Genomic DNA, 144179 nt, shown 5'->3' on the forward strand with positions numbered 1-144179 from the left:
TCAACACTGCTTGTCCTAGATACATGAGGACTTATTTTTTATGATCAGTAAGACATATTACTGCTGACTTAAGATCATCGTCCTGCTGTTTTGTTGTAACATTGTGACCCTGTGTATAAAAAGTTAATAATCAAACACAATAAGTGAAAACACCCTCAAACACATTGACAGCCTGATCCTGTTTCCACTTTTCATGCCTGTAACTTCATCTTCCATATTACACTCCAATTAATCACTGGGTAAACTTAAACCAGAAACAGTAAACTTAACGTGGAAGACTTTTCTCTCAGTTCATGTCAGAACAATTAGCTTTTAAAACATGAACATTAAAGTAACTTTAAACATGAAAAAAAACACAATTCATTGGATAATGTTTATTAATAAAAACTGTACACTGTGTGGACACTGATCCCATCGTGTGTCATCAACAAACAACACATCTGGCAATTTTTTGGCAAATTAAAATCAGAATGAACTAATACAATCAGTTACCAGTTATCTCTTTGTGTGTTTAAATCATTTCTTTTCAACTCCTATGCATTTTATTGTAATCTGCAGATAAAGTTATTCATTCCAAAGATCAAATCAGGCACTTGGTAAAAACCAACAATCAAATCATTAAAAAGAAATATGAAATAACATCTCTTATACATCGGCTTCTATCAGTTATCATAAATGAACTAGATGAGCTTAATTCCCAGCAAACCCTTTTTCAAACTTTGCGTTTTTTAAAGAAAAAAATCAAACAATGATCGAGGCAAAGAACCAAAAGCACTTTTTAAAAACAAATCTCAGCGTCACAGAAAGCACGAGCATTATTACTGTAAAAACATGTTAAAAAACAGCATGTCATCAGAAAGAAGTGTCAGCAGATTGTTCTTAAAACCAAATCATCACTTTCACTTCCAACAAAAACAAATGTTCCAGTGATCTGAAACATCAGCAGGATGGTCCCGAAGTGTGATTCAGCAGCGAGACGTGGAGGTTTGTGTGATGAGATGAACACAGTCTGTTTTTTTGGCATTAAAATCTCTCCCTCTTCTGGTCCTACTGCAACTGTGATCATTCCACATAAGAGTGGAACAAATGTAAAATCTGACTTTTAGTTTCAACCACTGCAGAAATGAGACAGAATCTGTGACGATCTCTACAAAGAAAACAATTATAAAGTGATTTATTATATATTTATTATGTATGATTTTTCAAAAGGCATAATGTGTTCTTGATTAAAACCCATTAGAGGCAAAAAATATTAATTAATATTTCTATATGTTTTTCTTGGATTTACTTTTTTGTCTATGTTTTGTTCACTAATCTAAGAGCCCTGGAAACATAACAGTTTATATTCTAATATAAGTTGAATTAAACATCTTTATTGTTTAAAGAAATTCATTCAATCATTTATATGTTAAAGAAATTAAAATATAACCCTTTCACTTCCTGTTTTCCATAATTGTGAATTCACCCCAAACTAAAAAATACTATTTTGAATATGTCAATATTGTACATTAATTCATTTATCATGTTGCAACTCTGAAAAGTCCTCAGTCATCTGTTCCTTTTGGCTCTTAGCGCTTGCAGTTGTGCATGAATTGACAAAATAAAAATATTATTCTATGAAATATTTATTCTATTAATCATTTACATTATTTATTTATTTTTAGTTTTCTGAGCTACAGGCCTTTTCTAGTTTAGGTTTTATCTTGAATCAGATTATATTTCAGTAACTTGTAACAGTTCGGTTCTAGTTTTAGCAGTATGTAACGATTCATCTATTTGGCATTAGCAGGCTACCGTACTTTTGGTCGACTGCCCTGACTGTCAGCAGTTCTGCGTCTTTCTTCTCTTACAGAAAACAGAAAGATGTTCCTGAATGTAAAGTTGTTGGTTAAAATCTAATAAACTCTCTACTGCCAAGGTGCCACAGGGCAAGGCTAACCCCCAACGCTGACATCAACAGATGACAGGGAGGATGGAGCGGCGGCTCCAGCACCGGTGAGCTCAACGCCACTCAAGCCGAGGGAATCCTGGTCAGTGGTGACCAGAGGCGCGGGGGCTCGTCCATCTCCACCTGCTCCGCCTCCGGATCTCCCACTGGAGAACAGGTACGACATCCTAAGCCTGCAGGACTTCCCTCCCATGGGAGCATGTCCCAGCTCGCCCCCGGGACCTGTCCACCCAGCTGGTCTTGGTTCTCGCCAGCTCAGGAGCCGCGGTCCGCGCGTCCAGCCTGGCCCCTCCTCCCCATCTCGCCCAGGAGGAACCGCGGGTCGGCGCCACCAACTCCGGGTCCCATCCCCCCAGCGGCGCACCTCCAGGCGGCCCGCGGAGCACCGCACCCCCTCCGTGCTGGTCGTCGGGACCTCGATGGTCAGGCACGTGACGGTGCATGGCGGCCGGACCTTCTGCCACCCTGGAGCCCGCGTCAAGGAGGTTGAGTCCTCTGCCCTCCAGCTGTGTGCTCAGCACAGCTCGGCCACCACGCTGGTTCTGGAGGCCGGAATTAATGATCTCAGAGACCAGCAGTCCGAGATCCTCAAGCAGGATTTCAGGTCCATGATGGACCGCCTGCTGGACACGGGGAAGCGGCTAATTATTTCCGGCCCGCTCCCCCCGCCGCGCTATGGTGACGTCACCACCAGTCGCCTCCGCCAGCTGCACCTGTGGCTGAAGGGATACTGCCTTGATAAAAGTATTCCATATGTGGACAATTTTATCGCTTTTTTAAACAGACCCCACCTTTTTAAACCAGACGGCCTACACCCGAATCAGGAGGGGTCAAGGCTTTTATCAGTCAACACTAACCTGACTGTCCGGTCCTGCACCACAACCACCTCCTGACTCATTGCACCCATACACAGGCCCTCTGCACCTCACTCACACTCACCTCCACCCCCCCCTACCTACATCATACATGCCCCTCCCTCAGTGACCCCAGTGGCACAGGACAATATCTACACAATAGAAACCATAATATCACACAGACAAACGAAACCCAGGACTGTTTTTAGACCAAACTGTGTTCTTAACATTCCATTTGAAAAAAGTGATGAACGCACGTTCAGCACAGATGTTAAAATGGCTGTGCTGAACGTGCGCTCTCTTTTAAACAAATATTTTATTATAAATGATATAATTTTAGATAAAAACCTGGACATCATTTTCCTTACAGAGACATGGCTGGGCACTGACGCACCTGTTGTTCTCACCGAGGCTTCCCCACCAAATTTTAACTTTTTATTTTCTACTAGGGGGTGCAGAAGAGGGGGCGGTACTGCTTCGATTGCAAAGACCAACATGCATACAAACAAAGTCAATTTTACCAGCTACACATCATTTGAATATCATGCCTTCGTTTGTAGCAGCCCGCCTATCCTCTGTATAACTATCTACCGACCACCCCAGTATTCCACTTCTTTTATTAATGAATTTTCAGAGCTTTTATCAATTATTCATACCTCTTTTAACAGAATTTTAATAACCGGTTATTTTAATTTACACGTCGACATCTCCTCAGACTTACTGTCTAGAGAATTTTTAAACCTTTTACACTGCCTCGATTTTAAGCAACATGTCACGCAGCCGACCCACAGCAGGGGGCACACCTTGGACCTGGTTATATCTTATGGTCTGTCCATTGGTGCGCCCTCTGTTGTGGACCTGGCTGTGTCTGACCATTTTTGTGTGTTTTTTACAATCACCAGTTTTAACCAGCGAGAGGCCCCTGTGGGAACAGTGAGGAAACGCTACCTAACTTCTGAAGTGGCTGCAAATTTTATCCAGATCTTACAGAGCACTCCTGCCGAAATTCTACCAGCACCCTGCGATTTTATTACTGACAACTTCAACAACAAAATAAAGACAACACTGGACTCAGTGGCTCCACTTTTTATCAAAACAGTTAAAACAAGATCTACACCCCCGTGGAGAACTGAGGATATCAAAAAACTAAAAAGGGAATGCAGGAGTGCTGAAAGGAGATGGAGGAAATCCAAGTTGACAGTTCACTATGACATACTACGTCAACGACTCAAAATTTACAATAACACAGTCAAACAAGCAAGAATCTCCCACTTCCAAAACCTAATCCATGACCATAAAAATAACCCCAAATTCTTATTCTCCACAATCGATCTTTTAACAAACAAAACTTTTAAAAGATCCTCCAGGATACCAGATGATGCCCTCTGCGAGGATTTTGCAGACCACTTCAGAAGAAAAATCAATGACATCAGATCCAGTCTTTTATCCCAACAGCTTTTAACATCTGGATCATTGCTTTTACCTGAGGAAACACTTGAGAGTTTTGCCCTGGTTGATGCGAGGACACTTGGTCGAGTTTTCTCCCAGGTAAAGCCCACAACCTGCCTTTTAGATCCCATTCCCACACCGTTTTTTAAAACACTCTATGAATTCTTTGAGGAACATCTGCTGTATTTGGTGAATTGCTCTCTTCAGACGGGTGTCTTCCCCACCTCCTTTAAAACGGCGGTGGTGAAGCCCCTTCTGAAGAAGAGTGACTTAGACCCCAATGTTTTAAACAACTACCGGCCTGTATCCAACTTACCATTTTTAAGTAAAATTTTAGAAAAACTTGTTTCTAATCAAGTAAATGAATTTTTAAACTCAAAACATATTTTAGAGTCTCATCAGTCTGGTTTTAGGATGAACCACAGTACAGAGACAGCACTTTTAAAGATTTTAAATGACATCAGGTGTAATTTAGATAACAACAAACTCACAGTCTTGGTACTACTGGATCTAACAGCCGCCTTCGATACAGTAGACCATCACATTTTATTAAATAGACTGAGGAACCTGGTTGGCCTCTCTGGTACTGTTTTTAACTGGTTCACATCCTACCTCACTGATCGAAGTTTCTTTGTTAGTATGGATACATGTTCCTCAAGAACCCATAAGATAAAGTGTGGGGTTCCCCAAGGGTCAATTTTAGGTCCAACTCTTTTTAATCTTTACATGCTTCCCCTTGGGGACGTCATCAGGAGGCATGGCATCAACTTCCATAGTTATGCTGATGATACACAACTGTACATTGCCGCGTCTCCTGATGACACAGGGCCAATTGATGCCCTTTTTAACTGTATTTTAGACATTAGGTCATGGATGGCAGCAAACTTCCTACAGCTCAACCAGGACAAAACAGAGGTTTTAGTCATTGGTCCTGAAGGCCAGAGAGAGAAACTTTTACCAAAGCTACAGGATTTTAAACCCTCAAAATCAGTAAAAAATCTTTTTGACTCTGACCTCACTTTTATTCCACACATCAAAAGCATAACAAAGATAGGTTTTTACCATCTTAAAAATATAGCCAGAGTCCGCCCGTTTCTCTCCCAGGCCAGCACGGAGGTGCTGATGCATGCTTTTATCTCTTGTCGTTTAGATTATTGTAATGCCCTGCTCTCTGGTCTTCCCAAAAAGAGTTTGCATAACTTACAATTATTACAAAACTCAGCTGCTCGAGTGCTGACGAAGACCAGAGGGCGGGAGCATATTACGCCTGTTTTAAAATCGCTGCATTGGCTCCCTGTGCGCTTCAGGATTAATTTTAAGGTTCTTTTACTTGTTTTTAAGTGTCTTAACGGTCTTGGGTCTTCTTATCTATCTGCATTACTTTTACCCTATCAACCCTCGCGGACCCTGAGGTCCTCCGGTGCTGGCCTTTTAACGATACCACAAGTTAGAACTAGAACACACGGGGAGGCGGCATTCAGTTATTATGGCCCCCGATTGTGGAACAGCCTCCCGGAGAACCTCAGGGCCGCAGAGAATGTTGATGTTTTTAAAAAGAGACTCAAGACCCATCTTTTTAATCAGGCATTTAATTGAGCTCATTTAACTCTTTCTAATTACCGACATTTTTTATTATTTATTTATTTATTTTTTATTATTATTATTCTATTTTATATTAATTCTTAGTTAAGCCAATCCTGTTTTATTACTTACTTGTTTTATCTCAATGTTTTATTTCAATGTTTTAGTCGTTATTTATGGTCTATTATATACATTATATTGTTCTATTCCCTCAGTTTTAGCTTCTATACCTTTTATCTTATTTTACTGTTTTAGCCCCTCGATTCTCCAGTGTTTCCTCCTGGGGGCCTACCACACCGGGAGTTGCTTCTGGTCCACCGTTGGGGGTGCTGTCCCGAGGACGGCCCTGGCCGGAGTGGCGGGAGAGCTTTGCGCCTTGGTGTGGAGCCTCCTGTCCACCTGGGCTGGGACGGTCCTTTTGGTGGCGCCCCTGCAGTCATGGACCTTGATTCCTCTCGGTGTGCACGGCCCCCAAAGGTAGCTGTTCCTCACCTCTGATCTTTGTGCCGAGCCATGTCTCCTTAGCAATAACTAGTGTATGTCTGTGGGTGTGTGTATGTTTGTGTGTGTGGGGGTGTATGTATGTCAGTATGTCTATGTATGTACATGAGTGTGTATGTAACTGTGTATCTGTGTGTATGTTTATGGGTGTGGGAGGCTTGGGGTTTTTATGATGTTGTCTTGCTCTGTTTGTTTGTTTTTAACCTCTGTGAGGCACTTTGTGCTGCAAAACTGCATGAAAAGTGCCATATAAATAAAGATTGATTTGATTTGATTTGATTTGACAGTAAAAGCAGCTGAAAAAAGAGCAGTTTTCTGTCTGTTTTTACAGGAAGAATAAAGGCTGTAGAGCTGTAGTGAGAGCAGATCTGAGGTTTTTGATTTTCTCTCCGTTTCCTGTGTTGACATGAAATTACAACATTTCCCTGCGAGAGACACCTCAGCTCAAAGTCACACAGCCTGATCATATCTACATAAACCTTTCACAGTACAAACTGTTAGTCATACTGTGGTTTTTTAAAATGCGTATGACTTCCTGCAAAAAACTTTTTTTGAGATCAAATGTCTGAGATAAAAAGGGACATGCTGATAGCTTTTCTCAGAAATATGTGAATGTGAAATTCTTATCATTTTTCTTCAGTTTCGATAAAATCTCAGCTTATGAAAACATGTCCGTCACTCATTATTCATGTTCACTTATTAAATGGCACCATGTTTGGCTGCAGCAGGTGAAGTGAAGCATAAGAATACATAAAGAATTTAAAGAATGCTTCCTGGTGGCTCAGGTGGATCTGGAGGAAAAAGGAAAAGCTTCACTTTCATGCAAACTAGCTGCAATAGTCTGAAGAGTCATAAAGAGTCATAAAATGTCAAATATTTTCCATCTTGTTTTTCTCATTGTCATCACAACCTTTTATAAACCTCTGTGAGGTTTATTAGACTCTGAACTTTGTGCAACATCTGCTTTCGTTTCCCAATTTTCAGTTGTTTTTAAGTGCAAGTAAATAAAAACCTGAACCCCGACAGTTTCAGTTCTTGGTTCAGTTGGAGTGAAGAGACAGAGCCAATTTGAGGCAGCCCAGCTCTTTGTCCTGGCTGCCCAGGACGCCCTGCACACGGTAGTTCCCGTTAGTCAGCCAGTAGGGCAGATCCATGTCAGGCACGTAGAAGTCGGACTTAGGCAGAGAGTACGAGCCCTGAGGAGACACACAGGAGATCTCAAAGATCAGAGGCGCTCTGATGAAACACAGTTCCTGTAATCACTGGTAAGAAGCAAGAAAACAGACGTTCATCTATCTGAAAAAGTAAAGACTTTTAAGACTCACAGCTTTGAAGGGGCAGCGACAGGGCAAGCCGTAGGTGTGCAGCGGTTCAGGACAGTCCTGACCCGGAGGGATCAGCTGGTTCAGGACATCACAGGCGTCTTTATAGTGACAGCTGCCCAGCTCGTCCAGACAGGGAATCTTCACCCAGAAACCTGCCACCTCCTTCTCCAGGGTCACGTTCAGCTGAGGAGCAGTGAAAGAGGAAGAGGGGTTAACAAAGTTTGAAGTTCTTTGATAGCTCTTCTGAGATCCTTATCCAAATTATTTCAACCTTGGGTCAAATTAATAAAAAAAAGAGAGAGATTAAAAAAAATGGAGAAGGAAAACCACTGGCTAAGACGCTGTACAATACTCCATTATTTTGTCTTTTAGCTTCCGCTGCAAAAAAAAAGAAATGAGTAGCATCCAAATACTTTAAATACCATGAGTGTTGTTTCTAATCAGAGTTAATGAAGATAATTAAATAAACATATTCTAAATCTGTTCAAGAGTCTGTAAACACACACGATGACTCACTGCAGTGTATTATTAGATCATATCAGACAGTTCTGAGTCCATCTGATCAGATCTAACATCATTCAGACACACAGAGCTGTTTGTTTACTCTGCTGCGATCACAGCTGTAATCTTCAGTCCAGCTCATTATATAAGAAGATTTTCTAAATGTTAACTCACTTAGTTCACCTTTAAAGCAAATAAACATGTTTAGTGCTCATTCTGTGCTGAGTAGTATCGTAAAACTTGGACTTTTAATTCATTACATTATTTCTCTCTTCTCTTCTCCAACAACTGCTCGATCACTACGACTACTGAGATGCATTTTATTCTGGAATTAGCTGGTGTAATATTCACAGACTGCAGTTGATTCAAAGCCTGCTGTCAGGAGATTTTACTGCTCGTCTTTAAAGGCTATATTTGTGATTTGCTAACTTCCTACAGAATGATCCTGATCGCCGTTTGAGATCCTGCAGCAGGGACCTGCTAAAAGGTGATCAGGCCTTAATAAATATGATCTATTCTAATGTAACAAAACTATAAGTACAAGTAACTCCAAGTCTTTCTCATTTCTCATTCACTAGTAGAACCTGTGAGGGTTAATAAGTGTCAAACTACAAGTGAGTTAGTGATGAGCAAGACCTCAAGAGTCTAACCCGGCTCATAACCTCCTCCTGCTCAGTCCTGAGATAGACAACATGACCCGAGGTCATCGCTGAGGGAAAAGAAGGGGGAATTCTCAAATCTGGAACCAATAAGGGGCATTCTGAAAATGTTTTATTGTCAGAGTTAAGTGGAATATTAAATTAATGGAATGGGAACGACAGAAATACTTTGACTAATTAGACGACAGTTTTCAAGCTGGTTTAAGTCAAAAGGGGCCAAAAAAAAAAAAAAAAACCCATAAGATTTATCTGATTTCTAAAATTAAATCAAAGACATAAAGCACTTCATTAACTGTAATCAGTTCAAACAAGGCATTTTAGGGACATAAAGAGACAGTATTTTTATTTAATCTTTAATTTGTGCTTTTTCTTATGGAATTCTAAATAGGTTTTCTGCCTGTCAGTTTTCTTTGATAAAAAAGTCCAATAACACAACCTCAACAGTTAAAATCCCCTTCATCTTGAACTGATCTCAGCTCTGTGTGTGGTACAGAGTCTGATCTGCTCACATGAAGCTCATAGGATCTGCAGCAGATCCAGACACACCTCTTTCTGCTTCACACAACAACAAGCTGCTCACTCTACACAGACATGGCATTTAAACTACTATTGATTAAAACTCTGTTTAGCTCAGACACACTTATCTGCAACGGAGGAATACCAGTGACTTAATGATTACTACAGCAGCTGCAGATATTTCTGCCTTTTAATCTCACTTTACCCAGAGCCTGAGGCATCTGACTTAACAACAGTATTTCGTAACGTAATACAGTCAAGTGACTCAGTGGAGATGTTTGTACTGTATATGTACTCACAGACAGGGGAGCGCTGAGCTCGACAGAAGTGGATCCAGAGGCCGAGGCCGTCAGGTCTCCTGGGATGGCAATGGGATCTGGAGACACAGTCAGAGTCTTCAGCACAGCTGGAGCATCTGGCTGCCCGCAGTTCTTCCAGTCAAAACCAAAAAACTGTCCACGACACAAACAACAGGGTCAACACTTTTTTAACTAGTTTAAAATAAAATAAAATGATAAAGCTCCAGCAAACTATTCAAATAAGGCATTCCATGTTTGAAAAGGAGAAAGAAGAAGTTAAAAAACTTAGTCCAACCTCCATTTGTCTGTGTTTATACTTTATCAACAGGCTTTATTATTGAAAAAAGAAAGCTAAACTATGCCAATCAGTTTCCATGGTACCCATCTAAATAAACAACAACAGATTCGGCCGAAACAAGAGCAAAACATTCAAACGATCCGCAAGCAAATCAGTCAGATTTGAACTCACAAATCACACAAGTCAATCTCATATCTCATTTTTTTTTAATGAATCTCGTGAAATCATCTTGTTACGTTGTCGTATAAGGAATATATATTGTTTTGTAACTGTGTTTTTTATGTCATAGTGTTTTTTTTCTAACAGAGATGTTTTCTCTATCTCCTGCATAGAGACTGAGGATGTAAATTAGCTGATAGTGAGCTCTGGCACAGCTCAGAAGCCACAAACTGTTTCTGCCAAACACACAAACAAAAAACAAACACATAGATGAAAAACATGCAGAATCTGACAACACAAAGCAGCATTTTCACACTTTTTTGGCTATTTACTACAAATACTAGATATTTTACATTAATGTGCCAACTCCTGTCCAAGTCCTGTCACTGTATTTTACATATGTGAATTTGTTTTTCAAACCTTCCTGGCTGAGTTTGGTTCATTTCTATACAGTATGAAAATCAACCTGCACAGACTTGAAACCTGAGTGAACACAGTGAACATGTGGCATATGCAAATAAAAGAATTTTCTCTTTTACGTCAAATATTTCTCTTTGTTTTTATGTGTATGTAAATGTTATATGAATAAAAGTTAGTAGTGTTATACTGAGATGGATCTTTTTCCCCTGAACATGTATAGTGCATAATGGTGTCACAAAATGGTGAAAAATTAAAAAACAATTAAAAGATTTTCAATGTTCAATGTGAGAACTGACACAAACAAAAACAAGCAGTGAATTCTCACATTTATCAACAAACATTTGACAGCTTTGATCATAAATGACTGAATAATCTTTGAAAAAAAACAACAACAAATAAATACATGAAATAAAAACAGAATCCAAAGCACCAGAGAAAGTCATCATGTGATCTCAACTTCTCTTTTATTTTGTTTGTCAAACATTTCAATTCAAGACAAAACTTTAACAGTTCAACTTAAATAAGTCCACTTAAGTTCACTCAAAGTTTGAATCAGATATCTGGATTTAAATTTAGTTAATCTTATCTTAAAGTCACTGAAGGACTTTGAGATGAGATTAACTTAAATTAAAGATAACTGATAAGTGATGTTGTTATTTTGAATCAGTCACTTCAGGTTAAAGTTACAGTTTAAAGGACATATGAACAGAGCAGTACAGTAATATATCAGTGTTATTAGTAAGTAACATCAGCAGTGACGGACTCACCTGAACCTTGGTGACTCTCTTCAGTCCGGACGAGCTGCTGCAGCTCACCTGAGTTAAAACTGCCACCAGACTCACAATTACCGTCACAGCTGTTAGTTTATCCATCGTTCTGTCTCTGAGTGAAGATTAAAACACAACCTGGAGGAGAAACGAGCCGCTGTGGAGACTCTGAGCCTTTAAACTGACAGAAAACTGAATCGGCAGCCTTTAGTTTGTCCGCTGCTGGAGTCACTTCCGTGTTTACTTCCGTAATGACCCACACTGTCACGTGACGTAGCGGCCACGTCACGTGACTTGGGCCTCAGTGTTTCCACAGTTTCTGTCAGGGAACAAAAGTTTAGTTGTTTTTTACTGTGATCCTGCGTGCAGAGTGAATAATGAATGAATCATGAATAAATAAATAAATGACTTTATTTCGAACCAAAAATTAAAACAACATAATAAAAAACAAACAAAACAAAAGTAACAGTGTCTGGAAAGGAGTATGCAGAAATAAAACTTAAATATAACTACACCTTTCTCACTTGTCTTCTTTAACCCTTAGCTGCATGAGTGATATGACCAGTATTACAGATTTTATGCCATTTTTGTCGGTTATGTTACTATACTATATTTTGTTTTGTATTTTGGTTCACACCAGAATTATTTCATCTTTGAGTTCTTCTTAATTTTTCACTTTTTAACAATTAGACATTTTTTGAAAAAAATGTTTTTGAACATTTTGATGATTGAAAACAAAGAAAATTGATTGTACCTAACAGGGCAATGGAAAAATGTCAACATCCTTTGTGTGTGTGTGTGTGTGTGTGTGTGTGTGTGTGTGTGTGTGTGTGTGTGTAACTGGCCGGTCATAGCTAGTTAGTGTTAGCTTACTATAAAATTTGTTGATACATGATAATAACACACTCTTCCACACAATAGTTATGAATGACACACACGTGCACACACAAAGTTCAGTAATGTTTGCTAGCTTAGGTAACTAGCTAGTGTTAGCTAACTATAAAGTAAAATAAAGGCTTATTTGTTGATACTAACATGATAATAACACATAATGTTATTCTTCTACACAATACGGATAAAACACACCCACACATGAATGTGCAAGTATGTTGTTGAAACATATCAAATATTTTCCAAAGTAAAGGATGAAGATAATACTTACATGTAAAGTTTGTGGTCCACAATAAATATATTTCTGACAGCCACAGTTGATTGAAGAATCAAAGGTTCTTGAGAGTACATAGGAAATGCATGCAGGTCACTTATGGAAGCTTGGGGTAGTAATACAAAAACTGAAATTTCTTAAAATGTATAAAAGATAAGTCAAAAATTTAAATAGTATGACATCAAAAACATGTTTTTGCTGGAATAACGTGAATATGAAATGATAACAAGTTTTCATCATGAAGATAATGCAAAAAAACGACCTCACCAGGTCTTTTTTGACCCAATTATGCCTCGAAGGTTTAACTCGTGTATTATTTCAACAAATTCTCCAATTTATTTGCAACTTATATACAAACAACTACCACCCAATTAAATAAATAAATAACAATCCCAGTTTATTCCAAATATCCACCCAGTGTTACAAAATAAATAGCCTTAACACAAGCTTTCTTTTTCCATATACCTGCCAAAAATATCTTTTTATCTTTATATTTTAATCACATGGGGACAGATTATTTCCCCCCTCCTAACAAACTTTATCTATACAGAACAGAGGGACATTGGAGTATTCATTAGGCTTTTATCACTCAACCCTGACTGGAATAATCTTATCATTTTGCACTGTCTACTCTAACCAGTAAAGGTTAAAAATCAAATCCGCTTAGATAAGCTTTTTAAGAACCCATAAGATAAAGTGTGGGGTTCCCCAAGGGTCAATTTTAGGTCCAACTCTTTTTAATCTTTACATGCTTCCCCTTGGGGACGTCATCAGGAGGCATGGCATCAACTTCCATAGTTATGCTGATGATACACAACTGTACATTGCCGCGTCTCCTGATGACACAGGGCCAATTGATGCCCTTTTTAACTGTATTTTAGACATTAGGTCATGGATGGCAGCAAACTTCCTACAGCTCAACCAGGACAAAACAGAGGTTTTAGTCATTGGTCCTGAAGGCCAGAGAGAGAAACTTTTACCAAAGCTACAGGATTTTAAACCCTCAAAATCAGTAAAAAATCTGGGCGTGATTTTTGACTCTGACCTCACTTTTATTCCACACATCAAAAGCATAACAAAGATAGGTTTTTACCATCTTAAAAATATAGCCAGAGTCCGCCCCTTTCTCTCCCAGGCCAGCACGGAGGTGCTGATGCATGCTTTTATCTCTTGTCGTTTAGATTATTGTAATGCCCTGCTCTCTGGTCTTCCCAAAAAGAGTTTGCATAACTTACAATTATTACAAAACTCAGCTGCACGAGTGCTGACGAAGACCAGAGGGCGGGAGCATATTACGCCTGTTTTAAAATCGCTGCATTGGCTCCCTGTGCGCTTCAGGATTAATTTTAAGGTTCTTTTACTTGTTTTTAAGTGTCTTAACGGTCTTGGGTCTTCTTATCTATCTGCATTACTTTTACCCTATCAACCCTCGCGGACCCTGAGGTCCTCCGGTGCTGGCCTTTTAACGATACCACAAGTTAGAACTAGAACACACGGGGAGGCGGCATTCAGTTATTATGGCCCCCGATTGTGGAACAGCCTCCCGGAGAACCTCAGGGCCGCAGAGAATGTTGATGTTTTTAAAAAGAGACTCAAGACCCATCTTTTTAATCAGGCATTTAATTGAGCTCATTTAACTCTTTCTAATTACCGACATTTTTTATTATTTATTTATTTATTTTTTATTATTATTATTCTATTTTATATTAATTCTTAGTTAAGCCAATCCTGTTTTATTACTTACTTGTTTTATCTCAATGTTTTATTTCAATGTTTTAGTCGTTATTTATGGTCTATTTTATACATTATATTGTTCTATTCCCTCAGTTTTAGCTTCTATACCTTTTATCTTATTTTACTGTTTTAGCCCCTCGATTCTCCAGTGTTTCCTCCTGGGGGCCTACCACACCGGGAGTTGCTTCTGGTCCACCGTTGGGGGTGCTGTCCCGAGGACGGCCCTGGCCGGAGTGGCGGGAGAGCTTTACGCCTTGGTGTGGAGCCTCCTGTCTACCTGGGCTGGGGCGGTCCTTTTGGTGGCGCCCCTGCAGTCATGGACCTTGATTCCTCTCGGTGTGCACGGCCCCCAAAGGTAGCTGTTCCTCACCTCTGATCTTTGTGCCGAGCCATGTCTCCTTAGCAATAACTAGTGTATGTCTGTGGGTGTGTGTATGTTTGTGTGTGTGGGGGTGTATGTATGTCAGTATGTCTATGTATGTACGTGAGTGTGTATGTAACTGTGTATCTGTGTGTATGTTTATGGGTGTGGGAGGCTTGGGGTTTTTATGATGTTGTCTTGCTCTGTTTGTTTGTTTTTAACCTCTGTGAGGCACTTTGTGCTGCAAAACTGCATGAAAAGTGCCATATAAATAAAGATTGATTTGATTTGATTTGAATTACCTTTACTTCAATACATTTTAAATTATTAAATTTGTTTTTATTTGATTTTATCTCATTTATTTGTGCACTGAAACATAGAGAACGAGTACTGTATCCTTTTAATTTCATCACCATGTTGGAGAGGAGGTCGTGTGGCTCGGGCACCACTTGGCGATGCCTTGGCCTGCTCAGACGTCTCCTGGATCCACACACTTTACATATATTATGTAATTTGTGTCAGATATTCTGATGCAATGCAATTTTTAAACTGTGATTTTGTTGTTCTATTCTGTACGTGGGACATCTACTGCAGTCTGTCCGTCCTGGGAGAGGGATCCCTCCTCTGTGGCTCTTCTGAGGTTTCTTCCATCTTTTTTTCCCTGTTAAAAGGTTTTTTTCTCAATATATCAAGTTTTTCCTCACTCGAATCGAGGGTCTAAGGACAGAGGGTGTTGTTCACTGTACAGATTTTAAAGCCCACTGAGGCAAAGTGATTATGATTATGATTTTGGGCTATATAAATAAAATTGATATATTATCAATCATTATCATGATTACTTTAAAAAATAGCCACATAATTTTGAAATGGTTGAGAAACATCTGTATTTACAAGATAATACCACTAGATGTTGCTGCAATACAGCTATTTTAACACACACGCACACACACGCGCGCACACACACACACACACACACACACACACACACACACACACACACACACACACACACACACACACGCACACACACACACTGTCCACAGAGCTCAGTGTCAAACACTGACCTTTGCAAATGATCTGAGATCTCCGCAGGAAGAAACCAAACAAAATGTTTTTCTTTAACTGAATCTACATTTAAATACACTTGTGACATCAAACAATCATACTGAGAGGTTAATAATAATAATTATAATAATAATAATAATAATAATGATAATAATGTAGGATAAGAATCAGTCTGCACAGAAAATAAACATGATAAAAAGACAATAAAAACATAATAGAACGATTTTAAAAATAGATTCATGACTGTGATGACGTTATTCCCTATCTTCACTCGCTGAAATTGAATGCAACACCGGTTGCCACATGTCGGACTCTCCCATCAGCACTTGAACGCACCCTGACTCCTCTGTTGGGGGTCTGAAAGTGAGAAAAAAATGTCTCCAGTGTGATTCTAATAATGATAGCCTACTGTTGCTCAGTTGGAGATTTGGAGCCAAATTAGATTAAAAAAAGACGATAAATTATTTAAAGTCTGGGAGAACATTTGCAACAATGGTTCAGTCCGACTGTCCGCAGCGCTGAGGCAGGAGGAAGAGGAGGGAGGAGGGGTTCAGGGGGAGCCAGATGATGCTGTCAGTGAAAGGAGGAGGAGGATCCTGTCCGCCGGCAGCAGCAGCAGCAGCAGCAGCAGCGCACTGAGCTCCTCTCCATCATCCCATGTGCCTGGAAGAAGAAGAGAAAATGGGCTCGGATCCAGACATGTGCTGCTAGAACACAACCTCTGTGTAGTTTCTGTTAAATAACCGTAGCCTATAAGAAGGCAGAAGTGGGACTATTTTATCACTCTTTTTCCTGAAAAAATGCTCCCCTGCTCATCATCTGCACAGATGGAGGGATGTGAGGGGGAGAGGGACGCGCACATGCAAACAGAGGTAAACCGATAAAAAGCGTAAAACAGCTCAAATATTTGCATCTAATCCGATTTATTCTGCATGTAAATCTCTGTAAAGGTGTGCTAAAGGATGCGTTTAGGCTCTCCGGCTCAAATGGGATTTCTGCAGGCTGATTATGAGCCGGTAAGATTCGCCGGCCGGCTTCTCCAGGAGGTTATTGTAGACATGAAAGAGCCGGACCCCTCCCTAAATGTGTCGCTCCTCTCGCCATTTAATGAGAGGAGAGCAGAAATTACACTTTGTATTTACATCAGTGGTAGATTGTGTTGGTTTGATAATGAAGCTTGATGATTTTTTAAAAATGGATTTTATCCTTTTGTAGGGAAATGTGCTGACAGTGTTAATTCATCCTCTCACACACACAGAGAGAAAAAAAAGCCTCGCCTCAGGTTTCATCTGATATTTAGCAGAGATGTGTCCGTCTCAATAAACCTTAATTACTCCCTCAGCTGCCTCTAATCTGCTGTTGGATGGATGATTTTACCCCAGACATCACAATATAAGGAGTTAACACAATGGGAATTCAACCCACAACTCCTCCTAGTGATAATGCTTTGCTTTGTCCACGTAATTACCCAAGGAATTGAATGCACCACCCTTGTGAGTGCCTGTCTCCACCCTTTGACCTACAAGGACAAAGTCTTAAACCTGCAGTCCGTAGTGCCTCACAGTGTTTCATAATGCCTTGCTCTACTCATTGACCTACAAAAGGGGAATAGAGCTAGCAACCCAGCTTTGCTCCACCTGTTTAGCTGGCAACAAATTTAAACCAATGTCAATATCTTGTTCTTGCTGCATAGTCACTGGGAATTGAACCCCCAACCCTCAAAGTATGTTAATGCCTTGCTCTGCTCATCGATCATAAAGAGAAACTGACACCTTTCCTCTTCTGTTTGCATTACATTGGGAATAGAACCTTCAACCTCTTATTGCCTTCCACCAGTCAGTGTTGGTGCCTTGCTTCATCCATGATATTTGGGAATTGAACCCCCAACCATGGAAGCCTGTATATAAAAAAAATGGACGCCCTTGTTGCCTGACCCTTTTAAAGTCTTGCTTCAGTCACTGAGTATCAGGATCAAGTCAGACTGTTTCAAAAACTACAACTCCCAGAAGGCTTTGCTAGCACCTCTGTGGCTAAGCTACATATCTGACATACGTTTTGGTTCAAAGCTAAACAAAAAAATCATCTTGAATATGGAAATTGTGTCCCGAAAGGCAAAATTTAATCTGAGATCGAAAGTCCACGAGTTTAATTGTTGCAGCCCACACCGGACCCGTTCATCCAGCCCACACTCTGGTTTATTCGGGTTGCTCCCGGCTGACATGTGGCTGTGGTGTGGCCTGCCTTGGTTCAGATCTGGCAAACAGGAACAGACCACCCGAGTGCCATCCTTCCATGTGGTGTGTGGGCTTTCAGATCTGTCACTTACATTTTATTCCTGCTGGCTCAGGTGTGTCATCATGTGACCATGTAGCACATGTGTCACACCTGAGCCTGCAGGATTTACCTCCATGAATGCAGCTGAAAGCTTGTAAATTGACCTACGAGTTAAGATTATCTTGTTGGATAAAATATTTTTTGTGTTTTTTTGGTGTCACATTTGAAGTTGTTGGAGTTTTAGAAGATGTACAATAGCACTGAAAGTATTTGTTACTTGATCGCTCAAAAGCGGTGATCACTTTTTGGCTCTTGTTCCAGACGTGATTTCCCCATTCATCCACTCCAGTGACGTTGCAGAAAATCCTTATATAAAGAGTTGAAAGCCTGGAACCAGTGAATCGTGACCATAATACATTTGTTAAAAATGTTCAAAAGGATTGTGGATGATTCCTTTCTAACAACTTTGAGATTTTAACCCCTTTGGACACTTTTCATCATTTCTTTTCATCACAGCACGTCAGAAAGAGAAATCACAGTCGCTCTGTGGTGAACGCAAAATAAACGATCCGATCGTAGTAGCAGTAACTTGCTAGCCGACACGACTTTTGCGGATGTGGCAACAGCGTGATACACCATTCAGAGACGCTGCTGTTACACTTTAGGATTGTGGGTAGTGTAGTACCTCTCCATTACATTACATTTTCTTAGGTTTTGTTACTTCTAGAGGAGCAGATACCATTGTTTCAGAGCCTCATATCTCATGTGAAGTCTGTATCGGCTGGTGACTACATTATGGCTAATAATCAACATCCTTGATTGAGAATATAAATGTGATTTTCACTTTCAGAACCTCACTGTAGACCCCTGTTTAGATCTGTTTTGATAACTAAATAATAATTTTTCAAGTTTTCAAACAAAATGCCCCATATTCTCAGATTCTCAATAAGAGGGATTAGCTGCTGTCTTTGTCTTATGAGATATAAAATGGAATGTCTGAAATAATCAATTTATCGAGAAAATAACGGTCAGATTTATCGAAAATGAAAATAAAGCTGCAGGCTTAAAGGATAAAACCATTTTTCACCTTTTTAAATGAAGGAAGCGCTTGCTAACTGTCCGCCTGATGGAGCAACATCTATATATGTTGAAGGCAATTGCTGCATAAATCCAATAATGTGCAGGATCCAACCTTGTTTAGATGCCTGGCTGGTGTCAAAACCCCCAAAAGAGAAGAAGAATTAGCTTCTACTGAAGCTAGCATAAAACATTTAGCGCACATTAAACAGGAGCAGCGCAGCTAACGAAGCTCTGTTACCTCACATGCTGACATTCTTGATTGATTTTGCAGTTTGAAATGCCTTTCAGCAGCAGATGTCGGCCTGTGCAGTTAGTTTAATTGTGTGGGGATTTATATGTTTGTATTTAAAAAGATAAAGCGCTGTCGTGCGTCCCTGTACTCGCTGAGCAGCACGGGGAATTGAACCGCTCACCCCGGCAGCGTCGGTGCCTTGCTGTCTGCCGGTGAACCCTCCGCCCTCGCTGTGCTCCTCAGGGAAATCTGAGCTGACAGTGTGTGAGACTGCAGGTAGAGCTGGGAGAAAGTGGGCCAAGTGCTTCCTGCTGCTGCTGGAGGAGAGAGCCTGAGAGAGAGCTGGGTGCTGACGTCCTTTTTGTCCTTTTATCTGCGAATATCGTCTCCGTTTTGTCGCAGTTACGCCCTCTCAGAGACTCAAATAGTAACATTTAGTATCTACATCCCCATCAGGTCGAACACTATTTTATTTAAATGTCAGAATACATTTGAAACATCTGGACTGCATGCTTAGTCAACATCAGACGAAGGGTGTGTGAGGTTTGCTTACATCTTTATCATGTTTTAAGTGCTTTTAACGTGATTAAATCAGATTGTGTTAATCTGATTTTCAGGGGGTTGGAGGTGATGATACGTCTGTTAAAGGATGCAGAACAAGAAGCAGCGTTCTCAAGCGGATCAGATATCACAGTTACACCTGGCATTAGCATGCAGTCTGTGTCTGGACGAGGAAAAACTCATGTTAACGTCAGGTTTAAATACAAGCAGAACACTGAGGATCAGATCTCAACCAGGTGTTGATGCAATGCATACAGCATGACCTCATACTTAACTAAAGTAATCCATCCAGCAGGTTGAAAGGTCACCTGGCTTTCCCTCTTCTTGTTAGCTTGAGTAAGGTTGGCAGTAGCCAGCAAGCTAGAGCTGCAACAATCAGTCAATGAGTTGTCAACTATTAAAAAAAAGATTAATCAATTATCAAAATAGTTGGCGATAATTTTAAGTCAAAATTCTCTGATCTGATTCTTAAATGTGAATATTTCCTGCTTTCTTTCCTCCTCTGACAGTAAATTGAATATCTTTGGGTTGAGGACAAAAAAAGATATTTGAGGATGAAACATTGATCGACAACTCATCGATTAATCAAGAAAGTAATCAACAGATTAATCGGCAATGAAAGTAATCGTTAGTTGCAGCCCTACAGCAAAGATTCCCTCACAAAAAATGACCTGTAATTAATGCCTGTCCTTGTCGTCGCTTCCTTTGACCTTTGGAAGTTGACTAGTCCGTCGCCCTCACATAACTTATTAGCAGCATAAGATCTGATCTTGATCATTGATGACCAGATGCCAAATCGAGGTATTGACCACAAGTTAATACCAGGTGTAAACGGGACCGTAACTAATGATGCGTTCAGGTGCTCTATGTACACTCATAATGTCCAAAGCTACCTATCACCTGCAAGTTGCCCTAAAATGCCCTTGAACATGAAGAGCACTAATGAATTACAGGTAGTTGTCCAGGTTACAGGTTTACAGTAAACATGCAGAGTCTCACCTCAATGTAGATTAAATTCATAAGTTGTTTTCGTTTGTGTGTATCAGCCTGTGATGAACAAACAGCAGTGACTTCTTCTTTGCTCAGCTTGGTCTGATGTATTTACTGGTGACTAATGACCACCTGCATGCTTGCTAAATACAGTTTGGTCACTCTGGGATTTTTCCCTGACTTGACCAGGGGGACAAAGATAGCCCTGAATGCATCACTGAACAGCTCATGGGATACAAAAAAGCCACAAAGGACACACTGGTTGTGTCCACCACACTGTAGCGAAAGAAATTCTCAAACATATTTGCTCGGTTTGCTCGTAGTACATCTCCTCTGTTGTCGCTAAAAATAAGAATAAAAGAGAGAAGTTGTGTCACAGCTCATGTCTTCCCTCTTCATCTAACCGAGAGCTGGGATGTGACACATGCAGCCGCTCTGTTCCAGATTTAGAATAACAGAACACTTCCTGATGAGTTACTCTAATCGGCCTAATAAGGACACTGTAACTTTAAATTATTAATCACCGCTTGTGTTATATGTTTTAACTTGATGTCCTGGATGCCATCAATCCATTTTGAGCAGAACTTAAGAGTGACAGGGTGTTTTGTCAGCGTTTCTTCATAGTTAACGTCACTGCACTGGTCTGATGGAAGAGGCACAAGAAAACGTAAAACATATTAAACTTTAAGAAGCCATTACTGCGACATTATTGGTCTAACTTTGATGAATTTTCAGCATAGAAGCCATTTTTTACATTGAATAACTCAGATAGTTCAAGATAAATGTGTATACTGTTTGTAATGATTGTACATGCAGTCAGTTCATTCTTCTGGAGGTTGTTTGAAGCCAGTAAGAGCTTTTCTATTGTTTATTGTTACCGTTCTTTATAGTCCGGAGGTCACTGAATGCTCCATGAGTTCCAATTACCATTTTAAATGAAGCGTGTGCGGTGGACGCAGCAGCGCTGCAGATCCTCCGCCATCGACTGCGGTCAGTCACAGGGCCGACTGTACATCTCTGTCCAATAAAGAAAAGGGGCTGTAACTCCAGCACTGATCAATAATGAGATGATGTCATTCCATTGTTAACCTGAGATTAGAGCTGAGAGGAAAAGAGGATGAAAAAGATATTGAAGATTCACCACATAGAAGTTATTAGAGCTTCCTGCTGAACTAAATAAATCTTACGTCCCTCTCTGACGCTGAGCACAGGCAGACTGTATATTCCAGGGATGTTGGGGATTAACAAACAAATGCAAAGCCATGCAGTTTTTCTACTCACATGCACACAAAAAGGACATTTTGTGCTTTGATGCCTTTGAGAATGTAGCACTGCTGTTGTTTATGTTGAGGTTGTCGGTTTTAATATTTCCCCTTCACCAGTGATTCTGACAAATTGTGTCTCTGAATACTTCAGTACCCACAAGCCTCGCTTATGATATGCAGTAGGGCTGTGTGTTACGACCAAAGTCATGTCCCGATATACGTATCATGATATAGCACATTTTCTCTAAACGAGGTGAATAAATGTGTAGTAGGTGAAAGAGGTTAGTGGTGTTTGAGGGTTTTATGGGATGTCTGTGACATAATTTGCAAATTACAGTTTTCTGGTCCATGTCAGACTTTTCATATCCAGAACAGCAAATGCCCGTATTTTCTATCTTTTTCTATCATCACAGGTTATATATTGTCATATGGCACAGCCTGCTGCAAATTAAGAATGCTTGCTTTCAGCCCAGGCTGAAATGTTGGCAACGCTTCTGCTACATAGAGGTTGGGGCGTCTTCAGCCATGTTTGTGGTGACAAAACCGGGTGTTTTAAGCCAAAGCATGATGTTTTCCAACCATTACCAAGTGTTTTTTTGTGCCTAAACCTAACCAGAGCAGAAGCACAACATAAAACTGAAAAATAAATCCAAAGAAACGTAAAGTTGCAACATAAAGAAACATGAAGTTGTTTTGCAGAACACTCCGAAAGGATTAGAAGAAGAGCTTGGATTTGTCTCGTTTTTTAGATTTTTGTGCCGTCGTCAACATGGAGTGTTTCATTCTGAACATTAACCAGATGTTATGTTGTTGTTTCGGTGTGTGACTTCCTGTCTGCTCTGTGCTGAATTCGGCTGAATTGCTGCGTCGTGCTCCAGCATCTGGCAGAAACAGAAGCCTTGCGTATCTGTTACGGAAGGATCTGGACTGCCGGAGCTGCAACGGAATAGATACGCAACACAGCAGACCCAGTGGAAGTAAACACATAGACTAGAGTGAATCCGCTGCCGTGGCGGAGCCGTGACGGAGCGGAGCCGGACCGAACACGTATCTGGTGGAGTTTAGGGGTTACTGGCCGTTGATGACAAGTTGATTTTTCTCAAGCCGTCCACTGATTCACGAGGCTGAACCTGCGGGCTGAAGGAAACTTTGTGCACTGAGGAAGGTTTCTTCAATCTTTTTCCCCCTAAAACAGTTTTTTTTTCTCAATAAATCAAGTTTTTCCTCACTTAAATTGAGGGTCTGAAGCCAGAGGATTCATCCACTGTACAGACTGTAAAGCCCACTGAGGCCATGTGATTGTGATTTTGGGCTATATGAGTAATGACTGATTGATTTGATTTGAAGGTCATGAGATGCAGTTGATAGCTTTGGAAACAACACAGTGAATTTGGAGTTTTCTTTTTGTTTTTCTTGTCAAGCTGCTGTTTCCAAGGTCAAGAAGGAAACTTCAAGGTCTGCAGTGATTCCAAAACTCTGGACAGTTGAAATGATGTGAGACGTGTGATGTTCAGGTTTTTAGTTGGTGATTTGGGTGTAATTTACTGTCCATAGTTTGATTCAAACTGTGTCTTTTTCACCCAAAATGAAGCCCACAGTTTGTCCTTGAGTGTTGACGGCAGTTTTGCTCTTGTTAACCTCGCTGACGTCTGCAGCTGCTGCTGCTGTCACCAGAGTTTCATCCCTCTAACATCCAAACAGGCTCCTCCGCAGCTGCTCCGCCTAAATATAGCCCAACAAGGCATACTTACACCAGATCCACTGGATGTGAAAATGAGTGGTTACGGCCTTTTGCCTTTTTGTAGGGCAGCCGTCAAGTCAGCAGGAGCAGAGAGAGCCAGTCTGTTATCAGAGGCGATGGGCTGTCACTGTTAAAATGAAGGCCGGGCAACATTTTGAGACGATGGAGAAGGGCAGGGAGGGGATCAGGCACAATGAATGTTGATATGGAGGAGATGGTGAGCGGGAAGTCTTGTGCTGCACTTTGCTGCTCCCCTGAGACTGTTTGCTGCTTCCAATCCTCTGGCTTTCTGTCTCTGGTGTTTTTAAAGATTTCAGAGACAGACAGAGGCTGAGTTTCTTTAAAAAAATACTTTTAAGATGACTTTGAAGCCAGCATAGGTCTGCACAACCTGTACCAACCCAACAAATGGTTGCGTAATAATTAGTAACACAGTTTGATTTGAATTCAGGCTCGATATCTTTGTAGTTTAGAGACATTTGGGGTATAATAGTCTGCTTTGTCAGTGTTTTTCTTGAGTAAAAGATCTCAAAACTTTCTCCGCTGATCTTTTAAGTGTCCACACCTCACCACAGCTCTCAGTTGTATCAGGCGGTGGAGGGGTGGATGCAGGACAGACTTGATAAAACCAGATGTTCAGGGACAATGTAACACCCTCTAACATCAGCTTCTGTCGCTACGATAACTTAACACAATTAATGTGAGGATTAGGGAAGGAACAATGACAAATTAAATCATGTTATGAATTTTTAATTTGAGGAAAGGAAGCGCTAATGGCTCTTTAATTACACATTTGTCAGCACAAACCATCAGATATTTTTGCTCTCATAACTACGAGTGTTACACCATGTTAGATATTCATATGTTGGTTTTTGAATGTTGACTAACACACTCAGGATCCATTTTGTCTTTTTAAATTGTACTCAAAGTGTTCTGGGATGCAGAAGTAACAGCTTGCGTAGCCTGTGGTCCTGTCTGACTCACAGTGTGAGTAACTCTACTCTGTTGGTATCAGTGACCTGTATACTCAGTCTGTTGTGGAACATGATCTAATGTGTTGACCCTGTCTGTCTGTCTGTCTGTCTGTCTGTCTGTCTGTCTGTTTCCTCCTGCAGTGCAGCAGACTGACGGAGGAGAGAGACGAGGCAGAGAGACAACTCAAACACATCAAGAGAGGTGAGTCCAGCTTCCTGTTACCTCCTTGGGCTCCTCCGTCATCACAGAGTGTAAACTCACACAACTTTATTTAACACGTGTAACATTAAGGAGTGAATACAGAAGGAGGACAGATTGACCGCCAATCCAATACCCGTTAACTAAGTAACTAAATACTAATGAACTGGATGCGTTTTAATGACTGGATACAGTGTTTGATGTCTTTAAATGACACATTGTCATCAGTAAATGAAAATACAGACCTCTGGACACTGATGGTCCAGTTTGATGGTTTAGACTGACAACAACAACTTTTGGATGGACTGCCATGATGTTCATATTCCCCAGAGGATAAACCCTCATGATTTCTGTAATTCCCTAACACAAGGTTGATGTTTTAAGTTCAGAGTGAAATGTCTCATGAATGACTGAAAATGATTTACATTTAGGCAGACACTTTTGTCCAAAGCGACTTACAGTAATTAATACATAGCGGTGGCTGCCATGCAAGGTGCCGACCAGCACATCAGGAGCAGTTTGGGGTTCAGTATCTTACCCAAGGACACTTCAACATACAGACCAGGGGAATCGAACCAGCAACCTTCAGATAACAAGACTCTGACTCTACCCCTGAGCCACAGCCACCTGATTATGAGTAACTGTTCGTGTTTACAGACTCTCTGTTTCAGTTGTGACCTACTGTGCGATTTTCTGTGCAATGAAGGTTTATTACTGACATTTCAGGTGTGCTCATTTTCATTGGATTTCTGTTTGAGTGTGCTGTGGTTGCATGGAGGTAAAGACTGTGTGGAGAGCACACACTGATGAACCCATCAGCTATTGTCTAACGACAATTAAGCTTTCAGAAAGATGTATCTGCATCTATACGCAGATATCTCTATAAAGAGATCAGATGAAGTCTTGGCACAGATATCTGCTGGTTACACCAGAGGCCCCAAAACACTGGTCATTATTGGCTCAATTGTCATCAGACCATATCTATGTTTTATCCTGTCTGACCATTTGACTGCTTCATGTTTTTATTTGAGTGATGTCTCATTGTTCCCAGAGCTCAGCTATTATTTTTTTGGTGAATACAATGTTACCGTAACCTATAAAGACAGTAGCTGCTCTCTAACGATGAAAATAAGACCCAAATTAAAGTGGAATAATCCTTTTAAAGGTTAAATTAATCTTGTGAAGGAGCTCTCAGCACACACAGTGTAACCAGATATCATGTTCCGACACATCACCGACAATCAGACAGGTGACACCTTCACTTCCTCCTCCTCCTGCTCCTCGACCCATCCACACCTTTCCTCCTCACATCTGTTGACATGACATCACCGACACCCCGTCCTCTGAGTGGGTGTGTTTGGGGGGGGTGTCCCCGTTTCCATGACGACTGTCAGGTTAGTTAGCCGACAGCAAGAGAGCTTTTGTGTTTTTGGGGGCAGTTTGACTTCTGGTTGCACTGAGTGAGGAGCTGAACCTGATGAGACTGCAGCTTCAGTCATGACTATTCTCAGAGGTAAGAGAACATTTTACAGGTTTATTAACAAATATCAGGGAGCAGCATTGGTGGGTGTTAGTAGTGTCAGAGTTTTGTTTCACAGAGAGAACAAAAGAAGTTGCAGGATATGGACTCAGTTGAATATCAGTTGAGGCTCTTTCAGACTGTTACAGCATCATGATCACATATTTTTCAGTGTAGAAAAATGAAAATTACTTAGGAAATCATGTCCTTTCCTCATTTATTATTGCCATAAAAGCTGTATAATATCTTTGTATTCATGATTTATTCTCTCCTAAATTATGACACATATTCATTACAATTAAATACAAGCGGTTGATGGTTTTGTGGCTACTTTGGAGAACATAATGAAGAGGTCAGTGATGTCAGGGATGAGTTCAGTCACCTGTGTGTTGAAAAGGTAACAGGAGAAGCAGGCAGTGTCCACCTGGAGTTCACCTCGGTGTAATGTTTCAGTTTACATCGGCCCTGAACTGTTCAGTATGCATCATGGATGTCTGATGGTGGAGGCTCAAAGACTCTTAGCCTTCTTCTGTGGAATACATGTTCTTAATCAGTCCAGTGTCCAACCTTCACGATGAATAACCACAATTACAACTTGACAAGTGATGAGGATTTTTCCAACAACAGCATTATCCGAATACTTTATTGGAAACTTCAACTTTTGTATTCAGCAGAATAACTTGTCAATCTTTTATCATAAAAGCCACAAATAAGATCACCAGCTGAAGATATTTTCTAATTACTCATTGGATAATCATGTTAGGCTTTCCAATCATGGTAAAATCCAGAAAATCTGTAATTTTATTCAAGGTAACGGTACATTTCATTTAGTCACCTATTGCTATAACAACAACAACAACCATATATTAAAATATTCCAGATGAAACGTCAGAGAGTGAGGAAGGAAGTCGCCAAACGTGACTAAACACAACATGAAACTTAAAACATTACCTCGTCCATGAACATTTCTGCCTGAAGTCACATCACATAGATTTCCTTCTGCAACACCTCCCATAATCCCTCACTGCTTCACGACGTGATCAAAGTAAGTAAGTAAGGCATGTTACAGCACTGCCGATTGTATTAGCGGTCACTTCTTATTATTAGCCATGCTAACGGCACGGCTCTGGGGATGTTGGTGCATCAGGTCAGTGTTTTGGTTCAAACTGAAATATCTCAACAACTGACAGGATTGGGACAAAACTCTTTACATTCACGGTCCCCAGAGGATGTGTCCTAACGATGAGGCTTTTCTTAGCGTCATCATTAAGTCATCATCAAAATTTCTAGACTGATTTTCCTTGACATATGGTTCAGCACAACCCCCTCCCTCTGGAGGAATGGGTAATCAGGCAACCATCATGTTTATTGTCGATCAATCTGTTGATTATTTCCTACAGTAATTGATTAGTTGTTTTCAGTAAATAGTAATGAATGTCGATCAGTGTTGTCCCAAGATGACGTCCTCAAATGTCTTGTTTAGTCCACAACCCAAAGATATTCAGTTTATTTTAATCTAGGAGGAAAGAAGCCAGAAAAAAATCATAATTAACATTATTATTTTTACTTTTACTTACTCTTACTTGAACCAGTTAATCAAATATAAAAATAATTTGAAATGAATTTAATAGTTCATAACTAACTAACACAAAATAAAGTTGGATGTAAAACATGAAGACATATAAATCATTTGGAGGTTTTGTACGTACACCTGAAAATCTGGTCTCAGATTGATCAAACATGTCTATGACCAGCTCTGCCCTCACCAGCTGCAGTGATGGACATGTGGATTTTAGGTAATTCTGTCTCTCTGTTAGAGTTGAAAGTGAATTGAATGATGAACTGTAAGATTAACAGATGACAGCTCCTTCAGTTGGACTTAAACAGACTTTGTTGTTACAAACGTGTCAGAAACTTGTCTGCAGCAGCAAAACTGGACCTGAACTCTTCAGAGTCAGCAGTTCTTCACTGATCCTCCTTTTTCATTTCAGGTCCCGTCACTTCACACATTCAGTCTTTCATTCATTCACTCATTTATTCATTCACTGCCTCTCCCCAGAGGAGACAGCAGTCGCTCTTGTCATGTTATTCCCATGAATTATTGAAACCTCCTGCTATGAATAATTCAGCAGCAGAAATGGGGGAAGGATGAGTGTGTGTGTGGGAGGGAGGGGGTTACCGCTCTTGCCTCGCTCTTTATCTATTGTGGTCCTTCAAAAGGCTTTTCTACCTGCTACTCCATATTTGATGGCCACATTTAATGAGGGAGACTTCTCTCGCCGCCAGGTACTTGATTCCAGGCTCGTTTGAATCTCAAAGGCCAGACTGAGTGAGTTCAGCACAGATTAACTGACTATAAAACAGTGAAAACATGACCTGACCCCAGACTGTTAGATAATGCACTCACCTCCATGATGGACGAGCACGATCATGATCGTACTGCGTTTAATCTGTAATGAATCTGGGTTCCTGGACCATCTTGTGGATGATTTTCTTTCTTATGTCAACAGTGGTTTAAAGAAGTAGACAGATATTGGTTTGTTTTCTATTAAATCTGGTCCGGACGTTCATGGTCATCAGAGGAGGAATGCTGCTGCCTTTGAGGTGCTAGTCGAACAGTCAAGAATCACCAAAGTTTCCACTTGTCCAACATTTAAGAACAGGAGTGCAGCGAACATGGCCGAAAAATTGATAACAATGCAGCACCAAGGTTTCTTGCAGGGTTTAGCTCCTGGCAACCCAGGGCCTAGTTAGCTATAGGACTGCTAATGTTAGCTGCATGGCTAAACAAAGCAAGCGGTGACTGTCTAACAGGCATCTTTCATTTCATCTCGACTTTAAATACGGACCTAAATCCTGGAGCAATAGGGACTGATGTGCATCTGTTCTCAAAAGTCTTTCAGAAGCTTTTAGCAGAAGTAGACGTATGTCAGTCAGTGCCTGGAAGAAACTCAAGATCTCGAACTTTGTAGTTCCTCTATGTCAAAGTAGAAAACTGCCTCTTCCCTGCAGCTATGGCTGCATGCTCCTGAACCTTTCAGCTGGTAGGAAGCAGGCAGAGCTGATGTCTCACAGTCTGTGATTTATGCTTTGTATGGAGCCAGAACAGCAGAACAAGACGTTTGTGAAGGAGCTGAGTGTCAAACACGCCTCAGAGGAAGGAATTTTAATAGCAGCCGAAACTCTGTGAGTTTAAAATCAGATGCAGAGAGAGTAACAAGTACGAGTGATTTACTTCTGCACATCCATGATAAGAAACTGGAATAGATGTTTAAAAAAAAAAAAAAAAAAGTTCAGGTGATGAAGATACCCCTGAGGGAAATTCCTGAAAATATCTTCAGCCTCAAAAAAAAAAAGAGAAGAAGTGAATCTAAAAGACAAAAATAAATGAAGTACAGCAGACAGGACAGAGTACAGACTACATCATCTGATGCTAGTGTAACTGAGCACGTAGCCGGAAGCTAACTGTGCTACCACTCAGTTGTACGGGACTGTAGCCTGTAGCGCTGTTAGCTTCAGCAGCCTAGTTATTCAGTCTACTGTACACAGATAAAAGCCCGTGGCTGCACTTTCGTTGCATTCAAGTGCTTTCGGAAATACTGTAATTACACGCTGAGAGCACATGAAGGACAACACACGGCTGACATGAGACCAAGAGAGTCTCATTCACCCTGACAGAGAAGACATGATGCAGCTTTTTGGGTTCAAGAAGTCATCTCAATATTTATTCTTATATTATTTATTGTTTTGAATCATATGAATAATTCATGTTTCTTTATGTGTGCAAGTTTGAGCTTAGAACATTTTTGTCTTCGATAAATGAAGTCATGAGGACTTATTGACTAATGATTATTGTCCATGTCTTTTAAATCTATTGAGTATCTTTTCAATTCACTGATTAAATGTTTCTTTTCTAAAAGTTGGAAAAAAATATGGTGCCTCTCAACGTTCCTCACATTCCCAAAAGGGCATCTTCAGATGTCTTGTTGGACCAACAGTCCAAACCCCAAACATAAGTCATTTCTACTTTTAATTTACAGCAATATAGAAAAGAGAAAACAGAATGGAATGGAACCAGCAAATGTTTGGCAATCACTAATAAACAATCAATCATAAAGCAACTGATCTAGATTAAGTTTAGAACAACAAATAAATTAATGCAGAGATTGACTGCTTTCAACAATTATATACTTGTATTTATTATATACATAAATGTTTATTAACTGAAAAATGCCACTTGAAAAATGACATTGACAAAAAAATAGATTTTGAGTTTAAAAAAATCGGCCGATGTTTTCATAAAAAATAGAAATTACACTAAAATCCAATAAAAACAGGTGTGGTTCATTCTACCAGTATAGGAAGACATTTTGGCATTGATTTTGAGTCAGTGGATCAAATGACCTGGAAGCTATTGAGAAAAACATAAAAAATGCAGATTTTTCGTTAAAATATTCATGAAAAATAAAATTAAAAATAAAATTCCACTGAACAACATCCTCTGTCCTGAGAGTTTTGATTCGAGTGAGGAAAAATGATCCAGTTGATAATATAAAAACTGTTGCTGATTAATTTTAGGCAGCTTGACTAAGTTGAATTGTGGGTAATGTAGGCAGCATGTTTTGAAAAGCAGTCCACTGGTCTATCATTGCACTGCTATAACACTGTCAGACTCATTATGGACAGTTTAAAAATAAATGATCAGACTCGATACAGCAGAACCAGAGATATCACCTTTTTAGTCCACATGTTCTTCTTCCTTTTTACAACCTCTAGCCTACATTACCCACAATGCAACGTAGCCACTGAGTGACATCACTGGAGGCAATTTATTAGATCACATGCAGCTTCCTCTGAAGTCACAAAAGACTTCATACAACTTTTTCATATATGCAATGGTACATATGTTGTGTAAAGTTGGTGGAGTTTACCCTTTAATGGATTCCTTTACTCATATTTTCAAGGTTACATTCTGTAAATAAATGAAACTGTAATCTGATCAGTGTTTACAAATTAATTGATTGATTGACAGGCTGATTTAGAGTCATATAAGTCACATGAAAAGATACGAGTGATTTAAAAATGTAGGCCAACAAAGAGAGAGAGAACAAACAGATATCTAAGACCTGGACATCTGAATTACACAGAATTTATTCATTTGGGGTTTTAACAGTGATATATATATCATAAAACTGGTCTAAGGCTTCTCTAACTGCTCTGGTGTTCATTTTAAAACACACAGCAGATCATATTTCCCACTGTGAGTCTGTGGAGTCGAAGCTTAAGAGAAGCACTTGAAGGCAGGATTAGTTTGTCTATTGTTCACAGCTCAGCTCAGTGTTAGTTGTTGCAGCTTAAACACCACCCGCATTAATACCGCTCTTATTGTTGGAAATCCTTTCTAGGAAAGAAAGTGACTTTTTCAGTCCCTGATGCAGCAAAAAAAAATAAAAATCACCAACACTTGAATATTCTGGTTCTGGTATAGACTGGAAACATCCACTTGTGTTTGTTAATTCTTCGTCCAGCTTTTTTCACAGTTTTGACACTCTGCGGTGGGATTTCACCATTACTTGTGGATGAATGTGCTTACCGTTGGTTAATCCTCCAAATCGTGTGTTAATAACGTGCATCGTCACTAAAGAGGCTTTCAACCAGCTTCAGCCCACTGCTGGAAAACAAAGGCAGCGATCTGTTTTTAGTCTGTCGGATCATTACAGGTTTTTTAAGGGCACGTCATCTCTCTCATGAAGCCCTGAACTCAGAGGAGTTACTGACCCAGAACAGCTTCTGACAGGAGACAGAGCGCTGCAGGACAGACTCTGTCTCAATGAGAGGAAAAACCCTGCTGTCAGTTTGAGGCTCTCAGCTCTGAATTATGTCCCCATGCCTCTGGAGAAGATCAGTTTGTAATGTTGAGCAGAGAGAATTCATCCCCTGCTAAAGATTCAAAGGTTTATGTGTCAGCTATTACGTAGCACACCAGAGAATCAGAAGCATAATCAGCTGATTATTTAAGAAAAAATGCTGAAAGAGATTTCTGGATTCTGTAAATTTTCTATAGATATTGTAATTACAGGCTATCGTTATTGTTAATTCTTACTAATCATGTATAATTTTGTCCGTTTGCTCACGAGGACAATGCTAACATGCTCTTGTTTAGCAGATAGCTGATTATATCAATCATGTCCATATGCCATATGTGAGGTTTGCGGCGAGCACCCGCATACCAGTCTGGTTTAAATGGAGCCCATCAGCCCCGAACAGAACCTTGACCTTGAGCTCCTTCGATTCTCACATGCTTCACATTTGAGTCTCGGATGATGAGGGCTGACAGAGGAGCTGGCTGACGGAGATGAAGGGGGCGTTGTAAGATCTGGCAAGCAGACAGACGGTGACAGGCCACCAGAGGACATTGGTGCACAGCACAGATGTTTTTGCTTTGTAAATTTTCTACAGATATCACAAAAAATATTGTTATTGGCTTTTTTGGGGGGCCACAATAATTGTGTAGTGCAAAACTTTTTATTTTTGTGTCATACCAAACATTTCGTCCATCTGCTCCATATCGAACAACAATGCAGCAGACATGTCCTGAAAACAAAACGTCAGTCAAGCATAACATTATATAAACATACATCTATGTAATTTACAACATTCTAAAGGGAATTAGCAGATTAAAGTAAGAAACAGCTTGTACTAGTTTTTGTCCTGTCAAGGGGCAGAAATCAAGAGGAGAAGCTTGACATGTCACACTGGGCATCGTTAACTAACAGACAGTATTCCCCCGTGATGACACCAGCTGTTGGTTTCTCTTGTAAAAACAGAGTAAAAACAGAACTATAAATATCCGAGGATGTCCTGCTCTCCACCGTCACGTCTGACCCAAAGAGCTGCAGCTGAACCACGGAGCAGCCGAGCAGAGGACGATGCGCCGTGGCATGTGGGTTGAAGCGGTGGTTAAAGCGACTGATCGCAGCCCGGAGAGAGAGAGCTGAGGGTTTAAATGAGTCTCTGGCTGCGAGGGAATCACACCACCAAAGCCCATCCCGAAGCATTAAACATTGAATGGGGGATTAAAAATAGATCCGGAAGCTTTCCCTGTCCTCCTTCTCTCTCACATCATCCTCGCCTTCCTCGCCTGGACCATGAGCCTGACTGGCACTGAGCTGACAGTTAGATATCATCACGGGGTTCAAAGGTCACCTGGTTAAATGTCTAATGCTGCTGCAGGAAAGCTGGTCTCTTGATCTGTGAACAGTTTGACCCTTCAGTAACGTCTGAGACATTTCAGTGAGCTGATATCGTCCTTACATCAAAACAGGATCTGAGTAAGTCGTCTGTCCACCTCCATTAAATGTTAGATACAATGATTGATGGACAGTGCTGACATTATGTCAAAAGACGTCCATGTACTGTGTTGCAGTGATGTCCACCGAAGTTAGCATGCTAACCAGCTAGCTCTGGCTAGAAAATAATGGTGATTTACTCCTAAAAGCTGCTGTTGTCTGAGATGAATGACATGTTCAGTTGTGCACTAAGATATGCAGCTAGCAAGAGTGATATCAGAGTGCTAATCTGTAGGTATGATACACAGTTAATGCAGTTTTGGGGTGAAAAAAATGCATTAAGATTTGATATTTTGGACTTGTTTCCCACAAACTTGTAAGATTGTTAACATGGGCAACATCATTTCTAAAACTATAAATATGACCACCAGTTCAAACCTGCACCAATCAGTAAAACACTCACAGAAGACATTGGAGGCTTTTGAGTCCAACGATGGTGCCGATCCTCCTCAGGAAGTACTTTGTTCTTCCTGTGCTCTTCAGCTTTCTCTAAATGGACTCTACTTTATTGGTTAAAAAAGAGGTGATGTCTAAAGACAGCTGTTAGGGCAAAGCTATATGTAATCTACTCTTTAGATAAATCGATCTGGTTTCTCTTAAGAAAAAAACTGTTGTGAATTAAATCTAGATGAATGAATGTTTAATATTTTCTGGTCCTAAATGAACAAATTGAGAGGGTCATATAACCTTCAGCTCAAGTGTCTGTTCTCTCTGTGTGAATATAATTATTGTTCTGTCTTCAAATCAATTTTAAATTAGTTATCTTCATATAGTCACACAAGCTCCTCTCCATCATGGTGACCTGGAAGAGGGTGGGCCACACAAGATAATTAACAATAAAAAAGAAAACATCAGAGTGAAGAGGCATCAAAATGGCTTTATTGATAGGACAGCTTCAGAGAGATGACAGAAAACAGGGTGAGGGAGGGGGAGTGACATGCAGCAAAGGGCCCAGGCCAGACTCAAACCCCGGGCCACTGCAGCGAGGCCAGAGCCTCTGCACATGGGACACCCGCTCTACCAACTGAGCCAGTCAGGTCTTTTAAAAAAGTATTGTTTGTTTAAAATGAAATAATGAATTTCGATCAGTTTTCTTCAAGCAAATGTATCGTTAAGGCTCTAAATGTCGTCATCTCTTTGTGCTTTACAAGCAAAGTCAATATACGAGCAGACTGCTGCAGTTGCAGTTGCAACTGTGATGTCCTGGAGAGACTGTTCTCTAAAAGCATCCCTGCACAATGCATCTACACACCACACACACCAGCTACACACAAACCTGGGCTATAACCAGCTAGGTTTATGGTGGTGCTGGTGTGTGTGTGTGTGTGTGTGTGTGTGTGTCTTTGTGTGTGTGGGACTAAGTGTCCAGCTTCATAAGCAGACAGAGACGCATTAGTCATGTAGCCTGAGAGCAGAGAGCTCTTCACCTGAGATCCTGTGAGGTCGAATCAGGGTGACAGTGTCAGAGAGCCTGAAGGCCTCGCTGACACACATACAGGTATTAGTTATTGCTTGCTTTATTATTATTATTTTATACGTAAATCTAAGTGCTGTGTTGTAGGCAACTGGACTTGTTTCAGTTTATACGTACTATGAAAGGAGTTTTACTGATATTTTTTTATTTATTCTTTTCAAGGAAAGATGTTCAGTATTTTAATTCAAGTATTATAAATATATATCACAATTGAAGCCCCAAGAGTTTTACTTTAAGGAAAACTTTACCTAAGATATTATCAGCATTATTGGAACTTAAAGCTGCAACAAGGAGCTTTTATTTTGTGATGATTCTGGCGGCCCCTGTGGACAAATGTGGTATGAGCACCACCACCATGTGCTGTAAATATCTTGAACTGGAATGAGTTTTGAAAGTGAAATAAAGATTTTTTTTGTTTATTAAACACAGCTGTTTGCAGGATTTTGAGTGATGAGGCAATGTGGCAAGAAAGATTAATAACTGTAAAGTTTGTTTTAATGCCGTACAACCAGACTACAGAGCAGCCTCTCTCCTCCTTTCTATCGTATCTTATCTTATCTTATCTTATCTTATTAATTCGTCATTTGTGAATGAATGTATGACAACTGACAATAAGTCAAGCTAATTCCTTTCTTTGATTTCCTCACTTAGCAGCATTTTGCCTTCTACAATAAATACAAATTTGGCGATGATAATTTCAGGCTCCTTCTTGGTCCTGAGCTTAGATTTAAAATTCAGAAACATAATTAGTCCTTTTTAGAAGAGAACAGGTATGTTTTGGTGCCATTGGCTGAGAGGTTCTGTAATCTGTGTTCATCTATGTGAAGAGAAACTCTTGTATTAAACTTCCCACAAAGTCACACGTTCCTGGATTTGCATAAAACCTGGATGTTTTTTTGTCTTTTGTGATGTTTTGTCAGTACACCGATTAGTGAGCCTCAGTGTGAAACCCTCACAAACACGAACAGCTAAAAAAAAATGAGTCTGCGGTTGTGAGACGCTCGCAGCTGTTGAACGTGTCACCAGAGCTCAGCTAGTTATTTTAAAATGACCCAGTTCTGGAGACTTTGGTGAAATCTAGACTGAGAGAAGAAACTCGACGTATTGCCACGTCAAAATAAACATCCACTTCTTTCCTCTTATCCCTTAAATCTTGTGTGTCATTAATTAGTCTGATTACTGGCACTCCTTTTCACATAAGAATTAAAACAGAGGATCAAAGTAAAAAATTAAAACCATTTCATATAAATTCTCTGCTCAGAACATGATAAAGAGCTGAAACATGACAGTTTAAATCGAATCAAATCTGCTCATTAAATAAAACATTTGCCAAGTTTAACTAAAATCTTCTCTTTCTTCATCTTCATTGATGGTCTCAATTCGGTTGTGGTGACCTGGACTCCTTCAGTCTGCCCTCACTGGATTGGATTACAGCCAGCAGGAAGCTCCTGCTAACATCCCTGATCCATTAACAGACTCCTTCCTGGTCGATATACAAGCCTCAGATCTGATTATACTGCTCACACACACGGCTGAGGGCAGGAGGAAGGTGTAGCTGCCTCCAACCACTGCCAGAGAGCCTCATTATACTCTGATATATGTCCTCTTTGTTTTTATAATATTTTTTAAGTTGTTGTTGCTGCTGAAAAACCAGCCTTAATGGCTCAAATCTAATTTTGCATCCAAAGCTAAACTGTCTGTTTCCTCACTGATAGGTATATTGAAGCACATCACCGACTGAGCACTGAGGTTGTTTTGAACATAAAGCATCAGTTTTTCTTTGATAACATACTGTCAGTCTTCAGACACGTCCATGTATAATAACTCGGTCTTTGTTTCGTGGTGGATTGATCGCAGTGTGACAGGTTTTCAGACTCTTTTGTTATCTGGATGAAACCTGAGCGAGTGCAGAGCAGGCAGGAAGGTTTCACTTACAGCTGCATGTGGAAAATGACAGACAGGCGGCCTGTCGTTAACCGCTCAACTCATGTTTGTGACGTACAGTGAGTGTACATTGAGCCAGGGCTGCACTGCGCTGTGCCTGCTGAATGTCGGGATCATTGGATGCTTCTAAAACAAGACGCTTGTGTTTAATTTTGTGGATTTGATGAGTGATGATGATACAGAGGAACAGTTAATCAGATTAAATAATGTATGTAATGGGAATAAAATACACAGAAAATCTGTTTATAGTAAATACGTTATGTCTCAGAATGATGAGTTCAGGAGTCTCACAGCCTGAGGAGTGAAGCTGCTCTGTAGTCTGCTGGTACAGCAGCTGATACTTCTGTATCTGTTGTCAGATGGCAGCAAGGTGAACAGACTGTGGCTGGGTGGGTGTTGTCTTGTAGCATCCTTTGGGCTCTGTGCAGACATCTCACCTCACTGATGTCACTGAAACTCTGTAGATGGTACCGGTGATGTTCTGGGTGGTTTTAATCACCCGCTGCAGAGCCTTCCTGCCCTGTCCAGTTTGAGATGTTTCCAGCTAGGTTGCTTTGTCTTGCTCCTCTGTAGACGTTGACAAGATCTTGGCAGGGGGAATTAACCTTCGTAGCTGAAGAAGTCACTGTTTTTATGTGCTTACTTTGGGTAGAGATCTTTTTTTAAATTATTATTCTGCATTATTTTGAAATCAGATATTGTACTGATAACATAACAAACGTGATAACACGGAAAATGGTGTGCAAATAAGGAAACTAATACGATATATTGTGTGATCCTAAAACTGTGTGTGTGTGTGTGTGTGTGTGTCTGTCCTCCCCTCAGTGTCTCAGATGGTGATAGAGGAGGTGAGCGTCTTGCAGACTCAGCTGGAGATTGAGAAGTCGTGCCGGGAGAATGCAGAGGCCCTGGCCACAAAGGTCACACACACACACACACACACACACACGCACACACACACACACGCACACACTCACACACACACACACCCACATACACACACACGCTCAATAATCAATACTATAAGATTAGCATTATCGGGGTCCAGCTGGCATTAGCAGCAGCTGAGTCAGGATGACTGTGCACAGAGACGATTTGGCTTCATTATCTGTCTGTTAAAGCCTCACCAGCAAAAACTATGTGCTTGTATTAAAATTTAATCATGTTTAGATGAAGATATGACAGGTACACCATTTAGTTTTGCTGGGAAATATAAAGAGCACATCATATTTGTGACAATATCAAAACAAAAACGTAAAACCAAATAAGTATTCTGTAAACTCTTCAATATTCAAATACTGTCTCGACCATGATGAAGAATATTTTATTACGTACAGTTAAAATGACGTTGACCCCTGTGAACTCTAACCTCCAGCTGAACTGTGAGAACAGGAAGTTGAAGTACCTGAGCATGTCGTCTCGTCCGTGTTTGGACGAGCTGCTGCCAAGCATCTCAGACTGCATCGCATTGGAGGCCGACTCAGACGCAGACATGGCAGACGGAAGCCCCGACAACTTCGCACAGTACCAACAGCAGGTTAAAGGTACAAACATGTAGTATTCATGTAGTATTGATAACAGGTGAAGTACTCAGTACCTGTGGTCAGAATACCGTCACATTTTCACTGGATAGTCGTGCTCCCCAGAGGATAAACATCACCTATTTAGGGTAACAGTTAAAGGTAGACACAATGCACTAGTGTTGATTTTTCAGTACATAGCCAGGTTATATTGAATAAATAAACCGCTGTGTTGTGTCCATCTGTGTGTCTGTCAGAGCTGAGGGACACAGTTAACACTTGTTTGGAGGAGAAGAAGAATTTCGTCTGTCAGATTCATGAACAGCAGAGACGGATAGAAGAGCTGACTTCACAGGTGAGAAGTTTATGACTCTGTCAGACAAATATTCAGAGTATGATCTGCTGAATATACAATTGTTTGTTGGTCCAGTGTGGTGCAGTGCATTCTGGTTGTGGTAGTTTTTATACCATGTAAGCAAGGCAATACCACAGACCTTTTTTCTTATTTCTCTGGTCATGATGTAGCACCCATAACAAAAATATTTGCATCTTTCTGTCGCATACACAGTCCAGTTTTATGCCATCTTTCCAGCTGTGAAGTACTTCTTTAAGTAAAGGATCTGAGCACTTCTTCCACCATTGTGTAGAAAACGCTGCAAGTCCTTAATATCACAGCTCTGTTAAAAAAAAAAAAACAATGAAAAAAATCCCTTCACTCTTTGCAGTCGGAGAAAGATCAGGCCGAGTTGAAGGAGCTTCGTGAAACTGTCGCACAACAAAGTAAAACCATCAAGAGATTCAACAGAGGTGAGTCAACACAGAAACACACTCAGGTTTTATAAACAATACATGAGAACAGAAAGGTTCAAACCAACATCACAACCAGTGATGTAATGCTTCAGAATGAACAGTCACTCTGAAACACACAACCCTCCTTTAATTTCACGTTATATGATTTTTATTAGCATGCTAAGTATGCTACATGTTAACATGTGTTTAAACTGAATGCAGAGTAGATTTTTGAGGGTGTTGAAGTGAATATATGATTAATGCAAAGATATAAATGTGGGTGATTTCTGTACCTTCCAGGTAAGATAAGTCTAGAGAGTTGAAAATGTCTATACTGGAGGGAAGAATTTGCACTCATCTCGAGGATTTATGACTTTAATTAATGAACATCCAGAGATAAAAGTGGAGAAAAATAATAATCAAAATATATTAATTGTGTTTCTCTGCCTCTGCAGTGTCCATGATGGCGGCTCAGGAGTACGATGGGATGAAGGAGCAGCTGGACTTGGAGCAGAGCCTCAGAGTCAAAGCTGAGACGTACGCACATGAGGTAAAGAAATTATCAGAGAGACACCCTGCTGGCACATAAAATACAAGAGAGTGTGCAGAAGTTTGTAAATATACAACTAGTGTTCATATGAAGTATGAACATTAAAGCTGCACTAATACAATTTTTGCCACAAGGGGGCAGAAAAAACATCAGAACATCTTATTTTGTTAGTTTTACAGTTTTGGATTGAATGATTTGCTCAGGATTGATTGTTTGCACAAAACAATCCGGTTTGTCGTTGTAGCTTTGGTGTCGGTTGCAAAATGTGAAAGTATCCAAGTCACGTTATTCATAAACTACATTTCAGAGTTTCTCCTCATTTCTGAAAATATTTTGCGACTGTTCTACTTCAACTCTCTGAATTGATCCAGTCTGATGATATAACTAATTGGTTCCCATGAATTAAAATCGGTTGCGTGATGCTGCTGTTGCCCTCAGTGATACATGCTGACCTGTATTTCTGGGTTGGTAATTGATGTGTGTGCTTGATTAATGAAACATCCTGAATCTGCTGTTTACTGACCTGAAAAGTGAAGAGCCTGCAGGATCAGAACAGACTGTGTGTGATGGACAAACTGGGATGATGTGTTGATAGTAATCATCTTTCTCCTCTTCCTGTTCTCCTCATCCTCCTGTTCATCCTCCTGCAGATGCTGGTGAAGCAGAAGGAGGCCAACAGGCAGAGTATGCTCCTGCTGCAGAATGCTGAGCCCAGCATTCAGCTGCTGAAAGCTCTGGAGGACGTCGCTGCCATCACCAAAACCCTGGAGGAGGAGCGTCTGCAGCATCAGCAGAAGGTAAACAAGAAAAGTGAAGCAGCTTGAGCTTATTGTCAGGAAGGTGGTGTTTACCCTGGCAGAGCTGACAGCTGTTCGACTGACAGAAAGTTTAAGTCAAAGTGAAATACTGAGTCATGGTCAGATACTTTTTTAGATAAGTGTTGGCCATCATTCCTTGTATTGTTATGGCTGTTCTCATCAACTTGGCAGTTAAAGCTGGGGTTGATTGTAGAAACAAGCAGGAGCAAGCCAAATTTTCAAAATTTCTGAAAATCACACACATACACTGGCTGATGAGTCTACACTAGCTGTCGTGCAGGGAGCAGCAAGTTCGCTACATTCAACAAAACACACAAAAAGTCTTATTAATACATAAATGAACAACTGTGTTGAATGCCACAGTCGTGTAAACATCAGCAAGATAGCCGTCACTCACGAACGTACCTCAGTCTGAATTTTCTCCGTTTGGATCCAGGAACATTTCTGACATTTATGGGTCATTTACACATTTATTAAACATGATAATTTAATCTCTGATAATAGACTGCCCTTTATGGTGTAGCTATGATTTACATGCGTGTGTGTGTGTGTGTGTGCGTGTGTGCGTGTGTGTGTGTAGGTGGAGAGCCTGGAGACCCAGCTGGAGCAGAGTTGTGTGAAGAAGCAGCTGGAGGCTCTGCAGAGGCAGCTGGAGCTGATGGAGGTGGAGAAGAAGGAGGCGGACGCGCGACTGGAGAAGGCAGAGAAGAAGAACGAGGATCTGGAAAACAGAGGTGGGTGGAGGTGGTGTAAACACATACACATACACACACACACACACACACACACACACACACACACACACACACACACACACACATTCAGAGTGGTAACAGCAGGTGGGGTTAAGAGGGTCCTCAGCTGGGTGCTGACAAAGAATACAGGAGGAATCATAGCATAGCATAGCAACAGAAAATACTTGTTTCTGATTGGCTGGAAATGGAGGAGAAGGATTAAGAGAATGAACTTCTGCTGATTATTGATCCAAAACTAGAGAAACTGATAACTGATCATTTTATATATCAGTTATAAGAAACTGTACATTATTTAAGAAACAATACACAGGGATTATTGGGAGCATGAACCCTACAGTTTACTGGCACATGCACAATTAATGCATGCACTGAGACTTTTACAGCCCAAAGTGGCAGTAACCCAGTTTGAGTGCTTTGATTGAGCTGCTCCAAAGTAACACTGAACTCTGCAGAGTCTGTGGTTCAACTTCTCCGATCTGATATTAAAATATTAGATTAGAAAGCAAAGCAAAGAAACCTCCAAGAGGCCAAAATCATCTGCAAATGTTGCTCTATGGGGTACATAGGTGATGGACAGTTTTTATTATCTAAAAGGAAATAAGTCAGACATACCAAAAAATACATCAAACAATTTTACATGAATGTGGCACATGCATGTGGTTCAGTACCCACATTCACAAAGTAACCCAGAGGAAAAGTTCCACCAAAGTCTTTCTGTTCGAGGTGGAAACACAAAATTTGATGTGGAAACTGTCAAGATGTGTATGTCAGACATTTTTTTTATTTCACATACTTTGATTGACAAGGTTAATTTTCTTTTAAAAAACACAGATAATGTCAAAAATAAGTTTAACATTTCTTTGAATGTTAATAAAAATGTGTGCTGTCCCCTCACACTGATTTAAACAATTTCACTGAATTAGTGCTCAACTTGTACTTTAAGTGCTATCAAGGATTAATATGAATTATTTATATAAGAATTCCACATACATCATGTCATGTTTGTGTCGCATTGTTAAGTTGAATAAAAATAAAAAATAAAACAGGCAGGTCCTTAAAATATTGGGCTTTAAAAGTCTTCATATATTCTTAATATTACGTAATCTGGCTCTACTGCATGAAAGTCCACATTTCTGATGTTACATATCCCTAAACCTACCACTTTTTACTTTACTTTCACTTACCTGTCAGCAAAATGTAGATTGTAAATGTACTCTAATACTTCTAATCCTACATAAAACCTACCTCAGCACGAGACCACAGACTACCTGCTTATGTACGTACTTATCTGTAATGCTTGAATAAGAGAAATCTGTCCAAAAATCATTCTTAAATTTGGTTAAAAATCATCTTAAAACGCATTATTATATTTCAGTGTCTAATATCTATAAACACCCTGAAGAGTCTGAAAATAAAACCTCAATCAGCAACAGAAAGTGTTTTGTCTCTGTTGTAGAGAGGAAGGTCACTGGTTTCCTCCTCTTCTTCTGTGGCCTCTGTGTTTATTCCTCCATTGACCCATCTGCTGCAGGAAAACTGGCAGAAATTCTCCCAGCATGCAACATGGCATCTGTGTGTGTATTTTAAATGGGTCACATGAAGTCGGAGCCAAAACCACCAACTGACTTCAACCAGAAACCGTTTAAAAGGACACAAAAGCCTCTTTTACTGGCGCTTTGTGTGGTCTGCTGACCAGAGATAGTGTGATGGGTAAGAGTCTTCACTCTGGAGCGAAACGTGGAGGCTGGAAGGATTTCCTTCATCAGAGCTCCGACTGGAGGAAAGAAAAAAAATGTCATACATCGGTACCTAAAGCATCTGCAGTAGTAGCAGTACTACTAGCAGTAGCAGTAGTACTGTAGTATATGTTGATATAGCAGTAGTACTGTAGTATATGTTGTTAATTTGAACTGTTTCCATTGTTTTCCCTCCTCTCTCCAGTCCAAGAGCTGCAGGTGGAGACCCAGAAAAAGATCACCATGACGACCAGCACGGCACCCCCTCCCCCTGAACCTGGGGTTGCTCCGCCTCCCGCCCCTCCCCCACAGCCGCCTCCTCCACCTCCTCCTCCCCCTCCACCCCCTCCCCCACCTCCCCCCTCGAGATGCAACCCCCTCAGGTGAGGGACAACAAACCACACACACACATGTCCCACATCACATGATCCACATCAGACACACACACATACGTCTGTGGTCAGTGTCCTGGACGAAATGCTCAAACCTCAGTGACAACACAGGGGACCGAAAATATAAACTCAACCTCCAGAGGACAGTGTAGTGGAGCGTCTCATCAGAGGAGGCTGTGTGACATGGATTTAATGAGCCTAGTTCAGAGTTTCTGTGTGCAGGTTAATCAGATTATCCTCTATTTACTATTTTCTGCACTATAATTACTGTCTACATTTTTACTGTGCATTCTCATGATGTGAAATGATAATGAGTCTGCTTCATGCACCGCTTTCTGATAACAATCCCAAATACAATGCTCTGAAAAGCTGTGTGACACTAAACCTGCCAGTGTCGATGCACCGTGACGGTGATGATTTTATAAACTGCTAAAAGCTCAATATTCTACATCTATAGAACAAACTACTGACAGTTTGTTATATTGGGAGTAATAAATGACTAACAAGCGGGTGGTTTCAGTGGAAGCAGAAACAAATAAAGAAACATTACTACAACTACAGACCTTAAAATCTAAATGTTTAGCTTATCAGTGCAGAAATTGCTTCTACAGAACATAAATGACTCTCGGTTGTTTTCTGTCTGTCTCTCAGCTCTCTGATCGCCATCATGAGGAAATCTTCAAAAGGCTCTAAAGCCTCAGTGAAGGCAGAGCAGCCTCCAGGTGAGTCTCACTACACCTTCTATATATTTATATGAGGAAGTGGAAGAAGTACTGAGATCTTTGAGAAGTACTAAATTTTGAGAATAAAAAACATTGTGCCAAAAGTAAAACTACTTTGTCCCATTTTAGAATGATACTGTCTTCTCCTGTTATATTGGTTTATCATTATTGATGCATTAATGTGCTTATATGTTGCAGTTGGTAAATGTGGGGCTTATTTCAACTAATGAATCAACTGATAACATTTATAATATCTTATCTAAGAAACTCTGTGTAACACTTTCATATATGATGACCTGAATGACAATCTTCAACAACATATGTATATGGTGATATTTTCTGGAAATCTATTAACAGTTAAATGATAGAATAACCACATTTTGTTTTTATAAATTCAAAGATTCAAGATACCTCAGAACATGGATGCAGACACTCACTGTTGAAACTAAAACAACCAGAGCTACTTAAATCACAAGAACCTCTAAAGAGATGTTACAGCAAAATGTCTCCTGGTAAACAAATGTTATATTTATATTATATATCATGTACATTAATATTCTCTCTCCAGCTGCTGAGGGTGCGGATGATGTGAAGTCGAAGGCGGTGAATGAAATGATGGAAAGGATCAAACATGGCGTCGTCCTGCGGCCTGTTAAGAGTCAGGAGAGCAAGGTGAGAACAACAACTGCCACATTCATGTTGTGTTTTTTAAACTCTCAAATATCTAAATCAGCGTGGGCACATAAAACACCTTTTAAAATGAAGCCCCTTGGCCCTAAAACCTCGTTAATTTTGACCCTGTGTTCACCAATAGTACAGAGGTCAAAGGTCAGAGCTTCCTGACAGCAGAGGCACTGAATTATTCCTGTCGCCTTAAAATGATCAAAAAATCACCTGCAAAGCATGTCGATGCAGGTGAAACAATGTCCCTGCTTCATCACTTTACTGTCGGTCTTCTCGTGTTTTCACTCGTCTTCCTCCTGCTGGAAAGATCAGTAAAGCTTTTCAGCTCATTGGCTCCACATTTGATGTGTGTGTGTGATGTGTGTGTGTGTGTGTGATGTCGTGTGAATGCACTTTGGCTGATTGCTCTCTTCTCTTCTCTTCTCTCTCCTCTCCATGCGTCTCCTTTGTGCTGCCTCAGAGAGTAGCAGTAAAAGTGAGTATATTGATGTTTGCATCAATCATGTTGTGGGAAGTCGCTGTTGCTCTCTGGGGGGAAAAAATACGTTTCCTTTTCTCTGACTCTGCTAACACACACACACACACACACGCGTGCACGCACTGCAGACCCTGCAGTTTTAATCAGTTAAACACACATCACTTTAGCCACCATTTCATATAACTTCATGGGCTGGACACTGTGTGCTCTTTGGGTTATTGCTCCTCTCCTAAGGGAAGCTACAGCATCAGTTTTCGCTTGAAAAAAGCTGAAATGTCCAACTTTTCAGTGTTTCTTAAATGCAGCATGAGTGCCATTCTTAACCTCTCAAATGACAAGAAAAAAATAAAGAGAAATGATTTGTGTTTTTAATTTACAGCCTCCTCCAGTCTGTGAGGAGAAACCGCAGGAGAGCGCCATGGAAGAGCTGAAAGGCATCCTGGTAAAACAGAAAAATCTGTCTTTTATCAGCTTTGTTATAAAGATGTTGTTATTGTGTGTGTCAAAAGGGCTGCTGTGAAATCTGGACAAACTTTACGTCATAATTCTCACAAATCTACCTTTGGGAACTATTTTAAGATCCCAATATCACTGTGACAACCGTGACAGTTCACTGATGGTTGTTTCTGCCTCCAGGAGACGGTGAAGAGGAGCCCCAGCCGAGGCTCTCAGGAGTCGGGGCCGTCCCCACCTGGGAAGAAGGACAGCGAGCTGGAGGTGATCCTGAGACGCCGACGCAACAAGGCGGGAGAAGCTGGGTCCGGAGGTAAAAACACCTGAGGAGGAGATTCAGCACTCCATCCATTTTCCTCAGAGTCACAAATGTCAGAATGCTACAACAACTACTGTATGTGGAGCTTATGGCAGAGAAACCTATCTGCCACAAGGGGGAGACAGAAGCTCGACCCGATATCCTACTGATTGTGAATGGGACATTTATACTCTCTAGTTTGTTGAGGAAATGTGTCCATGGCTCATTAAAACAGATATTAGAAATTAATTTACAAGCAGATTTAGTGAAGAATAAATTCAACAACAATAAAGATGGTAAACAAAGTAAAACTGTGGACTCAGATGTGCTCAGTGCGTCTGTTCAGGGTTCAGATGAGGTCGAGCTGTTAATGATCCTGCAGCTGTGCCAGTCAGTCAATTCTCAGACCATGCACTGTTAACTCTGACCAGAGGCCAGAGGTTGGACTCCTGCTGAGACCGCACTAATAATAACACTTCACACTGTGAGCTGCTGTGACTGTGTATGTCCAGAAGAGGGAGCTCTGCACCACAGAACACACACACACACACACACACACACACACACACACACACACACACACACACACACACACACACAATGAGGTCAGATTATTGCTGACATGGATTTTTCTGCTTTTCCATGATTGATTGACCTCATCTGTCAGAGTGAAACACAACTGCTTGGTTTCAAATCTGCAAAATATTTACATTCATTACACGACCGAAGAGAAAGTTGGTTAGATCTCAAAAATACTTCCCCTCTATTTTCTTTTCTTTCAATTTGAGATCAATGAAGCAAAGACTGAGGCGTGGAAGAGAAAGATTAATTCTGTATTTGTGCTTTTATTACAGGTGATGGAAAGTTAAAATAACAAATAAGTAAAGATGATAACTCAGCAGGATGTTTTCTCCTTCAAACACACTCAGAGAAAATATTGTTTTTGTCATAAATCAGAGAATACACAATGTTCTGGTTGTTAGAATCACATTGTATTATTGTAAAAGGTTGTAAGTGAGTTGAATGCATGAAAAAGTCATTAAAAACTGATAAAATGTTAGAAAGACGTCATGCACAAGCCTGTCATTAAATACTGAAAGTGTTTAAGAGGTTTATTGTTGTATTACATGATTACTTATACTTTTTATATTTAAAGTACCTTCTGATAAGATATGAGTCAGGTTTTTATTTATTTAGGACTTTTATTTCTTTACTTCAGCTGTGAACGATCAATTAAAGAAAACAACAACAAAAAAGACAAAAAATGAAGAAAGAACTGTTTATGTTCCTCTCTCCTCTCCAGATGAGCGGGACGGCCAGATGAGCCACGTCTCCTCCTCCGACAGCCTGAACGGGAGGCGCACCAGCAGCGACTCGGGCAAGGATCCAGAGGGGCCCAGTGGGCTGAGCGTCCTCTCCGATTCTGTTGGTCCCAGGAGTAGTTTGGAGAGACGAGGATCAGGACCAGGGCCCGTCGTGGCCAGGAGGAAGAGCTCCGACACGGGCAAAGAGCCCAGAGTGGGCTCCTGGCAGGAGAGGAGGTCCTGCAGCTCCCTGTCTGAGAAGGAGACGGTAGAGTCTCCGGTCAGCAACGGCTGCATCATCAGGTGGTGTTCCCTCGATGGTACAATACACAATATTTGGTTTGATTACTCGATTGTTGTGAATCTCTGACCTTGTCTGTCTCTGCGTCGTGCTCCTCAGTGTGGTGGAGGATGATCAAAAGGAGAAGTGCGTCCAGTCAAACGGAGTCGAGCACGCCGAACCCGGTGAGGACGCACACGCTGCCGTCTGCCCCGGCCCGGTCAACGGCAGCACTGACGCCGAGTGCTAGGATGGACTCTGAGGATCCCGAGCTTGTTTCTGTTATCTGATCCGTGCATTTACTGGCTGGAAGGTTTAGGGTGCGATCACGTTCGCCTTTTGTATTTGTGTTTTTCAGATTTACACTAACTATACAAAAACAGTTGTCTAGTAAGAAGTCAGAAAAGTGACTAACATGTAGCTAACTCATTGAACTTAAGTTTTGTTTCAAGCATTTGCTGAAGATCTTCATCTCTTCTACAGCATGTCCACACAGCTCCATATACAGTAGGTGCACATCCAGAGTTTGGACATGCTGCAGATGAACAGTTCAGAACATGCTTAGTGTGAACGCACCCTAACCACTGTCATTGTAGAAGCCCCACCTCATTAAACAAACTGTATCTGTCGCTCATGAGTGGATGAGGAATATTCAAACTTTTATTCTAGTCAGCCTGCTAACTGGCTGCGCTGGTGGTAGTGCTGATAGACACATAGTTCATCGAATCACCTGTATTTTTGAAAAGTGCCTGCCCTTTTCCAAACTGTTTCTAATAGCGCCTTGCCAGATGGTTCTTTGTAACAAACCATCTGGCACATCAGGTTAGTATAAAGTAGTGAAATGGAAATACAAGTACTACAAAATTATACTTCTATACAGTAAAAGCGCTGATGCAAAGGTGAAGGATATGTATCTGATGCAAAGATGATTTGCCTTCTCCTCGTGTTTTTGTGTCTTTGCATAAATAATTTTCCAAACAGTTCGATCAACATCATTCCAGGTGGTTCTTTGTAACAAACCGTCTGGCTCGTCAGGTTATTGTAGGGACAGCATGTCTTAAAAAACTGAAGGAAAACCTGCATCAAGATTAAAAAAGATTCAAGTGTTTAACGCAGTGGTTTGGCTGAAATGACAGGCGAGATAAATGACAAGTTGTTGTGAATCTTTTTGGGGGAAGGAAGTAAAAAAAAAAGTTGTGTAGTGTTCTGACTTTTTTGTTATCGTTGCTTCTCTTATTCGTATATACCATTATATTTTCAGGCATCTAAAAGTTATTCAAATGAAACAGCTGAAAAGGGTAAACATCAATCTTTAACTGAAGTGTCACACCCAAAGACGTGTGACCAAGGGGAGAAATAAATGATTTGATTAAATGTCAATAACTGACATTTGAATGCTTCAAGCTCCACATCCATTTTTATAAACTTCACTTTTAATCATCCCACTTTTCCTTTAGAATTGTGTCATCTTTCTCACCAGGAAGCTATTTAGTTTGACTGCAATAAAAAATATTTAAAAAAAATAAATAAATAAAAATTGTGGTTTATGAAAATCTTCTGCATCAACTAAAAACAAAGAATCCAGCATTAGTTAAACCTAAACTCAACTGAATATGCCACTATGTGAAACTGAATAACACAGCTCAATAAAAATGCATCTAAAGAAGGCTAAAACTCCCCCGAATAATTAATCACACTAACAAAAAACATGGCGATGGTGCAGTCAGCGTGGGGCTTTCTACAATGACTGATATTCTGAGGTATAAATCAATAACTGGAGCATTTATCAATCTGCTGTATATCACTTCTTTTCTCTGAAGGTTTCTGAAAACAAACCTGTGGATCCTGGAGGATGAACTGTACGAGGGAAGCTGCACTTTTTTGCACAGAACCTCAGTTTTCTTCAAACACTTCAACTTGTACAATGACTGCAAAGCTTTAGGTTGATGTTTTTTCTCTCTACTTGATGCACAAAGGATGTGTTCAGTATCACTTTGTGTCATCAGAAGGAATGCACTGTCCGACTTCTTCTGCTTCTCCTCCAAACTCTTCTTCTTTGTAGTCGGGGGTGCACAATTGATTTATGTAGAATCATATGGGGTTATTGGCTTCATCAGAGGCAATATTGAAACACGTTTTACTCTGTTTATGAGTGCTGAAACTTTTTTCCTCCGAACGCTCGGCAGATATTCATGATTAGAGCTGGGAAAAATATATTTTCCCAATACTCGTCAGTAAATACTGATACTTTTCTCAAAGTTATTCATCTGTGGTTTACGCCCTTTCATTGTAGTTTTTGGATCAATAATCAGATAAAAAAATATGTACGAATTATGCAGAAAAAGCAGACTAAATCCTAAACACATGCTAGATAGATAGCATGTGTCCAAGACTCAACCCTCAAACTCTAACTGACTGATGTCTTCAGCCCTAATTGTGCACCCCTGGCTGTAGTATCCAGGTATTTAGACTCTCATTCATGAACTTCTTCCTCTGTTTAGTCCGACCTCTTCCAGAGGGAGGCTGAGTGAAAACATCCAGGAACAATTTTTGCAACCAGGGTAACAAAAAGACTTGTCCAGAAAGCACTGAACGTGGAAAGGCTCTTCCACCTCTGCTGCTGAGGCTCCTGTCCAGGTTTCAGCGTGTCGACTATCAGTGTGTTGTAAGGCTGGCGAGGGTTTGAGGTGGGAATCTGACAAACGTGACTGATTATTTCAGGTTTAGGGGAACAGAACCAGAGATTTCTCCAACAACAGCAAATACAGTAGCACAGTTCCAACTAAATCACATGTAATGGCGTGTTTGCACTGAAAACAAAGCATATTTTCACCTTGTGTTACTCGTGAAGATGTTCACTTCACTGTGAGACTCCAGTCAGTAGTCAACATGACAGAACATAAAGACCTGACAGTGGAGGTCACCCTCAGATCGCTGCTGCAGTCAGGCTGATAAACAGGAGTGAACATAAATCCATATTTTAATCTTAACCAGAGCAGAATCCGATTTGACTCTGGGTGTTTACTCCTCCAGAAGGTCTGGCTCTGCACCTGACTCTCTCCTCCAGAGCTGGCCTGCTCTGAGCAGCTGAGCAGTGACTCGTCCCCTGCCCTCCTGACACAACATCTGGCGAAACAAAGTTGAACATTTTTAACTCACCCGAACACGCAAATGAGGGCCACACATCTGCGGGATCGACAGGGCCAATATCTGCCTCTTGTTCAACTACATTCAATGTGAGCAAAAGGCCAAATAAAACATTCACATCCAGTGGGGAAGCAAATTTGCATCATCAAGTTCAACATTAGTGAACCATGATCAATGGCCATGATGCGAATGATGCCAGTTTTACATATTTGTCTCTTCACATCTATTCATGTCCTGAAAAATAGACTTTGCTCTCTGTGCGAACACACCATAACAGAAATGTTCTCAGGGTCCAATGGGACAAGATTTCACCAAAACATCTTTGTGGGCGATGAGAGCGAAACGTTTAGGAGAAACAAGCAGAAAGCCATTTTTTTTTTTTAAAGCTTGTGGTTAAATGAGCAAAGGATTAAAACATCTTCGGAGGAATGAGGTGTTGTTTGTCTACCTCTCCACAGACACCTGCCTCCAAACCTATACAGCCTGAATTACATTTTGTGGTGTGAAAACTAACGAGATACCGTCATCGTCCCTTCACCGGAGATAAGATGTCTTCCACACGCCTTCCTCCACTGAATCAGCACTGAGTCCAGAGTCCTGTATGCACACATTCTGAGACGCTCCTCATTGTTTCTGTACTCAGTCCACACAGTCATCACATTTCACCGTGCATTCCTTGGCTTTTATTTTGTAGGGCCTACTGTCTATATATAGCTTTCCTGACACGTGTGATGCAATGTTAAGAACAATTTTGAAGAGTATGCAATTACATGAGGCACATTTGTATGATGCATTCACACCTTGTCATTCTTTCTTAAAAACACAGAATCACATTTAAAAGTGCATTTTGTTCTGTCCATTAGCTGTATTTGATTCTGATGCAAAGGACCAGATGTGAAGGAGTTAATGAACGGCGAGGCTGCACATTAAACAGCCTATAAGAGCCGTTAAGCCGCCACAGGCCTGAATATTATGCATATCGAGGCCTTGCACAGGCCTTCAGACGGCTGTAGAGTTGGTGATGTTTTGGGTCCTTGTACTGATTGCATAGTTGTTAACCAAGTGGCTACTTAAAGGGATTTACTGTATCTGACAGAGTTTGGGTGACTATAGATATTGTGTGTGTTTGGGATATAAATGGAGTGGTACAAAGTTTTTTAAAACATGGATTTTCATTTTAGCATCACTTGAAATAAATTGCAATTCAAGCTAAAACTAGTGTTTGTCTTTATTTGAAGAAGAAGCCACTGATGGAAAGTAGGATATCCAGCCTATGAAAATATAGTTTATCGAGGGTCAGTTCAACTAGATTTCACATTTTAATGAAAATTCATCCATATTGGTTTCATTTATCCAGGTCTCTAAAATTTCTGCCTCCACCCCAAAAGACCAGATGCCAATGAAATGTTTGGTCATTTATACATTAATTTGGGTGAACAACCCTTTAAGTTGAAGAATATTGTAATTTCTTACTCTACATTGATAAAGCCATTCACGCCATATCTAGTTTTAATACTTCTTTACTCATTTAGGTTGTTTTATTAACCAACAGTGTATACTACTTAAATAAAAGTAGTGATAGCACACTGAAAATACTCCATTACAAGAAGGTAGACATTGAAAATGTACATGTTAACTGTTAGTTCAAGTACGGAAGCCCTGTCACAGGAAAATGGAGGAATAATAGACTGTTTGACACCTAAACATGTCAGGCTTCCTTATGATAGTGCAAAAGTATTATCAGGAAAATGTTTCTCATCAGAAGTAAAAGTACTCAATTTAATGTAATATGTACTATTATATATGTATAATTCAATTTTTATTAGGCCTACTCTTGCATTAGTTTAAACATTTTCCTCTTGTAGCTTGTTGATTGGCTTATAGAATTCAGACTAATAATTATTTTCATTAATCTGCAGGGTAGTTTTGGATCAGTCAATTTATTCTACCGGGCTTCATCATTGTTACGACCTCTGGGGTCATATAAACATTTCTCCCCTTAAGAAATGTTCAATTTCAGAGATGCAACAGGGTGTTCAGCTATCACAAGTCCACCCCCCTCCGTCATGCTGAACCACTCAGTCTACAGAAGAGCGACACTTCATCTATTGCACAGGATGAAAATCAGAGGGGGCCACTCCCACTGACAATATGGCTACCACCATGAGGAGAGAGCACAAACCCAAATGCATAATTACTGTGGCAACACACAGCAACAGCCACAAAATGAAAGTGTCACAACACAAGCAGTTAAACTACATAATTTCTGCCATCCACTAACAGCAGCACACATAGACCCAACACAAGTGAACTGGGTTAAAATGGACACCTTGTGGTCTCCAACCACACGTTATTGTAATGGAGATAGTAACCCAGAAACAAAGTGACTGGACAAACTGGGAAGCCACACCCACCACTCAAGATCCACTGATCTGTGGAGTGACTCGATCCCAAACACACCAACTGTAATTAAATACAATAAAGCAGTAACACCTATGTGACCACACCAAAAGTGGACTGCAACAACCACTCACTAGTCACTCTGTAGTCACCACTACACACAAATGTTGCCTTGGTCTTGGACGAGCCCCCCAATTGTTACGACCAGGGCCTAGGGGAAACCCTGGCACAACACGAAAATGAGACTCCCCTCCACCCATCCCACAAGCACCACCAGCAGCAACGCATTTTTAAAGGATTGATTTAAAAACATATCTTGTACACAAACAGCCATGCTGGCAGTCTGGCTGAGAGAGGAGATCCCACAGGAACAGGGAGGCACTGGCCTTTAAACTTCTGGCTTCCAGTGAGGAACCAATCAGCTCCCTGGGCAACCTACACTGACTCAACCACACCTGCAACCAATCACAGACACACATACACACTCAGGTAACATAGAGGCATTAAAGCACAGAGGCAATTTAAGCACATACAATACAAATGTTCATACGACCTCTGGGGTCATAACAATCATTGACAAACATTTTATTTTAACTGAAATAGAGGTATGGTTGCAGTAGCAGAGGCTGCACTTTCAGGACCGCATTTCTAAGAGTCTAGTTTTTCACCACAGCGCCACCTACCAAAATTGGACAACCCCTTTGGAAATAGAGGGTGAGACGTGCGTACGCATGTAGACGAGAGTAAGACGGACAACAAATAAGTGGGGGTACTGAAAGTGAATAAAGTTCTATTTGACAAACAATTAAATACAGATGGATGACCATTAAAGTGGCAAGTAGTGCTGTAACCTACTTCACAATCTGAGGTTATAACTTCTGTTCACATTGTTTTCTTTTGTATTGTTCCTTAGTATTACCATCAAAACTATAAATAATGAGTCAAAGTATAATTATATTATATTATATTATATTATATTATATTATATTATATTATATTATATTATATTATATTATATTATATTACATTATATTAAACTATAGATAAAGTATTAATGGACCAGATCAAGAGCCTGCTCCACACACTCCGAAACACAAGATGGCGCTACTGCTCATGCGCCGCTGTTTACCAGCCGCCGCAGAAATATTACGTAGAGTTTCAAGATGGCGTCGCAGTACTACCAGGAGATGCAGGAGAGCTTCAAAAATAACAACAAAAGTCGAGAATTCCCGGCTCACACAGCTAAAGTTCACTCGGTGGCGTGGAGCTGTGACGGCAGGAGGCTCGCCTCTGGCTCTTTTGATAAGACAGCCAGCGTTTTTGTCCTGGAGAAGGACCGTTTGGTGAGTCGATGTGAGGGGTCCTGCTAGCATGCTAGCGTTAGCCTCGATTCAGTGAATGAATGGACGTTTTAACATACAACATGAATACCTAACTAGCGGTAATAAGTAATAATATAGTTCATATATTATTATAGTATAATATAGGGTTGACTAGGGTTTTTTACGTTAGCGATAGAAATAGTTGTCTTAATTCGTGTTTCTTGAGATGGGTGTGTATCAGAAATAAGACCGCGGTGAAGTTAGTTTTAGGTTGGATATTGTATTTACATTTACATTTACATTTAGGGCATTTAGCAGAAGCTTTTGTCCACAGCGACTTACAATAAGTACATTTGCCACACGAAAGAAACCACAACATATCACCGTCGATAAAGTAGAAAAGAAAAAGAAAAAGAGACCGTTTTCAAGCCCTCATCTGAGAATTTTAGCTGCTATTTATAAAGGATACCTTAAGTACAGATATTGGACAGACATTCACTTCGGAGACACCCAGCAGCGTCTCTTCCTCAGTTTCACCCGGTGTTGGCAGCAGGAGGAGGGTTAGCTCGCCTCCCAGAACCCTTTTTTATTGGATTTTATGGCTTCTTCTATTTCATATGAATATTTATTGTAAAAATTCAGCATTTCTTTTCAATCCCTTCCATGTCATGTAACCTAGTGACTCCAAACCAATGCCGAATTGTATTACTAAATGGGACAAATAAGACACACCTGTTTTGATTACATTTAACTGTTTCTTCTATTTTATATGAATATTTATTATGAAAATTCAGCATTTGCTTAAAATCATAAATTCGATTTTTTTCTGTCCTCAGGTGAAAGAGAACAACTACAGAGGTCACGGCGACAGTGTGGATCAGCTCTGCTGGCATCCGACCAACCCAGATCTATTTGTCACTGCATCTGGAGACAAGACCATCCGCATCTGGGACGTCCGCACGACCAAGTGCATCGCCACTGTCAACACGAAAGGTGGGACCTTAGTAGATGTGGTGGCTGGGGTTTGATCCACAAGAAAGTATACACTAAAAGAGGTTGTTTTCATTTTTAAGTAAAAATCACAAATAACAAATATAACATCGTAATCAGAACTCTTATAGAACAACTATTTGTTCCAATGTACTTGTACATGTAAAATCCATTATAAACAGTGAAATTAGATTAGAAATTGTCTGTTTTCTTTCTGTTTTGCTCTTTATAAACTGGACGAAGTTGATTAGAGTGGAGCGAGATGTGAGTTGTAATCACCATTAAAGCAGTAATGTAAACAGAAATAGTGTGTGAGAACTTCTTCTGGAAGCTAACACGGATGCAAACTTGCTGCCAGAAGCTTAACAGCAGGACTCCAGACAATAGTTTTCACAGTAACACTTCTGAGCTACACCTCCTACGACTGACACAACGAACGAGACACACTGCTTTTTCCCTGCTGCTCTGCTTTCCTCTGTCCACATGAACAAGATGAGAAGTAGGCTATTTATATACTGTAAAACCTGGAAATCCATTGAATCCTAAAACCATGATTTCAGAGCATGTAAAGTTAAAACCCTTGCCGAAAGAAAGATTCTATTTTATTTGCAAAATCTGTTAGAGAAGGGGTTTGATGGGGAGATTATTCAAGCTGGTGGATGGTGAGGAAAAATTAAAAAAAATAACAAAATATTTTTAGTTAACTGTTCTTGAGAGAGATTTTTAATAATATCTTTTTGTAGGAGAGAACATCAACATCTGCTGGAGCCCTGATGGTCAGACCATCGCCGTCGGGAACAAAGATGATGTGGTGACCTTCATCGACGCTAAGACTCATCGCTCCAAGGCGGAGGAGCAGTTCAAGTTCGAGGTGAACGAGATCTCCTGGAACAACGACAACGACATGTTCTTCCTCACCAACGGCAACGGCTGCATCAACATCCTGAGGTAGGAACCAAACGGAGCGAAACACCGGACTGTCCTGCAGAATTTCTCTGTCTCTTCCACCAACTTCTAGGAATTCATGAAAAGCTGTGTGAGTGCTGAGCTGTCAGTCAGTTTGCACAGTCTGACACCTGCCAGCTGCCGAGTGGAGACACTGTCTGCGGAAGGTGTGATGTCTGATACCTTTTGGCATTTTTCCTCCAGGAAACACTTTCTGTAGTCTTTCAAATTCATACCACAAATATTCCCCCAAATATTTAACTTTCACATTGCTGGCATCAGGATGACACACGGAGTGGGTTCTGTTTTTTAAATGCTAGCTTTAAACATGCTAGCAGTTGTTACCTTTCTTTCTTTTGGATATTTATTTTGCCTCAGAACACGCAAATGTTCCACCAGAACAAGTTTCCATGGCTACCCTATTTTGCAGGAGCCCTGTGCCTGCATGCTACCTTTAGCACTGCCCAATACGATTCAGATTTGTTTTTTTAAGAAACACAAAGAAGCAGGCACAGTGTTTTCTCCCCTATGTGATGATAACTGCAGCCAGACATTTCTCCAGTGCTGACACAAACTGCAGAACCAAATGAAATAAAAAGTATGAACTGAAACACGTTTTTATTCGTGACTCATCTCTACTCAACACGGTGATTCCCAAAGGAAAAAACCCACCCAGGTAAATGCAGCTTCTCTTTCAAGGTTTATTGGTGTTCCACAGTTAATCTTGTTCACTCAAACCTTGCACACACTTTTTTTGTTGACCTGTATACAACACATTTGTAGTTGTTTTTCAAGTCAGATGCACCTGGTGTCCAGATCCTGTTAGATGATTGTAACTTGTACAGAGTCTCTGTTGTCTGCTCTGTATAAAATTGTGTACTCGTTATGTTCAGACTGAAATGAATAGTGTGTTTGTTTGCAGTTATCCAGAGCTGAAGCCCATCCAGTCCATCAACGCTCACCCGTCCAACTGCATCTGCATCAAGTTCGACCCCATGGGAAAATACTTTGCCACAGGAAGTGCCGACGCCCTGGTCAGTCTGTGGGATGTGGACGAACTGGTGTGCGTGCGCTGCTTCTCCAGGTCAGTCTGTGTGTGTTTTATGGGTCTTGTATCTATTGGTTAACAGGTGAATATCCTGACATGATAATATGACTCATAGCACTTCAGTTAATCATCACTTGATGTGTCGTAGACTGGACTGGCCTGTGAGGACACTGAGCTTCAGCCATGATGGGAAGATGTTGGCGTCGGCCTCCGAGGATCACTTCATAGACATCGCTGAGGTGGAAACAGGTCAGTGCAACAGACTCTGGAACTTGTCAGCTGTATCTGAGACAACAGGTAGTTGTGAATCTCTAAAAGGAGTTCACACGTTATTAATCAGTTTAAAAAGTCAAAATGCTTTGATTCCAGTTTCTTAAGTGTGAATATTTTCTGGTTTCTTTACTCCTCTAATCAGATTTTGCTTTCAAACAATCTGACACGTCTATTTTTTTTCCTCCACTCTTGAATATTTGCAGGAGAGAAGCTGTGGGAGGTTCAGTGCGACTCTCCGACTTTCACCGTCGCCTGGCACCCGAAGCGGCCGCTGCTGGCCTACGCCTGCGACGACAAGGAGGGCAAATACGACAACAACCGGGAGGCGGGCACTGTTAAGCTGTTCGGCCTCCCCAACGACTCCTGAGACAGATCAGATTAGTTGTCTCATGGTAAAAGTAGTCTGCTTGAATTCTTTTGATCAGTCAGACCTGAAGGGAGAGCAAGGTAAAGGAAGCATCATAAGGAAACAAAAGAAATCCAGTCTCACTGGTGCTGCCAGTGACGCAGCAGTTACCTTCTACCACCAGCAGATGGTGCAGCTGTTCCTTTAATACTTCATTCCGTTTCTATACACAGAATAAACCCAACTCCCAGTGCTGTAATATATTGTTTTTATGTAAAATATCCATTGTTTTTTGATATTAAAATTGGTCTCTTTGTAAATCTTCTGTGTCTTGAGCTCTGATTTCTGAATTCGATGATTCTTAATGAAAATCCACGAGGTGGATATTCAGATGTTTGAGTTGGAAATGAGGTCTGGTTCTCGACTGAATAAATTCAGATTTAATTTAATGAAAAACAACGAAACATTACACGCACCTGATATCAATATCGATCACATATATGAATTTTTATTGATATAAAATGTGTGAGCTTGGAGTCTTTTAATGATCAAAGAATAATTCACAGCAGTAAGATTTATATATTTATGACATGTATACATTCCTATTTATGGCTGTAGCAGGAAGCTCATTTAATAACTCCGGACCTTGATCCATCCCTGCCTGCCTGCCTGCGCGTGTGTGTGTGTGTGTGTGTGTGTGTGTTGGATCATAAAAGAAGGAGCTGAAGGGAAATAAACATGTACACTAACACAAACCCCCACAGCCCATCAGTCCCACACCCAGAAAACACCCACTTCTGCCTCTGCACAAGAGCCAAACAACACTGATGTATTAGTTTCATATGTGGCCTCTTTAATTATTAAATACAGTTCACTGCTAATGAAATGCAGAGTTACTGAGGCTACAGCATCTTAGCTTCTTTCAATCATTTTATTCATGTTAGAATTTTTCGATGAGTTTGTTTTTCATGTAAAATCTAATAACTTTTCTCTGCTGATGAGTAAAAGGAAGGAATATGGAGGTGTGTTGCAGCCAAAAATGTAGATTAATTCATCCATTCAGTGAATATCTTCACCCCCATGAAATTTTGTAGTCACAAAACATTTCTGGAGCTTCACAGCATTCTTCTGAACAGCAGCTGGGGACTTCCAGAAGCCCCGAGATCTCAAGTTGATATGAAAACCCGTTATTTACATCCTCATGGAGTCAGACAGGCAGCTACAATCAAGATTTTGGCTTTAAAAAGGGTTTAAATAACGTCTGGAGTGTCTCGATGAGTTGTCAACCACCAAATTACTCACCAACTATTTTGATCAAAATGTGTTTCAATTCATGCAATCAATTAATCTGTTTGAGTAAATCTAAATGATCTCATTCCAGCTTCTAAAAAATGTATGACAGTAAACTGAATATCTTGGGTTTGTGGACAAAACAACATCTGAGAACAACATCAGGGGGTTTGGGAAACACTGATCGACATTATTCATCATTTTATCAACCGAAGAACTGAACAATTAATCAGGAAGGTAAAAAACAAATTGATCAGAGATTTTCTGCTTGTCTTGGGGTGAAAATATTTATCTGACAGCTAGGGTTAATAGTTACTTTTCAGCAACAATATCATCAAAGATAAGTACTGAGATAAATATCTCACTTTGTTCCTCTTGTGTTTTTCTTTGTTGAATCCTTTCCTTCATCTCAGACAGACAGACACACCCACTGTCAGGTGATGGTTGTTTTAGGTCGATGCCTTATTCTAAGTCATTTTCTCTTGACCACTTCATCTTCCTTCGTTGTGACAGATGATCGCAGTGTGAGCCCGGACAGGAGGCCCTCGGCCCGGCCCGGTGACAGGTGGTTACTCCCTTTCCTCTGAGCCTCAGACCAGCAGGCTGCAGGATGTTTCACCTCACGGTTTCCTGTAATCTTCAGAGGGATGTCACAAGTCCCTCCTTTAATTAATTTTAATTTGGTTGCACCCCACATGAGAGCTGCGCTGGCCAAGAAAACAAAGTGCTCCAAAGCCTTGCTGTGGGGCGAAGGCCCTCTGCTGACTCACCATTATTGGTCCTCATATCAAAGTCTTCCAAGTGATTAAACAAAGTCGAGACAAACCTGCCTCTTTCTTGGTTTTACGCAACCAAATAACCGGAATAATGTTTCTGCAAATCACAGATATGTTAAAACTTTACATTTTGTGATGTTGCAAAAAACAATTTTCAGTTTTATATCATGATATCACTGTGTTTATAATCTGGTTGTGTTAAGGCACAGAAAAAACTTGGTTTGGGTTCAGAAAAGATCATGTTTTGGCTTAAAATACCTGCTTTGCTCGCTGTTGACATGGCAGGAGATGTTCGGAGGTCTTGTTAAAAACACCCGGTTTTATCGTAGCAAATACGGCTTAAGGGGTTTTGACTTGTTGTCAAAAATATCTGTTTTTTGTTCCAGCAAACACAGCTGGAAATTGTCCTAAGGGCTCCTTGAAAAACATCTATTGGTGTCACGCTTACAAATGTTGAAATATACGGTAGCGAACTGCGGTCTTAGTTCCTCTCCACCTGACCTCTTTGAAAGTAAGGATTAATGTGAACGTGATATAACGTATTGTAAAAATGTCAAAATAATTTGTTTGTCACATACATTATGTGAATGAATCTGTGGTTTGAGAAACATTTTGATTTTCTTTAACATTTTATTTGTAAGGTGTAGATGATGCAATGGGAGCCCGGCAGTGGGTGTTAGTGCAAAAATATACTGTGTCTTTGCTTTGGGATCACTGCTGGAGCCAACATGCAAATCAGTCGAGTCAAGCACCTGCTATTGAATTGAGCATCCTGACCTGATGTAGCTGGATGGCCCTTGAGCATGTCATCCCATCAGTCTGATCCCAGCTGTTGTTTATTGTAGCCGACATTGTGAAGAGGTCGGTCAATATCCACGGATGTGATTGCCAGCGAGCGTCTTGGTGTAATAAATCAAATATATCTGCCTGCAGGGTCTCCTTCATCTGGCTGTCTCATTGTGTAAGCAGGACGGTCTATCTGATTTGACTTTTAATGGTCTGATCTACATGGAGCAACCTCACCACTCCACTTACCACTAGCCTATAAATCACTGCTGTTTGATGTGACTCTAAAGCTCATTGGATAGAGAGCAGCATTAAATACTGCTGGTGGTGTCGGCAAAGACAGGATAATAAATTAAATCTGTTGTCTTTTTTAAAAATATTGTCAAGTATGTACACGACGAGGGGCTAGCAGGACGAATCTGGCGGCGTCTTCCACCCCTGCTGCCATCTAACAGCCTTTTAATATGCATCTCTCCTTAATGTGCTTAACATTTCAAACATATGGAAAGTGAAACAGATATGAGCTTTCAGCCTAAATCAGGTTTCACACTGATCAATACTCCCGTTCATTGAACATCAGCTTGTCCCAAGGTGATCGTTCTCGGTTTCAGAGCTCAGATGTGCTCCGGCATGCTGATCAATCCATTCAGATACTAATGCTTTCAGACAATGTGGATGTGTGTGTACGTGTGTGTCTGTTTGCACGAGTGCATTTGCATGAGTGTATCAGTGATGTGGTATTAGTGTATTTACTCCTCTCTCTGTGTGTGTGTGTGTGTGTGTGTGTGTGTGTGTGTGTGCGTGTGTGTGTTAAGGAAGGCCAGCTGCGTGCAGGGAGATAATCAGACCCACCCGTCCATTTGCTTCAGTCAAAATGAATTAGTCTCTGGATCTGTTAAAGGGCACTTCGGCCATTCTGCATAATTGCGGCGCTGCATTGACCGCAGGCTTCCTCATTGATTTCTGGAGTTTTGGTGAGATGAGGATCTTTGATGCTAACTCACACTCTGTTTTCCTGATAGGTGACTAAATGTGCTTTAGTTCAGCTCCAGGGGAGAAAACCGAACACAAATGCACCAACCTACTATTTAATACCAAAGGACTGCAAACACTTAGCTCGTGGTCCTTTTGAAGTTTTCCATTAAGGAACTTTGGTGTTTATATTTATATTTTGGCGATCAGGACCATCAAGATACAGCGAAATCAGACAACACAATCTCCAGAATATATGTCAGCTGAGTAAATTTGTAGAACCAAAAGTTAAAAATGAATGTTTCTGTTGCAACTTTATGTTTGTTTAGGTCTGCAACCTGCGGCTCTGTTGCCCCTCTGCACTGGCTCCCTGTGGCTTTGACATTTTACATGGAAATGAATAATATATTTTTTTATATCATCAACACTGTTTTAGGCCTACAGTGATTCTTACATTCTCCGACAGTAAAAATGCACAGCCCACACACAGAATTGTATCTGCTCTATCAAGTTGTGATTAATTGAATGATCTTGAGTTAATATCATTGTGTTTTATGCTCAAGCCCGAGGGTTGATTGCTGTTATGTGGCTGAGGATAAAAAAAGAAGAATTAACTCACACTGAAATGGACTAAAATAAAATTCAAACTGCACTGTTTTTTAATTTAATTATTTATTTTGTACATTTTCACAAACACAGGGAGGACTTAAGTAGGTGTGCATATATAGTTCTGTATTGCTACTCTATTTACTACTAATTTTTTTTTATCGTAGGCTAGTTCTTTTGTTTCATGAATGCACCAAAACATGGCATCACTGAAATGGAAATGCAAAGTTCAAAGTACCTTGAATAGCCCACTGCAGAGTTGCCACGTCATGTGAAAACATAAATTAATGCTCATTCATTTATAAATAATCTTGAAAAGCTAATTTATACTCGCTAGGCTGCGTTACCTTCATTATAAGACACAAATATGTATTGCGGCTCCAGACAGATTTTTTTGCGAGGGACGGGGCAAAAATGTCTCTTTTGATAGTAAAGGTTGCTGACCGCTGGTTTAGGTTGAATTTTCTATTTCCCTATTGTCACACCACTGTACTGATGGTCTGGTTAGGTTTAGGCAGAAAATCCACTTGGTGGTTTAGGGTGAGAAAACATCATGGTTTGGCTTAAAATACCTCTTTTTGTCGCCGAGATCACAGATGGTTCGGGTTCCCATGAAAAATAGCCTGTTTAGGTCGCCAGAAAAATGGCTACGGATGTCTGCAAGTCTCTTTAAAAAAATCCAGCAGTGTGACTTGAACTGCAGTCGGGCGTTTAGCAGCCTTGTTGGCTGTAATAACATTGGCTAACATTGGTTTGAAGCCTAATGTTAGCTTTTCAAGGGAACCAAGCTTCCCCTACTAAATGCTGCTTCTCTAATCACCTCCCTCTCGCTCCTCTCTCAATAGTTTTACATCTAACCGAGTGAATTTGGGTTGAAAAATGCAACTGCTCCTCTTTTTTTTAAAATTAAAATAAAATTACAGCCACCTAAATCATCAGTATTCGAGCCTAAAAACCTCAGACCCAAAGATCTATTTTGAGCTCTTTAAAATTCTTATTTTTGTATGTATGCTTGTGTGGCTCATTACTTTATATATAAAATAAAAAAAAGGAAAACCCGGTTGTCAAATTTCATCTTCTTTATCTTAACAAATAGCTCCTGAGGTAATCGATGACCTCATTCATGACTGAAGATGCAGAGCTCATGAAGCTGAAATCGGATCTGAGCGGCCTCGTCTACATTTCACACTCGAGGTTTCGTAAGACAATTACTGGTCGGAGAGTTAATTGCTGTCTCCAGATTAAAATGATTGATTTTTTTGAAATGGGATCTGTGGTGAATCAAAGATGTTTTCCAGGCGGTGAAAACCTTTTTTCTTCTCTCTGACATTCACATGAATAACCTGTGCCCTAAAAAGGCTGCACTTTTCCTTGTCTTCTCTGAAGCCAAGAAGAGCACCAGAAAACTTAAAATTGGGTTTTTATAAAGTGACATCAGCAGTATCAAAGTTTTTAGTGAGAAATAATCTATAACCCACTGAAATATGAAATCTAACATCTGGCAGCTAACAGACTTTATAAGGTAGAAGAAGATGCCTTTAAAAATATATTTTTAAAGGCATATATTTTTCCTCAAAGTATATAGTTGTTGGAGACATAGTTAGGAACATAGATGGATAAATAACACGACTGGCAGGAGGAAAATATGTAATTTTTTGACACGCGTCATCTTTCTCTCCTCCTGGATAAACTGAGTAGGAAGCAGTGTGTGTGCTCAGCAAACCCTCCCTGAATAAATAAAGGCAACAGCTGCAGGTTCACCGGACTCGGAGAGTTTATCACAGACAACAATAGAAGACATTCAGGTTTCTAATTTGTGGTTTTGACCTCGGGGAATAAGCAGCGAGGACGCAGATTACTGCTTTAACTGGAAGTGCAGGAGTCAGGACTTTTCTTTCTGGAGAGGCAGTGAACTGCTGACAGCCGCAACGCTCGACTGGCTGAGCCGAATACTCCGGATAAAGACAAGAAGGACACACACATGAACACGCACACACACTCACACTCGAGCAGAGGAGAGAGCTGTGGAAAGTAAAGAGGGGAGGATAATGGAGAGAGGGAGAAAAGTGTGGAGAGCAGCATCCATCTTATGGACAGTAGACTTTACATTTTTATTTCTTTCTCTCAGCAAGCTGGTTAAAAACACTTTAAACAAGATGAATCACGATGTCGATGACACTGATCAGTCCACCACTTTAGTCCAGATTTAAATCTCGACAGATGGACTCTAATTTAATTATGCCGATATTAACAGTCCCAACAAGATGAACCCTAATAATACTGATCAGCTCGTTAAAGAGGTGAAAATAACTCATCGCTGACTTTTGGTTTAACGCAGGAAAAGAACAGCTGTCTCCTGGATGAAGGTCTGACCATCCACCTCGTCCTCCTCCCTATACATTGTCGCTCTTTATACTCCTTCACCTGACTTTCTCCTTTGCCGCTGTAATAATTACTACAACCACTGGAGGTGGTCGTAGAAGCGCGAGCACTTTGCTCCACTTCATCAGCTGGCCGGCTGGTACCGCCATCACTGAGAGCAAACAAAGGTCGCTCAGTGAAGTCGCGACTCTTCTCTGTTCTGGCGCCTCAGTGGTGGAATGAACTCTCGACCAATGTCAGGACAGCAGAGTCACTCGCCATCTTCCGCAAAAGACTCAAGACTCACTCGTTCAGACTTCACCTCGACCCCGCAGAGCATGGTCATTGTAGAAATGTTAACATGAGATGTATGAAATGTACAAATTTAACATATCCATAGTTTGCAAGTTTTCTCCTGGTGACTGGGACGATTCATCTCCAGCTTTGCCTCTGTCACCTCAACATTTTCATATTTTGAATACTTCGGTGTATGATGCTAAAACAGCCTCGTGCTGTGTTTTATAGTTAACTAGTAAATGTTGGCATACTATCACACTAACCTAAGATCTTGCTGTTCTTATTGACAGGTAGTGAAGTGATTCTTGTTGCACACTTCTCTTTTTTGATGGTTAAACTTTTCATCAGTCAGACTCCCCTCCTTGATTCAAGACTGATCAAAGAGGAATTCCTACTTTCACCTGATGGCTCTCTATCACATTTTTTCCTGCTCAACAAATTGTAGAAGTTGTTTCCTGAGACCACAGCCGTCCTCTTCCTCCTGTTTTTACCGCTGTTACGACAAAAAGATGCTGCAGCGATTAATCTTATCTCTTCTTCTTCTGAACTATTTCCAACAAATAAAGCATTTAACAACAGTGATGGATCGTTCGGTGAAGCGAGAGCGATGGCTTGTTCACCGATGATAAACTGGACTCCTCTCTGTGACTAATGGACTAATCAGAGTTGTTACACCGCACAGCCGAGGAAGAGGAGGAGGAAACAGACCGAAAATAGGGAATGCAAATATTGGAGCTGCTTTGGTGAACGTGTCCAGGAGCAGATGCATATACAAAGGTTTAATGCATTCTGCGTCTTTACATTGCTTCCTTTCTTTGTCTTCATTAGTTTGTGATGAAGGGTTGTAATGAGTGTTGTGAGCTAATTTTCCTTCCTCGCTAGTGATTTCCTACATTACCCAGAATGCGAGGACATGTTGTCATGTAAACAGCAGAAAGACAAGTGACACTTCTCCAAGTGTGGCTAAATGCAGTTTGTAAAATATGAAAAAACTGGATCTACTTTAAAGCTCTTGGACTGAGATTTAATCTACCAGACAGCTTCACTGTGTTTAATTTTTCACGGCTTTATGACTGTGATTAAATATAGCAGGGGGGAGAAGAAAAGAAGGAATTATGAATGGGATGAGAGATGAGAGAATAAAGAAGGAGGAAAAGATAGAAGGAGAAGTTAAGCGAAAGTAAGAGGTGAACAAAAGGACGTTACTGTAGGAAGGAAGCAAAGAGAGTTATAAAGTTATAAGGATAGACAGGGGAGAAATTATAGGGAGGTTAGAGAGTATAGCAGGAAGCAGCAGGGAAGGTAAGTATGTAAAGAAGGCAGAGAAGGAAGAAAGAAAAATTAGGGGGAAGAGAATAACCGCCTCTTTTCAGGACAATTATCAGAAGTATTAACCCTCTGAAAAGCCAAGTATGAAAGCTCATTATTGAGACATTATAATGGATTATTATGGAAGACTTTTTTCCATAGCTTATATTGTGAAAGAAGCAGCTATAAAACAGTTGATACATTTTTTTTAGGATCCGTGCCCCACAAAATGACTTGTTTCACTTTGATAATATGAGTCATTCTGTCCGATAACATTTGGAAAGTCTAGAAGAGATGCACAATTAAATTATTTTATTCGTATTCAAGTAAGCCGGGTGCTAAACTGGTAGTTAGCCGACTTGGTTGGCTGAAGTCTCAAGTGCACACGCTCTTTGGGCCCCACAACGTGCAAGATCTGGGAAATCGAGCTTGATTGACTTCATGCGCCATTGAGCAGTTTTCATAGGAATGAACGGGGCCCCGCCTCTGACACTGGACCCATGGTCCTCCAACTTCATGCCAAATACATCCAACCGAGTTGGAAACAATAGGCGCATTATTCGCTGGACAACAAGAGGGAGGGAGGTCAGTGGGTCATGATGAATTTACGACTTAATCAAACCACAAAGTGGACAAGAATTAGCTAGCTATCGTGCCATTTCCTTGCACGATGGTTGTCATGGTTGTCTCATGTTAATGGGTTGTGTCTGTGTTTTTCTTGCGCCAGCGGCAGAGCTGATGCAGCGGATTGTGAGCTGTAGTTTTCCCGGTAAACACACCGACCTGTTCGGCTGCCGTAGCTGCAGTGTTTCTGGGCTAGTTCGGCACAGCGGACAGGCCAGGTGTGCGAAGGGGGGGACCAGCGGCAGGGCCAAAGACTAAAATGTAGAGGTGCCGGTACTGCCTACAGGTGATAACTCACCTGCTCACCTCAAGCCCTGACCACCAGAGTGAAACTGGACATGGTCCCAGTGCCTCAGACCTACTCCAATAAAGGTTATCACTAATCAGAGTCAAAATACCAAAGTTAGAAGATTCATTCTCAGACTTATTCAACCACATATTGTTGCATGGGATAATGTCTCATAAACATCAGGACACAGGTCAAACCTTACAGCACTGTGAAACTGTGAATTTGTAGTGTGAAAACATGATTAAGTGCCTTTTGGGGCTTCGTGTGAGCAGATGGAGCACGAACACATCAGAAAACACACACAGTATTATCTGTGTATGAATTATTCACAGTGATCCGACTTGATGTGTTCTGGAGCGACATCTGGTCCACGCCGCTGCTGCTGTTTGTGTTTCTGTGAGGCAAAATGGTCTCCAGGCCAGAGGAGAGAAAAAACCTTTGTCACCATCAGAGACACGATCACATTTTCTTCTGGAGTAATTTTATTTATAGCAAATAGTGGCTGCAGCTACACAAGCTGATATTTCTCCTGAATGTTTTTCAATCCAATTTGACAACATGAGCATTGAATAAAAAGGTTGTAAGCTGCAATGTTCTTGGTTTACAACTATAGATTTGTGTTAAAGCAACAGCTTTATTCAAATATACAGTCTGCTACAGTATACTGTCTACTTCAGGCAGACAAACGGCCAAATTGGACCGATCTCTGAACCTTTTAGTAAATATTTTAACGATACAAAGACATTCATGATTATTTTACAAAGTTTAAAAATGAATTCAACCTTAAAAAGAAATGTGAAACGAAAAGTTGTTTCCTTCAGTAAAAGGTTTGATCACAGACAGGTCAGCAGATTTGATTTGGCCATAACATGTATACTTGTTCCTCTTTTAGGTTTATTATTGTGCTTTGTTTTGAAGTTGGGTCTGTAGATGTATTCGGGTCGAGAAGCAGCAACAACAAATCTCTTCTTTTAATCAGTGGAAACATAAAGAACAACATCCTCTTGTTAACTTAAGGCTCAGCCTGCGGACTGTTCAGACCTGAAGACCAAACGCACTCTGGACACTAACAGACCCAAATCACATTAATTAGCATTTTGTCTGGCAGGACATTACTATGTAAAGGAAACATGGCTTAATGCAATTACACCCTCGTGCCTGTTTTTGTCATGGAACAGCCTACAGCCGCCTCGTGCGTGTCAAATTCAAAACATATAGTACAATGTTCACTTCAATGTTCCTCTGCTGCGTTTCTCAGACCACTGGGTTTGGTGTGTGTGTGTGTGTGTGTGTGTGTGTGTGTGTGTGTGTGTGTGTGTGTGTTTGGATGTACTTTATCAGATTACTTGTGAGTGGAGATGAAATGAAGCAGCTTCCTCCCTTATAGGAATAAACAGAATGCTTGTTTCAGACGAGCTAACATGAGATCATCTTCATCCAAGTATAACATTCAGTGTATAATAATGTACAATAAAAACTCCTATTATGACAGCTATAATATGTAAAGAAAATAACAAAAACAACTTTTCACATCTGGAGGTTTTTCTGGGCCAGAAAATGCAAAAAAAAAAAAAGTCATTTCGTGTCACGACTGAATGATAAAGTCAGCTCTTGGCTGAAACTCGTCAACAGCAGCTGTTGCGCGATCTCCTTTTTGCACCCGACAACATTATTCATTGAATAATGTGGAGCTAATCTTTCGCTGCATTTTATTTCTGATTAAATATTCTGAAGCAAGGCACAGCTCGTTCCTACAGACTGTCATTCTACGTAGTGTCCGTTTTTTTCAGTCTGAAGTTCATTAAAGAAAAAGGAGAACACGTCCACACACAGGGTCTGCAGTGGTCTAGTAAATAACCACAACCCCCAACAAACTTTCTCCTTTCTCTCCTGGTTTCAGTCATTATATTCTGTCTCAGAGTTTCCCTTTGCTGTACAAACTGTACTACTTGCAAGAGAGGAGGTCAGACACAAGAACGGCATAGAGCAGCTGGTCAATTTTCAAAATAACACACCCTGCACAGACTCAGGATCTACAGCACAATAAAGTCGGAAACATTAACAATAAACACCCGTTAAACAACAAAACCATTTGATTACGTAGACTATTCACCCACGATAGAAGCACAAAAATCAAGGAAAAATGGCAAACAAAACACAATCCGAGCAAAACCACAATATCACTTACCACATTTTGAACTGAAAACATCCCCAGTCGACGCTGTTGCAGCTGTTAACAAACCACAGAGGAGACTCAAATAGTCTAAAGTGTTGAAATAGTAATAGTATAAAGAATATTTTATAATAATAAAGAAGACAAACTCCACGCTGGGTTGTTGTGTTCTCCAGGGGTCGGCAGCCATTTTTTCCATCTCAGGATACAAATCTTTCTTATGGCGCTCACGTCCCCGCTCTCGCCTCGCCACGGAATCCATCCTGTGGGGTCGGCGAGAGGTTACTCACAGAATTACATGCCCACTTCCACTGCAGAGCAACCTTTATGAAATATGCAGACAGGTCTGATTATTGGCTGGATTAAAAGGCTTAATGTTGCCGTTGTGTGAGATCAGTGTAAGTGTGATGATGAAGCTGCTGATGGCCTTCAGGTCGGCTCGCTCTGCTGTCTGCCATCTGCTTCTTCACTTTCTCTTTCACTTTCTAGAGTCATCTTAAAGAATATCTCACTCATTTACATTTTCTGCATATTGAAAAGTTAATATTTTATCACTCTCTCATTACTAGTGCACATTTTTGTGATTTAAATCTCTTGATGGTTTCGCCTGAAGGAAGTGGCCTCCTTTTTTATTTTGGGTTATTATGTTGAATTCAGCTGATATAAAGGATTTGAAATAGAAACAGCTTCACTGTTCGTGGTACGTTTCATTCTCGCACATTTTGTCACATTCATTTCACTCAATAAGATGCATTGTCTGCTTCCTTCAGGCCTAACAAAACGACACATGCGGCCTCACAGAACTGACTTGTAAAGCTGGATTCATACTCAACACGAGGCTGGATCACTGTACCTGGATTTTATTGTACATATGAGGCTGATGGTGCGTGACAATGGGAAAGTTCACCTTGTCGTTACTTTAAAAGAAACTAATGCCAAGTGATGGATTATTATATTCAGGGGTGATCTGAATGGGGCCAGTCCAGCGATGGAGCAGGGGTACTGTATGGCAGAAAAGCTGAACAAGGCTCGATATTTGACGTCAGTTGCTGTAGATACCAATCACATGAATGGGAGCGCAGGGTGACACTTAATTTTACAGGTCGGTCTCTTCACAGTGAGTACGTGCTAAGTGCAAAGCAAAACAACGCAACAAAATTGTGTATTCTACTGTACCCCATCGTTCATGCTCTCATTAAAGAATTCATGTTAATCCAGTTGCTGTTTTCAGGTTAGTTCACTCTGGAGCAGAACGTGAGGTCGTTGTTTGCTTTGATTCAGCTGATTGGTCCATGCTGTTAGCGTGACATGATGGCGAGCGGCAGCCGCCACCTGTCCTGTCTGTTTGCTTGGTGTCTCTGTGTGTGTTTGCTCAGTGATAAATGAGGCTGGTAATGACACTTTAACAATGAGTGCATTAGTGTTACAGCAGGCTTCACATCAGCAGCCTGCAGCAGCGCCGGCTGCTCCGACGGCCGCTGACACATGAACGCAGCAGCAGCTTTGTTTTATTTATAAAGAGCTGAAGCTCCGCCTCCTCTCTTACCTGCAGCAGCAACACACTTTCTAAACTTTCTAAAGTTTTTTTCAGATTGTGAGTCATGTTTGAGGTTTTTGTCCATATTCTGAGCTGAATGAGTCTCTGCTGCTGCTGCACTGGACTACAGCTCCCACAAGGCTTAACAATGGCTCAGGTGATTGTATTGTGCGTCCAGCTGATCCACATGTTTGTCTATAATTAGCAGTAATCCTATAATTAGTATAGATACCACAAGGTATCTTGTTTCCTTCTGATGGGAGCTGCTTCGTGACTAATCAATCAAACATTTCTATCTTCACTAGTTGGCACCAGAAATACAAGCTGGTTATTACTGATTACTATTATGTTATTGATGTACACATTTAAATTACATATCGAAATAATTTGCCCTAAAATGTTAAATGTTGCTTTATGAAAAATGAGCATCTGCTACTAATGTTAACAACACCTGTTATCTGTCTCGTCTAAGATGTACCAACCTAATCCAAGCACATTTCTGCAAAACCACTGATATGATGAAACTTTACGCTTCTGTAAGTTACATTTCAATTTTATGTTGTGACACTGCTGTGCGTATGGTTAGATTAAGACACAAAAAACCACTTGGTTAGGGTTAGGAAAACATCAGTTTTTGGCAAAAAAAAATATCTGGCTTTGTTGTCACAAATGCAGCTAGAAAAAGTCCTGACGTCTAACTAAAAATACCTGGTTTTGTAGCTGTGAACACTTAGAAATGTTGAAACGCTTTATTTACACCCTTGTGTCACTTCAGATGAGGTGCACGCTAACGTTCTTAGCTTAGCAAATAAATTAAAGATTTCTGCTTTAAAAAGGGTGTAAAAAACAATCATGGGGTAAAAGTGATAGAATATAATATATGATATAAATATAAAAATCTGTTTACTTCCTTTGGTAAGTGAAGCAAAAACCTCATAAATTTAGTACCACATAAAAATATCACCCCAGGCCCTTAAAAGCACTGGCTGTAGCCCTGACTTTAATATTTGAACATTGGCTTTAGATGAGCCGACTGAGACAACATGTTTTCAATTTCAAGTCATTAAAAACAACCAGTTTTATAGCCTCAAACACAGTTGGACACGACTCTCCAAAAAATACTTGCTTTTTATCGGCACAAACTCAGTGTTGCACGAACAAAATGTTTATACCCTAAACGTGTGGTCGAGCTTGTGTCAGTGAAGATTTCGGCTTAAAACGGGTGTAAATAACATCTGTTCAAACCAATTTGGGATCTCGCAGACTTGAATTATGCGTAACAGCCGTGTGGAGCCCTTTCGTGGGGCTTTTTTCAGTTGTTTTTTACATTTTAAAACAAGTTCCCATCTACTTCAGTTGTTTAGGAGAATGCTGCAATGCTGTTTTGCTGTGAAGCTCCAGAAATGTTTTGTGGACAACAAAACTTCACCTGACTTTCCATCAGCATGGAGGGAGGAGATGATGACGGTGAGCTGTTCCGTTAAAGTGACGATGAGGATCTTTCAGTTTTTGATTCTTGTGCCCCCTTTGGACAAAAGCGATACGACACCAGCGCCTGCCTAGCATGTGCCGGCGGCACGTGCATTTGTTTTGGAAGCGAGTGACAGACAGACCGCAGGATGGATGGCGATGAGGTAATGTATTGATATGTGATTTTATATGTGATATATGTGATCGGACCCGAGCATAGGCATTAATAATAACTATATAAAACCAGCAGTCTGTTCACTGATGGTCTCGTTTGTCATTTATAATCATCAGTGGAATCATAGACTGTTTCATAAACACTTAAAGTTCCTCGTAGCCACTTTAAGTCGACATACAGCACAAGAGAAAACACAGGTACAGATGTATAGTGACAAGTTTAAGAATAAAATCCTGGTAAGAGAAACAATCTAACCTCAGGCCCCTCAGAGGCTCAGACTGGCTCCAGTCCTGGCTTTAACATTTATGCATTAGATGAACTGACTTTATTATCATCCTGTGAAGAGTTCTCCCTGTGACCAGAACCTTTAGACCTGATGCTGCTTCTGCTTCGTCTCTGGTACCTGTTGTGTCTGTTTTCCTGTCGCCATATGCTTTCTGCTCTCTCTCCTGTCTTAGAGGAGCAGAGGGAGGCTGTGAGGTAATAGTGCGCAGGAGGGGGTGGCAGAGAGAGGGAGGGAGAGAGACACAAACAGAACGAGAGAGAGGGAGGGAGAGAGAGGGAGAGAGAGAGAGACGGGATATAGGACGGGCATCAGGCGGAGGTTTGGCTGCAGACTGGTCGGGATCCGTGTCGCTGCTTCAGACGCATCAGGTCAGTGAAACCAAACGCGCCAGATCTGAGAGAAACGTGTCGGTGAGCGGCTGCAGGGAGGCTCGCTCACCATCCACTGCTGTTTCTGTGCTTCTTGTAAATTGTGTTTTGTGCTGCAGCTCGGTGTGAAGATGGAGATGGAGGAGTGACAGGGTGCGCACAGGTTTTAGGCGTGAACTGCTGCTGGTTTGTTTGTGTGTGTGTATGTGTGTGTGTGTGTGTGTGTGTGTGTGCTGATAAAAACACGCGCAGGCGACAGACGGGCTGCAGGTGTCCGTCAGCTTCACCTGGCGGGAGGCTTTCACGCAACATGCGGAAACGGCAGGAAAGACTTGCTTTGTTTGCCAAAAAAATGTGTTTTTATGTTTGAGAGGATGAAAACATCTCCTCCTCCTCTCCTCCTGTTCCTGTTTCCACCCAGGTGAAGGCGCACCATCTCGCCGCCTTCACCGCCATATCTCGCCTGTACTGTAGGTGGGAATGATGAGATAGATGGAGGAGGAAGAGGAGGAAGAGGAGGAGGAGGCTGCAGCTGGAGATCATTGATGAGGACGCTGAATGAGGAGGGCCTGGCCGGCTCCGGTCCTCCGCAGTGCCGTCACCAGCCCCGAGCAGCTCGGCTGGTGATGGATGGTGGAGAGACTGAATTATTTATAGCAGCCAGTGCATTGATTAGCTTTATGTAATGCACCGACAGCCGGGTGTTTATGTGGAGAGAGGGGCTGTCATAGTGGAGGGCGGTGTTTGTGTGTTTGGAAGGAAAAGTGTGTGTCCTGTGCACACGCTTTTGTGTGTTTGAGAGGTGGTGTGTGTGTGTGTGTGTGTGTGTGTGTGTGTGTGTGTGTGAGAGAGAGAGAGAGAGAGAGTGTGATTGTGTGTGAGATACAAGCATCTTCTCGTAGCCAATCACATGCAGAGACTGAACCATAGTAACCTATAAAACAGCTTTTCTGCACATTTAAAGGAAAATCACCTAAAATCAGGTACTTTTTGTATGGAGTTTGGTGGATCTGCATTTCTTCAACGTGGCATCATGTGACGATATCTCCAGCAGCTTTAGTGAAGTTTAAATGTTCCAGTGCTTTTTTAAACATTAAAGGATCATTTCATCATCATCATCATCATTATCATCATTTCCTCACCTTCAAGCTGATGGAAGTTCTTATTAAAAACCACAATTTTGCAGACATCAGACAGACCAATCTAAACTCATAACAGTGAGAAATCCCAAAATATAGTATGACTATCAGGACAGTACCCAGAGACACATCACAGCATCAGTAACAACACTGTGGAAAAGATGAGAGCATCCAGGGCAGTGCTCTCTGTTCCTCCAGGCTGTTAGAGAAGAAAGTCAGTGATCAATGTGCTCAGGTTATAATATGAAGCACATGGAGATGAATTTTTTACTGTTGTTTTCTTCATGTTCGTTTGTTTGTTATCTCAAAAAATAGTTTTGGATTTGGATCAAATGTGGAGTCAGAGCACGAGCCAAGTAACAAGTGTTTAGCTGTTGGTGCAGATCCAAGCATTCCTCAACTAGTTTCCAACCCTGAGTTAAACAGCATGTTGGGACGACTACAGTCGCTGTGTTTCCTTTCTTTCATTCACTGTGATTCACAGCAGAAGCTTTGTGGTGGAGATTTCTCTGCAAGCAGCGTTTTCATGAAAAACAGCAGATTTCTTTCCTCAAGCCAAATTTTAAATCTGCAGATTAGGAGATGATGTTGAGGAACTGTGATGTGCTTCTGCCTCGTCTGGCCTGAATGAAGACAGCATTTGAGAAACAAAAGAAAGATTCAGCAGTCTTCTCCGAGCATACTCTCACAGACCGTCGTCTCCATCGCTTTGAAATACACAAAAAAAATGATTACATGAGAGAAGTCTGTTATTTAGAGGTGAGACAAGAGGAAACAAAGTTACCTTTAACTCCAGCGCTCTAATTTTAAATGGGGATTAATAATTAAAGCACAATAAAGTCTGATTACTTATGATACAGCCTTTTAGTGTTGTGATGATGAGGGGTAGGGTTACTCCCATCCCATCAGTCCAATCAGAATAAATGTTGACAATGAGTCCCTCTGCAAAACTACTGATATACTGTCACTTTACACACCACTGTGCTTCTGCTCTGTTTTTTTAGCTACAAAAACCACTTGGTCAGGGTCAGGAAAAGATCATGTTTTGGCTTCCTGCTTACAAATGTTGAAACTCAGCTTTAACTCCACCACCATCTCTCTTCTGCCTCCAAACTTAAAGTCAGCTCATACTCATGTTGTCTGAATGTGATATGGCCTGTTTTTTTAGGCTTACATGTGCAAATTTGCCAACTAGGGATGCATGATTAGGATTTTTTTTAGCTGATACGATAACGGATAATTACCTGACTCTCATGGCTGAAATAACCAAAACCAGATTTTTATGCTTTTTCATGCACAGCTGAGTATAAGAAAGGCTAACGGCAGGTTCAGAGAGGACGCTGAAGCGCCGCGCTCGGAAATTCTTGCGCGAGCCACGGCCCTTCTGTTCACACCAGACACGAATTTCTCCACACCGGTTGGCAAACGGCTCTGCTCCTCAGCTGTTCTGTAGTCACACTTGGAGCTGTTTTTTCACCATAGGAAAGTAAATAACCGCATAAAATTACAACGCCATGTTTTCCTGACAACTGTAAATGTATGTCCACTTCATAGTAATGAGTAGTTTTCTGTCAATCAGGGTGTTTAATTATAATATTATTATTATGAAATTTGTTTTATTTTGAAAATCGACTGGATTCTCTCGTTGTTGCTTTGTTTGACTTCCTGCCCGGCTTGACACATTCGGCCGCGGCATGCGGAAAAAATAGACCAGACGCCGAAACGATCGCTGCACGGCGCGCACCAGTATGTGAACGACACCATTGGTTAACATGAGCGCCGAAACGAAAATGGCTCTGCTCCTCGGCGCTCCGCAGCTTCGGCGTCCTGTCTGAACCTGGCGTAAGACGTAGAGAGTGAAGATGGTTTATTAGATATTCCAGCTGTGATAAGACTTTTTTCCTCTTCTTGTAAAAAAAACGTCGACTCCAGTGATGACATGTGTGGCTCTTGCCTACGTTGTGTGTCTACACAGGTGCAGCAGTTCGGCGTTATGAGTGTGTTTGTTCTTCTTCTTCTCGGTGTTATTGGCTGCTCACAAAACAACTTTAAAGATGCATACCGCCACCTACTGTGTGTAGGTGCTGCACTTGCTAAGTCAACAAAAGCAGTTTGGCATTGTATTATCAGCTAGATTTATCAGTTATAATTTCTTTATTTGCTGATAACCGATGATGTAAATTTTCCATTATTGGTCCGATCATTTTTCTGTCCGATATTTATCGTGCATCCTTAATGCAACAATTTATCCTGCTGACTGGGCTGGAAATCGGAGGCTCACGTCAGCTAGAGTGGCAAAATACATGGGCTACTGGCCGCTTAACTAACTACTAACTATAAATCCAACTGTTACTATGTGATATAATAAATGGAATAGAGCTACTACTAGGGTTGCCACAGTGTCGAACTAATAAGGCTGGTAGTATCTGATACACTGGCTTTTTACAAGAAAAGATGATAATTTCCCCTCATCAACATCATCAAGTTCTCTGTTGGCTGTGGTTTGATCCAAAATATTGTCTATAAATAGGCACTTTTTTCTTTTTCGCTTTGATAACAAATCCTCCGCCATAAAGACTGATCGGGGGTCAGCATATTTGATATTGGCAGAGCCTGGGATTGAACCATCGTTTTCCTCCTGAGCCACAGCCGCCCCGTAGATCAGTCACTGATTATATCTCCAAAGCTGCTGTGATCTCTCTATCTGCTTTTTATCAATTCTCCTCCCTGTAGCTTTGAATTTGTTAACTTTTGACCCTCTGGAAAGGTTTCCTGTGATTTGTTGAAGATCCGAACAGTCAGTCGTCATGTGGGCTCACATCCAGCAGGTCAGCCCTGAGAGTCAGAGAGCAGCAGCTGCCGGAGGCATGTACAGGTGTAATTTCTGTTGACCTTTAATCTAAACCTCTTAGTCACGGCCTTTGCTTTTGTATAACCGCTGATTCTCTTTCTCATGACAACACACCAACGAATCACACTGCACTACACCAGCAACCACAGCAGATTACAAGTATCATCTGCTGTTGTTACTACACTGACTTCAGGCTCTCCGTAAGGGGCTTCCGTTATCGGTGCTGCATCATTTCTCTGTTCTCAATAGAAAATGTGGCAGTTGGACAGATGAATAAAGCTCGAGCATCGCTGGTTGGATCTCTGGCTTTGTGCTCCTGAGCTGTGAGAGCTTTGAGTGACAGCTGCACAGAAAAGATTCGCCCAGCATGTTGGCTGTCTCGGCCTGTCTGTCACCCCGCTGCTGCCATAAACACACTTCTATACATGTGAGCTATCACTGCACTGATACGCCATCAGCTCCATCACACTCACTGTACAGTATGAGCTATAGTATATGCTGACAGGCGACCCCCCAGAGTCATCACGTTCAGTGTTGAAGGCAGACTGTTGAAATGCTCAGTAAAATCTGAGGTGTCCTTTTTACGTCTTTGTCAGTTACTGGAGCCAGAAATTCCCAATTTGGTGAAAGAGGGGAAAGAGGTGAGGTTGGATAAGAAAGTGGCAACTACTGTGGCTGAGTATAATATGCTCAGACACCTGTCAATCAAATGAAATCAACCCCAAAATAGCCTTAAAGGCCCAGCAAGTGTTGGTTTTGACCATTGTTTTGACAGATACAGATGTATGGATCTATGAATCAGTTTGAGAGCAACGGCAGGTTCCATCGTTGAAGTTTTTGGTTGTGTGATTGCCCAATTTCTCCTCTTAATGTCCTTGTTTAATGCTCCTTTTGACAGTTATTTATATTTTTTGTGCCAATATTCCATCAGTTTCTACATTATAGTCCAGGTATACAGGTTGAGGGATGTGCATGCTTCTACAGCCTGGTCCAGATCTTTGAACAGCTTCCTATTACACCATATTTAGTGACTTTTATTATTATTTTTTTTACAACTGAAATTACATTTTTGTTATTACAGAGAGAGTAAAGTACTGAAAAAAGGAACTGTTGGGTTCCGGTTCAATGTCGACGCTACCCAATATAATGATGGATGTGTTGTGCAAACTTTTCTGCATCAATCTGCCTATTTTAAAGCTTAACAGAGAGCTACAGTAATCTTATTTATTGGCTCCAGGGTATCTGGATGTATACTACTATTTAGTTAACCATCACAACAGACACTTGAACAGTGAACAGTGTTTTGTCTGTGTGTTTCTGAGCCAAAACTGATGTCTGACGCAAAATGTTTCCACTCTGAAGACATCCACAATGCTCTGAAGTTGAACATTTGCATGCTGATAATATGTGTATGTGCGTGTGTGTGTGTGTGTGAAGAGTATTTCATCATGTTGAGCTTCACTACAGGAGCGACTGTACGTCAGAGGGAATTCATAAAAGATGTGTTATTAATAACCCACTGTGCACTGATATACCTTCAACTGAGTTATTTATCTCCAATGAATCTCACAGTCTTCACGCTGTGAGATCTCTTGCTCACTATACTCTGTCTAATACATTTATTTTAGCGACTTACTATAAAGGTTTAGTCTGTAAAAAGATTGTGTCTGCCTGTGAGGGCAGATTTACTGTTTTATTATTTATCGCCTTTCAGTCTGCGCATGACGATATGAAAAATTCAAAATCTCATTCATTATCCAGAAATGATGACAAGAGGACAGCCGGGAGGGGGAGTCGCTCAGGAAATGCAAAGTCTCATGGGAGAATGAGTCTTAGAATCAGAGACGACAGGCTTCCGAGCGTTTCTCTGCCAGTTTTTGGTTGATTAGTCTTCGATGATGAAGATCACTGAGGGTAACGAAGCTGTCAGGAAGCTTCACTGAGATTCCTCTCAACTCACAGGCAGATGTAAAGGATCTGATTTGTCTCTCCCGGCAACATTATCTGCTCTCTGTGCCAGCAGTGTATTTAATAAAGTCGCCCAAAATCACCCACAATTCTGTTTTCATAACAGCAGGTGAGCCGCGTGTAGAGGAAGCTCGTTGTTAATTATGTAGCTGATCAACACCTTGTGCACCGCACAGCATTGCAACAACCAGGTGCACCTATAAGTATAGCATGTGTGATTGACAGTAGACAGGAGGGGAAGATCGAGGGCAGGTTTCCACGAATCAATCATGGCGTCGTTCTCTTGGCCAGATAAACATAAAAATATAACATGCTAAAATGGGTCCCTAAAGAAAAGTCTATGTGTGGGAAAAACTAGATAGTACTGTGCTTATGCTCAAAAACCACCTGTTTTAGGTTAAGAAGCTTGCCTGGTTTATGTCCCAACGTCTCATTAAAAATACCTGCTTTTGCTGCCTCAGCCAAGTTTGTGAGAAGGGCCATTGAAAATTAAAACACTGGACAAAACCCCTCCAAAATCTGGCTCAGTGAGAAAGAGTTCAATCGGCATTCATTCCTGAGTCGACTGACTCTGCAGTAGTCACAGGTGTTTATCAGCTCCAGCTCTAATTGGCAATTGGTGGAGATGTTCATTTTCAGCCCTTTTCTGGTGCGATGCCTTGATGCACATTGAAGTTCCAGACATCGGCGCGCCAATACTTTCCCATCCCTCTAGACATCGTTCTGTCAGCGTTGTGTTTGAAACAGAGACTGAAGTAGAAGATATATAAAAGTAACCAATGTAACGCTGTCACTGGCCTCATGCTGCTTTCTACTGTGAACTGTTTCCCAGTGCATTTATGACGTTGAACGTGACACACAAGGATAAAAAACAGAAATGCAACCTCGTCTCCTGGCAATTAAAAGGAGTCCATCGTTTATTTATAGTGCGTTCACCCACTCAGGTCTGAAGAGTTAACACTGTGAGTCATTAACAAAGTTTCACACTTCCTGGCTGCCATTTCAGCTCGATGGTCCTATGAACCCATCTCAATTCCTCTAACAGTGACTTCACCACCATGTACTTCTGAAGCCCACCTCATTGGTCCCCAGTTTGACCTGGTCAGACAGACCCACCCTTACAGATCCAAAAACTGCCACTGAGCCGGTGAATGGGTCCTGACTGCTCAGGCTGTTACTTAATCCAGTGTTGTCAGAGGGGGCTGATAGCGGCTGGATGGAGTGTTTAATCTTGTTGAAATGTTATGCAGATAAAGTGGTGTGAGCTTCACGCTGCGCTCTGAGGAGGCTCAGCTTCCACCATTGCCACCGCTGCCTTATCTTCCGGCTGCAGCTCAGCTCGGCCCGGAGCGAGCCTGAACCACCAGGAGAGGAGCACACACACGACCTCGGTCACATGCAGGGGCGCAGTCACATCATCTGTCAACAAAATGAGTATAACTGTCCGTCAACGCAGGGTTAGAAGTTCAGATCAGAGCTGACCTTCTGTCCTCTTGTTCTGAGTTTCAGGGGAGTCGAGACCTTTTCAGCAGCCTGATAATCAGACTGAACGGCCATTTTGTTTCCTTTGAGTCATGATTCAGGGGTCTGCAGCCTGCTTATGTTTTCTGAAGATGATTTAATTTGACTTTACATTCACATAGATGGGAAATAATCACTTTATCTGCCCAGCATCTATTCTTTCTTGATGCTGAAAGCTGAGGGAGTGCCTAAAAAAAGAACATTTTGTATTTTTCTCCTTTTTGTCCCCAAGCAGTCCATTTTCACTCACTGTTTTTTTGATCAGTTGAGTTGTTGCAATGGTTTTAGTTGTGCGTTTTTTTGTTGGGCTGGAACTAACATCTGCCGGATACCTCATACATTTATTCGACTGAACATTTAGTCTGTAACTGTAGCAAACGTGACTGTCTCGTTTGTGATTATTTTTCTTTTAATCCGCTTATCGACGTATAGTTTCAGTCTTTTGTTTCCTGCTTCAAACTGCACTGGAAACATACAGATGTGGTTCCCACAGGAAGACAAGTCCCAAGACAAGTTGGTAGGGTCACCAGTTTCACCGAATCATTCTTGTTTTTCAGACATTCCGCTTTTCTGCCTTTTTTCTTGCCAATTACTGGATAATTTTACCTGTAAATAAAAAATGGGAATTGAGGGTTTGCAAGAAGACAGTTGTATTACTTCACAAGCCAGAAAGGTTGGGAACCACTGGTGCAGAAAAATGTAAGTGAAAGTTCATCCCAAAGAATGTGAAGTCCAAATATTACTCAGACTTGGAAAAAGATTTGATGCAGCCATGTCCGGGTCCTTTGTTGGTATCCATCTGTCTCCATCTGCCTGCTGCTTCCTCTAATATTACTTCTGTCCACCTGTCTGTCTGTCTCTTCCTGTCTGTCTCTTGCTGTCCTGCCTCACCGTGCAGCCGATAAAGCGTTTCAGCTCTGAACTGATGACTCATCCTAAAAACTGTCTGAGTCACTGCGCCTCTCCGGCTCGTTATGTCTCTCACCTGTGATAGATTTCACTTGTGTTTCCCATTAGATGACTCATCGTAAAATATTTGGACATTTATTGCTTTTTAATGACCACTCAGACGTTTAATGGACTTCTGAGAGCTAAATGTCAGAATAACGGGACATCACTTTGACCTCCTCACTTCCTGCTCTAATAAATGTGAACACAGTGGTGCTGCTTTTGTTCACACACCGTTTGTTAACACTGAATCCTGTTCAGCTCAACAATTAAACAGTTCCCAAAAAATTTTCTAATTGTCATTATCTCCTCACCTTCATGCTGATGGAAAGTCAGGTGAAGTTTTGTAGTCCAACAAAACATTTCTGGAGCTTCACAGCGAAGCAGAGTTGCAGCATTCATTCATCGTTTCTGCTTCTTAACCTCAGCTGAACTCAGGAACCTCTCCCTGGCCTCGTCCCCTCTTTAAGGCTGTCCTGTAGCTGATGCAAAGTGCCACAGTCCCCCCAGCAGAGAGCCTTTGGCACATGTTGCCGTGGATCACCGTGTTAAGCATTTGCCCATCAGTGACGTTGTGGCTGAGCTGGGAGAGAAGGCAGCTTGTGCAGCAGCAGGGAGGACACAGAGACAGAGGGTCTGTGTTGGGAAGTTTAGCTTGATTTCTTTATGTTGCTGTGAGGGCACAGGGTTACAGGATGAGGCTGGTGATATTCTTTATGTTTCTTATTGTTAAAGTCTGATATACAGTGTCTTCTCCCTCTGTGCCTCAGAGCTCCATTGTTGTCTAAAAAGACATGAATGAGCCACACTGTTGCACTGGGTGACATGTACCATTATTACCATGAACACACATGGGACTCACGTGCTCTGAGTGCACATTTTTCCATTATTTGTGTATTTGACCTCATCTTTGTGCATGGAAGGTGATGTTCTGACTTCTAAGACTGTTTTGGTAGTTTTATGAGAAGCTTTCCTGCTAGAAAACCTTTCGGAGAGCTCGGTCTTCAGGTGGTATAGTATAAAAATGCTCAATTAGTGGAGTGCTCGCATGATTAGTTGGCTGAGTTGGTGATTTGGGCTGAGCTTAATGCATGTGTGCCCCTGTTTTGAAGCGGAGCGCCATTCTTTCTTGATTTCCACTGGTGGTTGAGTGGCTCTGTAGTTACATCAATTTAGCTACCGTAAATTACCAAATAATAGCCGGGGCGTTTATTTGTTTCAATCACTTAACAGACCAGGTGGCAATTTGGGACCAGGCGGCAATTTGGGACAGGCGTTTAATTCCTTCCTCACAAAAATCTTGCTCAGCAAAACTGGGAAAATATGGTAATTTACTCAAATTCTTTTATTAAACCAGTTTGACTATAACTTTTACATTTTTTAAAAGTAAGATTACAGTACTGTTGTTAAACTGTTTTCTTCTTTTGTCAACACAACACTCTCATGCAAACTCAATTAAACCTCAAACCAGTAAAAGATTGCTGAATGAATCAGTTTTTCAGGAAGGTAGACAATATAAGGCCAAATACTGAACAACAATGGCCAGATCCTGTCTGTATATCAGCAACTTGTTTTCCGAAACACAGAAAAAATAACATGTACATGAATTTAAAAAAAAACATGAAGGAGTAAGACAACAAGAAAACTGTAAGACCAAGTCCACGTCCATCCTCTCACTCATCCTCCTCATCAGCATCCACCTCATCACTATCCACCTCCTCCTCATCATCATCATCCTCAACTATCAATTCATTTTCAAACTCTTCACCCTCATCTTCCTCCTGCTGCTCAGCTTCTCCATCATCCTCCTGCTCTCCTTGTCTGGCCTGAGCTAACATCTCTCTCCCTGCTGCACATGGCTCCCCTTCTTTGAAACAGTGGATCAAATGGTCCTCATTGCCATCAGCTGCCACTGTCAGGCCACACACCTTAAAGCACAATATTCCAAAAACGTATATTAAAATAATTATAACATTTACTGTTATACTCTCTCTCTCTCTCTTTCACACACAAACAGACTCTCTCTCTCTCTCTCTCTCTCTCTCTCTCGCTCGCTCACACACACACACACACAAACAGACACACACTCTCTCTCTCACACACACACAAACAGACACTCTCTCTCTCTTTATCCACACACAAACAGACAAACTCACACACACAATCACCTTGAAGGATTTTTTCACCAGCTCCGTATCCAACTCCTCCCAAGCTTTAAGCACCCAGGCAACGTAGGCGACGAGCTGGGGCTCTCATGTTTCCTCCAGCGGTGTAGGTTTTGTCCGCGTTACCGGCCATCCAGCTGTCATATGACTCGTGCAGACTGACTTTGAACGGCTGAACAACGTCAGGTGCCTGGATGTATTTTGTACATCCTCCCGGTATCACAGCCGTAGTTATCTTGTAGCCCCGCTTGAGCTCCTCTTTAGTGGCCTGGCTGATGTGGCATCGGTAGGAATCCCAGACGAGGAGACGAGGGCCAAAGTTGAATTTCCCCACAACTTTCTGCAGCCAATCTGCAGTCAGGTCGTCATTCATCCAGCCGTTTTTAGAGGAGGCTATCACCACTCCACCAATGCTTTGCATCGCCTTGACTTCCCTGACATCTTCTTTGAAAACCACAAAAGGTTTCAGTTTGGTCCCGTCCGCTCTTGCTGCCATGAACCACAGTCAAGTGGCTCTTCTCGTGGCCTGTAGTTTTCAAAGGGACACTGCGGGCCCCACGTGTCTCCACAGTAGTGGACCCGACCATGTCGAACCACACCGCCGTTTCATCCATTGCTATGATGTCTCTGTACGGTATCTTCTTTGTTTCAATCATCCGGGATGAAAATGTCACAAACTTCACCAGCTTCTCGGTGAATTCTCTGGCATCCTTCTGGGCAATAGTCGTACGTCTTCTGCAAGTGACGTTGTTTTTGCGGCGGAGGAAACGATTTAGCCAACCAGCACTCGCAGCAAACTCCTCATCTCTGCTGTCACTCACGGTGGCGTACATTTGTTTCGCCATCGCCCTGATCATTTTGCGGGACACTCTCTCGTGGCGTGCCCGTTTGCTGATAACCCATTCCCGCATACTTATCTCAAGCTCCTTGCTAGCCTTCTTCCTACCACCACCAGGCAGCCTGGCCCTTTTGCTGTCCTTCTCGGACAGACGCTGAAGCTCAGTTTTATTTTTTCGCCAATCTCTCACTCTCTTGGGGTCGACAGAGAAACGTCTAGCGGCTGCTTCTCCTGACTTTTCCTCTGCATATTTAACGACAGAAAGTTTGAATTTCAAGTCGTACTTTTTATTTTTTTGCTGCACCGGAGCCATGGCGATCATCAATGTGATATTGACTGACAGAAAGCAAGCACAATACGTGAAAAAGGCGAAGAAGAAAAACGTGCAGTGTCAGTGGTCACGTCTTCTTCCTTGATTTTTTAAAAAATTAATTAGACTCGGCATTTATTTGGAACCGGCAGTTATTTATCAAAATATACACCTGCACCCGGCGTTTAAAGGGGACCCTGCGGTTAATTGAAACCCGGCTATTATTTGGTCATTTACGGTATGTCAATTTTAAGTGTGTTTATTGTTAAAATTTCCGACTTCATTGTGCTGTAGAGCACAAGTCTGCACTGGATATTTTATTTTGAAAATTGACCCGATGCACTATGCCGTTCTGTTGTCTGGCTGTCGCAGCTCAAACTCTGCCGTGACGGTCCCGGTGGAAACTAGGGGTTAGTGAATTTATTGTTTGTTAGGTATTTAAAAGAATATTTCTACTTTTCAGTCACAGTTACTACAAGGTTAGATTAAGGTAACAAAAATACCCACTTAGGTTTTAGAAAAGATCATGGCCTGGATTAAATAACAAATCAGCATCACTTTTGGTTTTACACTGGACAGGAGCAGCGATGATCACCAAAAATAAAAATCATCTCCGTTTGACGACAGAAGTGACGAGACACCCAGTGCAAACCAACGAGTATGTGCATCACACAATGCTCTGTGACGCAGGAAGTGAGGCAGAAAATAACAAGTTTATAGGGAGTCCTGAACACACACACACACACACACACACACACACACACACACACACACACACACACACACTGTAGTTTATTTTGACTCATACACCATCCTGCTGCACCAAATACTCACCAGAGCACCAAATGTGGATTAATTCAACACATTGTTGGTTTGGACCTTTTCCTGTGATTTTTTTTTACAATCATAATAGTAATATACAATAATATACAATAAATATATAGAATAATCCCAGCGGTATCCGTTTAAGAGCATCTATAAAAACCAAACGTTGACCTCCAGTTGCAGAGACGTAGACGTGTACTCCAGGACTGGGCTGTACCTGCTATTTATAAAGAAACTGCTCAGCTTGTGCATACAGTCTTCCTCAGGTCTGAGTAACTACTAGTTTCAAACCAGTGATTTACTAAGTTGGGTCGCTCCGTCAGAACCTGTGAAAGGTCTAAGCTAGTAAAGACGTTGGTGATACGTGAATCAGTTGCTAGGAAACATCTGTAGTGCCGTCCAATCAGAAGCATACAACAGTGTGTGGAGTGATATTAAACGTAACTGCCCATCCTTTGTAAATAAGGGTATTACTATGTAGGTAGTACTATCTCTACAACAGAGGGTTTAGTGGACATATGTGATTATGCTAACCCAGCGAACATTATTAAGGCATTAAATTAATCCAATTGTTCATAATTAATTAGTCTTTATTGAATAACATGTTTATTAAGTCTTGGGTTGGTTAGTTTTATCATTTGATTTGAATTATGGCTGGGAATCTCTCAAAATTTTGATTTCTATAAGTGATTTTTCTTACTTTGCGACTACTTTTAAAACGTATATATATATATATATATATTGCGTATATGGGATGATCTATAATTAAAATAAACAGATTTACTTATGTTATCTTTGCTCGCGATCACCATCCAGTTGGTTCAGCTGAAAGAAACATAAAGCCTGATCCCACAAAAGTGTTACAGGTGATAATAATGTTGAAAATTGGGTTTTAAATCTTTGATTATTGATATTTATTCTGTATTGAGACATTATATTTCAAGATAGAATCATAGTGCTTCTAAGAATCAGTGTCTCCCCCCACCCCTAGGTAAAATAATTCATGGTTGTGTGGTTGTGTCTCCAGGTCTCCTCGGTCAGAGCTCCGTCTCTGAGCTTTGACCTTAGCTTCACTGAGCCCCTCTCGTCACCCTTCAGAAAACACACAGATTTATTGCTCAATCAGCCATGTAATGAATCCCACCATCCAGAATCCCCAGCTAATTAACGGCACAGCGGGTTCCTCCGCTAAGTTCAATAACTTATGGCCGGCCCACACTGTGGCCGCCTTGAAGCAGAGCCAATTCACTTAAATCAAACTAAACACCTTTAATGTATTCAGAAGAAAGAGACTTCCAGCTGGAACGGTGTGCTGAGTTTTTCCATTCAGAGTTTTAAATTGTCGACACTTTGAGACTGCGGCTCTTTTTGCATGTTGCGCGGGGACACGAGTCGTCGTGTGTTCGGGCGTTTCGCTGGTTTGGCGAGCTGCCAGTGAAGCGCGGCCTCTGATGTCCTGTTTAACACGCGGCTGTCGCTGCGTTTATCATGGAGCTCCTCACGCTGTCAGTCAGTGACAGGAAATGGAGCAAACCTTGGCCCTGAAACACTGTTCAGCACAATGTTGGCAGCGTGACAGCAGTGTCTCATTTCACTGTGTGAGGCCGAAAACAGAAGCAGGTCATGAATTAGTATTAGATAGAAGCTATATATGGACCAGACAATGGAAGAGTCCCCATTTTTACTGAATGCTTTGCACTACTGCTGCCATGTGTTGGAGGGTCTTTAAAGTCTGTCTTACAACTATACTGACATGCCCATGTGCACATTGAAAGTGTGAAAGGTCGCTGTAGGTCTTCCTCTACTCCAAAGACCAGGGGTGCTCAAACTTTCCTATTGTTTAGCATTTTTCCGCTCAGCATCTCATTAAAGATTAGGCTCTCTAAGTACCACCATTATGACCGACCGTAGTGCAGGCCTTCTGTATTCTGCTCACTGCTTTGTGCTGTTTGCTGCTAACTTTAGCAGCTGCTATTCAACAGTGCTGCTTGATATATTGTCCTCCTGCTCCGCAATTCTCTTTCCAATAGTTCCCATTTGGAACCACATTTGTAATGTTTTCGAATTTCTCATTTTACCTCAATTTACTATCTTACGATTTGAGTTTAGCTCATATTTAATCATGGATGATGTATGCAAACACAACGCAACACAATGTTTTTACATTAACTTATTTTATTTTTAGAAAGCATTTTTGGGATTCCTCAGCATACCACTACACGTCCAACAGTTTGAGAAGAGTGGTTTTAACGAAACAGGACATTTCCAACCGTGTTTGTGGCAACAAAAACATATTTTTTGTGACTGTATGTATGGATGACTTGTATGAATACATGTGTGCTTAATTTTTCCAACACATTGTCTGACTCTCCTGATCCTACTATAAACTAAGCAGGTATAAAAAAAACTCACTGCTGCCTTGATGCAAATACAGAAAATACATAAACTACTGCAGAATCAGATCCATAATCTTCTCAGTATTTCCTGCAGTGTACAATAAGCTTCACAACTGGCTAATATCCTCTTTTTGGATAAAGTTGTTGTATGTGGGCTCTTCTCAGTATTTTTAACCTCTCAGTGAGCGACCCACTGTGAGCTCCACAGCTCTGTGTTTAATGCTAATCACCCATTGTTCCTGCTGTCACATCCACTTTGTCCACAAGGAAGAAGAGCTATATTGAACGTAACTTGATTATATAGTCGCTCCACCCACGGGAAACCCCACTGCTTCTCCACCCAGACGCCCAAACACCCCAACACAGTTAGATCTTCAGTATTCAGATAATGCTCCCATCTTACATGTTGTGGTTACATTGGCTTCAGCTCCGGCCAAACATTACAAGCAATTACGATAAAGAGAAGGTCAAAGTTTGAATCATATTCTGAAAGAAGAAATCTGACTTTCTACTCAAGCAATTAATTAATTAGCTTCTTAGACAAGAATAAATCAATAATAATTTTGATAATTGCTTAAATAATTTACCAAGCCTAAATGCCAAATATTCCAGCTTACTTGCTCTCTTTTCTCTGTTTTATTTCATTGTAAATTGAATATTTGGGGGTAATGAACTGTTTGTCTTTATAACTGTTTTCTGATTAAATGATTATCATTCTATCATGTCTATAGACAAGCTAAGGGCTCTGTGATGCTACTGTGCATGTTCGCCTTGCTTACATGCACTCAGTGTCAATGCTAACATGCTAAAGTTTGGCAGGTATAATGTTTATAATGTTCATCATCTCACAGTAGCGTATTAGCATGTTAACAACTAACTCAACTCTTTGGTATAACTGTTGGCGCCGCTGTTGCAAAGACAGCATTAGCAACGTGGCTACAGCTAGCAGCCTGGCTACTACTTCCAAAGCAAAAAACAACCGTAAGAATCCCAATTTGACCTAGAAACGGTGATCTCAAAGTTGTGAACGGGCCAAGAATGCAAGTTTTGAAACATCTCAAGTCCCGGTGGTAAGAGGAAACACGTATCAATGGGGGAACAGACTTTGACAGAGCACCGTAGCACTCTCCATCCAGTGAATGATCCGTCCGTTCACTCTTGTTTTACCTCGGATTCTGTCACTCTCCCTCTTCACCCTCTTTGCTTCCTCCATCAGTGGGCTTCTTTTTTTGAAGTTTCCACAGTTATTCCAGTTGCTTCACCATTACCTGGGGATAGTGACCAGGGAAAACAATGCCTCTTCCACAGTGGCAGACTGAATAACATAGTGAAAGTGAGCTTTATAGGGAACTAATCTATATGTGGATGTTGTCATTTTTCTACAGCCATTACACTGTACAAAAAAGAGGATCCCTGAAGTTATTACATACAACATCCACCTCATAATGGTGCCACAGGAGAAGAAAGGGGATCACCAAAGTCAGTAGGATTCATCCTGCGTTTAACATGATCGTCTTTACTGAATTTCATTGCAATCCATCCAGGAGTCGTTCACATATTTCTGATGGATAAGATGGCAGCAAAAACAATCAATAGCTGCAGCTGACAATGAGAGGTGACAATGTGCCGCGCTCTCTCCTCTTTTGTCCGAGCTGTTTTGTTTGTGTTTGCAGTTTTTTTTTTTTTTTTTTCTCTCTCCATCTCCCGGCAACATTCATCACTGTACTCGAGCAGTTGGCAGGCGTAGCAAACCTCCCGCCCACACAGCATCGCCGCCCACCCTCACAGCATGCTGCTGGCCACTTACCACAGCCCTCTTAACCCTGATGGAGTGAAGGGGAGGCTCAGCGAGTGTGTATCGACAGAAAAAAAAATAGCTGAAGGAAGAGACAGCATTTTATATTCACCAATTTACACAGCAGTGAATGTTACTACTCCGTGTCTCTGGCTCACTACGCTCTTTTAAATATGAGACTCCTGATCTCAAAACAGGGTCATTTCTGTATGCGTGAAAGCTGAATGATATTTTTCTAATGTTTGTTTTTTACACTGCTGACATTGATTGTTTGTTTTCGGCACTGCTGTGAGTAAAGACAGGTGCGACCGCTGATGATTGAAGGTATAAAACAACACATCTCGTACGCGTCATCACAAGCTGGCAGCAGGAGGGAAACCGACACAGGCAGCAAGACGGAGAGCAGCCAGGTTTTGTTCTTGGACCGCCGCTTTAATCTGTTCTGTTTTTTTTACTCACAAGGTTTTATTGCAGAGTTTTGTTTGTTCCAGTTGGAATAAACAGAAAGACTAAAGCTGGACAGACAAAGAAAGTAGCAACACTTATTTTTATGTAAAATTAAACTATTTAAACTGACAACCAAACAGCAGGAATTTGTTTAAGGTACCGTCTTGCATCCAGTGTGAGGAAAAACATTTAATTAGTAGGAACAAGCCAATTTATTTGACAATGATTTAGCATTCATCCTTTCTTTTAATGTCTATTATTTGGCAGTTTTCCTGAACATTACAAATGACCTCAGGACATGTGCCGAATAGTTTTTGGACGATGTTAACTGTGTGGCTCCACGGGTGCTAACAGACTGCTGCGGGGGTTGATGTCTGTTTATAGGCTTACCTGGAGGTTAGCATAGGTTTAAGTGAGCTTATGAGACTTACATTTTTTGTTCAGCAAGATAATCTTCACAGATGAACACCACCATTATGATTTTTGAAGCATAAATGCAATCGCTAGAAGTATAAAGCTAACGTGGTCACATGACTTAGACGTCACCATGTATAAGCTTCCTGCTACACTCAACTTTGCATATTTTACAATAAGTTTATTATCTACAAGTTGAAAAACAGCTAAAGTCAGCCTGTAAAGACTGACTTGTGAGAAGATGAGTCTCCGTGATCGGCGTGATGATGTTTAATTTCCCTGACAACCTCTGCAGTCTCATTTAGACACTTGTTAGCAACCACCTTTTTAAAGACACGCAAACGCTTTAAAATTCAAACTTATTTATTATTTATTTTATGTATTTTATGTCGTAGAACAAACCAGGACACTCTCTAAAGCTTGTGTTAGGCACAGGCCATTCAAAAAGCCACTGACTTCAAGATGAGGGAAAAGGAAGTGCAGAAATGCTAACTTACGTTCAGGGTTTAGGACTCGGATGGTGATGGTGGGTCGGTCCACTACTTGATTCAAACATCTCAACAACTAACAGATGTATCGCCATGAAATTTGGTTCAGACATTCATGGTCCCCACAGGATGAATCCCCCTGACTTTGGTGACCACCTGACTTATTTACAATTGTGATTCAGAGTAAAATATCTCGACAACCATTTTATGGATTACCCTCTAATTTGGGTCAGATGTTCATAGTCTTGGTCTTCATAAATAGATGAAGGGGTAGGTAGATATGTAAAGTGATGAATGATTGATGAATAAAACTGTTGTTGGACAAATATGCAGAAAAACTGAACTAGATTGATGAGCTGGTCGATGGATACATGTGGATGATAGATGGAGGGATCGGATGATTAAGTTTGCTAACAAAACAGCTGCAAAGAGAATAAATAGGAGGAGTGGATGATAGATGAAATGATTAGGTGAATAACTGACCGACATGATAGAAGCAAAATAAATACATGGATGATTGATCGATGGTGGATGGATTAGAGGAATCTTAATCTTTATCATGTCTGACCTGTGTGGACTGAAGGTGTCGTGACCTCGTCGGTGCTGCAGGAACCCAACATGTCTGTTGTGACTCTGTGAAGTTCTTTTAACCCAGATCTGTCCACCTGAGGACAAACCACTCAGCTCTCCATGCATTATGTAGTGTTTGTGTCTCTGAGGACGTCTGTCCTCTACAAACAGACGCAAACACTGAGCTACACAGCTTGGCATTACTAATTCAGTGTTTCGTCTTGTTTCTCCTTCAGTCGGTGGACACGTTTATCCCAAAGCACTGTACAACATGAAACGGTGTAGAGGTTAGAGTTGATTTGTATTTTATGGTGAAAAAACAATCATTTTCATTTCCACTTTGGGAAAAAAACAAACGGGCATTGTGACTCTTAACATTTGTATGAAACCAAACAAAACTGATTCTCAAAGGTGGAAATTGGCAGAAGAAGAGGTCGTAGTTGTTTTTTTGTCCTCAAGCAGTCCAGCCTCCACAGCTGCCTCTTTGTCTCCTGTGCTAAGTTCTGTATTTATTACTGCATCTGTGTTTGCTTTGTCGAATTTTTATTGTCCTGCTTACTGTGTTCTGTTCACCGCTGTAGATTTCATATTCAGATATTGTTTTTTTTTTATTTAAACCAGATTGTCTTGCTCATTTATGCCCGACGTTAGATACGCATGTGGATAAGGACGGCGCCTTCTGTCCTGCATGTTTTTGAAAGCTTTATTCAATTTTTTATTTACTTAACTACGTTAGTAAGTTAAAATAACTTTTGTATCACAAATAGATTAAAATTGATACTTTGTGGATGTGAGCAAGTAAAGATTTATAAAATGTATTTACAAACTCGCGTCCAGGTGACATGACAGGTTACATTTCTAAGTGCTGTATTTAATGAGCCACACAGATTACAGAACGATAGCACCAACAATCACAGACGTTACATTATGTACAGAGAACAAGAGGCAGGAAAGGTCTTCACTTATTGAAGATACCTTCACGGTTTCTACAGCACTGTATCATTATTTGTCTGATGATACTAAAGCTGAATTAATAGACATTTTTTCAAACCAAAACTATGAGCTAAAAGAGGCTGAACAGCTCAGCAGAGCTGCACATTTGTTGTTGATTTTCTGTGGGTTTCTTACTGAACACAGCCCCTTGAAATTACAGTCTCCTGAGTCCATGTTAACATGTGATATTGACAAGGGTAGCTTTCAGAGCGCCACCTTAACTAATACTTCAGCCATGACACATAAATCAGTTTTCCATTCGTTGAACATTACAGCCTGAACTCCACCATCCTCCAGCAGCAATCTGTGCAGCCGAGAACAGATGTTTGGCCTCAGGGGTTTTTTTTTACACGCTGACCAGGAGGGTGGAGGTGCTTTTTGCAGCTGTTAGCAGGTGACTTGTGGCTACAGCTAGAATGAGCACCTGCGGCGCCGTCACACTGTCAAAATGCCCTCGAACGGGTCACCAGACCGCAGAGTGAAGCAGGAAATACACATCGACTGTTCGTCATGTCATGAGATACATCTCTAGCACAGCCTGGTCCATGATGATACGCTTCTAAGTTTTGACGATGTAGTCGATGGTAGAAGGGTAACGTCTAGTGCAGTAGAATAAAGAGCAAGTAAAGTCTGATTCGGGGTGGTTGGATGGGTCATACACTGGACTTGCCCTCTGGACAGGTTCCCTCTGGTTCATGACCTGTTTGTGAAGTCAAGAGTGGTTATTTTTTAAGTTATGGTACGTAAGGAAGGTAACAGGTGTAAATGACGTAACTTGCAGGATGTGAGATGTGACGTGACATCACTTAACTTTTTCCACATTTGAAGAGAATGTATCAGTGTTACATAACATCTGTTGTTCCATGTCAGATTTAGCTTTATTTTACATCATTTCCACGTGAAGCAGATTTTTATTCAGTCGCAGCAGAACATGTCTCTGGATGATGCTCATTCTTCTCTCTTTTTACTCGTGTCACCTCCTGCTGCTGACCCATTTCACTTCCTTTATTCGCCACCCTTTCTCTCCCTCCATCACCCTCTCAACTTCTTTGTCTCTTCTCCACCTTCATCATCTCCTTTGTGTCCTCCACCTGAAGCTTCATCAGTTCTCTTTCTTCCTTCCTTTGTCACTCTCTCTCAATCAATCTGTCATTGTCTCCTTACGTTTCCCTCACCTCCTTTTCTCACCCTTTTGCTCACAACTTCTCTTTTCCTCCAACACCTTCGTAGCCTTCCTCCACCCTCTTCTCCTCTCTACATTCACTGTAGCCCTCAGTGTTTTTGCCCTTCATCTTTCTCTACCCAATCATCTTCCTCTTCTCCCCTCCATCCTTTCTTCCTACCTTCCCCCCTTCCCGCTCCCTTCCTCTGTCCTCATTTCTCTTCGTTATCCTTCCTCTCTCCCTCTTTATATCCACCCCCTCCCATCCTTTCATTCTTTTCCTCTTTCTCCTCCTTCAGCCACCCAACCGCAAGACAAATGGACGAATGCCTCGTTGGTGATATATAGCCTTCTTCCTCCCCCTCCGTCCTCCACAGCCTGAGGGGAGGAGGAGGAGGAGGGGGAGGTATGGAGCCACATATATAAGGCTGGAAAAGTAGCCAGAGTCAATGGAGTATCGTTGTGCAACATCATTGGCTACGTTTCTGTGTATCAGTGATGTGATTTTCAGTGACAACAGATTCTGCTGTCGTTGCTGTTGTCTCTGGATTTACTGTCCTCCAATAAATCATTTATTACATCACTCCAAATTCTTAGTGATTCAGATATTTTATTCCGAGTTATTATAATGGATCTGTGATTTCACACAGAAGGAAGCAAAAACAAGCCTCTAATTTTTTGGATGACTGTTGAATGACAGCTGAAAATAACAAATGACGTCAGTTTTGTCAGTTTTAGCCAGCTAATTAGAGACAGTGAAATTCAAGACTTCGTTTCAACATTTGTAAGGGTGACACCACTGGAAAATTTTTAAGGTTACGTTGGGACAATTTTCAGCCAAAAAAACACAAAACACACGACGACACTGCGTGACGACACCAACTGCCCTGTAGCTCGGGAGATGATGTTAACGGGTAGCTTGCTATGTTCTACAATCGCTTGTAGCTTTTAGTCCAATAAATACATAAATAAACAACTCTATTGAATGCCACAATCATAGAAACACAAACAAACGTACCTAAGTCTGAAAAAGGCAACCAGATGCTACAGTTAGCCTGCTGACTGCTGTAGGTGTGTGCTTCGCGCTAGCCGCTGAACATGTCTGTTGCTGCCACGGCGGCATTGTTGTAATCGCTAACCATATATCCATCTACCTCATGTCTCACTCATGTGTAAGAAAACACCTGACATGATCATGAACATAAACAACCAACATGGCTGTTGTTAGTACTCACCGCTGTCACGCTAACATGCTAGTAGTGGGAACCTTTGCACTTTCTCTGCCATTCTAGTGTCACAAGCTCGCTAATAGCTTTAGCGATACATCTGCCTCGTCCTGCAGAAGTCATGGGCAGAGTGGGTGCAGACAGGTACATAGGTAGACAGACAGATAGTTCAATCATTTCATACAGGCTGAATGAAACAACTGGATGAGCTCATTACAGGCCTGCGACAGGATTTTATTTTTTCTTTTATTAGCATTTGATTGATTGATTGCTGTCAGGATGCGATTTTCTACGAATATAACAAAAATAATCTTGGAATAAGTGATCAACCATAGCTTTAATTTAAAAGCAGTTGAATCCTTTCTACAGAGTGAATGCAACCTCACGGACAGATTCAAACACACTGTGAAAATAACTGATGCCAAAAATATGTTGAGCTTTTTCCAGCAATGACTGATAGCTTAAAATAGCATAAACTCAGCACTGATTGACAACAAATAGTGGTTAAACTGAATGCGCTGATTAATTGGCAGGGGTTTTGAAAGATGAAGGAGTAGGTGGAGAACTGGCCGACACATCAGAGGCAGACATAGATGGATGGATGAGGAGAAGTGGATAAATGATGGAGAGACTTGATGAATGAAGAATTAATGAATGGAGAGCTGAACTGAAAGGAAGCTAAATTGGAGGAAATAGTGGTTGATGGATGGATCGTAATTGTAATACTTCAAGTCAATTTTCCTAATTATACTTATTGTACTTATTTTTAATGAAGTAACATTTTTTAAGCAGGACTTCTACCTCTAATAGAGTATTTTTATAGTGTGGTATTAGTACTTTTACTTAAGTAAAGGGTCTGAATACTTCCTCCACCACTGGAAGGATGGATGGATTCATAAAGTTGATGGAGCGGTGGATGAAGTGTGCCGAAAAGGGCAAAATAAATCACCAGCGATCGGCGAGTGAACACATGGATGAGCAGACTGATGGATGGAAAGATGGATGAATGACATTCTGGATCGATGCGAGTAGTGAAATATCAGCAGATAATTAAACGTCAACAAACGAGCGGCATCCGTGAGCGTCTGTCAGAGGTGAACGTGTTGACGGCGTCGGAGGATTTTTTGTCTTTTTGATTCTTTTGTCTTCGGGCTGAATGAGTTCATTCTGAAAATGTCAGCAGCTGTTTGATTCCACTTCATCACCAGTCGCCTTTTCTCTGCTTGTTTTTGTTCACTCCACGTCTGTTTGTTTTTTTGTAAATTCATTTCTTTGGCTTTTAGATATTTCATGCAAATCACACTCCAAACACCACGTTAGTCATTTTGGGCCGTAGTGTTGGTATTTGTTTTACTTTCTCTGCATGAGCTTCGTCGTCTTGCTGTAACTTCAGTCAGCGATCTTCTATGTTTTCCAAAACTGCCTTTCGAGGAAGAATATGCTTCAACATGTTCCTGTCAGTTGTGGATTTGTTGTTTTTGCACTTAACTTTGGCAAAATGGCAGCTCGCATTTTAATTTTGAGACCAAAACCTGTTGTTTAGATCGATGGTTTTAGTTTGCTGCTACTATTATAACCTGAAACATGCACCTGATGAAAAGTACCGACATCATTAAGACTTGTGTTTAAAGAATGATGAAGATGAAGCTGATTATAGAAATATTTGATTTATATTCCTGCTGAACGCTGAAGAGATTATACCCTGATTGATGACTACAGGCGCCGCCTCCACGTTACACTACAAAAATGTCAACCACATACATCATCTTCCTGTCATGTTGGCTCCATGGAGTCACTGTGGCTCCTCCATCTGCAAATGTATCACAAACAACACAATAAGTCATTTGTCAAATGATCGTAGTGTAATAGAAATAATTTGAGTTAGGAAGGATTATGTTCATAGTTAAAATAAACCAGTGTTGACTGTCTCCAGGCCCAGTCATCACGCCTCGGAGGTTTTTCAGTATGAGGGGGCATTCATACAGAAAACAGCCCTGTGTGTGGGGGCTGTTTGTGGGGTTGAGTTGCCTCAGGTACAAATAGTGAGACATGAAATATGATCCAGGAAGTCCAGTTTGAGTAATGGATCACTGCACAACAGTTTGTAATGCTCAGAGACAGGGTTATACAAGTCTTGGAAGTTACTTTGGTTATGACGATGCTGCCTCTTTTCCAGATCATATCAGAGGTTTTTGGGGCGAACTCAATCAAAATCAACATTTAAGTGTTTTTATCACATATATCTTGCCGGTGATTTGTGGGTATTCTGTATTTTAAAAAGCTAACATGGATGTACATAAAAAAGGACATCACCAGAGCGGAGTGATTCTGGTGGCTGGACTCAGACTACTGTATAAAAACTCAACTTTAAAAACTTTATTCACTGATTTGGATGAAACTGGATCATATTTTAAGGAGAAAGACGTGTTCTACTGTCCTCTGGCTGCTCTGCCTCAACTTTGGACAGATAGCTTTAGGCTACTTGTTGCTAACATAACGGCTAACTCCTTCTAACCAGCAGCCTCCCAGTGAACACCTTTGTACAGGGGTTGCACGCAGAACAACCAAGGCCAGTTACAGTTACAGTACAGGTAAATGTGTTTTATGGAGTTTCCTGATGGACAAATACTGGTAGCTTTGTTGCTAAAGTGATTGCTAACTGCTGCTAAATGTACGGCACTATTTACTGACTCAGCAGACAAGTAAACCAACTCAGTTCTGTATTCACTGATGTCAAACTGGCATTTGTCTCTGAGATTGAGTTCTGTCCCGGTCCAGCTGTGTTCACTGGGAACTGCCAACTGTGACTTAGCAAATATCACTCAACTAGCTAAGTCATGGCAGCTTTAAAGTGGGTCTAAGAATGTCACGCAGCATATTGTCCTTGTTTCAGTGGGAGCAGACAGATAACTTGAAAACAGCCACAAGCGGTTATCTATGAAGTACATGTGAACGTGTCATTTTAAGGATTTCAACAAATACTGTAAGATGTTTTTCTCATTCTTCGAGATTTATCTTTTTCTAGCTATATGGGAGCAGATTCAGATAAATCTCACTAAACCGGCCTCCAATAATGTGACGGAAATTGAAAAATATTTATGCTTTTGCTCAGTCCAGCGATGACCTCAATCAGGTTAACATAAAGTGATTCACTTTCTATTAACTTTGGATGATTTGTCTGAAAGTTTGTCGTGTTGCTGCCAGAAAATAAGACATTGACTTCTGTTAGTTGCAGTTTTAAATGTTACATGAGGTGCCCTGCCCTAAAAATGTGCTGCAAACCTGTTTACTTATTAAATCAGCACTTTACTTCAGTCTGTGACCTTTTTCCAGCTCAGAGTCTGAGCAGGAAAATCAGATTAAAGTGAAACATGTCACAATCGTTTAAAAGACAAATATTCAGCTGCATTCATCAGATTCAGTTTACTCCGACCTGAGCCTTAATTTAACTTTGATAACCAGATTAAACTTGTTAAACTAACACGGTTATAATCCAACGATCAGCACACAGGATCAAAGGAAAGCGATCATGAGAAGACACCTGATAAAAACAAAAAAAAGGTTGTGTAAATGAACTGCTCGGTTGTTTTCCAGGACCTCCTCAGATTGACTCTGGATGGTTTGTTTAATGGTTGACAGGCTGAACAGCGGCTGAGCGTCGGGGACTCAGCGCCGTATCGATTTCGTTGTTTGTCATCTGAACAGATGGCTGAGCGAGCGCGCTGTACTGTAGCAGCTAATTGCTCCATTAATTACATAACATCCAACACGCTGCTTCCAGTCAGCTTCAGCTGCAAACAGAAAACCTGCCTCATGTTCTCTTTGTATGATTCACCCTCCCTCCTCCAGAATCATCATCTACCATCAAATCAACTTCACTCTGTTTGTTACTTAGTCCTGAAAGTATTCTTTTCTAAAAAACAAGTGGGAAAAAAAATCCTAATTTCAAACTTATTCTTGCAAAAACTAGAGGATAATTTCTCTAAAGGAAACGAAGCTGAAGGAAAGAGAAGGATGTTGACTGAAAGACATCGTGAGAGTCAAACAATAGAAGAGGAAGAAGATGTTGGCAGCGTGAAACAAAGCGGAGGAAGAGGGACAGAAACAGATGCAGAGGGGAACACAACAGAGAGCCTGAATCAACATTCACTCTTCTTCTGAGTACCAAGCTGCAGAGACAGTGAATGTGACACGGCTCAATAATCGAACCTGCAGCTCAAGAGTTCAATGAGAGGAAGTTCTGCTTCACACCTGGTAGATTTACGTCATCATCATTCACTGAAGGCGAACATAAAAACTCAGGGGTTATTGATGGTGTGGCAACAGGTCAGAGACTGAGGTGGTCAGTAAAGATTTAATGTACGGTGACATGTTGGTGACCTCGTCTCAGGAGTTATTACACGTCAGAGAGAGTTGAAACCACAGTGAAAACCACAGAAACAATCCTGATCTGATAACTGCTGTAAACAAAAGGCTGCTGAGCTGTTAGCCGTATGTGCAGTGCTTATATAGTGCAAGTGAGAGCGACAGACTGAGCGTGCTGCTGATCTGAAGACAGCCTGAATCCATGCTGAATATTGCTGTCATGTAAAAGAGCATTTGAACAACATGACCACATAAGATAAAGTTACATAGACATTAGAGGTGTCATGATTCTAAATCAAAACTCTTTTAAGTAAAAATTCCTCTATAAAACCAGCCAGTCATACAGTGGAAATCATTTGACTGATATGTGATGGTGATTTAGATCTTTATCCTCAAGGAAAACTACTTTTAAATTAAAATCTGTAACAAAATTAGACCGATGAACAAGCTGTGACATTTGTTTTGTTGTCTTGTAGCAGAATGAGTTGGAAGATTGAGTCCAGCAAAGTTTGAACTCCATCAGAGTTACTTTTTTTGTTCTTTCTCAGCTGCTTTACCCGGGTCAGTAAATCTCTCACAGTACACAAGGTGGACAAACATTTTTCACTTTGTTTATGCTGAATGAAACTCTGTTTTCTGAACGCTGTCCGCGGCACAAAATGTTACAAAAAGGCAGAAATCACATTTTTCGACACGTTGGAAAATGAATTAATGATGAGCTGCTAACGGCGCCGCCTCACTCTCAGATCTGCCAGGTAGTGACTTCACCGCCCAGCCCCATTATTTATTCATGTGACTTTGTGGTGATAAATTATTCCCTCAGCACAGACTGGAAGTCAGAGGAGGGATACATGACTCCATTTAATCTTTCTTCTTTAAAAGTGACCGAACCGCCTCGGATGTGAAATTAGGCTACACTGATGAAACTAATTCTAACATGCATATTTTATATTTTAATAATACTTAATATGGTTTATTATAGCTCAGACTTCCTGCGAGTTCGACATAATGACAGATTACATATTACGTCATATCTTCACATGCAGTTCTATTTCTGCTTCGGGTCTATTTGATTCAGTATTTAGTGTCGACAGCCATCTTGAATGAGTATGAACAGCTGTTTATACTTCAATTAAATCACTAACATACTAATTTGTGGGCTGGACGTGTCTTTAATTCTCTGTCTGTTTATTACATGGGCCTTTTTTTATTCCTCTCACTTTTTGTTGTAATTTCAGCCTCTGATTGGTTGCCTTTGTCATTCATTCAGCGTCTAGTTATATGTAAGGCAAGGATCATGTAATGTTTGTAGTCCTATATAGTCTTGTGAACCACAGTAGTGTGTTTACTGACAGATGAAGATGGAGCGTCCTGGTGGAGTCGTGTTAACCTGGTGTGAAAGCAGCTCCTGTCAGGGATCCATCTCAGCTGTCTATTGATTTTCCCATTCAGGTCCAGTCGAGTGTCCCAAGGCTCAGCTCATCAAACACAGGGTGAAAGGCTAGCTGAGGGCCAGTGTGTGTGTTTGTGTGTGACTTTTGGTTTTTAACATGTGTCCTTGAAACTGGTTAAAGGGGACAGGAGGGTTACACCTGTGATTTATTTGTCTCATTGATTCTCCATGATTTCTTCCTCGAAGAGCTCGTTAGAGTTAGTTTCTGTTTTGCAAACATTCATGATGATCTCTGTCGGGGGCGGGAACCAAATCCTGGACCAGTTCTCTGAGGTGTCAGCCTACATGGAGGTAACATTTTTTATATCAGTCTGGAGAACTCAGACTAACATGTTGGCTGTAATTTGCGTCAGATCATTGCTGAACACTGTGGGTGGTTAAACAATTATGAGAACATTGCATTACACCACTAATGCAGTGAGGATGTGGGACTGATGCAACCGCGACAGCTGTTAATGCAACATGAACAAATTGTGGGGTTTCGGACACGATGAATTTAATCTTTATGGTTAATGACGTCTGCAGTTATGAGCTCATGAAACAGTTTCATACTAAAAGACAACGCCCACCCCGGCCACAGTCTGTCCACCCTGCTGCCGTCTGACATGAGATACAGAAGTATCCGCTGACGTACCACCAGACTACAGAGCAGCTTCGTTTCTCAGGTTGTGAGGCTCCTGAACTCGTCCTCAACACTCCAGCATGAAAAATAGTTCTTGTGTCGCATAAAGGGATTACGGCGTACATTTTGTTGTACGACCCTGTTGAACCTGATCATATTTTCCTAGAGCAGGAAAATCATCTGCCAGACTTTTGAAACTCAATTAAGTTGTTTAAATCATAACTGTAAACATCAGTTATATATTTGTTTTTCATTTTTTTATTCAAGTTATGTTATTATTACAGATTTACAACTTAAGGCTCATTCATGCTCAAAGCTAGATATGGACGGAGCCTTCTGCACTCATTTTGTCCCTATTTCTGCATGTTTCTAAAGGCTTATGTAGACGGACCAGTGGAGCAGTTCCTCTGGTAGCAGTGTAGCCAATAGTTCAAACCAGACACGACCACAGGACAAGATGAAGAAGTTTTAAAATCGTGGGACTTTTTGAGGAGAGGTTATGTGAGTTGGTGAGAAGATTTAAACATCTTAATGATCTTATTTTGCCCCGGCACAGAGACAAACAGATACTACAAAACATCTGGGAGGAGATTGGATAGTGGTGAAGGAGAAGTGGAGGTCCGTGTGAGACAGATTTGACTCTAAGTGGTGCCCTCTAGTGGTTGCATCGTTTGTAATGGACACATCTTTGTCGTACCTAAAGGGAGCATAAATAAGCCTTAAGTCTGTCAGATCCGCCTGACAGTAGCAGCCAACACGCTCGTGTTCTTTTACTCAAAGAAACAAATAACTTTACAGCCAAATTTACAAGAAGGCCCAAATTATTAAGAATGTGTCACAGACAGCATTTATCAAAGTTCATACATTTTCTTATACTCAATGAAAATTGCACGATTTTTAAAGGGAGTCTGGGGGACTTTCTCCACAGGTGAAAAAATTGGTTACTGTTTACTGTATCTGTTAATCCACCATAGAAAATAGTCTCTCACAAATACAGTATTTCCTCCTTTGAGTAAAGATGTTATTAACAATAAGAAATATATTGAATATGGTCAGCCTTTTCCTTTAAAGCTCAAAATGAAATTCAGCAAAACTGGAGTAATCAGTTTCTGCATGACAGCAGCAATATGTTGTTTTTTCTCCATTGTTGGAGGGAGAGAAAGATGGAAAAAATGAGAGAAAGGCTTTAAATGTGTGTGATTTCAGTTCAAAGATGACAGCTTCATTATAAGAGTTACAACCAGCATGGAGACACACACACACACACACACACACACACACACACACTCCCTGTTGTATTTATTCAAACACATTTCCTTTCGCCTGTCATAAACATGTTACGTCGTCAGACTCATGTTCGTCTTCCCCGAGCCGCTCCCATCCCCATCTCCGGCCGTGAAACTCGGAAACAACTTCCAATTAACTGGATAGGATCAGTGCGCCGTCCTGCCCGGCCCTGATAACATTATCCCGCGTCACGCACCGCTGCCAGCGCCCGGATTATGAAATTAAAAAAAGAAGGAGCAGAAGAAGAAGAAAGGGTGGTGGAGGATGGAAGGAAAATGGTTGGGTGCTGGGGGATGGTAGATGAGTGAAGGAGGTGGTGGGGATGCCCTGGGTGCTGTCTTCAGTGATTGTATGGTATATTTGGCCCTGTGTGAAAGGGAGGGTTATGTAAGGTTTTAAACCGCTCCACTATCACCAGAATGGAGAAGTTCAGTATGCTGGAGAGCTGCTTCAGCTCCCAGTCCAACGCTAACCGCCCACTGATAAGCTCTTACATAACGAGGCGCTGTTCAGGCCTCTGGTTTCTGATGAGGATGTAAATGGAGGCAGGTAGAGTGACGCTCCTCCGTTCCACACGATAACACCGTGATGAATTGTTCCAGTCCGTCTCAGATGAAGGATTTTCTAAGATTGTGTCATCCTGCTTCTGTCGTGTTGGAGAAGCTTCAGTTTGCAGGTAGAGGATGATGGAAAGACACAAAAAGAGCAGAGAGATTACCAGCAGAGACTATTATAATGCACCAATTTAAATATGTCACACGCACTTCTTATGAAGCTGTCAGAAATAAAAAGTATCAGAGGTGAAGGCAGAAATGTCCCTGGTAGCTCACAGTGAACCATGAATCAAAAACTGACAATTCATTCAATAAGCAGCTTTATGTTAGCTTAAACAATGCTTCTCATAGGAGATGTGGAGGAGGAAATACAGAAGAGCTGCTGACCTGTGAGTCATTGAAGTAATTTGAAATATGTTTCCGTTGCAGATGCAGTAGTAGTTTCCAATTTGAAACTGGTATTTTGCTTTTTTATGTTGCTTACTACACTAAATAAATACCTATATGAAGTAATAAAGATACATTTTTTAAACAAAACAAAATAATAATAAAGGTGCTATGTGAATCAGCTCACCTGTATTAATCACTTTGCACTGCCAATGTACAGATTGTAAGATAACTTAAAAAATGAGAACTTTCCCAACTTTCTCTTTTGCCTCTGACAACCTTTGGACTGGTTTTAAAGGACTCGGGATGGTTTTGTGCCTTGTCTGTCTCTCTCCAGTTTCCCTACAGAACGAGAGCACCTGCTAATGTTAGTTTGAAAATGGAGTCCGCCCCTGTCAACACATGACCGGCACCTACCGGGTCAAACACAAAAATTGTGTCTACCATACTTTTAGTTTGATGCTGTAGTAACTCCCATAGTAACATGACATCTTGAAGTGCCCCTCAGGGTGTTCAGGGTGGTTGGATGGGTCAAACACTGGACTTTCCTCCTGGAGACCGGCTCACATCCCAAAATTTGACCAAGAGTAACATACGTAGATGATGGTGACTTGTGTTATTTTAGGTGCACGCTACCTCAGTCACTGTCATTCTTCAAACTTCCTATTGACTTATTTTCTCTTTAAAACTTAAAATATGGAAATCACAGTCTTTGTTCCCTTGATAGTTGTTCCTAAGTGAACTTAAACTTCAGAATACCGTACCACTGAACAGGTCTCCCTTGTTAAAGAAATCTGTGATGTCAACTGGTTAAAAAGTGACTTTAGAAGAGTAGGTAGAGCATCGAAGTTTGAAACTTAAGGCCATTGACCGAGCTGCTGTATTTGACCAGCTGGGAGTGAGAACGTATTGTTAGTGAGGTCCGTCTGGCTGAACGAAAATGTGACTGAAGACTAGGGTCAACAGCGGCAGTGTATTCAATTTGAACTGTATGAGCGGTGTAACCTTTTTTACCCCATAACATCTTTAATGGTCTGTGCATGGGTGTGTAGTTTATGGTGTGTGTTCACCAGAGATAAAGGCATCAGTGAAGTCATAAAGAGATGTAGATGTGGATGGGTGTTTGGTGTGTACATTGTTGTAAATGGAGAGAGAAACAAAGAGGCAGAGAAACGAGCAATAAAATGAGAAAGGAAGAAGACAAACAAGGTAATTAGTGACAGAGAGAGGATCGAGAGATAACACAGAAAGAAACCAGCGATAAAGAGAAGTGAGGCAGAAAGATAGAAACCAGGGTGAGAGCAAAGTGAAGAGATGGTGGGAAGAAAAGGCAAAAACAACAAGTGACATCTTCATTTTGTCTAAACATAAAACATGTCACTTCAGAAACCAGAAAATAAAGATTTACAGCAGCAGAGAGCTTCCACAGAGGCTGCATCGCTGCCGGGACACACTGATTGAAGATAATTTATTTTACGGATTATGACTTTAATGTCAAGGTTACAAAGTGAATGCCCTCAATACACAAGTGTGTGTGTGTGTGTGTTGTGTGTGTGTGTATGTGTGTGTGTGTGTGTGTGTGTGTGTCCTTTTCTTCTGGATGTCCTTGTCTGACAGCAGCATCTTTCCTTTATTCCATTAGTGTGTCCTTGAGTCTGTTTCTGTAACGATAAGAGAAATGTTCTGCTGCCAGACCGCAAACACCAGAGGCCACACGCACGCACACACACACACACACACACACGCACACACACACACACACACTGTATAATGAATGCTGCCTGCCTCGTTCTACTGTACAGTGATGTATTGATGTTAGACATAACAAAATCAAAAGCCACCTAATGATAAAACAAAGAAGTTTCTCTGTTGATTTTTTTCAGCCCACTCCTCTTTTTGTATTTCTTTCAGTTTTCTGTTGTGTTTTTCTTATCCAGAAGGTATAAAAGCCACAGTCTCACAGTTTTTTCCCTTCATTTGACTCCCTGGGAATGAGATGTAGCTACATGTACATTCCTGTCCAATTCGGGGTCTTTTTTAAAAATGTTGTTTGCACATCACATTGGTTTAAATTCAAAGCAACCCAGTAATCTGAGAAATATGTTGGAAAGTTGGCATGCCCGTCCATTGATCTGCTCACTTTGTCCAACATGAGAGAACTTCTGGTAATTTATCTGTTGAATTCATGGGTGAACAACTTGTTTTTTCCAGCAGAAAAATGTGATGGTTTGCATTTCCTTCACTTTTGAAGTTTTTTAGCTGCGACCAGCAGTGAGCAAAAATTCCCCTACCCAGCAGCAGCTGTAGTTTTCAGCCTAGGAGGCTAAAATTTGGCGTCAGGGTCAGGTGGGTGTATGTGGAGGGGTGTATGTGGCAATGGGGGCAGCCTGTTGCAAAAAGGAGCATAACTTCCAAATGGATTGACAGACTTTTGTGAAAGATTGGTCATTAGTCAAAGAACAGCTGATTAACTGGTCATACTGGTCTGCAAAAAGGGGGAGTGGCCTATAACAAAAGATGCATTACCTCTAAATGGATTCATGTAAAATGACCAAATGTTTGTGAGGTCGCACGAAAGCAAGGATGCCTGCAACCAGGTACAGTACTTGGTTGCAGTCATTGCAAATTTGCTTCTTGATAATTAAAGAAAAGACACAAACTCTGCATCATCTTTCATCTCTAATCCGTTAATCGTCTGCTGTTTATGTTTTGTTATTACTGATTCAATTTCTAAAGTTATTCCCCTCATCCTTTTGTACAGTAATGATGCTTCAGTACACACATATAAGCATGCACACACAAATACGAACCCAAGGCTCTTCACCAGACCTGAGTGTGTGTATACATCTTTCTTAGTAATAATAGTAATAATTTAATCTTTTAAATTTAATTCTTTGAATTGTACATAAACTCCGATTAAGAGCCCTTTTTTGCACTCACAATGACACACACATTTAAATATACACCTTTTTTTTATATGCATACACACAAACACACATTAACGTATGCTAACACAGCTTACTCTCCTCACACAAGGTTAAGTGTGTCGCATTTGTGTTTCTCGTATTGTGTACTGGCGTACATTTGCATTTCTGTTAATGAAATCTTGTGTATGTGTGTGTGTGTGTGTGTGTGTGTGTGTGTGTGTGAGTGTGTGTGTGTGTATGGAAATGAGGCTCTTCACCCCCTGAAGCGTTCGGTCACAGTTACAAATGGATTGTCGTCCCGCTCGGCCTCGTATCCCCCGTCGCCTCCCAGAATAAGCTGTGCAGCTCAATCTGCCATCCCATCCCATCTCATCCTGGCTCTATTCAGCTCCGGCAAATATTGGCGTAGCGAAATGACACCGGGCGCTGGGCGAGGGGAGCAGGAGGGATCTGCTTCAAAATGGAAATGGTGTTCTGGTTCGCCAGGTGCAATAAATGTGGAGGATTTCATCTTGGTTGACACTGGCGCAGGAGAGTAGTTTATCAAATATATACAGGGACACAATACGGGGACAATCATATTCAACATGAGCCAAAGAGCAGCCAGGCTCAACCATGGCCGAGTGATGAAGGCAGCTGCAATCCCCCTAACTGTATTAAAAACACAAACCTACAATTCAGAGGCATTAAAGGAAGTCTTTGTCAATTTTCAACCATATTTGAATCATTACGAACGGGGTTAGTACTATGAACAGTGGTTAATTTCCCTCCATGTTGCCTTCGTCCCAGTGTTATAAAAAGACCATCGTTCTGTGGTGAAATACTTCTTCAAGCTTTTTTATAGTGGAAAAAGAACAATGCAAATATTTCAGAAACTAGTGCTACATAACCAGAAAAAAAACATTTAAAAAAATATTTATTAGATTTTTTTGTAGTCCGTGTTGGTGTTGACAATATGGCTGCAGACGGACAAGCAACCTCACTGACTGTCTCACCTGGAATACCAAGGGTTTTTAAATTAATGTTAGATTTCATTTCCCAAAGGTTGCCAGAAGACTCTACATACCACCAAATACATTTCAAATTCAGTGTTTTATGTTCGGGTCAACAGAATGACATTCACTACGAAGTAGCTTCTGAAACTGAGACAGTGGTTTGTCACAGTTTCATTAATATTAATGAGAAAATATGGCTGCAATTATATTTTCTTATTTCCCTTACATAGGTGTGTGTTTTTTATGTGTGGATATAAGCTGATTGTCTCAACCTCCTGCATGTATGTTGGATGTGTGTCAGATGTGAGTGTGATGGATTTAAACAGAACACAACCACATCGTTTCATTTACCGTGAAATATTTATGACCAGTCAGTGATAGAAGAGGACTGATCCGTTGGTATTGAGTTACAGACAGACGAGTGATTTGGAGCAAATGGCCTCAGTATTGATTGATGTGCTTCCCAGAATGGGATTCCTGTCACAGAGCTGGAGAGTGTTAAGAAGATCTGATTATCTGCTGTTTTAACATTAATGTGATTGGCTGTCTCACACCGACCAATACCTGCTTTATTGGAGATCCACTGTTGCATTTGGTGTCTCTATTGACATAAAGGGGATGGGATTGTAAAGTTCTTAATTAATCTGTATGAATATATCTTAATGTGTTTTCCAGGGGTAGTTTCTTAATCGTTTCCCATTTCTCCTCTCTCAGGTCCAGCAGAGAGTCACTGAAGACTGAAGGGGAAATCGAGAAGGATCAAGACACCCAGAGATCCCAGGCTTGGTGGCTACATGCTCAGTTCTCTTTGGTTTTGAGACAAACATCTATACGAATCAGCAGGAATCATGGATTTTGTAATGAAACAAGCTTTAGGTGGTAAGTACAGCTGTTTCCTGTTGTCCTGTCATGTGAGAACAAGATGTAGTTATTGACAAGTTGGCTAAGAGCCCGGGAACCCCGTGTTCTTCTGTTGGGAAAAATCGGCAGCAGATATGAAGCATCATCATCTGACATTTTTGACATGTTAAGTTGTTATGTTGGCAGTTGAGCCTGAAAGATCAAAATTTCAACATCATATTTCTTGGAGACATTGATGGTCCCCACAGAAAGACTCCTGATGACTTGAGGATCTTCTGACTTTTCCTTCAGCCCGTGAATGGATGAAATTTGGTCCAGATATTTGCGTCCTCCACAGGATGAATTGTAATAACTTTTGGTGATCCTCTGATTTTTCATCCAGCCCCACCATCAGGCCAAAACTTTGGTTTTGGATCACATACCTACAAAACTAATTCTGCTTTGTTAGCCTGAGCCATGGTCTGTTATTTGCAAAATGTTAGCAAACATGTTAAGCTAGCATTTAGTTTAGCAGATGTAGACTGTTGGGATAAGCGTGTCATTGGGCGCCTATATCAGTCATGTGATTCTACTTTCAAAATCCCTGCGGCTACTTGAAACAACAACAACAACCTCCGAGCTAGCAAACACTGAAAATGGCAAGTTACCCAAACACTAACCTGGTCACTAACAGTCTGAACTTAAGCAAGCATCTGTTACCTTTTCTTCTGCAAGGATTTAGCCATTTTAAAACCAGAGCTCGCCTCCCCAAGAGCTAAACAAGTCCTGATCCCAAACACACAACCTCCTTGGAGTAGATTTGCTCATAGCAAGATATGTCAAAAACTAGATTGAAGACTGAAATGAAATTTGGTGAAGAGATAGCCTGTGGGCCTGGAAAGAAGTGATTAGAGTTTCGTGTGGATTCAGAAATCTGAATGATTTTGTAATGTTCTGATATCGGGCTGGACAGGCTTTTCTGAGTAACCACTACTGCACTTCAAGCCCCTTACTTTAAGTGCTTCTCTATAATTTCAAAGACGAATAAAAAACAAGCAACGGTGAAAGTTTACATGTTGATGTAGGACTCCAACACTCAACGTAAACAAATGTTTGAGACATCTGGTTTTAAGGGCCATCCCTGATGGTCTCTAGTCACAATCAGTAAGTGTAATTTTTTTTAATTTAATGATTTTGATGCAGAAATAACAAATTTAAAAGCTCATGTGGCCTTAAGGAACAGTATGTGGTTGTGGCTCAACTGGCTTTTGCAGCAGAATAGATGCCTGTCCAGTGGCGTCCAACACATGATCCACTGTGGCGACCCTTAATGGGGAGCAGCTGAAAGAAGAAGTTTTCTTTCAAACTGGGTAAAAAATTCAACGAAACAAAACATACAGTAGAGCACAAAGAAAAGAAAATGGTTTCAGTCGTGACTCAAGACAATTGTGTTTTTTATAAGTTCGTAGCTTTCCCCCCGGCTTTCATTTCCACCCCAGGTGCCTGCTCATTCAGTAAGATAACATAACATAAAAAAGGCTATGTGAATGTTCTTGTAAGTGAGGGGCCCCCAGGGGCCAGAGGTCAGTGTCTCCTTAAATCAACCCTCTCATCTAGTTTCATCAGCTCAGTGACCACCAGCCTGAATGAAATGAGATTTATTCCTCTATAGCTCAGCCTGCTCTCTCTCCCTCATCCCCATCACTCTTTTATTTCGTCTCCTCCCGTCCCTTCAGTCTTCTCACGTCTCCCCTTTCTCATTTCTTCTGCTCAGTTTTTATTCCATCGATTCCTCCACACTTTATTCCCTTGCTCTCTTTACTCACCTAAATCTCTCTCTCTTAAATTTCCTTCCCTCCTACAACATTTCTTCCTCTTTTCCTTCAAGACAACGAGCTATTATTGCTGCTCGATCACTTTCCTTCTGGAACTGTGGTACTATAATGTAAAAAACCCACATTGGGCCAAATTTTTTTCAGATTAATTGGCCCCTTTTGGATCCGGTCTCTTATTTTTAAATTCAATTTACTGTATGCCTTTGGGGTTAATGTAGGCTTTTCACTGTTTTTATTCCCCCAAACTTTTGAACACATCAAAACCTCTATGAAAAAGCTACATCCTGTATTTTAGGGATTTGTGGTTGAGGTTACTATCGAGCCTCTAGGACGTGCTGCTCCTTTATGGCTCTAACAGACATGAATAGATTCCCTCTGGTTGTTTTTCCACCAAATTAGCTCTGGTTCTTGAACCGGTTCCATTCAAGATACTTGGAAACTTGGTGCTATCAATTGAACCAGCCCACGTTCCCACCAGTTTTGAGCAGAACCATTAAAGTCAATAATGCCCCATCAATAGAGGGTATACAATACACAAACACCTTTAGAATATGACACACCCACTTCGGTTAGCACTTCAAGTCAAGGAAAACCTGCTGTTTTTTGGTTCCAGCTAGGAACAGACTTTAGTTTTGGTCAAAATGCTACGAAAGGTTAGAAATTAGGAGACCAAACCGGAACTGAATTTGCTCAATGTTGGTGGAAAAGTCCATTATTATTATTGTTATTATTATATTACTTTAAAACCCAGTACGAATAAAACTAACTGGCACTACTAACAATGAGCCTGAACTGATAAACTACATTTTCAGCCTGTCCTCATCTGAAAAACAACCCTACAGGTCGACTGTGAAAGCAGCTTTTCACAACCTGTATTTATGTTTTTTGTTAGGCGGCGACCTCTGGTGGCCGTAGTAATTATAATGGAAGCAATGGAGGAAGTCAGCTAAAGAAGTATAAAGAGCTACAAAGTAGGGTTGGACGATGTCTACTGAATTGGCATATGATGATTTCCACTGTGAAATATCGTGATGGACGATGATGTTGTTCTAATCCAACACAGAGTTCTGCACATTCCTAAAACTAAGACATAGTTCACGCATCTTTAAAACTCAATATTAATAAAACTAACTGGTCCTTCCAACTGAGAGACTCAAGCCTGAACCGAGAAGCTACATTTTTGCTTTATTTCATCCATTGCTGACCGCTATGTTGCCAAGCTAATCCAACACATTGGCTATGGTGTATCTCTTTTGCCGCTGGGCATTTGTTATCTACTCGCAACACTTATCACACATGGATGCCGATGATGGCCCAGTCAGGGACAGAAAGAGATACATTTTCTCATAAATTACATTTGAAAAAGCTCAAGTCCAAACCTGACCAGAGACCCCAATCCGTATTCTGATCTGGACCTGTCAGGGAACAAATCTGTACTCAAGCCTTCAAATTTAGAAAAATAAAAGGACCTGAAATTTGTATCACGTTCAGTCTGAACACTATTAGGCTCCCTCGCTTCCTCCATCTCTGTCTTCATCCATCCATCCATTCCTCTTTCCCTTCCTCTGAGCTTTCTGTCGGCCTGCGATGGAACAATTTCCCTGCTCCCCATCGCTTGATCCTTCTTTCTTTTCCAATTCACTCATCCATTCTCTCCCACAGGCTTTTTGCAATTTACTCTCCTCTATCTGTCTCCATTCAATTCCCACTCCTCCCATCCATCCTTTTGTCCTTCCTGCTGTGAGCCGTGCAGATTAGGTCGTTTGCATTCTTCTTCTCTTAACACACAAGTATCCCTTTTTTCGCTTCCATTAATTTTCTGCCAAACAGACTACCTTTTCCTTCCTCTCTTTCCCTTCCTCCACCCCTCCTCCTCCTCTGCATCTTATAGGCGACAGTATAGCAGTTCACCTCTTCATCCAACCTCTCTCCATCCATCCCAGATTCAAGTGTTGTAATTTACCTCCTGTAGAGGTGCTGTCTAGTGCCGTGACCTTTTCTCCTGGAGCAGGCTGGCATTTATTTCATTGAGGCGCAGCTGGACATCAATGAATACACACACACACAAACACACTCACACAGATGAGGTTTCAGTTGTGGTTTTAGTCCCGGGGGGAACAAGGCCATTTTCGAGATGAAGTGTACTCCGGCCAATGGGAGGGCTGGGTTTAGGTGGGTGTGTCAGGACATCAATCAATCAACAACCCTGCAGTGTTCCTCATGCATAGAAATGCATTGTGTGGACCGACCAGATTGATTTTGTACCAGCCAAAAATAATTTTACTGGTCTGTAATTTTAATTAAAGAGGAAATGGGAACGTTCGCTAAATGTACTAGAATTTACTGATGTTTTTTGTTTTATATATCTTGTGGTATTTGGTATGTGAAGGAGACAATTCTAGAGAAAGATAAGTAGATTGTTGAGTCTCATTCACAGGTCGTAAAATACCAATGCTTCATGTCGCACACTGTCCTGGAGCCTCGGTCCGTTACCAACCCGAGCATCTGTATTTGACGACCTGGAAAAGAGATTTTCTCCAGAGCTTCACCTTTAAAAATAATAAAGTTGTGTGTTCTTTATCAGAACGTACACATAATCTAATCTGGACACAAGCACACAAACAGGAACACAGCACATTCTGGTATATCAGGAAGAATTGCACACAAACACACCCATCCACTCTGTCCAATTTAGCCGCACTCAAAGTTTTATCTAATTAAGCCTGACACACACACACACACACACCCAGGCCAGGCCTCGGTAATGTCATTAGATGTCGGACACCTCTTGAACATTTCATTGGTCCAGACTGAGGTATAGATTTCAGCTGCGGGCCACAGATTGTATTTACTGGATGTTTAATTAGAAATCGGATTAATTAGAGTTTCCATGTTGCGTTGGATTAATCAGTCCAGGACAGCGAGGTGGGTCCATGGAACGACACCTCACTGCATAGAAAACAACTTTAGTTCAAAAAGTCACTTTACAATCATCTAAAATGAACCGTATTTAGTTGAAGTAACTTCAGGAATGTTTCTGTATTTGTCAGTCCAACACTTTGGTGTCAAATAACTAAAAAGCTATGACATGGGTTGCCAGGGAAATTAGTAGAAATATTCATGGTTATTTGTTCAACACTTGAGGTGTCTGTGTCACTACACATTCTGAGCTATGATTTAATTGTGACATGTTACTTCTGTTTGTGGGGATTAAGGAATGTGTCTGATGTTGAGGAGATCTGTGAGGAGAACCCAGAGTCATTAGTCAGCTCTATGTGTGTGCAAAAGGTGAGCTGGAGGACAAGATACTAAACTGAGTTCAACTCTTATGCCAGCTCAACTATACATTTCCCTATAAGGACAGAGAAATAGTCAGGTCAGCTTTAGGGTGCAAGTCCCAAAGAAGGACATCAGCAGAGTTAGGTAATTTATAGAAGATGAGACATTCCATAGGGGTCGGAGGCCGATCAACTCCTCTTTCACCTATTGGATAGATGGACCCTCAATCCACCAAAGTGACCAATTAAAAGAAGTAGGTAGGTGTGGGCGAAAGTACAGACAGAGAAGGTTAGGTGGGTATTTGTAGATTTCCTAATTCGAAGGTTCGAGAGGAATTCTGGTAGAGCAGAGGGCAAAGCCTTAGGCAGAACTTTGTCAGATATTGGGAACACCGGGTGCGGCCGCACTGGTTCGGACGCAGGCTTGAAAACTGTTTCAATAAAGGTTGCTCTATTTTCATCCAGCCTGGCAGATTCTTTTATCACCAACCTACACGCCGACACCTTTGATGAAGACAGCCCAGAAACAACACACTTCAAGTCCTGACATTCCTCCAGAAATCTAATGATTACTTGATTAATTCAATTTTAGCAAGCAAACATGGTTTACAGCAGTGTTACACAACATCTTAAATGTTAGCTTGTTATAATGCTGAATGAAATGTGTATGAGGCAAAGCGTTTTGTTTTCTAGTGTGTAACTACACTTCGTCATGCTCGGTGTTGCACGCCAGATGGTTTGTTTCACAGAACCATCGGGGAAGTTGTGCTTAACTGTTTGGAAAGGTGCTTTCAAAAAGGCAAATTTTTCTGAAGTCAGTCAGGGGAAGAGTGAAAATGATCCATTCTGTCTAGAAAAGCTTTCAGTGGTGTTCTTTGCTCGTCTTTCGATGAAATAAACTCTTCAGTTCTGATATAGCAGCTACACTAACCCCTTGAGAAGCCACCATTGTTGTTTTCAAGAGCAGTCAATTCTCCTGATGGTCATTTTAAAATCTAGCTGACACGCCAAAGTTTTCAAGGACGGCAGATATTTGATACTAAATAACAAAAGCCAGTGTACAGAAAAATGCATTAAATCTGTTGAAGCTCTGCATTTGATAAGCGATTGAAAGATACTGTATTTGTACTTGTATTGATCCGCAACAATACACATACAATATTTTATAAGAGGAAACAGGTGTGCAATAGTTCCCCTAAAATTAATTCTGGGAGAGAGAAGAATCACTTCATGTCTTCATTATTTTTGTAAATTTACAGCTGATTGACCAAACTGCTGTCGTGCCCTTTGATGAAATACTTCAATCAAATAATATATGACATTCATCTATTCAGAAATGTCTTGATAGAAAAAAAGGTTTCTAGAACACATTTTATTTTATGTAACTCAAATGATTTGAATGAGCTGTATCATTAAAACAAATGTATAAGTATTAAAATCAGAACATATATTGATTGCTCCAATAAATTACAGATTAAAAACAAACAGGTTGCAAAATTTGAAGGAGCTACTAGCCGTTGCATCTGCATGTGTCTTTATTTAGATACAAACACTACAATGTACCGCTAAATGACAAGTAAAAGTCCTGCATGTGAAACCTTACCATCTCGTGACCTTACAATCTGCTGAAAGTCCTGGAAGTATCACAAGTAAAAGCACAGGTTCTGCAGTCAAATGGCCTCTGTGTGGTTAAAGCTTTACAACAAACTTTAAATTCTCAACTTTTTTTTTTCATGTTTTATTTTTAATGCAAACACTCAAAGAAGATGTTATTTTTGTGGCTGATGGTATTACGGTGGGCCTTTCAGACTCAGATCAGGAACAGAGACCCAGCCCAAGCTCTCTAAGAAGACGAGGAACAACTCCCCATGAACCTGAGAATAACCAAGAAGGTTCACGGGAAGAACCCTCGGGAAAGGCAATTCAAAGAGAGATCCCCTTTCCGCGGACGGCTGGGTGTCTACATGCATTTGTATACGTGAGGACCAGTTTCAGTTTTACACTTCCAAGTGTAGAGTCCTGGACCTCAAACAGCTGTCTTTAATATGCTGTTTGAGGTTTAAGACTGTTTTACTGACTAATCCTCAAGTATACAAGAACAAATGCATGTTTTTGAGTCAGTCTCTGTTCCTGAGTCTGGATCTGGGCACTAGAAGAGTTTTCTGTACCACTTCTTCTTTTTCTTCTTGTTGACCTGGCTCTCGAGATCTTCCAGCTTGGACTTCATGAAACTCTCTTTCTCCTCCCACTCCTGCTCCTTTTCCTGGAGAGTCTTTTTGAGGCCGTCAGTGGCCTGAAGGAGGGATGACTTGTCCTCCTGCCACTCGATACGATGGCTCTCCAACTCCTGCTCGGTGTTTTTCAGAGCAGCTAGGAGGGTGTTGTTCTCCTGAGCTCGCTTGCCAAGCTGAGCTACGTGAAGAGCTCCGGATTTCTCCGTCTCTTCCAGCAGGGAGGTTCTCTCCTGCTGCCAGCGGAGGCACTCAGTTTCCAGCAGATCCTCTGCTTTTTTCAGGGCAGATGAAATCTTCCTGGTCTCTGCTTTGCGTTCCTCCAGCTCAGCACGATGGGAAGCCTGGGTTCTTTCCAGAGTCTTCTTAGCGTCCTCCTTTTGTCTGAGAAGAGCGTTGTTGATCTTGCTCAGTTTGTCCTGCAGCTTGTAAACTTGAGTCTTCTCAAATACAAGATCATGCTCCAGCTCTTCGGCTTTTCTGCGAGCCTCAAACGCTGCCGTATCTTTGTCAAAAAGCTGCATCTTCAGGCTTTGAGCAGTCGTCTCAGTGTTGCGGTCAGCCACAGCGCGCAGCTGCTTTTCCACACGGACTTATGATCTCATTGCCTCCACTTCCTTTTGAAGGTCCTCCTTCTCTGCATTGGCCTTCTCCAGTTGGAGTTGAAGGTTCTTGCTACTGGAGGTCTGATGCTGAAGGCTAGTCTGAGTGTTCCACAGCATCTCATAGATGGTTTGGAACTGTGATTTCAGATCCTCTGTCTCGTTCCGTGAAGAGACATTGGCCTGAGCCTTATCCAGCTGGGCTTTCAGGAAACATATCTTCCCTTGCATCTGCTATCTCTCACCGCTCCACATGTTGGATGTCTCCTTTTCTTGGAGCTGATCAAGTATAGCAGTCAGGGACTCCTCTCAGATTTCCAAGTTGACTCTGCCCGCCGATCCAGTTGGTCTGAGCATCGCCATTCTGTCCATCAGCTGACACCTTATGCGTTCTTGGAGGGAACTGAAGTGGTCAGCAAATGAAAGTTTACTCTTGGTGGACTTGTTTTCCATGACTTCCAGAGTTGTCTTCTCTTGGACCTCAGTGTATTTTGTCCTCTGTCTCCTTTGTTTTCTCTGTGTACTTTCCATGGTAACAGTGAAATTTGTGTCTGAACCGAACTTGGGTTTGAGCACAAATGGCAGGAAATGTGTTACACTGAGTTACAGGTGGGTGGACCCAGAAGTGGAGATGGAGGCAGGGAATTGAGTACAGGGTGCTTTATTGTCGAGATAAGAGCAGATGCAGGTAATGAGGGGTCCAGGGCTGAATCCCCGTCGGGGAACTGTGTAGGCGAGGGCGAGGGAGACCACGGTGGCGCTGGTGAAGCGTGGCGAGGCTGAGACCTCCGAGAGACACAGGGTAGTGGAGTTGGCTGGAGAGGTGCAGAGAGCTAGGCGGCTGGAGCAGATCACTGGTAGCCGGGATGCCGGTCAATACAGAACACGAGAGAAACAAAAGACAAGTTCAATTTCCACTGGAGAACAAATAAACACACTAGTCGATCTTACGTGTACCGATCTAGTCAGAGCCATATACCACGTCGGGACACGAAATCATCTGGCAGCAGGTAACGCAGAGAGCAGGGCTTATAAACAGGCGCTGATTCTCCAACCTGCTGCAGGTGTGTGGGTCTCAGCTGCTCCGTGGAATGGCCGGCTCCGCCCAGCTTCTCCATGCACCTCTGCGAGCAAAACAGAAAACACCAACACCACCAGTATCTGCCACAGAAAGTGCCCGAATGTAACAAAATGGACAGATCTTCCAGTTATAACATTTCAACATTCTAGAACTGGCTTTGGTCCTGTGGTTGGTATTGGATACCAGTTTATGTTAGAATTTATGGAGGAAATGGATGACAATTCCACATTTGTATTTAAAATGTTTCATCATTATCAATATGCCTGAAATGCTGGTTAACATTAAACCTCAGTTCGTGTGCACCATGTCTCAAAATGCACGGCACAAGCATGGCAACAAACACACACAGTGCACAACAGAGGCTTGTGTTTTACAAACACTATATATATAACACTACACTGCACATCATTTTGGGCTGTTTCAACTTAAAAGTCTAAGGTCAATTGCTGCCTTAAATATTTGAGTTAAGTTAGTTTGAATAGTTAGCTTTAAACTGAGGAGACAAATGAGCCACACTCTTACATGTTAAATACATCTGAACATATTGTCTCTCATGTGTACTCTTGCACAAAGCTACATCTTAAATGAGCAAAGATCAAAGTTAATTTGAACTGAGACTCTCTGGGACTTTCCAGAGATAATTAATTTAGTCCATCGCAACCCTACCGCACCGTATCTCAGTGAGCTAATATAAGATGAAAGATGTTTGTCATGTAGATATTGACTCTCTCTACAGCTCGTCTCCAAACAGGTGCCATCAAAACATTTATTTTGGTACCAATATGTACTTCCTGTCTGTCCTGCCTTCACCAGGATATCAAACGTGAACGTTTTTTCATAAAGCAGCTCATATAAAAGATAATGTTCAGATAATCTCTGAAAGATCAGCGTGAACTGACGCTGACCAGGCACCTTTTCATTTCCTGTGCAGGCGGGGTGATAACGAGCAGGCAAGGACGGTGTATAAACAGGAAGCCACGGGCAGGTTGATTAGTTGACCAAAGACTCGACACAGAAACAGTTTAAGGTGCTCAAGAGCACTTCAGCAGAGCATGTCGATATGGGATTTGGGGCTCAGACAAATGAAAATCTGGTGATGTAATCCACCCCGAAATGCCTCCCAAACACCTGATCGATGTGGCAGATTGTTCCACCAGTCCAGGCGCTCATGTGACTTATGAGGGCGTAATTTGGCGATGAAGGTCATCCATTATTTAAATGAGCTCCATTTTTCAAACCCCTCCACCCCGAACAAATTACCCAGGAGCACCGCCATCCATCTGACTGGCTGGAGGGGGGAGTCAATGATCCATGCTTTGTCTCTCTGATTTCCTCTGTCTTGTGTTCTCCTCCTAACCATCCTCATGTTCTCTGTCATTTTTCAACTCCTTCTTCCTGTCTCTCCCTTTTTACTTTTTCTTCACACTCGTTCTATGTAGATACTTTATAAAGATTTGAATTAATACTGCAGAAAAGTGAAATATGAATCATGGATGCCTGAATTGGAGGGACGAGACATTTGTCCCCTCCACTATCAGGTGTTGGTATGGTATGGTAATAAACTGGCAACGTATACGCCAGTGAGGACGATTATTGGATGGCGGTGATAATCCAAACGTATGATGTCTAACATACACACATATGGTGTCACGTATTACACAAACTCTGTGATAAGTTGAAGTTTCACAGCGCTGTGCTCTATCCAAAAACTGAGAAAAAAACCCTGAGAAGCAAAGCTGGCTTTTGTTTTTGTCAAATATCTGACAACCTGGGAATGAGACTCAGCGATTGGTTGTCGGTATTCAGGCTGAACACTGACAACCAATCATACACCGAACCAAAGCACCAGTATGTACTGCTGATGGTCATCCAACTGACCCATATCAGGCAGAAATGTTCATAGACGAGGGAATGTTTTAAAGTTTTATCATGTTTGGTCACGTCTGCCAACTTCCTTTCTCTGATGTTTCCCCAGAAGATATAGCAAGAGGAAACAAAACGTCTTCTTGAGCAAAATGACAGATTTCTCCAGGTTTGAACATTGTTAGAAACATTTCAGATAATGTAAGTGCACAACAACATACATAACAAAGTCTGGCCATTTATAGATATTTTAATGTGGAAATGTAAAATGTGAAGCAAGTTGATTGTTTGAACCGACTCCTGTCAGATGTCAAATGTTATATTGATAATTGCACAAGCATAAAAGCAAAATATAACCAGCCATATCATACTCTGAACTTTTGAAAGCATTTTTTGAAAAGTTCTTCTGAGTGTGAGGCCAAAACATGTCTGACATAATTTATGAGAAGAAGGAAATTGAACTTGGCTTTTTTTGTGAGGCGCTTGCTTATTTCCATACATTAGCAGCATCGTACACATGGAGATGTTTCTTGGAGGCTGTGGACGACAGATCACCTCCAGCTGCAAATGTCACTACGCCATAATTTCACGTATTTGAGAAATGAGTTTCTGTCACAATTTCTCGCTGGGTTTCCTTCTGCCCAAAACTTTTCCTCAAGCAAAAAAAAAAATTGTTTTGCATTTTGCAAATATGCAGTTTGCCTTCAGTCCTTTTTGTAATCCATCATAATTCTCATCAGCAGTCTTTTTCTTGTATTTCTTCCTGTATATCTCTTGCTCTTACTTCCTCTCCCTCACTTCCCTCCCGGCTCACCACATTAGAAATCAGCCCTCCAGCAGGGAGCCCAGTTGGCACTTTCAGATAAATATTACACGACATCTTCGGGTTGAGGGAGACACCGTCTTCACTCTGTGGCCTCGGCTCGAGATGATGCAGTTTATTTCCCCTTTTGGTATCGGAGGTGGATTCGCTGTCTGTGCACTCTGTGTTCCAGCCAGGCTGACATGACCCACTCACAAATATCCTCCTTCTCCTTTCCTACAGTTCATCACTGAAACCTACATCATAAGATGAAAGAATATAAAATATAAAAGACTTACAGGACAAAAATACAGAACTTCTTAATGTCATTGTTCTTGTAGTTCTCTTCTCTGCTGATCACTGTTTGTTTGGGTGTCTGTTAAAGTGTCCAAAGAGCCGTGTTGTATCTCCAGCTCTTTAAATTTAAAGCCTTTGTGCATCAATGAGCGACTGGATGCACAATAAGAGGACTGGGGCCGTTTGAGCACTTTGCTTTGAATTGCCCATCTTTGTCTGCAGTGGAAATCTGTGAGCTGGCCTCTAATGGACTGATGGAGGAGGTGGAGATGGACAGGAAGGATCGACGGGTCATAACTGCAGTAATGTATGTAAAGTGATGGTTGTGTTGTGACAGAATCGAATTCTGGAAAGAAAATCTGCATGAAAAGAAGAGGAGTGGATAAAAGAAGAATAGCTAATCAAATTCTGTCTTGAAATCTCACTTTACTGGAGGAAAATGGAAATAAAAACAGACGGGGGAGGGGAGACGAACAGTAGAGGACATATGAGAAGGATGGAGGAGGGGGATGGAGGGAACACGTGAAGGGTAAAGACTCTGATGGGACAGAAAGAAAATGCTCTACTTCTCTGGAGAGTAGAGTGATAATAAATGTCCCATGTCATCAAATATCTGCAGCTTGTCTGCTCCTCTGGTCATTTTAAGGTCCTGAAGTCTCGTTCCCACTCCAAACAGCAGCCTGGTCAGTGGCCCTGCACTTCTAAAGTTGGTGCTGTAGTTATAGTTAACCCTCCAGCGTCTTCACTTCTTGAAGCACCCTTCCAGTGCAGGAGTATAAAGAGTGAGAAAAGGTCAAGTCAGGTGCTGGTTGGATGGTTCATACACGGGACTTTCCCTCCAGAGACCGTGTTCGCATCCAGAGTGTGACCAAGAGTGACGCAAACTATGATTACGTTACATAAATGAGTTATTGTGCGTAAACGTGTCTGAATATAGTTATTTTAGCCCACAGTTTGATCTTTCACTAAACCTAACCAAACCGCAACGTTTCCACAACGTTAACAACAGTCCAAAACTCAAGCAGGATGATGACATAGGCGAGGTGCCAATGAGGTCCGACTCACCTCAGATGGCTCCTCTCAATGTGAAGGAGCAGCGGCTGTACGCCGAGCTCCCTCCAGATGTCCGAGCTTTAATGCTGAGTCCAGCCACCATACAGAGGAAACTCATTTCAGCCTCTTGTATCCCCGATCTCATTCTTTCGGTCACCACCAGAGCTCAGCTCACAACACCTGCAGTACTGACGACGCACTAAACCACCGATCCATCTTCCTGTCACTCGTGAACAAAACCCTGAGATACTTTAACTCTGTCGCTTCAGGCAGGAGCTCAATCCACCATTTACACCACGGTGGAAAAATAAATAAAATCAATCAAGAAAAGTGCCCAGTACCAAAATGAGTCGAGCCCCTCTGGATACAGGCCCTACATACATTATACTTTTTTTTCCAAACCGCTCTTCCTTGGTATCCTCACTGGCCTCCTTAAAATGATGAGGGGACAGTGTTTGATTAATATTTAATTTTATCTATATCACATTTATCATTTTCTTTTAAGCTGTCAAGAAGAGGAAACTTAAGGATGTTGAATAGATCTCAGGTTCATTGACTTCCTTGAAAAACAACCCAGTGATGGATTATCATTATTGCTTATTGATGATTATTTTTTGATTATTAATTGTGTATGATCACATATACTGTATGTGTGTACACATGCACCTACAGCAGTCTGGCACATATGGTGTGTGTTGGAGTGTTTTAACACAATGAAGCACACACAGCGGACAGTCTGACCTTAACCCGGCTCCCCGGCGAGTCCTGGGGAACATTTCACCGCCCTCCTCCACCCACCAGCTGAGTGCTAATTTGTCATCCTCAGGTTTGCTGCCACCACACAGCGCTGCAGGGCAATTAGGACCACTGTATGAGCCTGCTGCAGAGCGACAGGACCCGACACCCCTGGGTTCACAAACACCAGGGGGGACCACACGGTCCTTAAAGCCACATTTCTTCTGAGTAATTTACTTCAGTCCCTCAGAAATGTTCTCTTTTGGCTCCTTGAAGAGGCAGTAATTCAGGTTTTTATTGCCACATAACACTAAACAACCACAATATATCTGAGAGGGTTGATAGGGTTGGTAATCAGCAGTAATGTTTGAACCATTAATGTTTAATGACCTTTCTGGCTTCCAAAAGTTACTTTCAGTCCTGTAATGTTCTCAAACTAAAACCTCCACACTGAAGTCACTTAAAAACACTCAACACTAATTTACCACCAGCTGAATCAGATTGATTGATTAAAAGTTTAATTAATGAATTAACAAGTTTTCCTTTCTTAGATTTTTAAAATTTTTAAATTACATTTTAACTTTTCTTAAACCCCTTGCAATATATGACCACAAAACCACAAAAATATCAGCTTGATCATTGGTTACTTTCCATTATTCATTAATCAGTCCATTTGTCTATACAATGTCAGAAAATGTCAAGAAATGCCTGCGGCTCCTGAAGGAAGGCCGTGTTGTTTAAGAACAACTCAGACTACGGTCGAGCGAGTACTCAGCTTAAAATGTACTTTTTACGAATATGAGTATCATCTGAGTCAAATGTGTCAATATCCATACTTGTGATAGAGGAAAATCCTCATTTGGTAGCTGACTGAAGTTTATTAAGTTTAGAAAAAACTTGTTCTGTAAATAGTTCTCTTACTTATGTGATTGAAAAAACCTCATCTGAAACTCAGTTCTGAGGATATTCTGTCAATAGTTTTCCAATAAATAATAAAGCAACTTCTGATCAACCCACAGTAATCAATAACTTCAGATTACCACCGAGTACTCCGAGTACTGGTATGGATAATGTACTCGCTCATCCCTAACTCAGACTCAGCCCCACAGTGTCAGAAAGCCTGTTAACGTCAGCAAAGTAACAAGTATACTCAAATTTTGAACATTAGTGGTAAATGCTTGTGTTTTCAATCTTACTGAGGCTTTTCTGGCTGAACTAAACAATCGACATTGAATTGCTACAGTTTGTATTCTCCAAAGAAAGGCATCAATTTGAGTTTTAGGGGTATCTTGACATTAATTAAAATATTGTAGAAAGCAAGGAGAACTTTCAACCTGGTCATGGATTCATTTATTTATTTATTGCAATTTACCCAAAAGCTGTTGAGGTATTTCACCCGGAGACCAAAGTTTTAGACCAACAACAGACAGACATTTTTTGTCCCTCAAGTCACTAGCTTGGCTAGGAAGTTAAATACAGAGAATAAAATCTTAATTTTTGCTAAATAAAAAGACATAGTGCTGCATGAATGAGCCCTAAAACCTGGTTCCCTTGTGTCAAAGTCAATGGGTTTGGTTTGGTTTTTCTTTTGATAGGCTTTTGGTTAAATGCCTGATTTAAGGTCAGTGGTTAATGCAAGAAGCTTTCACGTTTTGTGCCACGACATAAAATACCCTGATTAATACCGCACGCTTAAATTTTAAAGCGTTTATCTGTCTTTAAAAACAGGTGGTTTCTAACAAGTGGCTAAATGAAACTAAACGGAGGTTGTTGAGGATGTTAAACGTCATCACACCAAACAAGAAGACTCATCTACTCACTAGTCCGTCTTTACAGCCGGACAATAATCCAATGATGCTAACTTCCCGGTTTGCCTACAAAAAATATGTCATTGCTGCAGCAGTCTATTAAGAAATTTGAATAAAATCTCGGTTGGCACTAAAAGGTGATCAATAAAGAAGGAACAACAAAACTAGCCCCACTTTGTGGAATATGTGAAGCACTTAAAACAATATAATTTACTTTGATAAGTCTGTCTTTAGCATCTCATTGATTTAGCTCATAGACTCAAGCTTGTTTGCAGTCAATCACATTCAGTGAACCATTGAATCACTGATGACTTTGAATGTAAATGCTGTCAAGAAACTACACAAGCAAAGGCATAATTCTATTTTCCAAGATGTATTTATTTTGGACACAGTTCTAATAAGGCCACAGCTTTCCATTGTTCAAAATGTCACCTTTCCTCAAATAATCTCCTCCAGGGTGAAACATATTTAGCCATTATTCTGGCTCTGGCTAAAGAGAGATGCTGGATGGTAAACCATACCGTCATCCAGGCTCTCCTCTCACCAGCGCCTCAGAGGCAGATCAATACTCAGATGAAGTTTTCTCTCTGCTGGAGAATCCATAATTCATACACGCTAAGGTGGTCCTGTATTTACTATCGATCAGACGGAGGTAACAGCAGCAGTATCGACAGGCCTGAGGGAGTCGCTTTCACGTCTAGAGAGCAGCTTCCGTCATAGATAAAGAGGTGAGACGTTTTAGGAGCAGAGGCAGAGAAAGTGCAGAGGGAACTGGAGGCGCAAGGCATTATAACATCTGGTGGACCTGCTCTGTTTATTCCTTTCATCATGATACGCATAGTAAATACTAGGGATGAATAGTACACCATCATCTGTGTCTGTCTGTCCAACCAACTAAATTATCTGTATCTGTATCATGCTAATGGGAAGTGTGGTTTAACTGGAAGTTGTTCATTTGAGCCTGTAATGGATATGGTTTGATCAGAGCTCGGGTCGATGATTTTCCGTCATCACAAGCACAGATATTGACACATTGTACTTGGATGACTACCGTACTCGTAAGTACATTATCTCAACCCAAGTAAATACACATACTGGGTAAAAAATGTATTCTTTTAGATATTATGACTCTCTTTTTTTGTGTGATTCGTGGATCGATTTTAGCTTTGTGACCCGATTGAATCTGAATACTTGAAGAATCACTATACATTTCGAATCAGCACCCAAGTATCGAGATAGTATTGATTTAGGAGATAAGCTCTCCTCGTCTACTTCATGTTGAAATGACTTTTCCTTCAGTGTTTTCATGTATCCATCAGAAACTCTGAAAGCCTAACCTCATCGTTTGTGGAACAACACCGCCCTCTTACTTTTAGGTGACAGAAAGCGATTCAGCAGATTTCCTTTCAAATCCAAACCGGTTCCTCATAATGTTAAACTCAGTGTAGTTGCTACTGTATATAGAAATGCAACACATACATCCAGGGAGGATGAGGAGGCACAGGTAGTGCCGACAGATGGCCGACAGCAGATGGAAGAAAGTGTCTTCCTCTGTCTCTGTTGGTCTTTGAAGCGTTTCCAGCTGGCTCTTCGTCTTCCGTCTTGTTTTCCAAGATGCCTCAAGGATCTTCAGGGAACCCCGCGGCACATAATCCTCAGAACTGCTAACACATAGTTTTTATAGTTGAATATGACAGACGGACGTGGGTGACACTGTATGTGACATATTGTCTAGACATTGCCAAAGCCTGGCACTGCCGAGGTAAAAAAAAGCAAATGTTTTTCATCTTATTTCTCTTCAACAAACGCAGCTATGTCTGTTTTTATGACAAAGATGTACGGATATTTACTTTTTTCCTTCTGGCAGGGTGAAAAATTCAGTAAAATGGCACAGTCGTCCTGTGTTTACCTTCAATTTCTGCGTCTTTTTTCTGTCCAGGGGCCACCAAAGACATGGGTAAGATGCTGGGTGGGGAGGAGGAGAAGGACCCGGATGCAGCCAAGAAGGAGGAAGAGCGGCAGGAGGCCCTGAGGCAGCAAGAGGAGGAGAGGAAGGCCAAACACGCCCGCATGGAGGCAGAGAGGGAAAAAGTACGGCAGACCATCAGGGACAAGGTAGGAAACTGTCCTTTAGTTTGACTAATGCTTTAACTTTCTGACTCATGCAGTTTTCCAGTGTGGAAACTTAACAACTGTACCCTGGAGCTTCCTAGGACCTAAACACGAGTTGTGTAAGTTACATGACCGATTATCATTTCCTAAACCTAACCAAACCACGACTGTTTCACAACGTTAATAACAGTCCAAAAAATGTTTGTCAGCAAGCTTTAGTTTAGCTTCAAGTGTCACTGGAAGTTTCATGTTTATTATTGCTAACTTGACTGTGGAGCTCTTCACGTAGAGTTTCATAGTTTGAAGCTTACGACCACCGACCAGCTGATGAGTCTGGATCGACAACGTGTTGGAATTTCATTATTTTTACGGCAGAAAGCAGAAAAAGTATTCAGATTATTATGGGACAGTGCAATTCTATTGAATTCATTACTTCTCTTCATTGAAAATGTTTTGATGGACCTGCAAAGTTTTTACAGCTGCAAACTGACCCTTCATAGTTTTCTTTAACTTGTCATTCACCCTGATTTTCTTTCCCCACACATCACCTCTTGTCCTGTCTCTGTTCAGTACGGGCTGAAGAAGAAGGAGGAGAAAGAGGCAGAGGAGAAAGCGGCCATGGAGCAGGCCTGTGAGGGTTCGCTGACACGCCCGAAGAAGGCGATCCCGCGGGGCTGCGGAGACGACGACGAAGAGGACGAGGAGAGCATCCTTGACACTGTCCTCAAGTTTCTGCCCGGACCTCTACAGGACATGTTCAAGAAGTAAAAAAAACAAACAAAACAAATTCAGGGTCCAGTCTGGCCTGGGCCAGGCTGCGGGGGCGAAGGGAGGCAGGGATCTTTTGCGTAGGGGACTTTGGGTGGAGTAAAGTGTTGCAGGTTTGGGGAAATGAGCGACTGGGGGGAATCGGTTTGGGTATTTTTACGCAGGCAGGGTTTGAGTGTAGATCTGGGGCATGTAGAAACGGATTGGGGAGGGGGTTCTTGCCAAACTGTTAGAGGCTACACACTGCCTTTCTAGAAATCTTTTACTTTGTTCTTTTCTACTCCTCGACGATTGCGTCATTCTTCCCCTTTTTATTTGCCACAGTTGCTGTACAACCTTTCAACTGCCACTTAGCACATTTCTTACAATTCGTATGTTTTTTGTCCTTTTCCTGTTGTTATTTTTACACAGACTAAGGTCAGACATTTTGATCGGTTGGCCATCATCTGTTGCCTGGCAATGGTGACCAACGGAGACCAGTATTCCCTTAAAGAAGGGCAGCGGACGCTTCTGTCCTCTCGCTTCTGTGGTTTTTCAAATGGCACTGCCACCATGTTTTCCAGTAGATGGAGCATGTTGTGTTTACTTCAGTGGGTGTTTTCTACTTTTATGAACCTGGTGTAGGTCTTTATATTAAAAAAAACAAAAAAAAAATCAGCATTTGAGTTTTTAGGACATGTGCCTTCATATCATCTCCTCCAGCAGAGGAATTGTAAATGAGGGTTTCATTTTCAGTCAAACAGGTGTACAGTTGTTGGTAGCATGTAGGCGCGGGTTCAAGGGTACAACACTGGACGCTTTTGGAATAATTTATTTGATATAAAGTTGGTTAGTTGGGATATTTGGGGCTTTCCAGAAGCAACTAATCAAACTTGGTACTTCTGGAATCCGAGACCAAAAGCCTTGACAGTCCACAAAACTATTTAAAAACTTAATCCAGTGTTATCTTTTTACAAAAGCTAGACTCGTTCTAAGCCTGTTAGCTAGTTAGACTGCCACCATGCTGGAAAAGTAAAATTAGAGATATTGAACGTGTCAAGAATTTATGTCAGTATATGAAATTTCAATGTCAAGGATTTTGGAACGCATTTTTATTTAGCTCAAGGTATCGTCCAGGCGAGCAAACAAGACTCATTTGATCTTGTTTCAAATCACTGCTCTTTTGTCCAGATTTAAAAAAGGTAGTGTGGTCCCCATAGACAATCAAAACATTGACGACTTGAAAACAGTGGGGGTAGCTGGTACTGTACGTGTTGTCATTTCCTGTCATACCATCTATCAATTAAAAGTGGGTTCTTGATTGCTATTAAGTGTAATTTAAACTTATTTATTTAAATTTTCTTTTCTTTTTTTCTTCTTCACACATGAATGCAAATGCCAGACAATGTCTGGCTGTTTTTTTTTTAACTGAATTTAATTGTTACTTTTTGTGAATGTGATGCCAATTTATTTTAATGCAACCGAAATTGTGATTTAATTCACATTCCAACTGCGCTAACCTTTTAGCATCTCATCTTTGAATGCATATGTTCACCTTGATCAAAGTTCATCCACATTGAGACCAAAGAAATACTGGTGAGACCTTACTATTTCTTTTGTCACCGCCGAGACGAAGACGTGCATGCCGAACCTGTACGCCTGCAGGAGAAACACAGCAGCCTATTCAGCGTGTGCATGCATCCCAAAGACCACCACTAAACTAAAACGATACCCTCCTATATCCTCCTGTTTTCCAAAAGTATTCCATGACTAATAAAACTAGATAATTAAACTGTAGACTGAGCCTGAGAAAACTGGTGTGAGTCGTTGCAACTCACTGCCTGAAGAGCTCCCTTAGAGCTGAGTATATTCTGCATCCTGCATCTCTTAATCCAACGAAATATCATAGTGATTTGTCATATAGCATTTAAGTAGATGTATTGTAAATGGACACAATCTATATTTAGTGAAACTACCTTAAATATATGGACATTTATCGGTAAAACAAAGCATGTTCCTAAATGAGCCGGTGGCTTTTCAGTGGTTAGTTATGCGACGATGTACAGTGAATACATTGTTCCATGAGTTTGTAACTTAAAATAACATTACGGATTAATAATGATGAAGTTGTCATAAGCACTATAAAAGCATTTTTATTTTTCCTTTTCTAGCTCAGATAGGACTTTTCACTAGACAAAGCCATATTGTTTAGATTGCAATAATTACTTAAAATGATAAAAACAGAATAATTCAACATTGAAAGTCAAGTGTCTCATGTTTGTTTTCTGTAAAATTAGAAAGATATTTGCATATCTGTTTGTAAATCCTCACCATTCTTGTATCTTTAAAGATGTATACTGATGTATACGCAAATGTAGAAAAAATAAGCCATTGTTATAACTGTCTCTGTGTACTACATGTGTACTGTAAGTGTGTGTGTTTATATGTGTGTCTTTCTACATGTCTGTGATGTGAGACCATGTCGTCGTTGATTCATATAGTCCTGGTTTATACTACGTAAATGTGTCTTTGAACTATTTTGTGCACAGGCAGAAGCTGGGGCAGCTCCCCAGTTGTGCCATGTCTAAAAAAAAAAATACTTAACACATTCCTTTCAAATGTTGAGCATGCAAATGTTTGGTAGAGATGAGAATACACCAAATGTCAGAAGACAAAAAAATAGACAATTTCCTGTTTCTGTAGGAGTCTCCAGGCAACAGAATCCGTGCATTGGTTCCAGACAGATCGGCTGTGCGATGAAGTTGTTGAGTGTTCGATGTTCTTTGTTGTCTGAGGTTTGGTGAAGCTTAAGGCCGTGATCACACAGTGTTATTCAGCTGAGACACAGAAATCATCCGTGAGCGTCGCTGACAAAAAAACTAAGCTGTGTCCCAGTTCTACATTACCCACCTTATTCCTAGCTCTTATTTATGCGAATTATGGGAGGGGCTCCTGGCGCGTTGTTTCACTTAACTTCACTGGAACCAGCATTCGCTATGGTAACAGGGCGCTAATCCTTGTTTTTAGAGCGAGTGATTCGGTCCATCTTTCATTATTGGAAAATCTACCTTGGCGACTTTATCGAGTGGATAATACTTAAGTTATTGTCATTGGTTAGCCCATTTGGGTAACGCTTCTTAAAGGAACTTGGGGCAGGATCAAGAAATAAGACTCAATAGTGACACGACGGCCGTTGTGGCCGTTAGGGTAACTGCAGCCATCAGCCAAGCCGGCGAGGGAGCACGCATGAACTCTTCGCAGCAGTGCAGCTGATGACTTATCCCCTACACACACGAAGCAGCCGGCTCACTGTGTGTAGCGACACACAAGCGCGGTGATTTACCGTTACGGTTGATGCAGTCTGAAAGGCACAGGCGAAAGCAAAGACGGCATATTGGGGGACAGAAATATTGTCTCTGATACGGGATTGCTGTGTGTAAGCGGCTAATGTTGCTACACAGACACAAACAAACCATTAGCCTGTGGCTACAGCCAGCTGCTAACGTCACCTCCCGGATAACAGGTTGGGCTTTCGGTCCCATATATAAAGGGACATATTTCTAACTCTTCGGTTTCAGGCTAAAGGACCGTGGAAAATGCGCAGTCTGTAACTATTCAGTGTTACACAGCGGTGACTAAGTTACATGTTGGAGCTAACGCTACTTTGCACGTTAGGTCACTCCGAGTCCTCGTGATCTCATATGATTTTCAAATCAAGCTCTAAACATGACCTGTAATGTTTTCTTACCTGGTTACTAGGAAAAGAGCCATGTCAGCATCTGTTTTCAGTCCCAATTCAAGTCTAAGCTGCCTCCATGAGTCCAACACGTATCCGATGTGTATTCGGGTGCCAGCCCGGCTTTGGTCGTAATTTCGTTTCGACTCACGACATGCCGCTTATAAAACCTTTGTTTTCTTCTTAAGTATGACTTTTTAGTGGACTTTGTGTGGTGGTGGGTCATTTGCTGGCCGTAGCAGAATCCATTACTACCCAAACATTAGCTTGGGTCCACCGCGCTTGTCTTCTTCCCGTATCCAAGGATGCGCATTCAGCATCATCGGACGTCACGTCCGCAGGACTGCGCGGGAAATTCAGACCACGAATTGCAGTACATTATGCAGCACACAGCCTGTTCAAGGCAATGGAGAGATACGTGGGTGGGCTCATTCTTTTTTGTTTTGAACGCTTCATCACCCATTAGCATTAAAAAACTTAAAATGCATGTTTATTTTTTCACAAATCCTGCCCCAAGTTCCTTTAAACCTTGAAAGTGCCGCCAGTTGGTCAATGACAGTTGCAGTCCGCTGTCAAAATCTACACTGGATCCCTTTAGTCACAATACTGACACATTAGTACCAGGCGTAGGAGAACTTCATCATATGCTTGCAGTTAGGTTTAGGCAAGAAAACTATTTGGTTAGGGTTAGGTAAACTTTGTGGTTTGAGTTAAATAACTACCTTCAATAACTTCCGTCATGACTTGACTTTTGCTTTCACGGTCACCTGGATCAAAGTCCTGTTCATCTGCTTTACCTGACTTCTTCCTTTCCTGCTGTAATAATTACCACCGCCAAACAAGGAACATACATATAGGTTGTAATAAGCTGCTTTCACAGTGGTTGTTTTTTGTCATGAGGACGTTCTGCAATTAAAGCAATGAGACGCAATCTGGCTGGTGACTGAAAAACGCAGGAGACATTGCCAGTCACATGTTGGTTCCAACTAATTTGACAGAAACACATGATTTGACGTGAAGTGATCACGGCCTTAAGACATCAACTCTGAGATTCATGGAAGGCTTTTGAAAAGAAAATGGGGAACGTGCAATTTGTGAAAACAAAAGTATAGATACTGTATCTAAATGATTTGCTTTTTTGATAACCTCGGTGTAGTACTAAAAACTCATTTTTCATTTCAATGTAAAATACATCATGCAAATTGTCTCTATATAAGAGACCAACCTGCAGAGAGATTTATTTTAATGCAGCCGCTTTTCTCATTATCATAAACTAACCATCCATGTTGGAATAATGCATGAACGTCAGCCACATAGATTGAAATTGTTGCGGTGAAGAAATTCAGACATATTTTAGTGCAGTGTGCTTTGAGTTGTCTGAAGAGAATCACCTTGATTTATTTTATTGATTACTTTAACACAGGGATTTCCACAGTTCCTCCTGCCGGTTGCCAGGCCAGTTTCACCTACAGCGCGTGGATTAAGTTTATTCATTCTTGTATCTCCCAAGTGGATAGGAAGAGGGGGGGGACATAAATCCTGGACTAGGCTTTATTCACGGGCCCTTCATGGAAACTACAGCCATACATCCTCTGTATGTAAAATAGTCTCTCAGCGGGACTCGTCTCGAGGCGTCACAGCATGTGAACCGCCTTTAAAAAGGGCTATTACCATGTCATCTATATGTGAGGTTAGTGCTAACTCATCTGTCGCATCTGTGTAGTGTTGTTGTTTTAATTCATTCTGGTTTCATGAGATACTTCAGTGTGGAAAATTGTGTTTGTGGAGCCACCGTGGCTTTTCAGTTTAGATAAATCCTTGGGTTGATAGACAATAGTGTAAGAGCAGGGGTTATAAACAATGAGTATTATTTTAGATGGAATAAATAAACTGTATATTTTACTAACACAGAATTAGATGTGGGTGAATGAGAGAGATGAAGTGTAGATTTTGACATGAAAGGCCTCAAAGACATTAAACAACTACATCAAATCCTGGCTGGTGTTACTCTAAAACGTCTTAATGTTACCATTAATGGGATGGTTTTAGGGGAGACCGAGTCTGAAGAGATAGCAACTGAACACCTGGATTATCAAAGCATCTTCTGTTGTCAGGAGCCCAGAAACTTTAAACAGGCTTTGCTTGGAAACTGCCGTTCAAAACCACAGTACACCTTCCTCCTAAAATAGCGAAGATTCTCCATTAGGTTTGGTGATATTTGTCATGACTATGTATCAACACAAAATCATTTCTACTGGCAGTGTCAAAAGACATGCCATCAATGTTTACTTCTTAAATAGAACTGTTAGAAATGCAAAGAGCGACTTAAATGGAGATTTTGGAATAAAAACTTTCCTTTAAACTTTATCGTTCATCCAACTCCAAACAAGGCTGGACTTTTCTGAACATTATAATGATGTCATAACTTTTTTCGTAACATTTTTACGTAAACTTACAAATATTATTGTAACTGCCCTGCTGATTCCTGCCAGTAAATCAAGAGGAGAAAGTTAATGTGTCTTGCTCACCCCAGTTGCCAGAATGAAATGTTGGCAGTTCACCACGGATAAGTTCACATTTCTATGGAGCATACGTAGGCTACCATATTGCCATTTCAAGAAGTGTGTGTTATCACAGTCACATTACATGTTTATGACCTGGATGGTGTCGTAGTTAGGCATCAAGCAGCTGGTCGAGACTGTGTTTCAATATTTGTCAGCGTGACACCACAGTATACTGTTAAGGCGATCTCGGGACAATTTCCAGATGCGTTTGTGGCGACAAAAAAAAAAGTACTGCAAGCCAAAACATGATCTTTTCCTAACCCTAACCGAGTGTTTTTTGTACCTAAACCTAACCAGACCATAAGCATAGTTTTGTCAACATGAAAATGAAAAAGTTGAACCTGAGGAAACATAAATTTGCAACATATCCGTGGTTTGCAGAAACATTTATTCTGGTGATTAGTTGGGTGAATCTTACCAAGAAGCTCATCTAATCATCTTGTTTACTTTCTCTCCAGTGGAGGTCGAGGTTTTGGTGAGCTCTCGTTAGCTGTGAGCACAAGTTACTGTGAAGAGAAACTCTCTGAATACATTCCAGTCTTTTTGGCATTTGCACTAGAATACGTTGAAATGTTACACTAACAACTGTTATGGCATCTTAAAGAATCAACTCTCGTAACTACCTGTATTTTTTTTTTTTAACATATGCCTGTCCTCTAAACGGTGAAGTTGAAGGGTAAAAAATGTGACCGCCTCCATAGTGACTGAAGTTCAGTACCTGGCAGCAATCCCTTTAGTATGGCTATTCTGGCCAACCAACAAAATTGGCAATGTTCACAGGTTTGCTGATGATGTGACCTTGTCCTGCACTAGCTCTCTTCACTGTCACCGATGAGGCAGCTGGAGACCCCATGTGGAAGGGGCTGGAACTGACATGGTAAACAGCTGAGACTGGTGACAACAAAGTACGGATGAAAAAGGGGTAACAGTTACAGACAAAAAGGATTAAAAAGGGAAAAAAAACAACTGAAAAAGGGAATGGATTCCTACAATTGAATCTAGAGGGTCTTTCTTTTTAATTCAGGGTGAAACTAATTTCAGGGTTCAGAGGTTAAGAATGTAAAATATGAGTTCTTATGCTATTTTTCCTTAATTGCATGTCATATACCCTGTGTGGAGCCCAATCACTGTAAAACTGTCTCATCGATGGAATTGAATCATTCTTTTTGGAAACTAAATGCATAACACTAATAAAAAATGTTTATAAAAAGCTGCCTATGTTTTTGTTGTTTCACTTGCCTTTACTTAAGTGGTATTTTGTGATTCATGGCACAATTCAGCAGGTTCAAAAAATTATTTGTCTCTCAAAAAAGACCAAAAAAATTTCAGTGCCACTTGTATTGTGCCGTAAACTACAGATTTATTCATACACAGTTACAATGTCCGGGTTTTCTACCTGAAAGTTACTCTAAACAACACATAGCACCTTTCACTTCAATCCAAAGCAAAATGGCGCACATATACCTGAGAGTGAAGCTCTCCATCAATGCAAAGAACTTGTTTTCGGACCTTTGGTAACATGCTAAAAGTTTGCCTGTAGCTTTGACCTCCCAAAGAGCCGAATCACCAACACCACACTGAAAGAAAGCCACCATCAAACAGCCATGACAGGAGCGGGATAAATTACAGTCAGCTCTGTGAGGTAAGAGTCCAACAAAGCTGTTGTTTTTTAACGTTAACGTTATTGACGAGGCATTTCCTTCTCGGCTAGAACAGCTCGTTGTTAAATGAGTTAACAAACATGAAGAGTCAATCTTCCTCTGGTGTAATTAAGTTGTGAAGAGTTTTATATACTACACTTATATACTATACTAAGGAAACATCTCAGTAAAATGGAAATATTTATATTTCATTTTAAATTTCAGTTCCAAAAACTCCTTTAGTTTGCACATCAATGTGTTAATAGCCTATGTGTATATAAATAATCCAGTCATCTCCATAAGATGACAGTATGTAAAAGTGTACCTTAGTTAGTTTATTGTGGAGAAATACCTAAACACAACTGAAAAATGAACTTAACTTCTTGAATATGGCAAGGGAAATATAAACTTTCTCAGTGAGTGACCTTTTTAATTAAAGACCTCTCTGACTCTATAATTAGTTTACTGCATGGTTCAGGTTATTAATAAAGCTCCCAGTGAATATATTAATCACCAAAGGCCTCAGCAACAAACGTTTACTAATCCCTCAAAAAAGCATGTCCATATGTTTGCAGTTGATAATGTATAATCACATCATAATCACAATACTCAAATGAACAATACTATTTCAAGTTGTGTGTACTTGTTGTTTTTGTCTCCACTCACTACTCTGTACCAGTGTAAGCACTCACTAAAAAGCAATATTTCATCAAAACTCCATGATTTAAGTTTGGAGCTTTAATGATGAATCATTAATCGATTAATCGTCATTAAGAATTTATCCAATTGATAATGTCTTAATCGACAATCAGAGACGGGCACAAATACATCAAAGAGTAATTTACAATAACAGATTACAGATACTTGCTTTTTGAATATATACAAATAAAACACAAAATACTGGTACAAGATAATGTATTTAATTAAGATACAAGTCATTTGGCATTTAAAAAAAATACAAAAAGACATTTGACACAAACTGATATTATGACATTTTAGACATTTAGTCGCCTCAGTATTGGTTGGATTTTGTTGCCAGTTGTTGAACAGGGACAGAAGCTCTGTTATTAAAATGAAGTCATTATTTTGTGTTATTCAAGTAACTTTATGTTGACAATATCTGTTCTTTAACGCCTAATGTAGCCAACTCTGATTTTTACATCAAACATAGATCATGTCAGTGGTTAAGGAAAAACCTCCAACATATTTCAGATATTATTAATGATTAATTGATAATCGATTGTTGAGGCAGCCGACTATCGATTTGCATCCCTAATTTAAGTATCAAACAATCCTCCTTTGATTTGAAAGGTGACCCTGAGAAATTGTAGCTTGCTTGGTTTCCAACTCCAACCCAGTTTTCTTGGTGAAACCAGAGTCAGAATGTGTTTAGAAACTACTCAAATTATTCCTACAGCATAATAACTTCACAAGTATACATCACTTTTACTGTTTAAACAATCCACTTTAAACAGAATGCAAATGAGTTCAAGTTTTCCTGGTGATAAAAGTCTACCGGAGGGTGGCCTGTATTATTTGAAACTGAAAACTGTTTACTTCTTCTTCTTCACTGTGAGCGTGATGGCAGCGTTGTTGCAGAAACCTGTTGTTCATTTGAATCAGCTGCTGCCCAAAACAAACAAAGTGTGATTATTAATGAGCTTCTGTTGATCTCAGTGCATGGAGATGGTGTTTTGGATGACAAAGTTCTGCAAGTTGATAAGCAGAACAGTATTTATTCAGAGTGTGAAGAGGCTCAAACATGGCAATTCTAGCTTTTATGATACCAAACAGAAAGACATATTAACCATACACAGTATATTCACAGACAAGCATGATTTATTACAACTTTGGACAATATGAATAAAATAAATAAAATTATATTTTAAGGTAACTACACCAGAGTAACTATGCTAACTTCAACAAGGTGTCCCCTTATAGCATTAACATAAAGTATCCAGAATGCATCACAAAGATGCTTTACCCTTCCCAGCAGTGCTGCAACTAACAGTTATTTTACTGTCGATGAATCAGACAATTTTTGTTTTATTTGTTGATTATTTGGTTTAACTATGACGTTACATACACTTTTTAAATGCCCAAATCATCGCTGTAGCTGCTCAGCTAAAACCATCATTCCACGTTTGATTTCATAATAGCAGCGAGGGGCTAAATGTTTTGTGTTTTGTAGCACCTGTTAGGCAAGTAATCAGACAAAATACAGCACAGCTGCAATGATTAATCGATTAGTTGTTAACTATTAAATTAATAACCAACTATTTTAATAATCGATTAACAGGTTAGTTGCAGCCCTAAAATACAGACTAAGAAATTCAGTTTCATGTAGCCTGTGTGCAGTAATGTCTGAAAGATTAAATACAAGAAGACGAGTGTTTAAAAGGCTGATTTTTCATATGAGCCCTGGTTTATCTTTTTCAGAGACCTCCTGCTTCACACTCACTACATTTGCACACATTCACACCGTCCGGTACAAACAGTCACCTCCTTTGGTCCAGAATTTCCGACCTGCTTCTCTCGGCCTTACCCAGTGTACTGTAACTGATGAATTACCGCTGGTGATTTGCTCTTTTACAGTCTTGTTAATCCTGAATGAAAGACTCTGTGACAGATTAGCGCGTGTGGGCTGTTTGTAATTTTCCGGAGACCAATAGACTTTTCTCGTTAAGGGGCTTTGAATGACAGACGGCAGGGAAGTGGTTTAGTGTATTTCTGGCTCCTGAGGAAAAACTCAACACGAGGCATTTACATTTAGAGAGAGGGAGGGAGATTAGCTGTTTATTTCAGCTAACACTCACATTTAACGGGGACGCTGGAAATGCCAAGAACAGAGGTTGTGTAATAGTGTGTGTTTGTGTGTGTTTCCACTGTTTCTGCTCGACATAACAAAACAAACAGCACTGAGGGAGAATCATGTTTTAATTTTTTTCTATAAAATGTGAAATGTAAGGTAAGCCGAATGAGAAGATGTTCATGTGGACAGTACAAGGCGTAGCACAGACTGAAAATGTGAAGTTAAATACTAACACAGAACTTGTTTCTTATTGGACCTGCAGCTGAGCCTGTACACAGCAACATTCAGGTTTCCATGAAAGCTCATGTATTTTAATGGACTAACTTGAAACTTAAGGCATCAGTCCCTGTCACAGTTTTCTTTTATCTACTGACTTGGGCTCATTCTCAATGGTCCTGGACACAGCAGGCCGAAAGCTGGCCGTCGGTCAACGTCGGGCCGTTGGTGAGCGCCATGTTGGCGGCTTTTTGGTTGCAGAATTGAGCGAGCACAATCAGCAGCTTCTTGAGCCTGTTGCTGTAGTTTTTCCTTCTTATTATTTATTCATTATATTTCACCGGTGGCCTTTTTCAACCTTTTATCAGACATATTCTCTATTTGAAGCGGCTGGATCGTGGTGTAAAAACGCTGCCTTTTCTCAACAAGACAAACAACAATGTGAATGAATAATTTTCATCTGAAATGTGGAACAGAAATTTTCATTGGGAAGGTCAGGAGGAGCAGTTCCCGCAGTCCTAAGTCTTCTGGCTTCTCTCTTTTGAAAGACAAAACAGACAGTATTTCCTCTCTGATATTGAAAGCTTAAAATCCAGTGTTGTAGTCGAGACCATCTAAACAGAGTCATGGCCAAGACCAGAGTGAGTCCCACACTCCATGACACACTTACAGTAACTGTGAAACATGCAAACCGTATTCAAACTGATTAAAAAGATCCACAAAAGACGAATGAAATTTCTCCTTCATTCACCTCTTACTGCCATGTGTAAGTGTAAGTGCACCATTAGAAAAAGCAGCATTGCAGAGGTGAATGTTAAGTGTGTATCAAACAGTTCAGTGGAATCCCTGCAGTCATGGTCTTGAAATATAATCAAGAATCCTCTTTGTCTGAGACCGAGGAAAAATGTGGTCGATTCAAAGACGTGACAGGGACCTTGAAAAAGATTTCTTGAGACGGAGGCCCATCTCGAGCACTACAACACTATTAAAACCTGATTTTGGCCCTCGACGAAAAGCTATGAGGTCTCTAAAATTGAAAGAGGACATCAGGAGTACAGTTGGATTGATGCTAAATTAAATATCAACGGGTGAGATTCATCCTCTTGTGACCATGAATATCCACAGCTCATAGATATCAGAGCCTTGGTATTAGATATCTTGAGTTAAAGTTGCGATTGGGAGAAGAAAAAGGCCATGGAGCATCCAAAATGGAAAAGGTTCATCCTCTGGGATGAAATATAGTGTGTGAATTTCATAGTAAGGCTTTTCTTGCAGTAATTCTGCCCTGGTTATGTTGTTAGAGTCCACCAGAGTCTTTAGGAATCATCCTCTGAGGACCAGTTGTGATATATCTTGCTCTTGACCAGTGTGGACAGAAGGATCATCATACTTAGACAAACAAAAGTCTTTCTAACAGTTAATCCTGAGAAAACAAGTTGAGGAAAGGCTGAAATTTGCAGTTTTTCCTCATTTCAAACCCACGTTCGAACCGAAGCCATCAGTCAACACGTGGAGCCATCATTGTGTGGGATGAAGGCAGATGATGGCTCTGGGTCTGACTGTGTGTGTTTCCGTGTGGGTCCCTGTGTTCTTTTGATCGCAGGGGTGGGACCCTCAGCTGCACTGGGACGCAGCCAGGAGGGAAAATCACAGACATTTGAACAGAAAATGAAGGCAGAAAGAAGGAAAGGGAGGAGAGAAACTGAAGTGGATGGAGGAGGGTGACAGAGGGAGAACAGTGGAGATTGACTGATGATGGAGGAGGGAAGGAAAGGCAAGGCGGGGGTTTGACATAGAAATTACAGCTGCGAGATGCATGAGGACAGAGGACATGTCTCATTTTCTCACCTGGTTTAAATGTTAGCTACGGGAAGCAGAAAGGACCAATTCTTTACTTCTCCTTTAACTTAATGCCTATAAATATTAAAAAAACCACCCTCTTCACACTGTATCATGTCAGGAGCTGGAGGCTAGAATCATGAAAAAAGATCGCTTGATTCTTTTAGTCCATTTGTTCTGAAAAAAAAAAGGCGAAATGATGTCACTTAATGAGACTTTTAGAGTCAGCTGACTTGATAAAATTGAGATTTTGGTAGTATAACACTTCTACTATAATTAAAATCAGTGTTATTTTTTTAATATTTCAAAGTTAATACATCAGTGCCTCCTACTGTATGTGAGGAGTTGTTGCAGCTTGGTCACTCTTTTTGCAGTGTTTGGGCCTGGTGAGAGGTAATACCAACCAATCGTTTTCTCTCCTGTCTTTATGACTTGAGAAGAAGTGGAGAAAAAAGCCAGGATAATCTTTCTAAATTCCTTAATATTTTTTTTTTTTAATTAGCCTTACAAAAAAAACCTCTCACCAAAACATTTGTTTCCCACTTTGTTTCTTACGATTTTCTTTTTGAAAAAAAAAATCCCCTTTAAAGTGTTTTTTTTCTTTTCTGTTTCACACATGAAGAAAGACTAAATCTGATGTTTTTTTCACCTCATTTGGTTTCATACATGAAAAAAAAAATATCCAGAAATGTGTTTTTTGGCCCCCTGAAAAATGAACCTTACAAAAAAATAAATCTCCTGCCCAAACTATTTATTACTCTTGTTTTTCATGGATGGAAAATGCACTTCTTTTTTCATCATACGTTATAAAAAGTCACATTACTCATATTATTATTGCTGTTTAATTTCAGATTTCCTCAGATACTGATCTCACTGGACCACCAGCTCGACTTGTGAGCAGGTAAGGAACGGCTGCCTCTTGACTTCGTGTTGTGAAATGCTGCCATCTAGTGGACATCGTTTAACATCACATGCAGCTTCAGGTTAAAGTAGAACAGAGCAGACAGTTAACTGTAGTCGTGACAGTTACCTCAGAGACTCTTATCAGCCGTCTGCAGGCAGAGGGCCAACGGCGGCCTGACGCCTGAGACTTCCCACCAGGCTCAGTTACAACATGAAAACAACTCCTTTAACATGCGTCAACGTTGAGTGTTTATCTTTATACAGTGATGACGAGCCGTCACATGAGACACACATTATTCTGAGAAGAGCAGATTCAGAGAAGAAGAAGAAGCAGGACTCACTGATGTGTTTAAAAGATTTATTTATTTACAATAAGACACCTCTGGCTCTCCACCATTTGGAATGGCAGCTAACATATTTACATGTATTTACAAGAGAATAAAAGATACCTAAAATAAAACTGTTAGGCAGGTGAAGACATTTGTCTGAAGGAATTCACTCCAAAGTGAGAAACAGCCATTTTGTGAAGAAAATGGAATTTATGTCAATGACTAAATGACCTTCTGGTGCAGGAAAGTCTTCACATGACTCCTCGTTCAAACACAAAATGACGGATATCTCACTTTAGAATGAAGCTTCTCGTGTGCGTCGTTAACTGTAAATGCTATGAAACAGTTGGCATGTTAGTGATTCTACATTTATGTTACAGACTTTATGTTTAAAGCGAAGATGTAACTGTAAAACTCACTTTTCTTAATATAAGAAACACACACAGAGAACATGTGCGATGGACGGTAACAGTCCACGTGCACTGGAAGGCAACAATTCATTTCAAGCCTCTAAAACGCTTTTCAAGACAACAGGGCTTGTTTAATTTAGTGTGAACTAACTTATATTTGAATTTGATTCCAAGTTTTCAAAGAAGTTCTAAAAGTGAGATTAAATGTCACTGATTACATATGTGAAATAATGAAAGTTATATATTTTTATATCGTGTGCAAACATAAAAAAACTCGACAAAGTTAGTTAAAAAACAATCAAAACTAACACAACTAACACAAATGTTAAATGTAGCCTCACAGTTGTGTTGAAAATAACACCTCCTTCATAAAATCTGTTTTCAGCATGAATTTCTTCATGTTGCTCAGATAAATGTGCGACAACAAAACTCTGCTTGCAAAGTTCTGTAACAGGACGGACTGATCCCACACTGACAATATCATCTCATTTCCTCAAAACTACCTGAAAGCAGGATGAAAATTCAGTCATTATCTACTCAAGTTAAAAGAAATAAAAACATAAAATGGCTCCATACAGCTCGTCCACATTGAAGTTATTTACATACACAAGTTATGTACGGCTGAGCTTGTGCACCCACAGAGAAGATTTCGGCTTAAAAAAGGGTTTAAATATCATTTTTGAAAATCTACCTGGGATCTCAGGATTTCAATGTTATTTTTTGGTTGTTTTCTAATGTTTTAAAACAAATCCTCTAATACTTCAGTTGTTTAGGAATGCTGCGGTGCTGTTTTGCTGTGAAGCTCCAGAAATATAGGAAACTTTCCATCAGCATGGTTGGGGAAGATAATGACTGAATTTTCATTTGTTGGGGTTTATTATTAGTGTAAAAGGAACACACAGAGTTCTTTGGTAAATTAGCATTAAATTACTGAACTCATCCATTAAAAAAAATGAGAATGGTGACACTAAAGTTATCCACGTGTCCTGTTAGCTTTGTTATACAAATATACAGCAATTGTATTACTGTATATCGGTACTGCAGTTATATCTGCATGAATGCTGATGCATTTGTTTTCCATTATGAAGCGTCATCATATGTTCTGTTGTTTCTGCTGTCAACTATCCAAAGTTTTAGCATGTAGCCTGTTAGCTTCATATGTCATCTTAGCACTGAAACACATGGATGACTTCAGTGTCTGAGTTCTTATTATCACAGCACAACCTCCAATAAAAAGGAACTAGTTTAAAACATTATTGATCTTTGTGTGTCTACAAGGTCAGTAATGGTTCAACCTCAGGGCTGATTCAAAGTGTTAAAAGGCTCTGGTTCTGGTGTGTGTTAAGTGCAACTTCGCTTTAGCTCAAAAGCAGCTGACTAACTATAAACTGCTTCACAAACAAACTGTGTGCCCTTCTGTCAAAAAACATAGCGTTCTCCCTTCAACCCCTGCAATATTGATGTTCATGCTTCCTTCGTCCTAGAGGTTCCTGAAGAACTGCAGAGAGAGCTCGTACGTCAGGAACATGGTGGCGCTCATCGGGAAGCCTCGGATGGCGTTGACTGACGCTCCTCTGAAGAAAACCTGCGCACACGAACGAACGGCTTTAGTGACAGACATCTTCAACTTTTGTTTTTCAGAAGTAAAAAATGACCCAGAGTTCAGATAACAGTTGGAACATGACAGCATTCTGACCGATCTGAAAACAGCATCTTATCACATTAATTTAGGTTCAGCTACAGTTAAAAATAACCACAATTTTAAGAACTACTTGAACTGTTGTCAGTTATCTGGTGGAGGAAGAGGAGCATCCTCATTAATGTTCACAACTTATAGAAAGATCTAAAAATCTGAACACCCTCCTGAAAACAAGTCGCTCTCGAGGGCTTGGTGTTATCGTTAACATGCCGCCGATCACGGCCAGCCTCTCAACCGGTGAAACGACCTTCTGTGGTGACAAAAACTCAGAACTTTGCGTCTCATATATATTTTGCATATATTGTTCCTAGATTTTTTTTTTCCCGACT

General features: G+C 40.9%; 5 protein-coding genes across 5 annotated transcripts in view; 3 read left to right on the forward strand and 2 right to left on the reverse strand.

The window, feature by feature from the left end:
- Window positions 1-6588: 6588 nt before the first annotated feature.
- gm2a (ganglioside GM2 activator) lies at window positions 6589-11489 on the reverse strand. The gene is made up of 4 exons (XM_073487730.1): window positions 11278-11489; window positions 9634-9786; window positions 7659-7841; window positions 6589-7529 (listed from the first exon to the last, which is right to left on the reverse strand). Exons 1-4 carry the CDS (start codon window positions 11380-11382, stop codon window positions 7374-7376), a joined length of 597 nt encoding a protein of 198 aa, XP_073343831.1. The 5' UTR covers window positions 11383-11489; the 3' UTR covers window positions 6589-7373.
- Window positions 11490-16402: 4913 nt separating this feature from the next.
- shtn3 (shootin 3) lies at window positions 16403-48233 on the forward strand. The gene is made up of 17 exons (XM_073487354.1): window positions 16403-16474; window positions 24861-24921; window positions 38030-38124; window positions 38580-38748; window positions 38982-39079; window positions 39450-39531; window positions 39969-40063; window positions 40714-40860; window positions 41462-41615; window positions 43578-43755; window positions 44416-44486; window positions 45055-45158; window positions 45631-45645; window positions 46028-46090; window positions 46285-46414; window positions 47703-48006; window positions 48104-48233. The coding sequence occupies exons 1-17, from the start codon at window positions 16403-16405 to the stop codon at window positions 48231-48233; spliced, it is 1968 nt and encodes a 655-aa protein (XP_073343455.1).
- A 6455-nt stretch (window positions 48234-54688) lies between these two features.
- Window positions 54689-58774, forward strand: thoc3 (THO complex 3). Its single transcript, XM_073487058.1, has 6 exons — window positions 54689-54873; window positions 55689-55845; window positions 56586-56790; window positions 57710-57871; window positions 57984-58084; window positions 58312-58774. The coding sequence occupies exons 1-6, from the start codon at window positions 54694-54696 to the stop codon at window positions 58473-58475; spliced, it is 969 nt and encodes a 322-aa protein (XP_073343159.1). The 5' UTR covers window positions 54689-54693; the 3' UTR covers window positions 58476-58774.
- Window positions 58775-101871: 43097 nt separating this feature from the next.
- Window positions 101872-127723, forward strand: cplx2b (complexin 2b). The gene is given in 6 exon segments (XM_073487355.1): window positions 101872-101937; window positions 104168-104231; window positions 109176-109235; window positions 109238-109297; window positions 126783-126958; window positions 127526-127723. Coding segments are annotated over 6 exon segments (624 nt in total).
- Window positions 127724-141756: 14033 nt separating this feature from the next.
- slc25a48 (solute carrier family 25 member 48) overlaps window positions 141757-144179 on the reverse strand; it is a 14920-nt gene continuing 12497 nt past the window's right edge. The window contains exon 7 of the mRNA XM_073486722.1: window positions 141757-143736. Within this exon, the coding sequence (XP_073342823.1) occupies window positions 143632-143736 (105 nt within the window). The 3' untranslated portion in view covers window positions 141757-143631. The remainder of the gene's footprint in view (window positions 143737-144179) is intronic.

This window comes from Pagrus major, chromosome 18, assembly GCF_040436345.1.
Source record: "Pagrus major chromosome 18, Pma_NU_1.0".
Classification (NCBI taxonomy): Eukaryota; Metazoa; Chordata; class Actinopteri; order Spariformes; family Sparidae; genus Pagrus; species Pagrus major.

Excerpts from the sequence above, each read along its gene's own strand:
- gm2a (XM_073487730.1), bottom strand. The coding sequence starts at position 11,382 with ATGGATAAACTAACAGCTGTGACGGTAATTGTGAGTCTGGTGGCAGTT. Across the intron at positions 9,787-11,277 it reads AGAGAGTCACCAAGGTTCAG|TTTTTTGGTTTTGACTGGAA; the intron begins GTGAGTCCGTCA and ends TGTCGTGGACAG. Across the intron at positions 7,530-7,658 it reads GTCGCTGCCCCTTCAAAGCT|GGCTCGTACTCTCTGCCTAA; the intron begins GTGAGTCTTAAA and ends GTGTCTCCTCAG.
- shtn3 (XM_073487354.1), top strand. The coding sequence starts at position 16,403 with ATGCTCCCCTGCTCATCATCTGCACAGATGGAGGGATGTGAGGGGGAG. Across the intron at positions 24,922-38,029 it reads ACTCAAACACATCAAGAGAG|TGTCTCAGATGGTGATAGAG; the intron begins GTGAGTCCAGCT and ends TCCTCCCCTCAG. Across the intron at positions 43,756-44,415 it reads TCGAGATGCAACCCCCTCAG|CTCTCTGATCGCCATCATGA; the intron begins GTGAGGGACAAC and ends TCTGTCTCTCAG.
- thoc3 (XM_073487058.1), top strand. The coding sequence starts at position 54,694 with ATGGCGTCGCAGTACTACCAGGAGATGCAGGAGAGCTTCAAAAATAAC. Across the intron at positions 56,791-57,709 it reads GGCTGCATCAACATCCTGAG|TTATCCAGAGCTGAAGCCCA; the intron begins GTAGGAACCAAA and ends GTTTGTTTGCAG. Across the intron at positions 57,872-57,983 it reads TGCGTGCGCTGCTTCTCCAG|ACTGGACTGGCCTGTGAGGA; the intron begins GTCAGTCTGTGT and ends GATGTGTCGTAG.